We start from the raw sequence: 126,655 nt of genomic DNA, 5'->3' as shown, positions 1-126,655 counted from the left end.
CTGCAAACCAGAATCAACTGGTCTTGGGTTTCCTTTTCTGAACCTTCATCGGTAGAAAAGTTTACTTCTTGGGCTACTTGGGATCTATGAGATCTACTTCCCCTCTGAAGAGTTAGGCTCTGTGCTTCTGCTCATTTATTATCTCAGAAGTATGTAATTGGGATGCTTGTCTATAATCTTGAGGACAGGAGCCCTTTAAGATTCTCTCACTCAGAAATGGATTCAGCTTGGTTTGAGGCCTAATAAGGCACCGCAGGGCTCACTTATGGTGTCATGGGACGTTCGCTGGGTCTGACCACGCCCTGCTCTTGCATCTTAGTCTTCCTCTCCTTCATCCAAAAGAAGAGCAGCCCTAATGGAGAAACAGAAAATGCCCATCCACACCTACGTCATCTCTGCCCGCTTTCCCCTAAGTCTGGGCAACCTGCAACATCATTTTGCATCAGACCTCCTCGAACACAGGTTCTGTCTTTAGGAGGAGTCAGTTCAACTCAGCCAGGTCTCGTTACTCATCTGCTCTGGGCCGGCCACAGTGTGAGCACAGACCTGGCTGGGTGCTGCCTCCTATGGGGTAAGGCTTCTTGTCTGGCAATGCACCAGCAGCCATCTCAGTGCCTTCTGTGTACACGCAAGGCACTTGGCTAGGCTGTGGGGGCAATATGAGGGTAAATAGCTTGTGGGCTTTGCCCTCGGAGAGCTTACAATCTAGTGGGAGATGCAAGATACATGCATGCTAATTAACAACTGAGGATAATACTGTGTTAACTGTTCCGTCAAACAAGCCTGACTCATGGGGTAAAATCAGAAAACAACTTGATTTTTGCCTGTTACGGCACTTTTAAATTTATTTAAATTTTTATTGGGGAACAGTGTGTTTTTCCAGAACCCATCAGATCCAAGTTGTTATTTTCAATCTAGTTGTGCAGGGTGCAGCTCACTGGCCCATGTGGGAATCGAACCGGTGACCTTAGTATTATGAGCATTGCACTCCAACCACTGAGCCAACCGGCTGGCCCTTAAATTTGTTTGGTAGGGCTAGATCTTGCTCTGCCCCTGGATGAAATTTAGACAAGTCACAGGACTGTTCTGATCTCCCTTGGTCTCAGTCTCATCTCAGTAATTACAATGCCGTTCTGATAATAATCCAAACTTCAGTCTCAACATAAAATTGAGGCCTCTTCCCATTTCAGCTAGTGCTGCTGTGGTGGTTGGTGGTCTGGATGGGGAGTGTGGTTTCTACTCTCTCTCAGCTACCAGGGGTCTGCCCCACCTTCAGGGTTGCTGCCTGGGGAGGGACAAGAGGTGAGAGGAGTAGGAAAATTCTCTCTGGACATTGGTGATCTCACCAGGCTCCTCAGTGGATTGTGGGGATCTTTTACACATTCCTGGTCTATCTCCTCTGTTCTTCCCCTCGAAGGCCAATGTTTCCACCCCACTCAAAACACCATCACCCCACACTCCCACCCCTACTTCCTTCCTCTTGGAGAAAGTCTATGTGGTCAGGTGGGAATTTTCTCTGCTTCTGTCCCCACCTGTCACCTCTTCCATTGCTTTTTGTTCCCTGTCTTAGATGAAGCTGCCCTCCTCCCCTGGTCTTGGTTCAACCTTTCACCTCTGCTCTGTACCACGAATCCCCCAAAAACCAGTCTGCACAGCAGGTTCGCCTGGCATGGAAAATGCCAGGATTAGGAGACCCTGAGTCCTTTTTTTGGATAGGGTCATTCTTCGTTGTGGCTCATACAATACAGCCCCTTGTAATTAATCTCTACATTTAACATAACTACAATCAAAGTAAAAAAGGACTCTTTTTATTTATTAAAGTTATTTCATTGTTTTTGTGACAAAATTGGCATAACATAAAATTTATTATTTTAGTCATTTCTGAGTGTACAATTCAATGACATTATGTTCACATTGTCGTTACAACCATCACTGCCATCTATCTCCAAAACTTTTTCATCATCCCTAGCTGAAATTCTGTACTCATTAAAAACTAACTCCCCATTCTTCCTTCCATCCAGCCCCTGGTAACCAGTATTCAAGTTTCTGTCTCTATGAATTTGACTTCTCTCAGTACCTCATATAAGTGGAATCACACAGTATTTGTCTTTTGTGACCAGCGTATTTCACTTAGCATAATGTCCTCAAGGTTCATCCATATTGTAGCAGGTATCAGAAATTCCTTCCTGTTTCAGGCTGAATAACATTCCATTGTATGGCTGTGCCACATTTTGTTTATCTGTTCATTAATCGATGAACATCTGGGTTGTTTCCACCTTTTGGCTATTGTGAGTAAAGATGCTATGAACATTGGTGTACAAATAGCTGTTTGAGTCCTGGCTTTCAATTCTTTTGGATATATATCCAGAAGTGGAGTTTATTTATTTATGAGCAGAAAATACATCCTTATGGTGGACAATATAAAAGGCACAAGAGGCTATACAGTGGACCCTGAGCCCCTGCCTCCCAGTATCCATCTCAGGAATCATCGCTGTTACCAGTTTCATGTGACTTCTTTCCTGGAGAGACTATGCACCCAAAGGTACACCCCGCACACAAATGTTGGCAAACTATAAGCATTCTTCTAAACTTTGTTTTTGCCCATTTAACAATATTTCTAAGAGCTCATTCCATAGCACTGTTTAAAAAGTATCCTCAATCTATTTAAAAGCTTCATGGTTTTGTACTGTACTGACAAAAATTTTTTTTTATCAGTCCCCTATTGATGGACATTTAGGTTGTTTCCAATGGTTTGCTGTTACGAACAATGTTGTAATAATAACAGCCAGCATTTACTGAACACTAACTGTGTGCCAGGCCTTCTTTCACATCTTTTCCATGTATCATATCATTCATTCCCATGATAGCCCTCTGAAATGGTGTGAGGAGGTGAGGAACTGCAGCAAACCATACGTGTGTCTTGGCCTAGGTGGGACTATGTCTGTAAGGTACCTTTCTAGACAAAGAGTTGCTGCTACCCAAAGGTATGTGCATTTTTAAGTTTTATGAATTTGCCAAAGTGGCTACACAGAGTCTGTACTCCCCTGCAGTCTCACCAGCCAGTGTGTGGAAAAGGGCCTATTTCTTCCCACTGTTGCGGTTGGGAGACTTTCTGACATTTGCCAACCTGAAAGGTGAAAAATGGTGTTTCACTCTGAGTCTAATCTGCTTCTTTTTTTCCTAAATGAATGAGGTACATCTTTTCAAATGTTTGAAGGTGACTTGTTTTACCAATGGGGTTGTAAAAACTCAATAAAATGATCCCACAGTTGATTTAGAAAAATCTATGGGAAAGCTAGCCTGGATTCCTTTACATTTTATTTGTAGGTGCATTTGAATTGGTAACACCATCACAAGGTTCAAAATCCAAAAGGAGCAGAAGGATATAAAGTAGCCAGCTCCTCTTCCCAGTCTCTCGCTGGTTGCCCAATTCCTTTCCCCAAATGCAATCAGTGTTCCATTTCTCTCCCCTGCTCCCATGGCCATGTTGTCACCCTGACCTGCTCCGTGTCTGAAATACTAAGTTCAAACACCCCACTCTGGCTTCATCACTGTCCTGTCAACTCCACAGAGCACCTGACTTCTTACCTCACCACGATTCCTTTTCTGATGCACTCCCTGCCCTAACCTTGCCCATGCAGGTGAGGCTCTCGGCTCCTCCGAGGCTTCCCTTGGTTGCCCCACTGGCCTCCAGCCGCACCTGCCTGGAAATCCTTACTTTCTGTTTCATTGCACCCAACTCAGGGATGGCCCACCCATGGGACCACTCTCATTTTTAAATCTTGAGTGAGGTCACCATCTACTTATTGCCCAAACTGGAACCCTTTTGAGAATGAAAGGGGCACTACTAATAATGGAGCCAAGACAACAGGGCAGATGGTGAGTGTCCAGGGCCAGTTGGGATGCAAGTCCAGCCCCAGTCTTAAGGAACAATCACATTTAATTCCAGGGCAGAGACAAATGCACTGAGGCCAACAAATGGTTAAATAGCTACCATTGTCCACTGCCCAAGCTTCCCCTCTAAATGAAAATTTAAAAAATAGCACACTTCCCCAACACTATTTTCTTAGGGGGGAAAAAAATCTATCCTCTGGATATCAGTTTCAGTCCCTAAACTCAAGTGTGTAAGAAACATTTATTTTCTAAAACTCTCCATCTGTATTTTGAGTCCCCATTTAAAAAAGGTGCAAACATTTAAATCCCTCTTGCTTCTGAGTTACATTTTAGTCTTGGAATGGGGTGGAGAGGAGGGCTGTAGACTCTTAGGGTCCTACAAAGGACCCTACACTTGATGCCATCTGTCCGTGTCACATCTAGTCCTTGTTCGTGGGTGCCTGCAGGTCATTGTGGAGCTCAGTCTCTCCATGGCTTCATGCTGCCTTGGATGAGGGGTAGGGAGCAGTCTTGACCGTCTTCTCCCACACTTCATTCGGGGTCCAGGCAGGTCTAAGGGAAGAGGCTCCTTGTATCTCTTCTTCCTGCTCTCATACCCCCTCCCTGAGGCAGAGCGTGGAATGGTCTGGCTACTGGGGTGGGGGGAAGGCAAGCAGGTAAAGAATGTATCAAGCTACGGTTGGCACTGGCTAATCTTTCAGAACATCATTTTGCGAGGCATATATAAGTGTCTTATGTAAGGTGTGCTTCCTCTTTAACTACTATGACTTTATAGTTTCCTGCGTTTTTTAGGAAAGCCTCCCTACCCCGACCCCCAGGCCAGCTCAGCCGTTTACCAGCTATGGGAACTTGGGAGTCACTTTATCCTCTCAGAGCTTCAGTTTCCTCATCTGTAACTGAGGATGACAGTAGTTCATGTCTATTACGTGCTTACACCTGCCAAGGACTATTCTAGTCTAAATGTTCTGTGTATATTAGCTCATTTAATCATGACCATAAACCTATGCGATACATAGTAAAAGCTCAATAAATTCTAAGCTGATATATATTTAATTAAAGTTTATTGGGGTGACAATTGTTAGTAAAGTTACATAGATTTCAGGTGTATAATTCTGTATTACATCATCTATAAATCGCATTGTGTGTTCACCACCCTGAGTCAGTTCTCCTTCCATCATCATATATTTGATCCCCCTTACCCTCATCTCCCACTCCCCTCCCCCCTTACCCTCTGGTAACCACTAAACTATTGTCTGTGTCTGTGAGTTTTTGTTTCTCATTTGTTTGTCTTGTTCTTTTGTTGTTTTTGGTTTATATGCCACATGTCAGTGAAATCATATGGTTCTCTGCTTTATCTGTCTGACTTATTTCACTTAGCATTATACTCTCAAGATCCATCCATGTTGTCACAAATGGCCCTATTTCATCTTTTCTTACTGCTGAATAGTATTCCATTGTGTATATATACCACAACTTCTTTATCCATTCATCTGTCGAAGGGCATTTTGGTTGTTTCCATGTCTTGGCCACCGTAAATAAAGCTGCAATGAACATTGGAGCACACTTGTCTTTATGTATAATGTTTTCAGATTTTTTTGGTAGATACCCAGGAGAGGGATTGCTGGGTCATACAGTAATTCTATTTGTAATTTTTGAGGAACCTCCACACTGCCTTCCATAGCGGTTGCACCAGTCTGCATTCCCACCAACAGTGTATGAGTGTTCCTTTTGCTCCACAGCCTCTCCAACACTTGTTACTATTTGTCTTGTTGATGATAGCCATTCTGACTGGGGTGAGGTGATACCTCATTGTGATTTTTATCTGAATTTCTCTGATGATTAGTGATGTTGAGCATTTTTTCATATGTCTATTTGCCATTTGTATGTCTTCTTTGGAGAAATGTCTCTTCAGGTCTTCTGCCCATTTTTCAATTGGGTTGTTTGTTTTTTTGTAATTGAGTTGTATGAGTTCCTTCCATATTTTGGATATTAACCCCTTATCGGAGGCATTGTTTGCAAAAATCTCCCATTCAGTTGGTTCCCTCTTTATTTTGTGGATGGTTTCTTTTGCTGTGCAGAAGCTTTTAAGTTTCATATAGTCCCATTCATTTATTTTAGCTTTTACTTCCCTTGCCTTTGGAGTCAAATGCATAAAATTCTCTTTGAACCCAAGATCCATAAGTTTACTATCTATCTTTTCTTCTATGAAGTTTATTGTTTCAGGTCTTATGCTTAAGTCTTTGATCCATTTTGAATTAATTTTGGTACATGGTGACAGATAGCAGTCCAGTTTCATTCTTTTGCACGTGGCTTTCCAATTCTTGGGCTTTCCAATAAATGGGCTTGCCAGCACCATTTATTGAAGAGGCTGTCTTTTCTCCATTGTATGTTTTTTGCTTCTTTGTCAAAAATTATCTGTCCATATTTATGCGGTTTTATTTCTGGGTTCTCAGTTCCATTCCATTGGTCTATGTGTCTGTTTTTCTGCCAATACCTTGCTGTTTTGATTATTGTAGCCCTGTAGTACAAGCTAAAGTCAGGGAGTGTGATGCCTCCAGTATTGTTCTTTTTTCTTAAGATTTCTTAAGATTGGCTATTCGGGATCTTTTGTGGTTCCAAACAAATCTGATGATTTTTTGTTCTATGTCTTTAAAAAATGCCATTGGGATTTTGATGGGGATTGCATTAAATCTGTGTATTGCTAAGCTGATATTTTAATCATGATTTTTGGTTATTTGCATCCAAAATGCCATTGAAATTATATTGAAAATGTACATAAATTTCTGGATATTTAACACATTTACTCTATTTGGTTTTCCCATCCAGAAATATGGTACCTTATTTTGTTTCTTAGCAAAATTTTATCATATATCCTTATATAAGACGTGCATTTCTAGATAAGTGTTTTTATAGATGTTTTAGGAGTTTTGTCACTATTGAAAATGAAATCTTTCCCATCATTATGTCTTTTAATCAGACAGTATTGGTGACCTCGGGTTCTCATTAATGAATCACCTCCCGATGCCCCAATGACCCTCTTATTTTACGTTGACAATATGAAATCACCTGCAGTCTGACAGAAAATGAGGCACAGGGTGAGGATGGTTTTCCAGGGTGGCTCAGTTTGGCTGAGGTGACCAGAGAACTGTCCGCTGGCCTAGGAAGCATAGGCTGGGGGACCGGAGGGGTGGGCGTGCCCTGGGCCCCTCCCCAGGCCTGTCTGAGGCATGAGTTCCCAGGTACCTGCAGTTCCTCGGTGGCCTTAATGATTCCCAGTTGCATCTGACAAACAATGGCTCCAGTGGCAGCTTTGTCAAGGGCCAAACTTGCCACCTTGGAAGTCCAATTTGCTTAATAAGTAAAGTGACTGCCATCCAGAGAAGCCTCATTCTTCTCTGGGAAGTATTAATATTAATATACCATGGGCCGAGTTCCTGTCAGCTTTTGGCAGCCTCCACCTCAGGCCTCCAGAGGGCAGCAGAGAGCAGGTGCAGAGGCGGGAAAGGAGCCTGGTGAAGGGCCTGCCCTGGGATCTTGGTTCCCAGAGAAGTAACAACGACAGCTCCACTCCTGCAAACTGCCAGGAATACCACTCCCACCTCCTCACCGTAGACATATCATGAGCTTCCTGGGAGTGTAATAATGATAATAATATTGCTAGTTAATGCTAATTATTTCCTGTGGGCCAGACATTGATCTAAGATTTTGTATACATTGATTCAATCAGTTTTCATAACAACTCTTGAGGTCAATATGATTATTAGTCTCATTTTTCAGTAGAAGAAAAATAAAAAGATAGGTAACTTGCCCAAGATCCCACAGTTAGTGGAGCCAGGATTTGAAACCAACCATTTACGAGCCTCTATTCTAAATATCACAGATACCTCAGTGAATAAGAAAAAGTCCCTGCCATATTGGAGGAACAGACAATAAATGAATAAACAAACACATAATATGGTTTTGAATAGAAACACTATCTAGACAGATAAGGCAGAGTTAAGGACTAGAGAGGGGCATTTTAGAAGAGCTGGTAAGGAAGGGCCTTTTGGGGTAGACGACATTTGATCAGAGTGTGGAATACACGTGCTGAAGGTGGGGGAAACAGTACGTGGGAAGGTCCTGAGGTGAGAATGAGCTTGAGGTGTTGGAGGAACAGCAGGGTGTGCAGTTAGGCTGGTGCAGAGTGAGCCAGGTCTGTGCTGTTGCTCGCCACAGGCCACAGCGTGCTGGGGGTGTACGGAGACGGGGGAGAGGCCCCACTGACTGCGTCTGGGCTTCTCAGATTCCCTTTATGATGTCTCTTATCTCGTTTCACCCTCCAGTACAGTCGTCACACCATCACATTGTGTTCCCTCCTCAACCTTGGATACAGTTAAAGAGCCGCTAAAGTCGACAAGAATCTGGGGCAGCCAGTCTTGTCCTACCGGCCAAAGCTGGGCACAAACAATCCGAGAGCCAAAAATTACACAAACTGGAGTGAGTCTTGCCCAGCTTGGGGGGCCCTTTCTTGTGGGTAAAAGTTCTAGATAAGCCTGATGGGGCCCCCAAACGGATCCTTATTCCCACCAAAACAGTGGCCTGGACCTTGCAGGTCTCTCCAGGGTAGGAAGCTCCTTCCCTCTTCGTGGAACTTTGTCCCCGACCCCATGCCAGGGCCCTGTATTAACCTCGCCTAAACCCTGCCAAGTGTTCAACCCAGGTGGGGTTCAAGTGGCATTTGGCCAGGAGATGGAAGAGGGTTTGTCCCTGTGAGTAGCTACCCCTGTCCACCAGGTCTCTAAACGAAATGGAGGCACAGACAGCAAAAGCTGCAAATTACTAAAACTCTTTGCCCCTCTTTCCTCTTGTAGAGCCCGTGTTTGAGGTGGGACCATGTGGAATGCTCCTTTGGCCTCAGTTAGAGGCAGTCTAGAACATAGAACCCAGAACCAGACGGGGTTGAAAGGTCTAATCAAGGATTTCTTGACCTTGGCACTATTGCCAGTTGGGGTCCAGCTAATTCTTTGTGGTGGAGGGTGTCCTGTGCATCGTAGGACTTTAGCAGCCCCCCTGGCCTCTACCCACTACAGGCCAGTAGCACTCTCCTCACAGTGTGACAATGAAAAGTGTCTCCAGATTTTGCCAAATGTCCCCTGGAAAGGGGGGAAACACCTCTGACTGAGAACCACTGGGTCCAATCTTCTCTCTTTGCCCTGAGCCAATTTGTGGGTCTCAGCTGTACCATACCTGCGGTGAGGAAGGATGAAAGCCTCAAGCATTGGCCCTGGTGCTTGAAGCCAGCTGGGCAAACCAGCATCATGGGCAGTAATGTGGAAATAGGCCAGAGGGAAGGTGGCAGGGAGATCAGGGATGGCCGGATCTTCTCTCAGTTCTCTCACAAAATTAAACCATGGGGAAGGGCAGGGACGGAGTTGGTCATAGGCATCGTGGGATTAGGTATTGCTCCCCCTCCTCATTCCATCTCTCTCTCTCTCTCTCTCTCTCTCTCTCTCTCTCTCTCTCTCACACACACACACACACACACACACACACACACACACCTCTGCCACTCTGTGTATGGCTCTGTTCTCTCCATGTGAGACAGGCTTTCTCCAGAGAGGAAGAGAGATTAGTGCAGGAGGAGAAGAAGGTTAAGGGTGGGCTGACTAAGACCCAGAGGTTGGCAGGGTAGGAACACGAGGTTATGGTATCGATGGCGGGGAGTGAAGGGATTCATGTGGGATTCAGATGAGACGGGGCAGTAAATGAAGCCGTGAGGGACTGTGGCGGAGAGGAAGATGTTTGAGGACTCAAGGTCTTCATGGGCTTGAGAAGCAAGAAGGAAGAGAAGCAGAGATTAGGAAATTGTCCAGTAAGAGTCTCAGCCTTCACCCCAGCTCCATGAATATTTGTTCTGCACCAGAGACACAGACTCAGAATCACAGGATGTTAGAGCTTGGAGACTAGGAGACCATTTAGTCCCACCAACTCCAATCAACTGCAGGCTCTTTCGTTAATTCGTCAGCATTGGAATTTGAGGATGATACTCGTTCACAGCCTTTCCCTCTATTCTTGGAATCAAATGAGAAATAAGAACAGACGTCAAACAGCTAGAAGTCAAAATAGCTTTATAACAGGTAGAGCTGATTGGAGAATTTGGTTTAGGACATACAACAAGCAGGCTTCCTAATTTCCCCCCCAGAATTGAATTTATCCAGCCAGCAATGGAAGACTCCCTACCTGCTAGGCAACAACCTGTCCTGGGAAGTTCACTGTGAAGAGAAGAGGAGAGGATGGCAGTTCAGGCCTTCTCTGGGGCAGGCAGTTCTCAGAAGGATGAATCGTGATGGTACATGAGAATTTTATTCTCCCAAATTCGCCAAGCACATGAGCCACTCATCCCCTGTTAGATAGGAGTGAGTGAGGAGGTAGAGGTGAGTAGAGAGTACTTTTCTCAAGACTTCAGAAAGGACAGAAGTTTCTACTTTGCAGGGAAAGGTAAAGTGTTTAGAGACGCGTTTCCCCTAACAAGCCATCATTTATTAAGTCCGAACTCTACTCCAAGGTCTCACAGCTCTGGGAACAAAATAAGTTTCTATAGATTCCTAATGCCAAAGCATTACCATTTTATACTTGTAGTCACAGCAGGTAAGGTTCATCCAGGGTCGTCAGCAAAACAGTCAGTAACATGAGAAGTTTTCACTCCTTCCTTCATCACTACCACTGTTCTCACCACCTCCATCTGCACCTCACCACCTCCATCCGCACCTCACCACCCCCATCCACACCTTACCACCCCCATCTGCACCTCACCACCTCCATCCGCACCTCACCACCCCCATCTGCACCTCACCACCCCCATCTATACCTCACCACCCCCATCTGCACCTCACCACCCCCATCTATACCTCACCACCCCCATCTGCACCTCACCACCTCCATCTGCACCTCATCACCCCCATCTACACCTCACCACCCCCATCTACACCTCACCTCCCCCATCTACACCTCACCACCTCCATCTACACCTCACCACCCCCATCTACACCTCACCACCTCCATCTGCACCTCACCACCTCCATCTACACCTCACCACCCCCATCTACACCTCACCACCCCCATCTACACCTCACCACCCCCATCTACACCTCACCACCTCCATCTGCACCTCATCACCTCCATCTACACCTCACCACCCCCATCTGCACCTCACCACCCCCATCTACACCTCACCACCCCCATCTACACCTCACCACCCCCATCTACACCTCACCACCCCCATCCACACCTCACCACCCCCATCTACACCTCACCACCCCCATCTACACCTCACCACCTCCATTTATGCCCATCTGCCATATTGCCACATCAGCCATTCCACCTACTACTCCCACCTCTACCATTTCTGCTGTCATTACTACCACTTCCCTTTCTGCTAGCAGGCAGCCAGCACAGATCATTTGGATGGAGAGGCAGAAGTGAACTAGAAGCTTACTCACATGGCTCTGGCCTTGACAAGTCTTCAAGGCCTTTGAGGTCCAAGACTTCTCCAGCTCTTGATGTCCCCTGATCCCTCCAAAAAGGTCATCTTGGAGTGTTTTATGAAGATTGCGATAAAGATACATAAACATAAGTACACAAACTAATCGATGCCAAGTACAAACTGCCATGACTTCTAGACCATGCCCTAATCTGACAGCTGCAGATTTAGTTACCTGCAATGTCAGAAGATCTATTATTGGCTTCTCAACAGTCCTCAAATCTAATGACCTGCAGGTTAAAGATATTCAAGGGAGCTGTAATTTTGGGTATCACCCAGCTGGGGCCACCCCAGTATGTAATACCAGACCCAGGCCTCTGCAGGCTCCTGGATGGGCTGCCACCTGTCTATAAAATGGGTGACCCTGGGGTGGGGCTCTTAGTTCCACAGCTCTACCATCCCTCCAAGACAGAATCTAAAAAGGATCTGGGATAGAAACTATGCAGGGAGATACACCCACATTTCAAATCCAGGCTGAAACATAACACTGCCATAAAAAGATCATCAGATTAAAATCCAAGAAGAAATTTAGAGCAAAGACATCCGCCTGTGATCATGGCCAGCTCTGTTCAGACCCTGCACTACCCTTGTCTGTCAGCCAACCACCCTGTAGGAGTGTCCCTTCCCCCACCCTGTCACGTGGCTGGCCACCACTGAGCCCCACAAGTCAATCTCCAATGCCCCAAATACTGTTCTGCCTAGAAATCACAGAGTGTCCTTGTCACCCATCAGCAACACAGCTGAGATTGCCTGAGATTTGGATCGTGGTTTCTGGTGCTAAGACCGTGAAGGTAAGTTTGCAGCTTGGAACTTCAGGGATAGTAGATGATGCTATGCCAGTAAGGGAAAAAATGTGCTTTATAGTAAGAGCACAGAGTAAATTTTCATTTACCATGAAAGCTGGAAAATCCTCCAAATGACCACGGGCTATTTGCCTTTCCTTAAAAAAAAAAAATTAAACTATGTTTGTCACCCTGGTGCCTCGAGTTCACTGGTTTGGGGCACAAAACGTCATGCCACATGAACAGAAATAACAGGAGACTCATTCTCTCTGAAACCCTCATGAGTTCTTTTTTGTTCTTGTCTGATGGAACTAAAAATCTTTATCTTCTAGACAGGTAAGTTCCTATTGTCTTTGCCAAACTTATAAGCCTGGCTGAAATATTTATGAAGCAAGCAAAAATCCTGAGATGTGCCTCTTCCCCAGAAAACTATGGGAAAATAGATTACATCTGTTAATGTAACGTCTCAGGATAGCAACTGAATACAGGCTAGCCTCTTTTTGTTACACGTTTCTGTTGTTAGGTTTTGGATACGGTACCTGATTTTGTTACCGGCAGTTTAATTAGGGATATTTTGCTTGCTTGTTTTGTCTTGCCTCTCCTGGGACATGCACGGTGTGGGGGTTGGTGTCTACTGGGCCCAGAGGCAAGGGAGAAACCACTGGTTGAGAGGGTGGTCTTTCTCTAGCTTCTAGTGTCCCTTTTTAAAGCCTAGTATGACCCTGTGTCATTCTTGTCAATTCAGTTCATAAAACAATCCCAGACGAGCCCTATTCTGAACTATGGGCTCTCGGAAGGGTTCACTAAATACCTTGTTGGGCCGGTCCCATATTCTTGGATACAGTAAGGTCAAATGGTTTAGAAGATGAGGTGGGAGGTAAAGCTCCCCAAAGGCTGACTGATTAAACGTGGCACAACGTTTTGTCTAGTTTTCTTCCAGAGACATGGATGTCTAATCTTGAGGACTTACTATCTCAATAAGTGCATATTTTACCCTTCCTCCCTAATAATGAAATATTTTGTTCTGTTTTCAGTGTCTACTGCAAATATCTGGAACCAAATAGATTTGTTAGACAGAAATTGATGTGCTCTTGTGGTCAGAGGTTGGGGGGAGTGTTAAATGGCAGGCGATCCACCCACCAGGGTTTTGATGGTCACACTTAAGGTTGGCTGTATCTCCACCTCCTTGCTGCAGGGCTGGCCTTGGGCAGGGGCTCCGAGTGTCTCTTCTCTGGTGTGGCACTCTGGTCCTTAGCCTTTCAGGCTTAGGTCATTGATTTTGTCAGTAGGGTTTGGATTCTCAGGGATCCCATATGTGATTCCAGGCTAATGGCAAGGGTCGTAGTGGAAGGGGCTCCTTAAGTAACTCAGGACAGAGGATAATTTGGCCTGATCCCTCATCAAAAAAGCCATGCTCCCCACCAAAACAATCGATGATCTAAAGATAGATGGAAAAAAAGGTGAGTTAGTTGGGCAGTGGAGGGGATGGTGTAGGAAATACTGCTGTTAGGATTCCTTTCATTTGCTATGTGTGTCTGTGAGGGGGCCTGGTGTGTTGCTAACACAATTCCTTTGGCAACATATTATAGTGGTTAACACTCTTTGGATGGAAGCAATTCTAATCAACTGAAGTTAGCTGAAGAGAAAAGGGGGTTATTTCAAGGCCATTTGGAGGTTTTGTGATGGGAATTCAGCTATTCCTTAGGAAGGACCTGAGACCCAGAAGAGGACGTCTTCCAGACACCCCCACCCCCACCCCCACCCCAATCTCTCCTGTCTTCACTTCTTTCTTCATCTCCCTCCCTCCCTTCCTTGGGTCGGGGAAATCAGAGAGATTCCAGTTTGAATCTTGGCTCCACCAAGCCTGCCTCTGTGACACAGGAAAAATTACTTAATTCTCTAAAAAATGAGGGCAAAAATTATGTGCTTCACTGAATTTTAGTCAGGGTTAAATGAGAGTATGAAATTCTGGAGATAGAAATTTTGTTTGATGGGTGATGTCACGACAGGGAATTTTTATGATGGGTCCCGCAGGTGCTGGTCAGAGCAGTAGTTAGTTAATCGAAACCCTTTCCATATGGCCAACACCTGGCTTCAAACGGATGTTTTCCTTTGAAAATGACCTAGGCAGCCCGGGTTTTCCTGCTACTTCTGTATCCTCCTGGGCGGGAGCGGCTCCCAAGTTGTGAGGAGGTGGGAAGGGAATGTTCTCAACTAGCGCAGGACTGGGAGGCGTGCAGGGACCTGAATACCAGCTGTGTTATAGCTCCAGGTTTCCACAGTTCTGTAGCGTTTTCATCTCTATTTGCACCTGTATTGTCATTTTGTATTCACTTTGGTTTGGTTTCCAATCTGAAAATCTATGGTAGTATTTCAAATATAAAAGGACACATTTTTGAAACATGCTGGAAAACTATTTCATTTGTATCAATCCGTATCTGTTGACTGCAAGTGTCAGAAACCCAACTCAAAAAACAGAGAGAAAAAATAAAGTGAATTTATCAGTGCAACACAATCGTGAAGGCCAGTTCAGAATTAACTGACTCAGGGAGTCACGGTGTTATCAGTTCTCTCTTTCCCTGCGTTCCTTGGATGCTTTCCTCCATGTGGCAGGTGAGATAGTAGCCCCCAAGCTTATCAGCTTCACAACACCAGAGCAGAGTCGAAGCGGTGTTTTGGATGGATCAAGTGGGAATGTCCTGGGGAGAATTCTGACTGGCCCAGCTTTGGACATGGAGTCATCCCAGCCTCAGTGGCTGGGGAATGAGAAGTGTTTGACTGGCCAGGCTGGGTCACATGGCCTTTCCTGTTTGAGGTTGGAGAGAGGTGGAGTCAGCCCTTCCCAAACCACTAGGAGGTAGTTCTGTGTAAGAAAGGGGATCTATTATTCAGCTTGTCTTTACTCCTCGTGCCATGCCAGGAAGGAGGAAGATAACAATTCTCAAAAAGTCACCAATCTACATGAGGCTACCAGTATGTCCTCACTAAGCTTACCAGTTCACAGTGCCCAGTTTGAATGAAAAGATGTGATATTGTGAAGCAAACTCAGTGTCTGGAGATTCAGTTTAATAGAAAATATAAATTGGGAGCTATTGCCTTTAAACAGCCATTCTCAAAGTGTGGTCCCTGTCCTGGATCAGCAGCAGTAGCATCAGCTGGACACTTGCTGGCTGCAAACTTTCAGGCTGCACCCCAGATCCACCGAGTCAGAAACTCGGGGTGGGGCCCAGCCGTCTAGGTTTTAACCAGCCCTCCCGGTGTCTCTGATGTACACTTAAGTTTGGGAACCACTGTCTTAAAGGGTTCTTTGTTTTGTCACTCTCCTGAGTATTTTAAACATGATTCACTTTAAACAAATAGATTTGAGCATAGATTTTCAGGGGATACAATTATTGCCTACAGTGGGTCCACATTCAATGTAAAAGCAAACATTGAATTGTTTGCTTTAAAGTGTTTAAAATAAAAATAATATATAACCATAATGTAAAACTCAATGAACACATGTAAGAACTTATAATAAAAAGCAACAGAACTCCATCCCAGCTTTCCGCACACCCCAGAGTTCCACTTCCCAAAGATAACCAGCTGGAATTCCTTTAGGTTTTTCTGTTGGTTACCTACACCCCACAGACGTATATATATCTATCCCTATCCTTATATCTATATCTATATCATCTAAATCTGTATCATCTCCTGCTGTTTATCAGTTAGAAATCAGTCACTTAACAGGTGAATATTTAACTGTCTTACACCACACCCATCTCCTCTTTTTCACCCTCCCAATGCAGACATATCATCACAGTTTTTAGTTAATTATAATAAAAAACTCAGTGTTTAAACTCTTATGATTAGGTACCATGATCGTAATTTATTTCTTGCAGTTTTAATTTTTCCCTGGTGTTTCTCATTGTCTTTGTTTTTCTTTGCATTTTTTATCTTTGTCACTCCCTTAAGTTGTTTCAAATTCTCAAGAAGGAGTGTATCAAATCTCTTGGGTTTCATCTTATTATTATTATTATTTTTGGTGGTGGTGGCGTAGCTCCTTCTGACACTTCACTTTTAGCTCTTTTGAGGACTGGCTACTCTCCAGCGCTATAGCACAGCCGTCATCTAGGGACCTCCCTTCATTATTCTTCTGGTTGGACCACTCTCTCCTGGGTCCCATTGTCTTCCCCTTCTTGTTTTATTGTGGTAACGTACTTAAGTAACTTCCTAGGAGGTTAGGAGAGAGAAGTAAAATGATTTCTTGCATGTCTGAAAATGTCTCCTACCCTCACGTTTTTGTTGTTTGAGGCAAGGTCTCAGGGAGTCACTAGACTGGGAAGAGTTGTGGTTACCAGTTTCATGTAAATTCTGGTTTGATGCCAGTGCTGAGCCTGAAGCTACTCGACAATAGTCTCAGAGCACACCGAGGCCGGCAGCCACTCACCTGGGGTCTGTTCTACTCTGGTAGTTTCTCCAAGAAAGAGTGCAATGCAGGTGGGGCTGGCTGTTCAAGGAGAAAGTGCCTCTGGCTGTGGGATGGGGTGGGGTCCCAGTGAGTCCGCAGGGTGGAGCTTCGGAGCTCACCAGACCAATCAGATTCAGATTTGGTCGGAAGTGTAGGGGCGGGCTCAACACAGGAAAGATGGCGCCCACCTGCTGGCTGCATGGGCGGAGGACTCCACACAGGGAAATGCTGTCTGTCCTCCAGCCCTCAACCTGAAGCTACACAACTCAGTCTGCCCCCCATATGTCTCTGACACCCCCAAGTTACTGTCCCTTTGCTGGAGCCCAAGGTGAGTGCCTGGGAGTGAGATAATCTGTGTGTGGGTCCTTTAAGAGGATGCCTGGGTTTACTGCCGCCTTCCATCCCACCGAGATGGTCGGAATCCCACTGTTTTTCACAGCCAGATGAGGGGGCTCCTGTTCCTTGTACCAGTACTCTGGGCTTCTTTATATACTTAGTTATAAAACTTCTGTTTAGCCGGACTTCAGATGGTTCTCCAGGTTGATTGTTCTATACTTTAGTTGTAATTTTAATGTGTTCATGGAAGGACACAGGCACAGTGTTTAGCTACTCCTCCATCTTGGATCTCCCCTAGAAGGTTTTAGGATTTTTCTTTTCTTCACATTTAGTATTCTAAAATTTCATAGTAACATATCAAAGTGTGAGGATACTTTCCCTCCAATCGTTCTTTATGTAGAGTACTCAGTTGGCCTATTTTATCTGAAAGTATTATGTCACAGTGGGGAGTTCTCTTATTTCTTAAAAATTAAAAAAAAATTAATAAAATATGTCAAACTTGACAAATGATAGACATTCGTATATCACTGTCCAAAATTAACAGATGTGAACATTTTATCATGTTTGCTTCACATCTATATCTATTCAAAACATCACAGATACAGCTAAAACATTAAACTATACCTCTCCCCCAGAGGTAACCTGAAGTTATTGTGTCTCAATTTCCTGCACAGTTTTATGCTTTTATTACCTATAAATGTAGCAATAAACAATATTGTGTGTTTTAAAGTTTTATATAAATAATGTCATTTTGTTTGTATCTTTTTACGACTTGATGTTTTACTCATCATGTTTTTGAGGTTTATACACATTGATACGTAGAGATCTGATTCATTGATTTGAACTCCCAATAATGTTCCATTGTGTAATATCAGTTAGGAAAGCCTTCAGCTAAAAGTAATATAAAACTTGGCTAACAGTTTAAATATATAAGGTAGAGGGTTTTTTTTGTTGTTGTTTTCTCCACATAACAGGAGCCCAGATACGAGCAGTCTGGCACTTGGTGATATTATCAGGAACCCAGATTTTGTTCTACCCTTGTGCTTTGCCCTTGGCCTGAGCTTTTGGTCTTCATACCTGTCACATCACTGTTGCAACATGGCTGCTTCATTAAGAAGTCTCATGTCCAAGGTCTATTCAGGAAAAGAGGGAGGGTAAAGGGTAAAACATGCATTCCTGTCATTTTTTATTAAGAAAATAAAAGCTTTCCTAGAAGCCCTACCCCATGGATTTCCATTTAAATACCAGGGCTCATGGTACCAGCATGAGACGGGGAGCTGTGTCCTGCATAGCTAGACTGAGAGGCAGTGGCCCAAGAATTCGGGGTGGGGGGTGGCAGATGAAGGGGAAAAAAAGAAATTATTTTTAGTTTCCAAACATATATGTATATATACATATATATTTACTATAGAAATATGATACAAATTCTTTGAAATTTAAAAATGGTGTGTTCTCTATTTGTTGGAGACAGATAGTTGAGCTTCTTCAATTTGTTTATACGTTGTTTTGCCTTCATTTTTTCATCTGCATTCAGGTCTCCCACGATGAGTGTGGATTTGGCCATTTCTCCTTAAAATCCTCCCCTTTTGTGTTGTATACATTTTGAGGTTGTGTTCATCTTTTGCTTTATAGTTATGAAGGTGGAGAAGGAGAAGGCTGGAGTAGGGAAGCTGGACCCTGCTAACTATAGGAGGAGATGTCAGGATCAGGAAGGTAAGATCTCCTTGAGAACTTGATACAAATCCTAGGGTGGTCTGGGAATTCCTTGAATATCCTTATGACAGCCCTTCTAGCTGGGAAATCTAAAGAGCTGATCCTTTTCCCTGATCCACCCCCAGTGTCTCCTCTAGATGAGTGGGACCAGCCTTCACAGTGTCTTAAAGGGACCACATGGTCAGGCTGAAGACAGGAAACTGGCACTTTGCTCCTATAGATTAGGGCACAAAATTAAACTTATCTAATTTTACAAGATCTACAAACCGTACTAAATGCCAGATATCATCATTTTATAGATTCTAAAAATGGCAGCACTGTTAAAACCATTGACAGAAGGTGTTGAATGGAGGTATTTCTGTTGCTCCAGAATTGCTGACTCAGTGGACCTAAGGATCCTACACTCAACAGAGAAGCAGCCTCAGGGCTTATGAATAGGCAACAAGATGGGCTCTTGCCCCATCACTGCCCGAGCCCCCCTTGGAGGGAAACACTACTGTTGCAGCCCAGCTGGATGCTTGCTGAGCTGCAGAATATGTAGAGCCACTCTGGGGCTGTCAGTGGAGAAGAATACAGTGAGGAGTTCCTAGGAGAACCTGGTATTGTCCTGAGCAGACTGCAAGATTTTCACAGTAAGAGGAGAGGTCCTGCAGAGCAAAGAAGAAAGCTTGAGACAGGATTAGCCACTCCCCACAGATCACCAGCTAAATGGCCCCACTCTGATGATTATGATGGGAGCCAGGAAAAAATGAGGTAGATCCAGGACAGAAAGTAAAATATTTCTCTGACAGCCATCTCCCCTGATTTCTTTAATAAGCATACTTTTCATGTATGTAGCCCCTTATAGTTTTCATAATCATATTCCCATATACCATTCCATTCTATCTTCTTAAAAACCTTGTCCGGCCGTTAGAGAAAGGACTTTTTATTCCCATATTACAGATGAGGACACTGAGTCCCAAAGAGGGGGATGTCCATAGGTATAGAGCAAGTGAAGGACAAGCCAGGGAGCACACAGGGCAGCTGACTCTCCAAAGTGCAGCTTGATGTGGTTTCTGTGTGATATCTGCAGTCGATCAATGCCCAGATGTCTAGCATCTGCATTTCAGGACTCTGAGCCAAGAGGCAGCCCTCCCCTTCAGGGAAAAAATTACCAAGTTAATGCACATCTTGAAAAGCTGAAAGCTCTTCCTTTAAGATCAGGGACATGATAAGGCTGCCCACTCTTGCCACTTTTATTAACATAGTGTTGTAAGTCCTAGCCAGAACAACAGGTCAAGAAAATGAAATTAAAGACATCCAAATTGGAAGAAAGAAGTCAAACTTTCTATTTGTAGATGACATGATTTTATATAGAGAAAACTATAAAGAATCCACAAAATAACTGTTAGAATTCATAAACAAATTCAGTAAAGTTGCAGGATATGAAATCAATATACAAGTGAGTTGCATTTCTATACACTAATAATGAACTATCAGAAAGAAAACAATCCATTTATAATTGCAACAAAAAGAAAAAAAGACTTAGTAATAAATAAATTTAACCAAGGAGGTGAAAGGCCTGTACACTGAAAAGGATATTGATGAAAGAAACTGAAGACACACAAATAAATGGAAAGATATCCCATGCTCAAGGTTTGGAAGAATAACTATTGTTAAAGTGTCCATACTAACCAAAGCAATTCAATGCGGTCCTCATCAAAATCCCAACAGCATTTTGTTTCACAGAAATAGAACAAATAATCCTAAAATTTGTATGGAACCACAAAAGACCCTGAATAGCCAAAGCAATCTTGAGAAAGAACAAAGCTGGAGGCATCATGCATCCTGTCAAACTATATCACTAAGTTATAGTCATCAAGATAATATGGTGTTTGTATAAAAACAAACCTATAGATCAATGGAACAGAATAGAGAGTCCAGAAATAAAGCCATGCACATACGTTCAATTAATTTATAACAAAGGAGCCAAGAATATACAATGTGGAAAGGATAGTCTTCTCAATAAATGGTGATAGGAAAATGGGACAACCACAGGCAAAGGAATAAAACTGGACCACTATCTTACACTAAACACAAAAATCAACTCAAAATGGATAAAAGACTCGAACGTAATATCTGAAACCATAAACCCCCTAGAAGAAAACATAGGTGGTAAGCTCCTTGACATTGGTTTTGGCAATGATTTTTTTTTTGGATTTGACACCCAAAGCAAAGGCAACAAAAACAAAAGTAAACAAATGGGACTACATCAAACTTAAAATCTTCTGTACAGCAAAGGAAACCATCAACAAAATGAAAAGGCAACCTATAGAATGAGAGAAAATATTTGCAAATCATGTATCTGATAAGGGATTAATATCCAAAGTATATAGAAACTCATACCACTTATTAATAGCACACAAAAAATCCAATGAAAAATGAACAGAGGAACTAAATAGACATTTTTTCAAGGAAGACCTCCAATGGCTAACAGGTACACGAAAAGGTACTCGGCATCAATAATCATCAGGAAAATGCACATCTAAACCACAATGAAATACCATCTCACATCTATTAGAATATCTATTATCAAAAAGATAAGAGATAACAAATGTTGGCGGGGATGTGGAGAAAAGGGAACCCTTGTACACTGTTGGTTAAAATGTAAATTGGTGCAGCCACTATGGAAAACAACATGGAGTTGCCTCAAAAAATTAAAAATAGAACTACCATATGATCCAGCAATCCCACTTCTGGGCATATATCTGAAGCAAACAAAATTACTATCTCGAAGAAATATCTGTACAGCTATGTTCATTGCAGCATTATTTACAATAGCCACGATATGGAAACAACCTAATCGTTCAATGATAGACGAATGGATAAAGAAAATGTGAGGGAAAAATGTATATATATATAATGAGAAAGAAGAAAATCCTGTTATTTGCAACAATATAGATGGATCCTGAGGCCATTATGCTCAGTAAAATAAGTCAGACAAAGACAAATACCATATGATGTCACTTATATGTGGAATCTAAAAACACCAAACTCATAGAAACAGAAAACAAATGAATGGTTGCCAGTGGTGGGTGGTGGGGAGTGGGCAAAATGGGTAAAGTTTGTCAAGGTACAAACTTCCAGTTATAAGATAAGTAAGTCCTACTGATGCAGTGTATAGCATGGTGACTATAGTTAACTATCTGTATTGTATATTTGAAAGTTGCTAAGACAGTAGATCTTAAAAGTTTTCATGACAAGAAAAAAATTGTAACTATGTGAAGTGATGGATGTTAACTGAACTTATCGTGGTGATCATTTTGCAATATATACATATATCAATCATTACGTTGTACACCTTAAATGAATACAATGTTATATGTCAATTATACCTCAATAAAAAATATAGGGGAAACTTTGTGGAGGTGTGAGTATGTTGGGGCAGGTACGTGGAAGTCTATGTACTAACTGCTCAATTTTTCTGTAAGTCTAAAACTTTGCTAAAAAATCTATTATTTAAAAAAAGATTTTGACCAACTCAAGACAACACTGATGAGAAGCTGGTAGTGGCATGTGCTTCCTGAGAGCTGAGAGAATTCTCTGTAAAGCCCGCATTAGGTCTGTGCACAAACCTAGTGGGGCTTTACGTAGCAGTCAGGCTTCTTAGTGGAATTCTGAATTTAAGGTTCTTAGTAACTCTAGTTCTTGAAAATTCTAGTTTACGAAACCAGCTTTGAGAAGTCCTTTGTAACTCACTTTTCTGATAAGTAGTTCATGTAGCCCTTAGTTATTAGTAAAAATGGTCCTTGATGGAAGTGCACACAGCTTTCCCATAACAACCAAAGAGGGGACTTGGCATTTTACACTAAATCTGTGAGGGCCTCTCCCCTGGAGCACATCATGAGCTGTATATGGTCATCGCCGCGCTACACAAGCAAAAATGGGGAGATGGGAGTTCTGCTCATTCCAACAGTTCTAATTATGGCACCTAGGGTATCTTTTCCAGCAACTGTTGAGTTGTTCAGAAATGGAATTTTGTCAAACCTAAAATTTTGTCACATGGGGCAGTGGCCTTATGACTTCCATGACTTCCCATGACTCCCATTTTGCTTTGAGGCCTTCGCACTTTGTAACTGGAGGATATTAAAGAGAAACGCCAATTTTTAGCAACTCTTGCTTCCCCCCCTCTTTTGTGTTGTGCCCACAGGCTGCCGTTCCATCCACATTGGGCTTTCAGTCCCCAATTACACTCAAAGGAAAAGAGACCAGCAGGGACATCTTTCAGGCCAGCAAAAGGTCTGCTGGGGCCGGTGGCTGGACAAGCCCCAGCGGGAACTGACAGGTGTGGGGAGCAGGGACAGCAGCCAGCACAGCAGCGCGGATCACGTCAGCAGGACCCGTGAGTTCTTGAGGGGTGCGTTGGGGAGCCATCTGCTTGTGGGCCAGACAGGGCACAGCAGGACAAGGGGATTCTCTGGACTCAAGCCCCTCAGGCCCCCTCTGCTCTGCCGCTGCCATTGCAGACCCCAACCTCGCGCCTCAGGGACACCTGCAGTCAGGCTGAGCCTCTTCTCTCTCTCTCTCGTGACTTTGAGTCCTTTGCTCTGATTCATTCCGTGTTGATTTATGGTGTAATTCTCAAGATGATTTCCCTCAGTTCTAAATTCCTAGGGACCATGTGCTGTTGCTCTAAGAATCAATGACAAACATGACTGTTGGGCATGAGGTGTTGTGATCAGTAAACGGAGTTCCTTCTTACGTTCCCTCCACCCTCTCTCCTCACTGGAGCTTGAAGGAATGGTACAGAACCATCGAGGACCCTGCTTCAGGGCTTGCAGACCCTTGGGAAACTTTCTCCCAGGTCAACAACCCCCCAAGGCCTTCCTCTCCTGCTGTAGAAAGCAGTTCTGAGCTGACTAAAAATCAGTCTTTTATTCTTTCCTGTGGAAAGAAAGGTAACACTCTTCAGAGGAGTGGAAAGACTGAAATCCTCAGATCACAACGGTGACATTTTATTCTTTTGAGATTTTACAGTTTCTAAGAACATGATTTCACCCTCAGCATACCCCAAATCAGCCTAATAAATGTTGTTTAATTGGTTTCTATTATATATTCCCACTGTCTTGCGCAAGGCAAAATTAGTTACTTTACCACCTAAACCTTCAAAGGGATGTCAGAGGCAGTAAAGGAACAATCTCAGCATCCCTGTAAGGAGACCTGACATACATGCGCCCCAGGGCCATCAGAGCCACCCCATCCCTGCAGCGTCCCTGAACCACCGTTGGCACCCGGTCTGCCAGGGGCTGTGGCTTTTCCAGAGTAAATGTGTCTCTGTGGGAGATAGGCTAACGGAGAGTGCTGTGGAGGTGTCTAGGGTAAGAGATGGTGCTGATTAAAATATGCCTGTGCACACGTGCACACAAGCACGCACACATATGAGTGTGTACACACGCATGCTGGGGGTGGGAACATCAGAGACCCAGTGGAGAGCAAGGCTGGCGGGAAGAACTCCGGCTCCCCATGTTGGATCTGGATGCCTCATGCTCACTTTTGGGGGCCTTTCCCTGCCACCCACCACTGCCCCCACATTCAGGGGTAAGTCACCTTATGAAAGTTGAGTCTGCTGGGTCCCTCCTGAGCCAGGGAAAAGGAAAGTGGTTTAGAGTTGGTGTTCTCTGCTCAAAGGGCTTGGAAGAGGCCTGATAAGTGGTATTTGTTGATGTGATTGGGTGCATCACAAAAGTGGTCATGAATGGTGGGATTCACTTTGTTTTTGTGGTTTCTGCTTCAGTTAAGGGGACACTGAGTTTTACTGGAAACCGAAGGGGAGGGAATGTAGAATCCTTTGGCACTTTTGTACGTTGGGTTCATTCCTCTCACAGCCTGCTTTCCCATACCGTGTGCATGCTTTACTGGCTTGTCCCTGGTGTGGCTATGGAACAAGGAGGAGAGAATGGGAGAGCCTACGAGGACATGAAAGTTCAGGCCATGTCTTTCAAGCTGGAGTAAAGTAGGGACCCCTTTTAAAGGGAAATAACTACTTTTGGACCCGTGAAAATGCATGTGTACATCTGTAGAGCACCAGGGGGCCATAAAATCCCAGTTTCAGAAACATCTTAATTAACTAAGGTCTTTATGCCATAAAATTGCCTGAATCTCCCGCTTTTCTTTGCTATAGGGCACCTGACCACATATGTTTTCCCTCTCCGAGTGTCCTGCGTATTCTGTGAATCCATCCAGACAGCCCAGGCAGGAGGTCCGGCTGGCCTGGCCACATAGCCCAAGTGGGGACTCCCACTACATGGGGGGGGATTGTGCACACTGTCGGGGGTCTGGGTGGGGCAGGGGTGGCTGGACGCAGCAGGGCCTTAGCGTAAGGCAGGCTCTGCGGATGAAGGATTGACAGGAGACCCCTTCAATCAGTTCCTGCCCCAACAGAATAATAGCCAGGATCCAGAAAGGCAATGTATGTGAAGGATCTTTGTACCTGTGAAATGGTACTTCATTATAATTTTGTTAATTAAATGTATAGTATTAATAAAAGGGAGCTATTACTATCCCCATCTTCAGACTAGAAATCAAGGTTCAAAGAGATACAGTGCAACGTAGCTGTGATCAGTGAAGCTGGATTTGAAAACAGGTCTGTTGACTCCAAAGCCTGCGCATGCCCTTCCTACCACACTGCTGTCCTTTGTAAGATGTCATTAGTCAGTCACCATATTCAACACAGGCTGAAAATTACATCCTTGCAAGCAGCCAAATTGCCTTATGATGAAAGAGATAGGTAGGCAGGGAATAATGTGCCATAGAAGTTGGTTTATTTATTTTCTCTCTTTCCTTACCACCCCTGTCCCCATTGTGAATATAATTTTAGGAAGTCAGTACTTAGCAGCCAATCAATTTCAACTCAGGCAGAACATATATGAAGAATACAATCATCAAGCTATGGTGAGAGTTGGTAAGAACCATGCTTCTAACCCTGGAAAGGATGCACTTTCTGGCTCTGAAAACCTCTCGAGGGGCCATTAGTGGATAGAAGCAGGTTTGGAAATATGGTTGCACTTCTACGTTTCTCGGCTAATAAGAACTGGAGCCAAGATACAAAAGAAACGAGATTGACCAAGCCCAACCTGGGTGTGTAGACCCTGGAGTCTGGTATCTTTGTCTGTAGAGGGAAAGATGGTTGTAGGGTGACCAATTGTTTCAGTTTGCCTGAGACAGAGGGGTTTCCCAAGACAAGGGATGTGGGACTTCCAGTGCTAAAACCAGGTTAGTCCCAAACAAACTGGGATTGTTGGTCACACTAAGCCATTGTGAGTTGCTAAATGTTATATAAACAGATATAAAATAGTGCACATGGTGCACAGTGCATGGCAGGCACTTAACATACGTTAGTTCTATATATATATATATATATATATATATATATATATATATATATATATATATATATATTAACCTAGTTTAAGAGCAAGGAGCCCAAATCTTTTTCCTCTGCAAGTGGTTATTGATTTGGTTTGGCTGACTGGTACCCAGGGCTTATGAGATCCTTCTGGTAGGAGGAGTGTGAAAAGTTATTAAGGCCGTTTTCTATTTGCCAGGTATTCAACAACTCTGGGGTTTCTAAAAGGTCAAAACCACCCCCACGATGAGCAGTACAATAGAGAAAGGCAGTTTTTTAGGCAGACATTTGAGCCTCATATGGTTCCAAGGACTTAGGACCAAGGATATATATCATGTAGTCTTTCTTTTCCCATTTCTGATGAGGAAAGAGCAAAGGTTGGGACAGAAGACATTTATTTTGTTGAATGAACTCATGAAGAGTCTGGAAGCTTTGGCTAGAAATAAATAATAAAGATTTATTCAAGGGTCTTAGAGTTTGCAATCGGGAAACACAGTGAAGCAAAAACCCAGAAGTGTTCCAAAGAAGAAAGGCCAAGTTAAAAGTTCTGATAGTAAAAATATACATTCTTGAGAATAACTAGTCCTGCATTCTCAGCCCTAGGATTGGTCCGGTATGCTTATCAGTCAGATGTCAGGCAGCTAAGAAGATGGACATCAGGAGGTCTGGTCATGTCCAGTGGCCTGAATAAGGGATGTCCGGTGACCTGGATATATGAGTCCTTCAGGGCGTAATCAGAGGGTTGTCTGGAGATCTGGTGTGTGTCCAGACATATGTCCCGGCATTGACACAGGACGGAAAAGTTCAAGAAGTTTAACTTCTCAGGCAAATTAGAACAAGAACACAGTCTTTCCTCATGCTTCAACCTTAATGATGTTAATAATTTTAGCAGCTTTGTTAAAGTGACTCCTTTCCTTTCCTTTCCTTTCCTTTCCTTTCCTTTCCTTTCCTTTCCTTTCCTTTCCTTTCCTTTCCTTTCCTTTCCTTTCCTTTCCTTTCCTTTCCTTTCCTTTCCTTTCCTTTCCTTTCCTTTCCTTTCCTTTCCTTTCCTTTCCTTTCCTTTCCTTTCCTTTCCTTTCCTTTCCTTTCTTTTCTTTTTTCTTTCAGCCTGCTCTGCCTTTGCTCTGCCCTCTCTTTTACAGATTCCTCATTCCTTCTTATTCTTTTTTTTTTTTTTTACTACAGTGATGTACATTCTAAGTCCAGTTTTGAAGAAGGTAGGCAGAAGAAAATCTCCATACCCCAGAATTTCATATAAGGGGACTCATGATTAAGAAGGTAATTTTATCACAAGTATCAGAAACCTACTTGAGCTGGCTTGGGCAAGGATGGAGTGTGTGTGTGTGTGTGTGTGTGTGTGTGTGTGTGTGTGTGTGTGTGAGAGAGAGAGAGAGAGAGAGAGAGAGAGAGAGAGAGAGAGAGAGAGAGAGAGAAAGCGATTATATGATAACAGCAAAGGAGCTTCTCACAGCAGAGCAACCTGCCAGGCTCAGTGGGGGACGCAGCCCCCTCTCAGTCACCTCGGGAACTGCATAGCCTCTCCCCCAGACTTCTCCTATAGATCTGCTTCATTCCCCTCTATCTCTGCAGGCTTTTCTGCTTGTCTGTGCCCTCAGCATCCTGTTTACATGTTCTCCCTTCCAGAAACCATCAGGAAAGACCCAGCTATCTCAGAAACCTAATTCAAAATTTCCAGGTTTCAGCGAGGTGTCCAATTAACGTTCCTGGTCCAATTAACTGTGGCCAAGGGGCACAGGTCATGCATTCTACAAATGGCTGCCAGAGGGTCATCCATTTGGGAGGGGGTTTGGGCTGGGCTGACTCCCCAAAGCTACCTGTGACAGGAGGGGTTCCCATCAACACTACAAGCGGGCAGATTCTCTCCTCCTCAATCAACAAGCACATTTGGAGTTTATGGAGTTTATAGCTTCCTATAAAAAGCACTTTACTGTCTCAAGACTAACTTCACACGATTGCAAGCATGACTTTGGAACCCTTGGGTTCGTCTCCCACTCCCCAATACTCAGTGGCCTCGGGCTACCCAAAATCCCCACCAAGCTCCACCCCCAGCTCCATTTCCTTGTTCTTGGCTCTTCTCTTGCTGAGCCTAATCCCAGCTGATACACTCGTGAGTGTTAATCAGTAAAATTCTTTCACCCAGACAATATTTATTGAGTGCCCATGCTGTGTGAGCCCCTGTGTCAGGGGCCAGCAGCGTAATGTGAGCAAGACAGACCCTGACTCTCCAAGTTGGTTGTCCAGCAGTTCGTGTGCAGCCTAAGAGAAAGGAAGTCCCTGCAGGGACTGGCCCGGAGCCGAGCACGCAGGACCGTGTCCTCATGCTGACTTCCTGAGGGTCCTAAGTGCTTTCTGGGTCTTTATTAAGAGTTGAAGCCTTGCTCGTTCATAGTCTGGTAGGTCGTTTTGTGCTTTGCTAATCCGATGGCTGGACAGTCCCCACCCAGTAAAAGCAAGATTCTGGTTGCTTCTTTTAGTGTGCTTCCTGAAGCTTGTTCCTGCCGAAGCTGTGTTTTTCCCAGCAACTAACTGCTGATTGAGTCCATTCCTGCAGTTAGGCATCACTGTACTACCCGAGGGGCTATTATTTACGTGGATTAACTTCTGACATGCTGCATGTACCGTGTTTCCCCCAAAATAAGACCTAACTGGAAAATAAGCCCTAGCATGAGTTTTCAGGATGACATGCCCTGAACATAAGCCCTAATGCGTCTTTTGGAACAAACCTTAATATGAGACCTGGTCTTATTTTTGGGGAAACGTGGTATGTGGGACCCACTGTGCATTAGAACCACTTGATCCAGTAGCTTAGCTTGTGGTGTGCTTAACTTTCCCTGGGCAGGAGGGAGGAGCAGAGAGAGGAGAGGGGCCTCAGGGTGGGGGTAGGGGAGCAGCACATAGATGGAAGCTAAAAAGGATGGAAGCCTTGGAATGTTTAGAAGGGCCAGGCTGGTGACTGGTAATAAGGGAGGGAAGTGTCATCTGTTGGCAACAACAAAAAGAGTGGTATCATTTTATTGGGTGCCAATCACATCGTATATATTATCTCAATGGCCACCATAATCCAGTGAGGTAGGTGTAAAAATTCCCACTTTATAGATGGGGAAACTCATGCTCAGAGGGCTTAAAGTCTTGTCAAGATCCTACTGCTGGTAATTAGCAGAGTCAGGAGTTGAACCCAGATCTCTGCTCTTGAAAGCACCACATGAATAGAGCCATCTAGCATCCTTGGTGATCTCTCTTTGGGTGTTTCTTGGGGTGCCGAGGTCACCCCCAGCCCCTGACTCGGTGTGGCAGGCAGGCGCTCAGGAGGAGCTGGGCTGACTTGGCCATAGTGCAGTGTGAGCTGTACAGCTCAGGACTCTCGGAGGGTCCCACCCCCTCATTGTCCTGGCTGCTGAGAAGCCCACCAAGGCAGGAAATCCTTGAGGGTGGCGTTTGCTTGGATTCCGCACGTAAACACACACTGCTGACCCTCTGCTGCTGTTTTCTCAGCTTTCAAGTGACCACATTTGATCCCTGAGCCTCAGGTATGAAAATGTGGTAAGTGGAACCCACCAGCAGGGCAGTGTGGGTGGGGGATGTCAGCAGCTTCACTCTCCTCCAGGCTCCCCTAACCTGGGACCTGCGGCAGCCTTCTGTGCTGTAACCTGGGTCTCAGGTTTCTCATCCGTGAAATGAAGGGTTTGGGCTGGATGGTCACTAAGCTCCCTTCCAGCTCTAAGCCTGAGTGAATTCAGGCTTCAGAACTCCTTGGAGCAGCAGCCGCTCAGTGACCTCTAATCAACCTTGGCACATTCTGAGTACTCGGTAAGCACTTGTTGAACTGAACCCAGTAGATTAGGAGTTTCTCGGCAGAGCAAATAATTCCCCGGTGGGGTTCACCACACACCCTGAAGTGACCAGTTCCCACTGTTCACTGGCTCTCAGAAGACACCCACTGGGACTTTGTCTTAGAAGTAGATGAAGAGGGAAGACAATCAGGGGTTGGGGTTTAAAGTTGGGGAAGGAGAGAAGCCAGCCCCATGGAACATGACTGACCAAGTGTGGGTGCTGTGAAATGTGAGACCCCACAGCAACCCTCCCCCAGCAACCCCACCCCCACTCTGGGCTGTGTGGCTGAGAGACCTACCGGCCAGGCCACTCCAGCCAGCTCACTTGTGGGCCAGAGCTCTTAAGAAGTCCCTGGGGAGTCTCAAGGGAAATCCTGCCTCTGTCTTTATAAAGGGGCCTGAGGAGAGGGCCAGCCCCCAGGCACCTTGGACTAATTGGGGTGAGGGGACGGGGTAGTTCTGCCAGTCCCCTCACAGGCCCCTGCTGCTGTGGAGACTCGGCTGCCTGCTGGAGGTTTTGCTGAGCCTTCTCTCTCCAGTGTACCTGAGTCCCTCTCTCTCTCTCTCTCTCTCTCTCTCTCTCTCTCTCTCTCTCTCCCTCCCTTTCTCCTCTGCCCCCCTCTCTCTCTTCTCCTTACCCCACGCGTCTCCTGGGTCTTAACTGGAAACAAAAGTGAGTTTGTTGTGCCCGGCTAGAAGAGGACGTGTGGGGGCAGTGGCCAGGGTGGCAGCAGCAGAAACAGGCTGGGGCCAGAAGCAGTGCCGACAGCTGGAGACCCCAGCTCTCAGCTATTCCAAGGAGCAGGTAATGCCCCAGACAAAGCCGGTTCCTGCTGTCTGCCCTGTCTTACTTCCCCATGACTATTCCATTTATTTGCCTTCTTATCTGGCCTTGAGAGGGGAGGGGATTCCCAACGTAGGGAATGGTAGGCACACAGTCGGAGTGATGTGCCCTCTTCTTCAGAGAACTAATGTGGTCTGATGTGGCTGGGGTGCAGGGCATGTGGGGTCCAGGTGTCTGGGGTCCAGGTGTCTGGGGTCAAGGAATGTTGGGGTCAAGGGTGGCTGGAGTCCAGGGCATCTATTTGAGGGACATGACATGACCTAGAAAGGCAAGTTACGGCCGGACCAGAAGGGAAGTTTTGAACCGTGTCCTAGACCTTGGGGTTTAGGTAATTGAGAACCATGGAAGGTTTTTCACCTAGAGAGTAACATGATCAAATCTGCATTTTTAGAAAAGTAGTTCTTGAACTCTGATCACACAGAAAATTGGTGTGTCCTCTCAAAATCAAATAGTCTTCTCCTGATTTAAAGAAAAAGTGAGATTATTTGTTCAATTATTAGCTTTCCTTCTACACAATTTTCTTAAACCTCTGACATCTGCTAGCAAGTGTCAGCAATTAATAAGCCAATGAAAAAGGATGGAAGTGTAAAGTAATAGAAAAATTGAGGTATAAAATCCATTTACATAAACGAGGCCCACTGAGCTATATACAGATAAATTAATAGTGTTTTCTGCTAGTAAATTTGTTTTTAACTCATATACACAATATTTATGGTGCTGCCCAAAGAGCACTGACTCCCAGGAGTCTGCCACGTGAACATGTTTGAAATGTTATAAAAGCAAGCTCTGCTGGAACCTAGGGAGTAAGGATGGGACAACCAGCAGCCATGGGAGCAGTAGGGGCGGCTGCAGTGACAGGAACAGGAGATAACAAGAAACGGAACCAAGATGGTGGCAATGGGTGGGGAAAAAGGAGAGAGCTAAGCAAACATTTAGGAAGCAAAGGAAAGAAGGACATGGATGGTGAAAGAGAAGGAGGCTTCTGGAGTGAGTCCAACATTTCTTGTCTGGATGGCTGGGTAGCCAGGGGTGCTATTAATCAAAACAGAGGAGGGCAGGGATGGGGGCCTGGAAGAAATGATGCAGAGCTGTTTTGAATATGTTGAGTTTGACTTGAGAAGGCTGCAGAACTCCCCGATGGAGCAGTCCTGTGGGCAACTGGAAATGCTTCATACAGGCAGGACCTGAAATCATGGGTGACCTGGGGAAGATCAAGATTTAAGTGAGATGGCAAGAGGGGCCAGAGAAGGGTATTGAGAAGGAGTCCTCAAAGAGATAGGACAAAATACCCAGAAAGTGCTGTGTTATGAGAGACAAGAGTAGCATTTCTTTTTTTTTTCCCCCATAAATTTTATTGGGGAATATTGGGAACAGTGTGTTTTTCCAGGGCCCATCAGCTCCAAGTTGTTGTCCCTCAATCTAGTTGTGGAGGGTGCAGCTCAGCTCCAAGTCCAGTTGCTGTTTTCAATCTTTAGTTGCAGGGTGCACAGCCCACTATCCCATGTGGGATTTGAACCGGCAACCTTGCTGTTAAGAACTCGTGCTCTAACCACCTGAGCCATCTGGCCGCCCAAGAGTAGCATTTCAATCCAGGGAGCAGTCAGCACCACTGGTGACCCGAAGAGATAAGCCAGACCACAGCTAAACAATACTGTCAGTTTGATTGATTTAATTAACTTAGTGTTTTGAGTATAAGACAGCAAGAAACATCTGAGGGTGGGGTTGTAAGCTCAAGTGCATCATGTACATGAGACTAGCAGGGCAAAGGAGGGAATAGTGGGGACTGGTAAACTAAGATGCATACGCCCAAGTGAAGCAGGCAGCCGTCACTCAGCTCTGATGGATTGTTGCCAAGCAGGAATGTTGGCACGGTCATCAAAGCATCTAAATGTTCGAGAAAAGTCAGAAATTTGGATTTTTATATAAGATCTCACAATTCTTTATGTTAGCAACAATTTCAAAAACGTTTATACTCTACGAGGGCTGAATCAAACACATCTTCAAGATGCTAGTTTGCAATCTCTGCCTTACTCAATGTCCTTAGTTTGGTGGGACTGAGCCAGTTGCAGCAGGTTGGGAAGTACCTGGGTCAGGAGGAAGTGGGGACAGCAAGTGTAGACCACTCCTTCAAGAAGTTGAGAGGAAAGGAAGGGAAAGGAAAGCGGAAGAGCTTGGAAGGCAGGCAGGTTCAGGGGAGAGCATTTTAGGCTAGGAAGAGCTGTTGTTCATAGGCTGGCGAAAGAGGGTGGTTGATGAAATAAGGATCCAGCAGAAGGGAATGAATGGGGCTAGAGATTAAGCTGGAGGTAGGAGTCCTTTGTACAAAGATGGAATGCAACAGTAATAAAGAATAGAGGGATTAGGAGGGAGGAAATTGATGGATTTCATGTCTGGAGGCCTGTATTTTCTTGGCGAAGTGAGGTAGGAGATGGTTCCAGAGGCTTCAAGAGAGGAGCGAAGGTTAGACATGGGAAAGGGTGCTGACAAGGGTGAGTGGAAGGTGGCCACACTTCTGAAACCTACTAGAGTAGAAACCCTCCATTGGCACAGCGGGGTGGTTTTCTGCAGCAGGGCTCGTGATCCTGGGTGCTGGAGTTGGCGGTGAAGGGATTAGCACCTGTTAACTTTCCAGGCCCCGTGTCACGTGTCACGTGTCTTATTCTCCTTATCTGGTTTATTCCTCCCAATAGCCATGTTCACTCAGGCTTCACTCATGAGTTAGTGGCAATTTTGAGATTCATACCAATAGCTAGCTAGATTGAAAACACCCTGCCTCCACTGTTCCAGTGTACCCCACTGTACAGTACCCTGTACCCCCAGGACACACCTGCAGAGATGAAGACTGGGCCAGTGAACTCTTGTTTGGGCACTGGCTGGCTGGTTTTATTGGGAAGTCAAGGAGTACAAGTGGAAGGTGTGATGAAAGAGGAGTTGAAATTGTTGACCGTTGGGAGTCCATGAAGAAATAAGTGAGGGCCAAAGTGGATGACGAACTGAGGGACGGAGGAGATTTGGAGGAAGGGAAGACTTGGTGAAGCCCAGGAGACAGTCAGGGAGACACTGAACCAGGGCAGGACGATGGGGTCGGTGAGGAGGGAATGTATTCTTGGAAACTTTCAGTATGCGGGTGGAGGTGAGAGGAAGAGGGCACATGAGGTGACGCCAGGGTGTCTAGCCTGTGCAGTTGGGTGGACAGTTCTGTCTTCAACCAAGACATTTGATGTCATGTCAAACCTCTTTCTCTTGCTCACCATGCTGTCGACACACTGAGCAGCACACTCCCAGCTCGGGTTCTTGGGAACACTGGAGCAGTCTTATTCCAGATACGCGTATGTACAAGTGGCTCCTTGCCATCTTTCATGTCAATTCAAATACGCCCTCCTCAGAGGGTCCTTTCTTGATCATGTTATCTAATTTTGCCCCTGGTGATTTTATTTTTCAGAACACTTATCACTACCTGAAATAATTGTTTGTGGATTTGTTTACTTGTTTATTGTCTGTCTCTGCCACTAGAACAGATGTTTAAGAGAGCAAGGACATATGGGCCTTCTTCATAGCTTTGTTTTGTAGCACCTGGAACATAGCAGGCACCCATTCAAATTGAGAGAAAGAGAGAGAGAGAAAGGAAGGAAGGAAAGATGGAAGGAAGGAAGGAAGGAAGGAAGGAAAGAAGGAAGGAAGGAAGGAAGGAAGGAAAGAAGGAAGAAGAAAACAGGAGAAGCATGTTGGGAGGGGTACACGTTCAGTATCGGAATGCTAACTTTTGAGGTACCTGAGACACACCTATGAGGCAACGTGCAGTGGGCGGTTGGAAAGCAGACTCGGAGCTCAGGAACAGGCTGTCATCGTGCCTATGAAGAAGGTGGGCCTGCGTGTCACGCTGCTGCGAGTACGTCCTTTCACACAGCTGCCTATCCCGTCAAGGTCAATGTTGGAAATTGGTTTGGGGCCCAATGGGAAAGGAATCCCTCTGGGATTTGCTATGCTGAAGTTGGGTCAGAGTTTTTCTCATTTCTATTCTACTCCCCATCCTTGCTGCTGCCCCGGCGCTGGCCATTTTCCATCCTTCATTGTCAGCTACAAGACCCTGGAGTTTGGATGCGGGCTAAATCCTTTCGTCTCTGTTCTCTCAAAGAATATCTCACCCACCTCCAATGCACAGAGGCTTGAATTCAGCTTCACCCAGAAGCTGGATTTGGTTTTACTGAATTAGGAAATACCTTTTCCTTGCCCTTGGCTCCATTTCAGCTGGCCTTGCAGCCCTCTGCCCCTCACGGGGCACTCAGAGGACCATACTCTCCTCCTTTTGCAGGGTCTCCAGCTGCTGAGCAGCTGCAGGACATCCTGGGGGAGGAAGATGAGGCTCCCAACCCCACCCTCTTCACAGAGATGGACACTCTACAGCACGATGGAGACCAGATGGAGTGGAAGGAGTCGGCCAGGTGAGCAGAGCCCCCGTGGGAAGTAGAGGGGGGCCTCCCACTGCGGTCTGCTCAGGATCCACGCTGGGCTGGGCCTCCTGGTGGGAAGACCACCAACCAATGACACCTTGCATTCTGAGTTCCGCCAGGGACCTTCCTGGGCCCTAAAGAGCTTCCCATCTGCCTTCCTTGGTATCCAGAACTGGGTCAGGCACTAAGGAGCAAACAGAAACTTAGGGCTTTGTCTTTATCCTCAAGGAAATTAAAATCCAAGTGGGAAGGTAGAACAGACACCCATGAGACATTAGAGAATAATACCAGGCCTATATTTTCTCATGTCAAATGGTTTAAACTAAATGCTGTATTAGTAATAGAAAGGGAAGCACCAAACCGGCTGGGCTGGGGCCCAGGGGGCCACTGAAGAAATGGGCCTTGGTGGAGTTTGGGGCAGGACCATCAGAGCGGAGCTATGGAGGCGGGTGTGGGGAGCGGCACTAGAAGGAAGAGGAGAGACAGAAGGCTGGAGGGAGCCGCGGGGTGAAGTCACAGGAGCCGAGAGAGGATCAGGATAAGTAGTGCTGGCGAGACCCCAGGGCCTGGGACAGAGTGACCTTTGAACTGAACCGGACTGGTCAGCAGTGCTAAATGCTGCCAAGGGCGCAGGGAGGAGGAGGAAGGATCTGATAGGAGGGGCTGGTGAGAGGCGGAGGAGGACCCTGGGAAGGAAGTTGAGACTCTGCAAGACAGATCACACCAGTGTTTCTCAGCCTCTTCTGTCTTAGCATCCCCTACCCCGAGAAAATTTTAGTTTAAGCTCACTTTATTAAATTAGAATTTGTTGCTAATGAGAGACATGAAATACTTCTGAGAAATAAGATTTCATCAGGTAAGGCTGAGCTTTGAAGTGCCACAAACCATTGTAATATCCAAAACTTTTTTGCTCCCCCAAGAACCAATTTTTACCCCATTGGGGCTGATATTGCCCGGTTGAGAATGCACGGACCAGCTGTGCCCAGGACTGGCTCTGCCAGGGGGCCACCATGACGCCCACAGCCTGGCAGCTGCCCCCAACCACGGCCTGGGTTCTTCCCTCCCCCACCAACCTCACTTACCTGGGTAGTTGTTCTGCAGAGTGAAGAGGGGCAGGTTTCAACATCCCCAAGCTCCCCTCCCCACCCCACTCCCCATCCCCACTCTGTCCTGGAAGAAAGGCCGTTGGGTGAACTAGCCAATCTGTGCAGGCCTCAGGGAAGGAATGAATTGCTGGCCTCATGGCTGGGCTCAGGCCCCGTCTGGAAGCCACTGAGCCTTCTCATCGGCCCGTTCAGTGAGCCCTTACGATGTGCGAAACAATTCCCAGGCTCATCTCACTCAGGCTGCACAATGACCCTGAGAAGGTGGGAACTATTATATTATCTCCATTTTACAGATGAGGATACTGAGGTTCAGGGGGCAAATAGCTTGCAAGGGTCAGAACATGCCGGTAGCCAACTCTGGGTTCTAGCCCAGGCCTGTCTCACTCCCCAACTTGAGGGCTTCTGCACTTTGTCATGCTTTCCCCATTTTCTTGGCCACCTCTCTCCGCTTCCTCCAACTTCCAGAGACTCTGTATTTTATTTCCACGGGAGGACATAAGTCTGGAGGCAATTCCACTGGGGGAGGAGATAAATGGGAACAGCCGCAGAGCCTAGGACATATATCCAGGGCTGACAAGAGAGGGGAAGACATTTCAAATGACCATGGCCCAGTCTGGGCTGTTGCAGATTAATTCCTCTGAGGGGCTAGTGCGTCTCTGGACAAGTGCATTTTTCTGTCCAAAGGTTCAAATAGAGAGAAAGAAAGTTGAGAAGGGCCTTCTCAGAGGCCCAATAGGGAAAGGGTGCTTTCTCTCCACCATGGGCAAGGTCTGCATCCAGAACCCCTGGTAATAAATGCCAGAACCAGACCCTCCAAGAGGGCCTCTCACGTACACCCACAGAGCCCTTTCTGAGAGCCTCAGGGCCCTCAGAGACCTGATTGGCTGTCCCCATAGATAAAATCCCCACTTTCTAGTCTCCCTGAGTGGATCCATAGAGCTTTTCCCACTACAGACCCTGCCACAAAACTGGTAAGCTATAGATGATGACGTTTCTAGAAGGAGGCTCCTCCTGAAATATGAAGGGGACTGACTGTTACCATCTGCAAGCTGGTGGGTTTTCCCACAAGGCAGCCTTTCTGAGGACAGCATCTGAGGAGGCCCTGGGAGGGCCTCAGTATAACCTGAGTGGAGCTCAAACCAACAGTGAGAGGAAAGTGGTGACTGGAAGAAGTTAACATGGTTGAACCCCAGTCCAAGCAGAGCTGAGAGAGGAGTAGCTTGAGGGACAACCTGGGTGTGGAAGCAGTGAGGAGAGGAGCTGGGGCCTCCCTACCACGTCTCCTTTCTCTACCCCAGGCTCCTTTATTCTCTCCAGCTGACCCCATCTTGTTTCCAGCTAACTGTTGGAGGTATGACCAGTAAACCTCTAGAGAGGTCAGAGGGAGGGTTTCACTGTTGGCCTAGGAAGGTGTGCTGGGGGCTCCTTCAGGCACACTGGAACCGTAGAGGTGCTTGGGGCCAGGCTGGTTTGGGGCCTGTCACCCCCACAAAAGAATGGGAAGCATTTCTCTCAGCTGACAGGCTGTGGGATCTCCTCAGTTTAATCAGCGGTCTCAGAAGTTTCCAGAATTCAAGAATAAGCAAATCCTAGAGGGTTCTGGGCTTCCTTGGAGTAACAGGAGAAAATGGTGGGGAGGGGGGCCAACACCTCACACAGACACTCAAGCCGGGTGGTGGGGGTGGGGCTGGGGGGGTTGCAGGACTATACCCACATCAAAGAGAACGGGGGAGGGGACCCTTTAATAAAAGTATTATATTTGCTGCAGGAATGTTTGCTTTATTGAGCTAGGAGATTAACAGAGTGAAAATCTCAAATCCGTGAGGAATTTTCCCGGCAGTGCTTTGTGGAGAGTTATTAGTTTGGGGGATGTTTTGGGCCCTTGGAGAAGGAGTTACCCCGAGACGGATTTAAAGGGCTTTCTGAGCTGCTCAGAGCCTTGGCCCTCTGTGCACAATGGGACTGTGTGTAGGCGTCATTTCTAATGTGATCAATGCTGGTAGGTCAGGCCGTTAATAAGATAGATTTTTATTAACTGTGTCTTTGGCTTTCCCGGGAGGGAAATGCAGCTGACCTCAGATATTGACCTTGCCTGAAGGGAGGGCTGGGTCAGGTGGGTGGGGGCCAGCGACTCCCTCGCTGCCAGCAAACAATTCACCCAGAATTCCGTCCTCTCTCAAGTCCAAGTTGGCCTGGGGACAAGGACAGGGAGGGAAGGAGAATGACCTGAGCTGGAACCTGCCCAAATGTGGGGGGCCTTTGGGGTTACTCAAAAATATCCAGAGCTTAGAGCCTTCTAAGAGCTCTGAAATTTCAAATCCAAGCTGCCTTTGATCTCAAGTCAAGAAAAGACCAAAAGCATGAACTTGCCAGAAGGTTCTTATGAGACACATACACTCTGAGAACATTCCTGCCGTGACCAGGGATGGAAAGAAAGAGAGGCAGGAGAAGTGGGTCGGCTTAGTTGGGTTAAAACATATCCGGGCATTTTCAAAAGCCCTGAACTGTTCTCAGCACATAGGTGGGGATGCTTTCTCACTCTACATGGGACAGAAGGGAAAGCCTAAACTTTGTCTCCACCCTGAAACTGTTCCCACTTAAGCGCTTATAGATTGCCCTCCTCGCATCGTTTCTGCTTTTAGTCTGGGGCAGAACGCACCTCTAGCCCTCTGTTCTCACCGCTCACCTGGGCTCACCCTTTTGGGGCCAGAGCTGACCACTACTATGTATAAAGCAGAGCAGTAAGCTGAGAGCTCTTAGCACAGAAGTCAATAAACCTCACTCATTCATTCAGCTATCATTTACGAAGGGTTTCCTATCTGTAAGCCCTGGGCCAGGTGCTGGAGATACAAAAATAAACACAACAACTGCCATCCCTGTTCTCAGTCTCATGGGACACAGAAGTGAATAACGGGGCATTTGGTGATGGGGTGTTCTGAAGGGACAGTGTAGTGACACCTAACAGGACCAGAGGGGCCAAGGAAGAAGTCCAGGGAGAAGAGGTGTTCATACTGAGACCTGAGGATGGTCAAAGTTAGTCAGGAGAGGGGACAGAAGGGGGAAGAGGCCCCGGAACAGGGGACACAGACACAAAGGAAGAGGCAGAAATTCCCTGTGGCTGGACTGTAGAGCGAGGGGCGGGAGTGGCAGGTCCTGCGCTGGCCGTGCTGTGGAGTGTGAACTCGATGCTGAGGGCTTCAGCGGGCCAGTGAGGGGCTTGCGGGTAGGAGAAGGACAGGACTGTCTGCTGGAGAGATCACTCTGGCTTCAGTGTAGAGAACGGAGAATGTACAGAAGGAGACAAGACTGGGTCGGTTAGGAGGCTGGTCCAGGTGAGAGATGACAAGACCCTGAACCAAGATGCTGGCAGTGGGACTAGAGAGAGGGGTGGGTTTGAGACCTATTTTTTGAGTATATATATATATATATATATATATATATATATATATATATATACACATACAGAGAGAGAGAGATTAAATGTATATGTGTATATATATTTCTTTTAAACATACTTTATTTTTTAGAGCAGTTTTAGATTCACAGCAAAACTGAGCAGAAGGTATAGAGTTCCCGTGTGCCCCCGCCCCTGCACACACAGCCTCCCCCATTACCAACACCCCCATCAGAGGGTTACGTTTGCTACTATTGATGAACCTACACCGACACATCATAATCACCCAAAGGCCATAGTTTACGTTAGGGTTCACCCTTGGTGTTGTGCCCTGTATGGGTTTGGACAAATATATAACGACATGTATCCACTGTTATAATATCATAGAGAATAGTTTTACTGCCTTAAAAATCCTCTGTGCTCTATCATTCCTCTCTCCTCCCTAATCCCTGGTAACCACTGACTTTTTACTGAATCTGAGATGTGTCTTAACAGGTAGAACTGACAGGCCGTCGTAACAGACGGCATGTAGGGGAGAAGGAACGTCAGGGAGACGCCCAGGTTTCCAGCTTGAGCAAGTGGTAACTCATGGTAACAGTTTAGGAAGCACAAGAGGCGTCGCAAGGTTTGGTTGCTTTGGGAATTTTGTTTTCTTTGGGGGAGGTTGATGATGAGTTCCATTTTGGACACGTTACGCTTGAGGACCCTCCAAGGGGAGGTGTCCAGCAGGCGCCATGCAGACATAGAGACCTGGAGTTCGGCTTCCAGGTGGACATCAAACCCACAGGAAACGACATGGTTGTGCCTGAGATCTGCAGAGTGGGGAGAGTGCCCAGGACACAGCCCCTGGGAACACGCATAAGGAATGGGCAGAGGGAGCGGAACCCTCCATGGAGACAGAGCTGGAACAGCCACAGAGAGAGGGGAGCAAGAGGAAACCAGGGCAGGGAGACATTAAGAGAGAGGGAGGGGCCCCAAGTGGGGGAAGAACTGGACAGTATCACAGGATGGAGACACCCGAGCAGTCTTGGGGGAGGGTGGGGGCAGAGGGTGGAGAAGAGAGTCAGAAGGGTGAATGTGGGTTCAGTCGGACAGTTCTTTCAAGATGCTCATTTGTGGAGGGCAGAAGTTAAAGAAGACTCTCAAGGGGAACATGAGGTCACAGAGGTCTTTGTGTTTTGTTTTTAAGGATGAAAAAGATCTGAGCGTATTGAAGGCTGACGGAAAGGAACCAGATGAAAGAGAATAGTTTAAAAATGCAAGAAGCAGAGAAGGGCTGTTGGATGGAGGGTGCAGAGCCCTGTCACAGGTTGGGGGGCTCCTAGCAGAGTTGAGAAAGTTCTGGGCTGGTGATTTCCAGACTGGTCTCTTGTTGAAGGATAGAGGAGCGTGGGAGAGTTGACTGCAGGAATTGCAGATTGCCAGGAGGTCCTGAGGCAGGTAAGCCTCAGGTTTTAAGGTTGTTTGACTTTGGTTTGATGCTTATCTATTTGTCATTATCAAGCAACTTTCACATCCAATATCTAATCCCGCTCCCTCCAGTAGTCAAACACTGACCTGATGCTTATGCTGGGCAAGTGGGAAAAAGTGATTTTATACGAATCAGAACCTGGATCAAGTCGCAGAGAGAAGTGGGCAAGGTCCCCCAGGCCTCAGAAGCCAGTGCTCTCACCTTTGACCTGTGTGAACACAGAATGGGGTCTGTGCTAGGGGGCGTTCCTTCCCCGGGGACTTAGTGATCACTTATAGTTAGCACAGCTTAGGGAGGGGCTTCATGAGACCTAGCCGACCAAGAGGGACCACCTTCCAAGGGCCTGCAGTCAGGTTGGGGAAGCACCAGTCCACAGCCAAGGGGACCGAGCCATCACACAGTGGACCCGGGGTGGTAAGATGGCATTAGCTGGCCAGTGAGTATGATGGGAAGGCCAGTTAAGTGAGCAGAGAAGGCAGGGCCTCTCCATGACTGGCTGGCAGCTTCTCCATGACAGGCTGACCTGGAGGCTGGTCAGCCGGAGGAACTACACCCACAACAGAGGGCATCCTCGGACAGTTCCCACATTTGCAGTTCTCAGGAGGGGAGAAACCCCACCATCAGACTACCTTGCATGCCGGAAAATTCAGGTCTGTGATGTGACTCTGATGTGATTCAAGATGAAATTACATAGCTTTCCTAGATAATGGGGAAAAACTCACATTCATATTACTTTTAAGAAATGAATCTGTTAGAGTCATCAAATTTATTACCAACAGGCCTTAGGCAGAAAAGGAAACACCATGTCGTGATACTCTGTAACTAATACATGGATGTCAAGTCTCAGGGTGATGGGTGGTGGCGTAGGGATGGGACAGTTACAGAGCAAAGTCAGTGGGGCCACATCGATAGAGCATTCCTGCAGTGTGGGTGTGTACTCACAACTTTTAGGTAAGCTTAACTTCATTTAAGAAACAAATTCACACAAATATAAGTCTTAAAACAAATGTTTAGAGGCAACGTAACCCTGACGTTAAAGGTTGCATTCTATAGCAGATTGTATATTTTTAAAAATCTTTAAAATGAGGGAGATCTTTGCAAATTAACCAGGACACAATGTAACGATAACGATATGCAAAATAAGTACAGAAAAGACCTTCACGCCAATCACAATGTTTATCTGTAGTCTCCAGATTTTGCTTTTCACATAATGGCCCACTCCTTGTTTTGTCTCCTCAAAGACCTATGTCTTTTTTTAAAAAAGCACTGATGTCGGATTCTTAGGCCCCTGAGATTCTGGGGTTCAGCCTGGATGTTGAGATTTGCTGAAAGCTCCCAGATGATCCTAAAGCAGCTTAGGTTGAGAGCCGCTGGTCCATAAGCCATCCAGGGCAGGGCCAGTGGGGCTTATCATTTAAGTCTCCATCTGAGGGTGGAACTAGAATTCAGGTCTCTCAGTTTTCAGTCCTTTCCAGATCCTTCTTTAAACAGCACCTCCCTTTTCTTCTCACATCCCGTGGTTTGAGCATTGGAAAGCCCTGGTTGTACCTGGTAGCTCGCTCCACACACTTTCTACCACTCTTGGTATTAACTGAACAGCAACTTCCTCTAATATCTGTGACCGAGTTACTAGTCACCGAAAAGGCCTCCCCTCTGCACCCCCTATGTGTGACAGAGAACTGCTTTCTGTGACATGTGACTCTTCGAGGTGCTGTTTAGCTCCTTCCCAGCTGGGAGAAGGGTGCCTGTGCTCGCCCCTGGCCCAGACAAAATCCCTGAGAGTCCTTTTCCAGCCCGGAGATTTTCTTCCACTTGACCTGCTTTGCCAATTCTAATTCCCCACTTTTTGAAGCCAACCGTGGCACGAAGGTGACTTTGCAGAGTTGCTTGGGATTGCACATTAACCGGTTTATCAGGCTTCCAAGAGTTGACACCTGGCTTTGGTCAGAGGCTTTTTAAAGAGCCCATTCCTTTACTCATTCTGAAAAGTGGTTAAAAACATTTTATTATGGAAAATTCAAATTTATGCAAAAGTAGTAGGTAGTAGAATGAACCCCCATGAACCCATCACCCAGCGTCAATGGTTTCTGGCTACCTCATGGCCAGACTGTACCTCTCGCCCTGCCCACTGCCCCAGACCCACACACTGGGTCATGCTGACACCAATCCCAGACACCGTATCATTCCATCCATAAATATTTCCACATGTGTCTCTAAAAGATAAGGCCTCTTTCTTTTCCTTTTTTTTTTTATTGTGGTAAAACACACTTACCATAAAATTTACCATCTTAACTATTTTAAATGTATTTTTAGTGGAATTAAATACATTCATCATTTAGTGCAACCATCACCACCATCCATCTCCATAACTTTCTTCATCTTATAAAACTGAATCTCTCTACCCATTAAACAGTAACTCCCCATTCCCCCCTCCCTCCAACCCTGGGAAACCACCATTCTACTTTCTATCTTTATGATTTTAACAACTCTAAATGCCTCATGTAAGTGGAATCATACAGTATTCGTCTTTCATGACTGGCTTATTTCACTTTGCCTAATGTCATCAAGGTTCATCCATGTCATAGGATATATCAGAACTTCCTCTATTTTTGAGGCTCAATAATATTCCACCATATGTACGGACCACATTTTGCTTATCCATCCATTGGTGGACACTTGGTTTGTGTCCACATTTTTAGCTACTGTGAATAATGTTGCTATGACCGTGGATATGCAAATATATCTTGAACACCCTGTTTTCAATTCTCGTGGGTAAAGGCCTCTTTCTTTTTATCACAACCACAAGAGCACTGGCACATTTTTTAAAAAGTGACAGTAACTTCTTATTTTCGTGGAATTATCCAGACAGTGCCCATAGTTCCCAGATCATCTGATAGTTTTAAAATATAATTGGTCCACACATTGCATTTGGGAGATATGTCTCTTAAGTCATTTTTTTTTTTTTTTAATTTATTTATTTAAGTCAAGTTGTTGTCCTTTCAATCCTAGTTGTGGAGGGTGCTGTTCAGCTTCAAGTTGTTGTCCTTTCAGTCTTAGTTGTGGAGGGCACAGCTCAGCCCCAGGTCCAGCTGCCGTTGCTAGTTGCAGGGGGCACAGCCCACCATCCCTTGCAGGAGTCGAACCGGCAACCTTGTGGTTCAGAGGACACGCTCCAACCAACTGAGCCATCCGGGAGCTCAGCGGTAGCTCAGTTCAAGGTGCCGTGTTCAATTTCAGTTGCAGGGGGCGCTGCCCACCATCCCTTGCGGGACTCGAGGAATTGAACTGGCAACCCTGTGGTTGAGAGCCCGTGCTCCAACCAACAACTGAGCCATCCGGGAGGCAGCTCAGCTCAAGGTGCCGTGTTCAATCTTAGTTGCAGGGGGCAGAGCCCACCATCCCTTGCGGGACTCGAGGAACTGAACTGGCAACCTTGTGGTTGAGAGCCTACTGGCCCATGTGGGAATCGAACCGGCAGCCTTCGGAGTTAGGAGCACGGAGCTCTAACCACCTGAGCCACCGGGCCGGCCCCTCTTAAGTCATTTTTAAGCTACAGGTTCCTCCTTTATTTTTCCTTTGTAGTTGTTGTAAAAGAAATTGCGTTATTTGCCCTGTGCCGTTTTCTACATTCTGCATTTTGTTCCTTGTGTCTGTCCTTGTGTGGCATTTAACCTGTTCCTCTGCCCCTGTATTTCCTCTAAAGTGATAGTTGGGTCCAGGCTTATCTGAGTCCAGTGTGACTTTTTCACAAGACTATTTCATTGGTGGGGGCGTCTTCTTCCATCAGGAGACAGCTTGCGCAGTTGCTAGACTATGCTGATCACTGCTGAGATCATTCTCAGTATTTTCAAACACACTCAAACCCCACCACGGTCGAGCTCTCTTTTCCCCAGTCACTTCTGCATAGCCAGACTTCACCCAAAATCATCAGTGAGGCCTTGCTACCCTCACGGAGGACGGAACAAGCATTTCATGAGGGCAGCTCTGGGCAGGGGCCATGTGGGACACCAGATGAGAAACTGTCCCTCTCCTCCAGAAGCTTGACGTCTGTTTGGGGAGGCAGGTACAAATGCTCCTTGATTTACCATGGGGCTAAGTCCCGAGAAACCCCTCGTAAGTTGAAAATATTGTAAGTTGGAAATACATTTACTACACCTAACCTACTGAACAGAGTAGCTTAGCCTAGCTTACCTTAAATGCTCTCAGAACACACATTAGCCTATAGTTGGGCAGTTAGCTTGAATTTTGTCTCAAGAATAACTGCCTTCCTCTTCTTGTCACCAGGAGCAGCAGACACAGATGGGCATTTTGTAGACATGATGGATGCAAAAACACAATATCCCCTAAATGCTGGCATTTTGTAGACGTGATGGATGCAAAAACACAATATCCCCTAAATGCTGGCAACACAGTACATGGTAGAGTATCAGTTGTTTACCCTGGTGATTGATCGCGTGGCTCCCTAGAAGCCACGGCTCGTGGCAGCTGCCCAGCATCGTGACGGTATCGTACCGCATATCGCTAGCCTTGGAAAAGATCAAAGCTCAGAAAGTATGGTTCCTCCTGAGTGCCCATCTCTTTCACACCATCGTAAAGTAAAAACGTTGTTAAGTCTAATCATCATAAGTCAGGGACCATCTGTATATACCGAACAGCCAGGAAACACAATTGACTACAATTGCTTGTTATTTTAGCCTCTGAGTCCCAGAAGTCAGGACTTTTACCTAGAACAGTCTGTAGCAGAGTTGCCTGGGTTCCACCCGGACATTCTGATGTAAGTTGGTCTACGATATGACTTAGACTTACAGATTTTAAAAGCATTTTAGGTGTTTTTATGTGCAACCAACTTTCAGAATCGTCATCCCAGGATAGTTGTTCTCAAAGGGTGGACCCTGGATCAGCAGCGTCACGTCACCTGGGAGCTGGTAGGAATGTCCGAATTCTTGGCACTCCCTCCCCTCCGCCCCAGACCTATGAAATCAGAAACTCTGGGGTGGCGCCCTGTAATCTGTATTTCCACAAGCCTTCCAGGGGGTACGGATGCTTGCTTAACACCTGTCCTAGGTGTTTGTTACGGGAGAAGTCAGCAGGATAACTGAGAGAAGCTTGTAGAGGAAGTGGCACTCTTGCTGGGGAATGGAGAAAGAAAGGGTCAGATCTGGAAAACAGAGAAGAAAGAGGACGTTCTACTGTATAGACCCATGACCCTTTAAGGTGGCCACCAGTATCAGCATGCCTGGGAGCTTGTGGGGACAGAGTCCCAGTGAGCAGCTTCCAGGCTCTCGGCCTCATGTGGAAAGGTGCTGGCTCAGTTATTAGATGGCCATCAGCTATAATCAGATGGCCATCCACTGTGGCTTGGTGGCCATCAGCTGTTACCGGTTAGCCATTAGCCACTAATCTAACATCTAACTGCCTTGGCTACACTAGGGGGTTGGTTGGTTGGTTGGCTGGTGGGTTGGCTGGGGGAGAAGCGGATGGCGGATTGCGGCTAGCAAGTGGGGTTAGCAAGTGTGGATGGAGGATTGTGGATCGTGTGGATCCTACTTCCTGTGTCTCACCCGGCTGCCAGCAAGTGGGGTTAGCAAGTGTGGATGGAGGATTGTGGATCGTGTGGATCCTATTTCCTGTGTCTCACCCGGCTGCCAGCAAGTGGGGTTAGCAAGTGTGGATGGAGGATTGTGGATCGTGTGGATCCTACTTCCTGTGTCTCACCCGGCTGCCAGCAAGACTGGGGTACAGGAAGAACTCTTGTTGGGGTACTGGTGGATATTTGCTTTTGTGTCTCGACCAGCCGCCAGCAAGAATATAGTGGTATGACTCCCCTATCTATGGCTCCATGGGTGTTCCTTTTTGGCCTCACCATATCCTGCATTCTTGTGCGGGGAGCAGGAGCAGAGACCCTGCATGACAGAGCTCGTGAGCAAAGCAGAATCTTGGACCCCATCCCAGACCTGCTGAGTCAGAATCTGCATTTTAACAAGATGCCCAGGTGATTTGTATGCACATTAAATTCTGACACGCACTGGTGTAGAGTATGCACTCCAGTCATAAAATCAGAGAAACGAAAGCATAGCATGGCCTTGCTAAGAAGGAGGCTCTGGAGACCTGGTTTTGCTCTTTCAGCTGGTGTTCTTAGGCCTTCCTAAGGGAAAGAGGCCATGTCTCCTCTTATAGAAGGAGAATGGGACCCATGTGCACAGAGCGACTTGCCTGCATTGGTATCCCAAACAGGTCCAACTATCCCTAGTCACACAGTTCTATATTATTACAGAACAAGGGCTGTCAAACCTCAAGGTCCCGTCACATAACCTGGGAGTTTCCATGGCCAGGCCACTCTCCTGATGGGGCAACCATCCAGGAATCAGTATTTTTAAAATCTCCCCGGGCAATTCTATAATAATAGGGAGCCGAAGCTGAAAACCACTGCTGCAGGGCTTGGGTCCCCCATGTTTCCATGTTCCACTCAAGGTGAAAGTGGGCTAGTTTCTAGCTGTAGCCATTAAAAACACAGAATTAAGTTCCATGGTGCAGGCTTGCTGTTTCAACATCTGGATTCCCGAAATAGTTGCAAAGAAGACTGGAGAGGTGTTCCCTAGTGAAGTTGTCAAGTATCCCAGAATTTTTGGAAATCAAGTTCTCAAGGGATGCTGGTAGCTAGTTCTGGTATTACCATGAACCAAATAGGTAACTTTGCTTTTCTGCAGACTGTGCTCAAGGGGGTTGGTGCCCTCATCGGTTTGCGTACAGAGCTAATGTTTTGTGGATGCTTATCGCAGTGCAAACAGCTGAAGTCCTGGGAGGCGGGGAGGACTCATGGTCCTTGCAATCTGAAGTTAATACAGGATGTTGCAAAGAGGAGGCGTCCTCTCACCCCCTCCTTCCAGGTGGAGGTGCATTTGTATAGGCAGAAAGCTGAAGAATGGGGTGTCGTGGGAGAGAGCTGCCCGAGAATGTCCCCCAGGATGTTTATGAGACAGTGCAGAGAAAAATCAACTCAAGTGGCCCGTTCGCTGGTATACATCACCTTTGCATGAATGGGTTAAGGCTGTGGAGTAGCAAAAGGGTCTTGACTGGCAAGGTAACAGTATAATTTGTGTATTTTTGAGGGGAAAAAAGGCAATGTGGTTGCTTGAATAGAAGAAAGACTCAGGGAGAAGGTGAGCATGCTTCTGACCAAAACATTTGGACTTGTCCTGTGATGCCTTCCTTGTAAACCTTTCCGTTAAACCTCTTAGAAAAACTTTGTATTGGTGTCACACAGACTTGGATCTTTCATCATTTAGATATGTTCCCCCCAATAGATTTCCCCATTAAAAAAAGTCAGAGGCACTGAGTCTCCAAGACAAATGTCTGTGTGGTCTCTGGTCCAGCCCCCATGTTGTACGTCTTCACCCCTCAGGCCTCCTCCTGTCAAACCTCCCCAGCCTGGATCCATTCACACCCCCAAGGCCTTGCCAGGCACCTGCTTAACTGGTCTCAAACAAAAGGTATTGAACCAGGATGTTAAGTATTGATACTACGAAGTGCCACGCAGTTGTGTAAAGAGGGAATCTGGCAAAGGAAAAGATGTTCAACCTCACTAGTGATCAAAATAATGCAAATGTGATAGGATTTGTAAATTACCAAATGAACCAAGGTGAAAAAGAATGACAATACTAGAGTTTGATAGACTTCAGAGAAATGTGAGGTCTCCTGGACAGTGTGGAAGTGTACATTGGCACAAGCTTTCTGAAGAACAGTTTGGCAACGTCACATACTTAGCAATGTGCAGACACAGCAATTCCACTTCTGAGAGTTTGTCCTAAGGAAATTAGTGGGCAGAGGCCAAGGATATTCAAATCAGCCCTTTTTATAGTAAAGAATAATTAGAAATAATCTAAATAAGTGTCGACCAAGTGAAGGTTATTCATGTCAATTATGCCCCATAAAATGGAATTCTAAAGAGCCTTTAAAATGATATGAATTTTATAAACATGAAAGGATGCCTATTAGATATTATGGGGTCACTAATGTAAAAGTGTGTGCGTGCATGTGTGTGCACCCATGTGCACATGTGCATTCATGCACACAGAGCTCCACGATGATAGTCGTTAAAATGTCAGCCATGGTGTTTTCTGGCTTTGAGTACCTTTACCTTCTTATTTTTTTATTGTTTGTAAAATTACAAAAGCAGTGTATACATACATACATACAATGTATACATACAGATACTATATACATACACACAGTATGTACATGCGCTATACATTATATATATTCATACAAGATATATATATATACAATGTATACATACAGACATGTACTGTATACCAGCAATGAGCACTCACCTCCGCCCCCCTCTGTTTTCATCAACATAGGATGTTGTTAGTCTTTTTAATTATTGCCAATATGAGAAGTAAAGAATGTTATTTCATTTGCAGTAATTTAAATGTCCTTGATTACTAGTAAACTTGAGCATCATTTCATATGTTTATTGGCCATTTTTATTTCTTTTCAGAATTGTTCACTTTTCCCTTGGGTAATTTGAGGTGTTTTTTATTGATATGAAGGAGCTTTGTTATATTATAAATATCAGTCCTTTGATGCCCTGTTTGTTGCAAATATTTTCCCAGTATGTTGTATTTCCTCGAACTTCATTTATGTCTTATTTTGTTATACAGATGTTTATTTCTTATAACAAAATCTGACCATTTTTTTCCTTTATGGTTTTATATTTTGTTTAGGAAGTCTGCCTTCACAACCAAGAATGTAAGAATACTCTCCTATATTCTCTTCTAGCGTATTTATATGTATTTTTATAGATTTAAAATTTTTTATTTACGTATTTTAATTGTGATGGAATACACATAACATAAACTTTAATATTTTAACCCTTTTTAAATGTACAGTTCAGTGGCAATACATACCTTCACATTGTTGTGGAACCAGCACCATCATCTGTTAATATCTCCAGAACTCTTTTCTCTTGCAAAACTGAAACTCTGTACCCACTGAGCAGTAACTCCCACTGCCCCCTCACCTCAGCCCCTGGCACCTGCCCTTCTACTTTCTGTCTCTATGAATCTGACACTCTAGGTGCCCCATATAAGTGGAATCGTGCAGTATTTGTCTTTTATGACAGGCTTATTTCACCTAGTGTGTTGTCCTCAAGTTTCATTCATGTTGTAACATATGTCAGAATTTCCTTTCTTTCCTTTCTATTTTTATTTTTCTATTTAGACCTTAATCCTTGTAGAATTTACTATTGTGTTTGGTGAGAAGGAACTTTATTTTCAGGTTGGTCGTCTTTTAAACAACTCCTCCATCAGAACCCAAATTCCTGTGGGGGCCCAGGTCTGTTTCGGGACTTGTCTATATCTGGATTGGAATCACACCGTTGTAATTACTCAAGCTTTTCAGCAAGTTTTTATATCTGCTAGAAGCGTGTCCCATCCCCATTCTTCTTTTTTAGACTTTCCCCAACCATTCTCAGATAGTACCTTTTTCAGAGGAACTTTAGAATTAGATAGTCATGGTCCAAAAATATTCCTTTGGGATTTTGATTGGAATAACTTGAAGCTCCCCACTGATTTGGGGTTGACGTCTTACAAAGCTCTCCTAGGAGCTCTCCCGGCCACCTGGTGCTGCCCTCTTCAGAGGAAGTATAGGCCAGTGCTGCCTCTGCACGCGGCCTTTCCTTCCCTCCACCCAGCCTACGGTTCCAGGGCTTCCAGGAAGGACAGATTCGTACTCATTCTTGGTTTAGTTTCTGTCCTTCCCCCTGATGACAGTTGGATTTTAACCTGAAATTTCAGAACCAAAATCCAGAGTGGATGCTTGGAAACCTCAGGCCCTGCAGTAGAACCCATGGTCAGGAAATTCTTTGCCTGCCCCAGTAACCACACCCCATAAGGCAGACACTGACCACACGTGACCAGCGCCAGGTAACCAGGAGTCAGCTGAAACTTTGTTTTAACAGCTTTGTTGTTATAAAATACCCTGAAGTCCTCTCATTTTAAGTGTATATTTAAATGATTTTTAGTAAATGTACAAAGTTGTGTAACCATAACCAAGTCCAATTTTAGAACATTTCCACCCCCCACACCCCAAGATCCCTCGTACCCATTTATGGTCATTCTTTGGATGCCACTTTGCCTTGAGCATGAGGAGAGGAAGACAGACTGAGAGGGTCCCCAAGAAATCCTCTGCCCAGGAGTCTAGTGCACCCCCATTGTGCATAGCATGACACCCCTCTCCTGAGGAGACCCAGCCAGGAGCTCCCCCTGAGGGCATGGCCATGCTGAGCCCAGTCCTTACCCTTCCAGGTGGATAAAGTTTGAAGAAAAGGTGGAAGAAGGAGGCGAACGCTGGAGTAAGCCCCATGTGGCCACACTGTCCCTGCACAGCCTCTTCGAGCTCCGGACCTGCCTGCAGACAGGAACAGTGCTGCTCGATTTGGACAGCGGCTCCTTACCGCAGATCATAGGTGAGGCAGCGACCGCTGAGGTCCTGCAAACCCGGCAGCCCCTCCCCCTTCCGCCTCATGCCCACCCTCAGTCTATGTGACACCTTTGACACCTGCCTGATTCTGCAGAGACCAGGCTTTTGATGCTCGCAAGGCAGCGTCACAGTGACTCCATGTTTCAGTCCCACATAGAGTTTCAACGGAGAAAACTTATCATCTTCTGAAATGCCATCCAGCAATGGAGCAAAAGGGAAAGGGCCTTCTTAGTGACAGCGGAGACACCTGTTGCCATGGCAACCTATGTCTTGTCAGGGTGAAGGGATCATCATGCATCTTTAGGAAATTAGCTCTCATTTCAGTGGGGTGCTGAAGGGAGGGGGTGGTTTGCCTTATGGTCCCTAAAACTTTTTGTGAATTTTGTTCACAAAATATATTGTTTTGCTGGAAGTGTTTTGCCCAAAATACTTTTCTAAAAAGAATTCACATTAGGACTAAAAACCACTTAACACTCGTGTGTGTGATTTCATTTACTTTTCACAATAGAATTGATAGAGCATTCTACATACACACATGCACCCACATGTGTATGTGCACACACACACACGGACACACACATCCTTTCACCTATAAGGAGGCAGAGGGTTCATGATTTACCCAAGTTTCAATAGTTTGTGGCAGATCTGGGACTATTTCCACATCCCCTGCCTCCTTTAGCTCACTTTTAATCTAACAAACAACAGATAAAAGTGAAGACCTCCACATCCCTGGTCATTCTGTCCCACACCACAAGGCGTGTTTGTTTCCCACTTAGATGATGTCATTGAGAAGCAGATTGAGGACGGCCTCCTGCGGCCAGAGCTCCGGGAAAGGGTCAGCTATGTCCTCCTGAGGAAGCACCGTCACCAGACCAAAAAGCCCATTCACCGCTCCTTGGTTGACATCGGAAAGTCGGTCTCCTCCACCAGCAGTGAGTCGGGCCACACGCTGGTGGGCCGCGGGCGCCCGGGGGCCGCGGGCGCGCGCTTCATGATCTTGGAGACATTCTGAGGTTCTAGGGATTCCTTAGCCTCCTTCAATGGCAGGTCTGCAGGGACCCCAGCCACACCCCAATGTTGTCCCCACCACCAGAGCAGAACCATCTCTAGGGAGAAAGTTGGTTCTCAGCCTGGACCGTACCTTGCAGTCACCTGGGGATGTAAAACTCATCCTAATGCCTAGGCCCCGCCCTGGAGGGCTGCACTGAGTTGGTCCGGGGTCTGGCTTGGGAACAGGGAATTTAGAAAGCAGGGCTGCAAAATGCTGTAGAGATGGTGTGTTTATGGTAAGGGCTTGAAGTTTTTCCCACTGAACCCCCACGAAGAGCCAAGAGTCTCAGCAGAAACCAAAGCACGTCAAGGTGGTAGAAGGGGTCGAGTCATCTCAGGGATGTCAGCGTTGCTCGCCTAGTGTCTCGTGTCCATCTGATCAGCAGAGCCTGGAGCCATTAGGGGGAATGGCGTGGTCCAGGCGTGCAGCTCAAACCTGCAACCTTCCTCCACTCTTGACATCCCAGAGTCGAGATGCCCAGGCACCAGCCGTGCTGGACCTGTCAGATAAATGCAGTAATCAGAACTAACTTGATAAAGTTGTTAAATAAAGAGCCTTGATGAATCTCTTTAGATGAATCATAATAATAGCAGATACACATTTGGCACTTACTGCGTTCCAGGCGCTGAGTGCTCAACAAGTGTTAACTCACTTCATCCTCACATTAACCCGGGGACTAGGTACTGTACTCATCATCCCTGCTTTACAGATGAGGAGCCTGGGACACAGAGAGGTTAAGTAACTTGTCTAAGGTCACGCAGCCAGTCAGTGGTGCAATCAGGGATGAAACCAGGCCATCGACAACACCTGGTGCCTATGTAATCAATTGAGTATCTAGCTCACTTTCAACAGTACAAATATTTTCTCGAATCTTGCTTAGACTATTAACTTGCTTCCCAACCCGCCCCCTCCCAAAACAAGACAAGAACAACAACAAAAAACCCGAAACACCCTTTCTTCCTGGAAGGGGAAGAGACTTGTCTTGCAGTCCACTTTATTTAGGTGAAAGGACGATAAATGTGTACCTCGTTAACGAGAGAGGCTGTGCCGCTCCAGCCAGCTGCCAAGGCAAAGCCCTTCTGTTCCTCCTCGCAGATCGCAGCCCCGCGCGGAGCCCTGCAGCGGTGCCCAGCCTGCACCGCTCCACTGAGGACCTGCGGATGCGGCAGAGCGCCAGTTACGGCCGTCTGTGTGAGTGTGTTCTCCGCAGCTGGCCCACAGCCTCGTGGCCACAGCTTCGTCCTGACTGTGGCAGCTGTGGATTGTCGACTTTTGTAGACTTTCAAAGGGGGAAGAGATAAAGCCCAGGGTCTGTCTAGAATTCTCAGGACAGGCATCAGGAAAACTCTAAACTTTCACCTGAAACGTGGGCTCGTCTCCGAGCCTGATTTACTACCATGATTTTCTGTATAATTACTCCGAAAAATGCGGCTCTAAATCAAGTCCTGGCAGAATCAATACCCAATCCTGTGTGCTAAGCATTTGTGTCTTAGTCGGTACCTTTGTTTTCATCGAACTGATCATTAGCCCTGATTGTGTTGAGGAGCCTTCCTAGAAACTGAGTTAAAAACAGGTGAGGTACTTTCTGTTAGGACAGTCAGAGAAGGTTGCCATCACTAGGTGACAGTGTCATGCCGGCACACCCCTGGCAGAGTCACAGCACCTCCACCCCAGTGCTGGGAATGGGGAGAGGACTTGTGAGGTTCCCGGTGGCAGACAGGGCTTTTTCAGGCAATTCGAATTCGTCAGGGATGAACAGATGGGTGAGCTGTGAGGCAAAGAAAAGAGGGAACTTGGGAAACGAAAAGAAAGAGCAGTGTGAAAATAGCAATCCGATTTTCCTTGAAATACTTTTACTAAAATGCCAAGACATGAACAGACATAGCCCAGGGCCATGGCCTCCCAGGACTGAGGCCTCGGCTGCAGTTTGTTGGGGGCTTTTTTCCCTCTGTTCTTAGTGACCCTGGGGCCTCTTAGCCCCCCCCCCCCACTTGGTTGTTCCACATAGGGATGCCAGGGGGCATAAGTCAGCAGGTAGCGAATGTCTTATGGACACGCCTTCTACTCAGTTATTCATTATGTATGAGGTCGCCCTGTGTCCTGCTACTGTGGTGGGGATGGGACAAAAGGCATGCCGCCCCACCCCGAGGGGGCACCTGGGAAAGCTCAGAGAGGAGGAGTCACTCGCCTGAGTCTCAGAGAATAGGAAGGAGTTTTCCAGGAGCCTGGGGTAGGAGGGTGTTCTAAACAAAGGAGACAACAGCGGGTGACGGGCAGGAAGGCGCTGTGAAGGGCGCGTGTGTGCAGGGTAACAGCCGTTCCGTTCCCAAGGAGTGTAGGGGGCCCAGCAAAAGGACACAGCCTTTATTCTGAGGACAGCGGGCACACCTGAGAAGTTTTAAGCAGGAGCAGACCGTGCTCAGATTTTTATCTGAGAAAGAATAAACCAGAAGGGGAGACGATGAGAAGCGAGACACTGGGCCTGCCTTGGGGCTGTGAGAGCAAGAATGCAGAGGGCAGATGGAGGTGGGGGAGTTGATGACTGGGGAGAAGTAGGAAGTGAGGAAGAAGGGGGAGTCCAAGCTGGCACCTAGATCTCTGCTCTGATTGCCAGTGGATGGGAGGGAGGGGGCACTGGGTGGAGTAGGGTCTGTGGGGGAGGTCATTTGGTGGAAGACAATGAGGTCCGTTTCCCAGTGTGTTGAGTGAGGTGCCAGAGGAGTCCAGAGCTCAGGAGAGAGATCTGGAGTGGAGACCCCCGCTCTCCACCCCCATCCTCCACCCATGTGATGCGGAAACAATTCGAGTGGTGTGAATGACCAGGATGGAGGGGGTGAAGCCTCCGGAGGGGAGGAGGGCAAAACAAGACCCTGGGGAGAGCCCAGCAAGAGAGGGTCCCAGATAGAAATAAGAGGAGGGGAGCCAAGGGAGCATGTTCTGGAAGTGAGGGGACGCACCAGGCCACAGAAAGCCAAGAAGTAACAGGTCTGAGAGTGCCCCCTGGATCTGGCTGACCTTCTCCTGCCTTAATATCAGGCAGTTCAAATAAATCACCACCACTGATCTCCCCTATGGGGAGCCACCTTCCTTTCTTCTGTCACCCCAAATCCCCATCTTTAAAGACTCGCATGGGTCATGGAGGACGGAGGTGAAATGTCTTCACTCTCCAACAAAATCCAAGCTTAGTGACACCGGGCACCTCACCTGGTAATGTGTCTGTGTCCCTCCCCACCCCCAGGGCCTGGCACAAAGCAGACATCTTGGTCTCTGCCCAAGAAGGTGGGGTGGAAGGTAGAGCTGAGAAGGCAGCAGATTGAGAGATTGAGGAGTGAGGAAGGAGAAGCAGAATCTGGGGTCCGGCAACTCTTTTAAGAAAGCTACCGTTGAAGGGAAGAAAAGAGAGCAGAGGCTCGCTCAAGGGGGCTGCAGGATTAGGGGAAAAGGTTCTTGGTTTGGTTATGAAGATGGGAGAAGCATGTGTAGGGATCAAGGGAAAAGGCCCTAAGAGAGCCTGGCTTCCCCTGATGGACCTTTTTTCCCTTGTCTCCTAGGTCACGCCCAGAGCAGAAGCATGAATGATATTTCTCGCACTCCAAGCACTGACCAGGTAGTAGAACCCCTGTACCAGGCCACAGTGGAGGGCCAGGGGGGGCATAAGCCTTTGGTTTTGGGGGCAGGGAACCCCTATGGGCGGGGCTCCAATGCCATGAAGAAGCAAGCCTCCCCAGGAAGGACCTGGGTATAGTCTCTGGCTGCCTTGATGACACTGCCCCGTCCATACTGACTGACTCCCAAGTACTGGCTCTGTGCCAGGCCCTGGGAGGAGTAGGGGGCAGAGAAGCACGATCGGCTGTTTCTGAGCTTGGGATTTGTTGGAGAGAGACCAACATGCAGAGTTCCACCTCCTGCATGACACACAGTACCTTTAACGATGGATGGGGACGTGGACTGGTTGAGACAAGCAATGGCGCCTCAGTGGTGGTGAATCCATTGGAATGGCCAGTAGAGGGTCTTCTTGACTGGAGCAGGATAAAGTTGGTTGCTGCCTCCCACTGGCTTGGCTAAAATCCTCTTGATGAGATCGGAATCCTACAAGCAGATAGAGTCCATGTTCTAAGGCCCACAGCTGGGGACCCTGTGACTGTGCCCCCTGAGGAAGCCCAGAGGAGCCCCCTCAGTTCTAAGCCCTACACACCTCAAGGGCAGACGGTCTCATGATCCCCTCTCTTATGCCCCCAGGAGTAGGAAGAAAGGTGATAAAAGAACCCTGAAATTTGGTGAGGACTTGTCAGGAGCTTGGGTGACCTTTACAGCACCCCAAGTTTAGTTGCAGGCAAAACAAAAGTCGTCCCTCATGTCAGTGTCCCAAGGGCCCTTTGGTGGCCAAAATAATAAAATAATAACAATAATAGCATCCACCACCATGGAAGGACCACACTCTGCGTGCACCACACCGTGTGAGGATTTTCTGTGCATCAGGGAGGTACTATTATCCTCTCCACTCAGGAAAACATTGACACTTAAAGTAGCAGTTAAATAATGTATCCAAGTTCATGCATCTGAAAGGTGGCGGAACCATGACTTGATCTATGCAGTCCACCTCTAGGGCCCTTAATTCGGAAGTGACTTAGGAACAAGTATTCTGGGACATTACTGAGAGAGGAACCCACTTTACTACAGTCAGGCACACAAACGGGGGAACCACAATAAGGAAGCATTGCCTAGTCAAAGTCTTTCATAACCTATTTTAATGAATGTCTAGCTGTCACTTTCCCCAGGCAATGCGGCCTGGATTTAGGGATTAGGGCCCAGCCCTGGGGGCCCAGCATGCAGCTCTCCTAACTGATCAGGTGATGATGCTGCTTCTCAGTATTTGCAACAGCAGCGGCTTGTTGTGGGAACAGCCGTTTGTCCACCAGTGGGCACTCTTTCCAGGCGAGCCCAGAGGTGTTTGCTCTGCAGGTTCTCTCTTCACCACTGCATGCCGGCCCTGGGCAGGCTGCTGGGTTCTCAGTAAGCAGAAGGTGGATTCAGACAGCATGGCTGTGTGTGATGACTCAGTAGCCCTGGAAGAGTCCCCATGGTTTCGGGGAGTGGGGTCAGCAAGAGCCAGGTCCAGACTGTGGCTAAGCCAGGAGGCCAGAACACGAGCATGGCCCACTTCTGGGATGTCACCACCCTGGCCTCCTTACCAAACATGTTACCACCTGCAAGGGAGGACCACGGCCTTGTTTCAGTTCCTCTCCTTTCCTGGATTACGAGTGTGCTGGTTGGGCTGTCCCAAAGCGTTGTTTTCAAACCCTCGTTCTCCAGGCATTCCTGCCACCCTCTCTCTCCTCCTGTCCCCTGGACCTGCTCCTTGCCTGAGGCCCGAGGGCACAGAGAGGGCAGGGGACAGCGGCTGCCCTGGCACACCAAGTCCTCCACCCTGAAGAACGCCGCTTATGAGTCAGCTGACTGCAGCTGGGACAAAGGAACTTTTTTTTTTTTTTAATGAAATATTTTCTTTTGACTCACCAGTGTTAACTAATATTGACTCTTATGGTCAGATATATTGAAGGCTGGGTTTTTTTTTTGGTTTTTTTTGAGGCTTGTCCTTTTTGTTTTTTCTTTTTATTATTTTATTGGGGAAGGGGAACAGGACTTTATTGGGGAACAGTGTGTACTTCCAGGCCTTTTTTCCAAGTCAAGTTGTTGTCCTTTCAGTCTTAGTTGTGGAGGGCGCAGCTCAGCTCCAGGTCCAGTTGCCATTGCTAGTTGCAGGGGGTGCAGCCCACCATCACTTGCGGGAGTCAAACTGGCAACCTTGTGGTTGAGAGGACACGCTCCAACCAACTGAGCCATCCGGGGGCTCAGCGGCAGCTCAGCTCAAGGTTCCGTGTTCAATCTTAGTTGCAGGGGGCGGAGCCCACCATCCCTTGTGGGACTCGAGGAATTGAACTGGCAACCTTGTGGCTGAGAGCCCACTGGCCCATGTGGGAATCGAACAGGCAGCCTTCGGAGTTAGGAGCATGGAGCTCCAACTGCCTAAGCCACCCGGCCGGCCCAAAGGGACTTTTTGAGTTGTGGGGACTCTGGCCTTCCCGTTAACTCCTACCCGTGCTTGTTCTCACTGCATTAAGGTCCTTGGGCTGTTGCTCTAGTGGTTGTAGAGAGTTTTATTTTTTTGACTGAACTTAAAAGATGATAAGGGCGCAGCCCTTTCTCACACGCCCTTTCTCATGCTGGTAGGCTACCTGGCTCAGCGTGTATCACGCCCACCACGAGTGAATCAGGAAACAGCTATGGGCCCACCTGGGCAGGACCTGCTGGCTGTACCCATGCCCACAATTGATCCCTCCTCAGTACAGGAAGGGAAGCAAAGAAACTGTGTCTTTGCTGATCATAGGAGAAGCAGACATTTCTGTGTCCACAGAGACTCCAACCAAGGAGGAGTGGGTGGCACATTTGTGGCATTCACAGGATCTCTAGGTGGTGCTCATATCTACCTTCTGGGCCCTTTCTTCCTTTGGTGGCCACAGTGGACTTCCACCAGCCCCGCCCTCCAAGATGTTCTCTCTCCACCGTCTCTCTACAAAATTATCTCTGTCCCTTGCTGCCCAGCGGGAAAGCAATCTGAAAAATGAGTGCCTCCTAAGATGTGAGTTTGTATGTGACCTTCCCTCGGGCATTTTCATCATAAAAGAGGACTCAGGAGGAGTCAGTGTCTTACCCTAAGAATGACATCATAAACGCAGGAAATGGGAGTAAGTTTGGGAGGAGGGCTTGCCTCCAGCTCCTCTCCCATCAGACCCCACTCACTTCGCCTCTCTGACCTTCCTGCCCTGAACAGACATAGCCAGGACTGGAGAGGGGGCACCTGGACCGTCTCAGTTGGAAAGTCTCAGAAGCAATGAGTTTCCTGGGAGTTCCCCTGGGGGTGACTTGGGGCGAGGAAGTCTCCTGCAGACTTGGAGGCATGGCCCAGGGGTTCCTGTCAGCCAGGAGGAGGACAGGAGATGGCAAAGGGGAAATAAAGCACGTCTGCTCTGGCCATCATAAGGGGACTTAACCCTCCTGCAGCCACCCAAGGTGAAGGCAGAGAGGGAGGGGTGGAAAGCTGAAGTGTAAGAGCCAAGATTCCCATCTGCTTGAGCCTCAAAGGCTGGGCCATGAGGCCTAATGTCCAGCAAGCCCAGGGCTCCCTTCTCTGACCCATCAGCTCACACTTCAGTTGAACAAAGTTTTTACCCATCAAGGAGCATCTTAAAGAGCAAGTCATTGCCTGTTCCTTCCCATCTACAAAGGCTTAGTTGGTCCCTCAGCTTAACCAAGGTTGAGTCTCCTCATCTGCAGAATGGAGGAGAACGTTTGGTTATTTCTTTCAGTGTCTTGAGAAACGTTAGGAGAGCTCTTTAAAGGTAGGCCTCCACAGAGATCTAAAGAGGGATGAGGGAGTGAGAACTGAAACCATTGTGAGTAACCCTGGGAGTCTCCTGTCCCCTCCTTAACCAGCGGAAAAACAAATTCATGAAGAAGATCCCCAAGGACTCAGAAGCCTCCAACGTGCTGGTGGGCGAGGTGGACTTCCTGGACCAGCCCTTCATCGCCTTTGTGCGTCTGATCCAGTCGGCCATGCTGGGAGGAGTGACCGAGGTGCCCGTCCCCACCAGGTGAGGACCATTGAAATCTGCCCACTACGCCTGCCCCCAGGCAGCCAGCTGTCCGTGCAGGCAGCAGGTGGTGCTGGTGGAGACACCCCTAAAACATAGAAGGAAAGTTAGGGAATTGGCTGGGGAGGAAAATCTTCTAACTAGGGAAGAGTTTTAGAGAGTTGATATAAAATAATCATTAAAAAGCAGGAGCCAACGGCTAGGAGAGAAGCTGTTGGGGGGGCTCTGGGACCCCAGAGCACAGTGAGGATGCTCAAGGGGGACCTAGTGGGAGTGAAGAAGAAATGTCTCTCCAAAGCCAATGTGGGAGTCAAAAGGGGGAAGGGACAAGTACAGCCAGTTAAAAAGATAAGAGTGGACACTGTTTAGAGAATCCTTCTCTTCACCTGCTTCTCTTTTGCCTTTTCACTTTCCTCCTCCTTTTCCTCTTCCTCCTCCTCCTCCTCCTCTTCCTCCTCCTCCTTCCCAGATTTCTGTTCATACTGCTGGGACCTTCAGGGAGAGCAAAGTCCTACACTGAAATTGGCCGTGCCATTGCAACCCTCATGGTAGACGATGTAAGTGGTAACAAAAAATGCGTTCTCCCAAATGTCACGGCTCCTGCATCATGCACTATGCCTTCATTCATTCACCTACCCAGTAAGTGCATTTGAGCGCCTGTTGTGTACCAGGCTCTGTGCAGGGGGCTGAGGACTCTGAAAAAGAGGGAATAGTCACTGCCCGTTAGGAGTGCTAACCGAGTGGGGGAGACAGACCTCTAATACAGGCAGTCAGGGAGCCCTCACACGAGAAGGGCTTTAAAGCTGCAGATGAGCGAGCAGGAGGTAGGCAGACCCAGCACAAGCCTAAGAGGCAGGCATTTCAGACAAAGGGAGCACGGGCCAAGGCTCAGAGACAGAGAAGCTGGATGGAAATGGTTTGATGTAAGCTCGGTGTCAGAGCTTTGAGAGCAGGAGGTGACACAGAGAGGCAATTCAGAGACCACACAGAGCCTGTGGGCAGAGCAGAGACTTCACACTCTGTCCTTGGAGGAACGGGGAGTTTAGAGGATATTAAACAGGCATGAGCCGATCAGATCTGCAGCTCAGACAGAACACTCTGGAGACAGTGTGGAATGAGGCAACCTGGCCCTCCAGGAATGAAGGGCTAGGAAGTTATAATATAAACAGATATGAAATAGCTGAGCTGCTCGAACTGCGTTCTGCACAGGTTTTCTAATGAACTTGCTCTGTGCAAAACTGAAAGCAGAAAGGTGAAGTCACTCAAGCAAAGTCTGACAGCTGGAACATGGAGACCTGGCCTTCTGATTCAAGGGGGGCCATGTGCCCCCAAGGCTGCTGTTTCCCAGGTGGGCCATATTTCGCCTGCCGGGATATGTTCTCATCTAAAAAACTGAGAGCAAATTAGCAGCAGGAGCAGTGGTTCCATGCGATTTTCTTTGAAACTGTGTGTGGTGTGGTCCCAGGAGGTGGGTAACAAGGGGACCTCGGCCAGAGACCTGACTTTATCTTCCTCTTCGCTGCCAGCTCTTCAGCTACGTGGCCTATAAAGCCCGCAATCGGGACGATCTGATCGCCGGGATTGACGAGTTCCTGGATGAGGTAATCGTCCTTCCCCCTGGAGAATGGGACCCAAATATCCGAATCGAGCCCCCCAAGAAGGTGCCCTCTGCGGACAAGAGGTGAGTGTGCGAATGGAGGGATGGAGAGGGGACAGTTGTACAAAGGGAGCTTCAAGTCTGTCTGTTTCTTTCTTTGGATTCGAGAGAAAGATGTCAGCACATTTGGGTTTATACTTTTTTCCCCCAGTTTCATTTCAATTCTCTAAAAACAAAAAATCAGAAGCAAATATGCTGACTTTGAACATCTGTAAAATCTGGGTGACCTGTGTGTGGGTATTGTTTGTCATTTTCTGCATTTTCCTCTGTATTTTAAGATCTTTTATGATATTTGTTGGAGAGGTAGAGTGTTCTGAGGACAGTCCTGGAGGGGCTGAGCCCTTCTCAGGATTGGAAGCCACACTGCCCCATGTCCCCTTTCTCCTTCCAGGAAATCTGTGTTCTCCCTGACTGAGTTAGGCCAGATGAACGGCTCTGTGGTGGGAGGTGGTGGAGCGGCTGCAGGAGGTGGCACTGGAGGTGGCGGTGGCGGTGGCAGTGGCGGGGTCAGCGGCGGAGGGAACAGCGGGAATGACAAAGAGATGCCGGCCATGCATGAAGTCGGAGAAGAGCTTATCTGGACAGGAAGGTGCCCACCAGACCTGACAGTGACACCAGTGTCCTTTACACTTGTCTCCTTCCTGCCCACCCTGTATGAACCTCCCCCACCTCTCCCTGCAGCGCCCACTCTGCTCCATGGGGGTCTGGCCCCGGGGGTCTGGCCACTGCACTCTTTTCTCCCCACGCCCTTCAAACCCCTGCTGCATCCAGAAAAAAAAAAAAAAAAAGTGTTTCTGCAGGAGAGAGGAAGAGGGATCCAGTGCAGGAGTGGAGGAACCCAGAGTTTTCTCTAGACACCCTTTGTTACTTCTAGTAGTTTCCTAGGGCTGCTATAACCAAGGATCACACACTAGGTGGCTTAAACAATAGAAATTTATTCTCTCAGAGACCTGGGCTAGAAGCTCCAAATCAAGGTGTCGGCAGGGCTGTGCTCCCTCTGAGACTCTGGGTAGAATCCTGCCTGTGCCTTCCTAGCTTGTGGTACTGCCGGCGGTCCTTGGTGTTCCTTGACTTGCAGCTGCACCGCTCCAATCTCTGCCTCTGTCGTCACATGCTGGTCTCCCCGTGTTTCCGTTTTCACACGGCATTTCCCTCTTCTTATGAGGACACCAATCATACGAGATTCGGGTCCATCCTAATGACCTCATCTTATCTTGATTACCTCTGCAAAGACCCTCTTTCCAACTAAGCTCACATTCACAGGTACCAGGGGTTCAGATTTCGATGCATCTTTTGGGCAGGCACAGTGAATCTGGGATGTCTCTACCTCCTAAATTTGGACCCACCTGTGTTTACCAAGCACAGGTGTCCTGTAGATGATCAGGGACGTGAGCAGGATGGCCATCTGTGGACCCCAGGATCTGCTCCCCCCGTGGAATGTTAGGTCTACTCCAGGATATAGTTTCATCAGGCCTTCCTGCCCTTCTCCCGGCTGTCTGTGACTACCCTTCCCCGGGGGATGGCACTAACCACAGACTTTAGTCCTGAGAGAATTCTTCCCTGGTCTTAAACGTTCTGGTGGAAAGATCCCTGCCCCCATCCACTCCTAGTCAAGTTCCCTTCCTTGCCCCAGACCCTCCAGGCTCCTGCCCCTGCACTGGTATTTATGGTGAAAAAGCAGCGCTTGGGCCTGTCTTGAGCAGGTTCTTCGGTGGCCTGTGTCTGGATGTCAAGAGGAAGCTGCCCTGGTTCCCAAGTGATTTCTATGATGGCTTCCACATTCAGTCCATCTCTGCCATCCTATTCATCTACCTCGGCTGCATCACCAACGCAATCACCTTTGGTGGGCTTCTGGGGGACGCCACTGACAATTACCAGGTGTGTGTGTGAGCGGAGGTGTGCAAACCTCAGGAAAATCTGCTTCCACCAGGTGGCAGTAAGGAGCTTCACCCCATAATCCCACAACAAAAAATTATCTAGCCTGAGGTATCAATAGTGCTGAGGTGGAGAAACTCCGCTGTATGGAAATTGCCTGGTTACTTGTCTGTACCTCCCACAAAAGCAAAGATGAATTATCTTGTTCATGATGGGTCCCCAATATCTAGCACAATGCCTGGCACATAGTAGGTACTTAATGGATTTTGAATGAATGAATGGTTTACCTCCAAAAGCACCTAACCGATGTTTGAATGAATAAATGATTGGAAGGATGGATGGGCTGTCCTCTGGGAGCAGAATGGGCACGGGGACAAGCGGGAGCATTGGCAGCCCTGTTTTCAAGGCCCTAGAGTGCCAGAAGGAAGTCACAGCTGGACGTTTATCCAAATGCAATTGGAGAGAGTGATGCTGGTGGTTATGGGGGTTGTGGAGGAAGAGATGGGGAGCAGAATTTGGGGAGGAGGGAGCCTGGAATAAAGGCTGAGCACAGTGGCCTGGGCCCCTGGCAGATAGCTGGGCGCGTTCTCCCATGTCTGCGGCCCCTCACACTCCTCGTGTCCCCAGGGAGTGATGGAGAGCTTCCTGGGCACTGCCATGGCTGGATCCTTGTTCTGCCTCTTCTCGGGACAGCCTCTCATCATTCTCAGCAGCACAGGGCCCATCCTCATCTTTGAGAAGCTCCTCTTCGACTTTAGCAAGTAGGTGCCCTTGGTGGCCCCCGGGGCCGCTCTCACTCTTGGGGCAGTCTGCGAGGTTGGGCAGGGGAACGGCCCCAGAGGAGAGGCAGGGGTGAGGAGATACCAAAGCTTTTTCTACATGTGCAAGGACTGCTGGGCGGTCCCTCCTAACTCCCTCCAGCTCCCTGCCTGAAAGCCATTATAGCGCAAATTAGCATAGCTCATCGGGAGCTATCCTGGCAAGATGAGAGGAGAGAATTCACACCGCTCTGCTTGTAAGCAATTATGACCTGGGAGTCAGTTAGTGTGTGAAAAGTCTTGACCTGGAGGTCAGAAGGCTACAGTGTGACCTGAGCGGCTCCTGTTACCACTCCCGGCTCAGTTGCCTCATCTCCAACATGAGGCCGTTTCTGAGGCCTGCCTCAGCTCTGGCAGTCTGAAATTCTTTGTTTTTTCATTCACTCTCGGTGTTTGTTCCAAATTGTGAGAACTGAGCTGTCCTAGCACCTACCTGCCACCCGCATGAGATCCTTTCCCAGAATTCTCAAAGATCAGACAACCCCACCCAGGAATAGCCCCAGTCCCCAGTCCTTTCACAGTCCTAGGAGAGCATTTGTGCCACAGGAGGGGCAGATGAGCCCCTCAGAGTGGGTCTGGGGCGCCGAGCACAGCCCAGAGCCCTGGGCTGGAGGCCCCCCACTTTCCTCTGCCTTCCAGAGGCAATGGCCTGGACTACATGGAGTTCCGCCTCTGGATTGGCCTGCACTCAGCCATCCAGTGCCTCATCCTGGTGGCCACAGATGCCAGCTTTATCATCAAGTACATTACCCGCTTCACCGAGGAGGGCTTCTCCACCCTTATCAGCTTCATCTTCATCTACGACGCCATCAAGAAGATGATTGGTGCCTTCAAGTACTATCCCATCAACACGGACTTTAAGCCCAACTCCATCACCACCTACAAATGCGAGTGTGTCGCTCCGGACACAGGTGATCAGTAACCTCCGTGGTGCCCTCGGTCCCCGCCCCCCCCCACCCACTCCCCCGCGTCACGTCTCTCTACTCAAATGCAAGAGAGTGTGCCTGCTTGGGAAGATACCTACTGTCCCAAGGGAGCAAATGCAGGGTCTTGAAACCAGTGATTGGAAGAAAACCAAACGGACAGTAGCTCTGATAAGGGTCATGATACCAGAGCCCAGGGTTGTGATCAGGAGTGATTGGGAACACCCCCGAGAAGGTAAGAAGGCCTGCTTTGCCTCTGTGTGGGGGTGACGGGGAGGCCACACCTGTCAGGAATGCTGCCCAGTTCCTGCTCCAGGCCAGAGGTAAACCTGATGGAGCCTAAAACCCCTCCCAGATCCGTGAGAGCATGAGATCCCCCTGACATCGCTCCCAGTGTGTAAGGTGAGACTGCACCAGAGGGATGAACATCCCTACAGATGGGGACACATCCAGCGTGGAGGGCCGGTCAGGGTGAGGGAAGGCCTGACAGCCGTGTCATCTGAAGGACAGTTGGAGAACCTGTGTGATTCAGCATCGTGGAGAGGTGTGAGGGAGAAGGACTGTCATGTCTGTCACGGGGCCAGATCCATCCTGTGTAACCACAGGAGGCAGAACAAGGAACGAGGAGCAGAAGCTCCAGGGAGCTGGGTGCTGGCTGAATTCAGGGAAGAACTTAGAGTGCTGGGAGCCACCACCCTGAGACTATTGGCCCCCCGGGGGGGGTCGCAAGTTACTTGGACACTTCCTCGCTGTCCATCTGCCAAGGGTGTTATAAGAAGGACCCCTGCACTGGACAGGAGGCTGAATCAACCACCTGGTCAGTGCCATAACACTCAGTGCCACGCCTATGCTTCCTTTCTGACCAAAAAACTGTAAAGTTAGGACTTCCCATAGGCTAACCCCTGGCCTCCTTCACAGTCATAATTATGCCCCAAAGAGCCTTCCGTGGGATGTGCCCAGACTGCTACAGAGCAGGGGCCAGAGATCCACCCATACGTCTCAGCAGCACCGGGCTAGAACCACAGAGAGCAAACTGAGGTCCAGAGACCACCCAGGGTCACACTGAACCTTGGTTTTCACAGCTGTAAAGGAGGGGCATCCACACTGGCCCTGCCCGTCTCGTGGAACTCTCGTGAGGTTTTCAAATCGGGTTGGAGGAAAGAAGTGGATATTGTGTTATTCAGCCCCTTAATAATACTATTGATGAAAGAGATTGGTCATAAGTCAATAAAAATATTTTCTGCACAGTTACTGTGCACCCTATTTTAGACGAGGCCTTGTGGAGATAAAGATGTCCTGACCTCAGGGAGTACAGTTCCCTGCATCACTGCACTGATTTTGTAAAGAAAGCTAGACTTAATTTTTTTTCTTTCATTGTTCTCTATCATTAATTTTGAGTTATTCCATTAAAATCCCATGGGTGACACGGTCCTTTGTCCTGAACTGGGACGTGTTGCTTGCCCAGAGGATCACGGAGATCCTACCTACAGGCCCTTTCTGTTCTGCCCTACGGCGACTCCTGTCTCTGTGGGCTGGGCCCCACCAGGGCACTCCTGTTTGCTGCTTGTGCCCTCTGGACTGTGGATTCATTGCACTGAACACAGATATTCCCACACACAAAGCTTTTGAAAGTACACATGCTTGCTCTCTTCTAGAAACAGTCCAAATTCTGGGGCCATATGTAGAGCTTTGGTCAGTCTGAACCTCATGTGTCCACAGGAGAAGCCAAATCTAAGCGTGCCCTAGAAACAGCATATAGGAGCCTGAAGACAGGATTTGAGGAGCAAAAAGATACCCACGTGTCTCCAACTAGCATCCGCTCTGGCCTTGCCCAGGTGCCTGATGTCACCTCATCATTTTGGGTCAGGTTATCGCCCTGGTTCTCCAGACCAGCAGCACCAGGGCCATCTAGGAACTTGTTAGACATGCACATTCTTGGGTCCCATCCCAGACCTGCTGGATCAGAAAGTCTGGGGTGGGCCCAGCTGTGCATTAGCAGTCCCAGGTGATTCTGATGCAGTCTTAAGTTTGAGAACCACTGCTCTGTTGCGCTATTAATTAGTAACACTGAGCCAGTATTAACCACTAACCCTAGTAAGATTGGATTTTCACTTTCTTCACAGAGAATAAGGGAACTGGAACGAGGACACGTTAGTTTTGATTAGAATATGAAAAGGAAAGTTCTGGACATTTGGGAGACTGGGGAGGGGGAAGTGACTGAGGAGGGTTTCTTTCCCAGCCTGTGGGCCACTTGCTTATGAATTGTTCCATATTCCTAGTTTTCCTGCAAAACCCAGTCTGACTATGGCACGCTATCACTCACTGTGTCTTCACCATGAGAGCTTGTTTGGGGGCATTCCTTTTTACATTTAGTCTTGTTTCCATTATAACTGATTTGTATTTTATTTATGGTGCTGCACACACTGACTTGGCTGCTTGCAATCCCAAGTGAGTACCACTTATAAACACTAGAATTTCAAAATATTTGATACTTGGACACTCTGGAATTTTCCATGTTGAATTTCTTCCTTCTTCATCTTAAAGTCACTGTCAGATAAATCCTACAAAGTTCTCGATATAAACGAATGGCTAAGCCTAAGGAAAAGATATAAAAGGGGTGTTTGGTGTGACAACCTTGGCAATGGAAAGGCACCTGAGCTCGCCAGGCTCAGGCAGCAGCTGGAAGTCTTCGAGCGTTTGTGTGGGTAGCCCAGAGTCAGCTCTCTTGCCTGCCTTCTCTGCTCCATTATTAATAGTGCATCACGTTCTCTTGGTCAGTGGTGTGAGGAAAGGCAGCAAATGTCCCTAATTTCTAGGAAGTGAAGTTTTCTTTGGAATAATCCTAACAAACTGCTGGTTGGAGAGCTTCCAGGAGTATTCTGATCTAGGTCAAGGCTGAATTCCTTGGCCACTCCCAGTTCAACTGTCCCAGAAGTGGACAACACAGAGGGGCGCTGTGATCAGATCCACCAAGATAGATGGCAGCTTGTTGGAGGCTGAAGGAAGCTTCAAGAATAGCCTCTTCGTCCCTCTAGGTTCCTAACCACAGCCAACAGGAGCCATATGGGGCTTGCAGTGCATTTCAGATTTATTGCCAGCACACTGGCTGCCAGGCCTCCTCCCTCCCTCCCCAAACCTCTGCAGAGGAGCTGCCCAGTCGGCCTTCACTTGGAGGAGGAAGGCAAGGAGGACCCGGCCCTGCTCTACCCATGCAATGCAGGAACAAGAGAGAGGAAAACAGTGGCCCTCCAGCGCCTGCCTTTATAAGGAATGGCTGTATCCCTCAGGGAGGGGCTCACAGGTCCTCTCAACTCTCCTCATGGCCCCTGATGGGAACCCTCATATGCTCCATAAGAGTCAGGGATGCTGAGGCCAAGACCCAAATTTAGTTTTCTTCAGATTGTACTCAAGGGGCAGATTAGAGGAGATAATATCAAAGCCAGTGAGTTCTTAAAGGCCCAGCTGACCTAAAAAGAAAGAAAGAAAGAAATCACACATATGAACAGGGCAGGAGAGAAGGGAAATGTGTGTGGAGGGGAACAGGGCAGGGAAAGGCACTCGCTGTGTGGAGCTGGGAGGTGTCTAGGCCCTAGGCCAGCCTACCTGGGGCGGATCATGGCTCCTCCAAGCATGTGCTGTGTGACCTTGGGCAATGGGCAGGTTACTTAACCTCTCTGGGCCTCAGTTACCTCAGCTTTAAAAATGGGGCGATGTCTTGTGGATTTAAGAACTTAGCAAGCTGTTGTGTGTAAAGGTTTGGCATAGTGCATGGCATAGAGTAAGTTCTTTGAAACCGGTTAAGAGCACAGACATGTGTCCAGTGGCTGGTAGGGATTCACAAGGCACATTATTCACTAACTCGTGTCAGCACTTTGTCTTGGCAGCAGATCCCTTATTTCAGGTTTTAAAGCCAGCCCTTCAGCATCAGGCAGGAGCTGTCTTAGCCTGGCCTAGATGGTCTGTCAGAGCTGTGGCCCGGGCGCCCCTTACCACCCGCCACCTTCCCTGGACAAAGTCAGGAGAGGGAAGAGGGGTTTGATGAGCAGTCTCACAGTAGGAAGCCATTCCTTGGCTCTAAGGAACTGGAGGGAGAAGGGAAAGGGTGGGGGCCCAGGAGGGGGTGTTCACAGGCTCCCTGCCCAGCAGCTGCTGACCCTTCCCCGTGTCCTGTGTTCATCCACAGCGAATACAACTGGGTTCGATGCTTCAGCCCTGCTGCCACCAAACACCAACACTTCTCTGGTAAGTCCTTTCCTCTTACGTCAGACATTTCAGAGCTTTCGTTTGTGGGCAGAGTGAGAAAAGTTGGGAAACTGAGACCATCTTATGGCAACCCAGGCTGGCAGAGTCAGCGCCAGCTGCCCGTCAGGTCACCTGTGGAGTTTTGTCAACGCACGTTTTTATTTTACGTATGTACTGTCCAAATCCCATTTTACAACATGCGTCACTCCATTAGATCTATGTGCATCGCACACACACACACGCACACACACACACACGCACACACGAAGAGGAGATAGATGTGAGGAATGGTAAGTAGGGCTGCACAAACAATGCTGTCAGCAAAATTTCCCATCCATCTTTCTACCTTCTTCCTTGTTTTTCTACCTAGGACCCCCAATTCTCACCCAACAATGCCCCTCCCCAGCCCCAGAAAGTTTATTCATGCTCCCCACTCATTGAATCTGGTCTGTTCTTTGTGCTCCTGAGTCCCCTGTCCCCCAGCTCTGCTCTGCCTTTCCAATAATAATGAGTGGTGGCCCTCAGGAGCCGGCACCCAGCCTAAGTGGCTCCAACGGTGGCAAGTCCAAAACCAGGTGAAGGTGAAGGGTAGCGCCTGGTAGGCCCTGGGGGGAGATTCTGGGACCTCACATGTCCCCAGGGTTGCTCCTGCTGACTGCTCGGCTGGCAATTTAACATAAGATTTTTTCAAATATCTGATTTTGAGGAAGAATGGATTCAGTCAGTGCCTATGTCTGAATACTTGAGGGCTAAAAAGACATCTAAGAAACAGATGTGGCCCTGTCCTCAAACTTGCTTGTAATAAGCCTGTGGAGACAAACCTGATAAGTAATGAACAGCACAAGCAGAGCGTATCATGTGTCAAATATGGCCAAATGTGTGCCCTGGATTGTAGGCTTCTGGGACACCAAAAGGGGAATAACTGACCCAACAAGGGTCTAACAAAGATGAGGTGTGAACCCAAATATGTGTAGGGGTGTACACAGGGGAAGGAAAGGGGAGAGTAAATTTGAGACTCTCCAGGAGGGAGGTGCTGACAGGACCCATGGTTGATTCACTGCGCTGTGAGCCCGGCCCACTGAGGGAGAGGGCATCCGTCCCTCTGCACTTTTCCTCTCTGCTAACACAGCAGTGCATCCTAGACTTCCACTAAGAGACACCTGTCAGCTCCTGATTTCCCCAGGGAACCTCCTGTTGTTCATTCCTTACCCTGTCCCCAGGAGCATCATTCTGTTGCTGGGTACCATGGGGCAGGCGGGCTGGGGCCCCTTGGGGAGCAGGAAGGGCTGCCTGAGGACTGTAGGAGAGGACACGCTGACCCACCAGGAAGGCCCTTACCCTTTCTCTTCTGTGCTTTGTCTCCAAGTACAACCCCCTTAACCTCACAGAGCTGGACTGGTCCCTGCTGAGCAAGAAGGAGTGTCTGAACTATGGTGGGCGCCTACTGGGGAATTCCTGCCAGTTCATCCCAGATCTGGCACTCATGTCCTTCATCCTTTTCTTCGGGACGTACTCCATGACCTTGACCCTGAAAAAGTTCAAATTCAGCCGCTATTTCCCTACCAAGGTAAGTTTACCCTGCAGTTAAGAGGGTACCTATAATAAGACCATTCACAAGACCTCCCTGAGAGGATTCTGACACACTCCCAGGATGGATGCCACTCACTTACTAAGGTTTCAAATTAAGAGCACAGACTTGGAATCAAAGAGAACTGGGTTCCCTTGCTGTCAAGTACCCTTGACGACACTTGGTATTGTCATACTTTTATCTTTAGTCGTCTTGTGTTTTCGTAATTTTCATTTCCTTGATGACTAATGAAGTTCAAATTTTTATCATATGTTTATTGGCCATATGGCCATTTGACTTTTTTCTTGGAAGTGCCTGTTTAAATCTCTCATACATTTTCTATTGGGTTATCTGACTTTTTCTTTCTGATTTGCAAGAGTTCTTTACGTATTTTGGATAGAAACCTTTTTATGATCATATGTGTTGCCAGTATCTTCTCCCAGTCTGTGGGATTGGCCTTTTTTTTTTTTTTTTCCTTAATGGTATCTTTTGATTAACAGAAATTCTTAGTTTTACTGTAAAAAATATACCAAAATTTTCCTCAAGGAAAATATTGGAGGAGTTATTCTTCTATGTTATCTTCTACAAGTTTCATTGTTTTTCTTTTATGTTAGAACTACAATCTATCAGGACTGCTTTTGACATTATAGTATGAGATAATATTTGTTTTTTGATATAGAGAGCCAGTTGTTTCAAAACTTTTTAAAAAAGATTATTCTTTCCCCCACTGCTCTGCAATGCTTCCTTTGCCACATATTAAATGTTCGCACACAGTGGGGTCTATTTCTAGGTTCTTTATTCTGTTTCACTAGTTTATTTGTATGTCAATATCACAGCCATCATTTCTGTGGCTTATAATCAGTCTATGTATCATACAGACCAACCTCTCCCTCTTTGGCCTTCTTTTTCAATAATGCCTTGGCTTTTTGTATTTCCACATAGGTTTTAGAATTATCTTAAATTTCACCAAAATAAAAAGCTTGCTAGAATTTTGATAAGATTCTGTTGACTCTACATGTGGGGGGAACTGACACCCCTTAAATTTTGAGTCTCCTGATCCATGGTCTGCCTCACTATTTACTTAGGTCTTCTTTCTCTCCATAACGTATTATTTATAGGTTTTGGTCTTAAGGTCTTGCACATTTTTCATTAGAGTTATTCCTAGGTATTTGGTTTCTTAATGCTATTATAAATTCTAACAATGTTTTAATTTTATTTTCTGTTCTGTGGCCAGAATAAGACATTAATTAATCAAAATAGCCCTTGAAAATGTGAGCAATAGTTGTACCATGGGGATGAGCACTCAGAAGAATTTTTTTTTTTTAAGATTTTATGGGGGAAGGGGAACAGGGCTTTATGGGGCAACAGTGTGTACTTCCAGGACTTTTTTCCAAGTCAAGTTGTTGTCCTTTCAATCTTAGTTTGGAGGGTGCCGTTCAGCTTCAAGTTGTTGTCCTTTCAGTCTTAGTTGTGGAGGGCGCAGCTCAGCTCCAGGTCTAGTTGCCATTGCTAGTTGCAGGGGGCACAGCCCACCATCCCTTGTGGGAGTCGAGGAATCGAACTGGCAACCTTGTAGTTGAGAGGACGCGCTCCAACCAACTGAGCCATCCAGGAGGCAGCTCAGCTCGAGGTGGGGTGTTCAGTCTTAGTTGCAGGGGGCGGAGCCCACCATCCCTTGAGGGACTCGAGGAGTTGAACCGGCAACCTTGTGATTGAGAGCCCACTGGCCGATATGGGAATCGAACCGGCAGCCTTTGGAGTTAGGAGCATGGAGTTCTAACCGTCTGAGTCACTGGGCCGGCCCCAGAAGAATTTTTTAGCAACTTTCTGCCACCATAAACCCCATGAGCACTCTCCTCAAGCCACCTCCAATAAATATTACTGCTAACATTAATACTACTAATAATGATAAAAATCTTTGATATGAATAATTGGATTTCCCCCCAATATTTTATAAAAATTAAATACAAGCTCTTTAGGAAGCTTTGCAATCTATAAACTGAGTGAAAAATAGTGTGCTTGCATCTTCAAGACAGATTCTCTCCCTTCATCCCTACTTCCAACCAGATCATTTCCCTAAGTCACCTCTTACATAAAAAGTATAGAGCGGTGACTGCATCTGAGAATGTCTGTTTCTTGAAGTGCAAAATATTAATATAATTCATGTAGCATGAAATTCTTTACCATCTCCTTCCCCCAAAAATTACTTACAAATTGCTCTGTTACCTCCTGGAATTTAGTATTGCAGAGAAGAATGAGACCACACTATTTTATACCCATCAGATTGGTAAAAACAGAAAGGGCTTGGGATACCAAGTGTTGAAGATGAAAAGCAGTTAGTGGGAGTATAAACAGGTACATCCAGTTTAGAGAGCAGTTGCCTCTCTCTGATAGAGCTTAAGGTGGATACAATCTTCAGCCTGGCACTTCCACTCCCAGGTATACTTGTACACCCCAGAAAAACTCTCACACAGGTACAAGGATGTTCATAGAAACATTGATTCTAAGAGGAAAACAATGAAAATAATCTAAATGCATCGATCAACAGGAGAATAAAGAAATACATGGAAAACAATCTAGCACATACAAACTAGGCTGCAATGCAGACACAGACTAGAGCTATCTCTCTCCCCAAGGAAAACTATCACAAACATTATGTTGAACAAATAAAGTAAATTGCTGCTTATAAAGAAGATTACAAATAATTTGACACCATTTATCTAATGTCTTCAAAGATGTAAAACAATATCATATTTCATTTAGGGTTATGTATATATTTAGTAAAAGTGTAAAGATGGGAATAATAAACTCCAAGTTCAGACCAGTGGGTCTCTAGAGAGCAGGGACAGTGATGTCACTGGATAATAGAAGAGTCATCAACTGAACGGGCACATTGCTATTTCTTTAGGTGGAAGGAACTTCATGGCTGTTTATTATATCCCTCTTTGTGCTAGGTTGGACCATGTGAAATTGTCTACAATAAGTCCTCACTTAACATCACAGATAAGTTCTTGGAAACTGCGACTTTAAGCAAAACGACTTTTGACATCAACTTCACCACCATCTAATTGGTAGAAACAAAAGTTAAGTTCCTACTGCAAGCATATTTCTGGTCGCAAAAACATCACCAAAATTCTAAATAAAGAAACAAAGCACTTATAATGCTACACATTGAAATAAATGTGCACTATATATACATTTAAGACAGATTAATAAAAAACAAGTAAGGTCATTCTTTTCCAAGGGGCTTATTCCAGTTCAGGGTGGCAGGTGGCAGGTGGCAGGAGCTGATGCTTGCAGCTCAGGGTGCCAGGCGGGACCACCCTGGACAGGACGCCCTTCCATCTCAGGCACATCACACACACCCACACTCCCTCAGGCTGGGACAATGCAGACACGCCAATTCGCCTCACGTGCACATCTCTGGGGTGTGGGAGGAAACCAGAGTCCCTGGAGAAAACCCAGACAGACGTGGGGAGAACATGCCAACTCCACACAGACAGTGGCCTTGGCCAGGAATTGATTTTGTTTGTCATCAACATTATAACGAAACAACCTTGAACGAAATGACATTATTTGAGGACGTGTTGTGTATTGGACGGTTTTGACCTACAAAAAATGACAAATTCATGTGGGTTAACTTAATAATGTTTTGGTCTGGATGCTGGGAATATTGTAGGGGAGCCAATTATAAACCTGGCACACTGCTTGGTTCTGCAGTGACCGATGTTTTATATGACCATAATAAGATAAAGCTGTTATTGATTTTCAACTTTTAGAATGCACTTATAGATAAAACACAAAAGACACGTTTACAGAAGAGAATGTAAAAATCAAAGTGGAGCAACCACAGAATGGAAGGGGTTGGGGGAGGAGAAAGGTGATGGGAAGGAAGCAGCAGCGAGCCTGGCCTCCCATGATGGACACTGACAGATACTGGCAAAAGCTAGTGGAAAGAGAAGTTTGATTATATGACTTGAAAGTGCAAAGGAAACCCATAGAAGGAGTATGAAAATAACCCTCAGAGATTGGGAATGAGGAAAGGAGGGATAGTGCAAGTAAGCTAAATTCTTACCAATAGATAATGCCTTAAATTAGTAAATCAAGGGGCCGGCCCGGTGGCTCAGGCGGTTAGAGCTCCATGCTCCTTCGGCTGCCGGTTCGATTCCCACATGGGCCAGTGGGCTCTCAACCACAAGGTTGCCGGTTCGACTCCCGCAAGGGATGGTGGGCTGTGCCCCCTGCAACTAGCAACGGCAACTGGACCTGGAGCTGAGCTGTGCCCTCCACAACTAAGACTGGAAGGACAACAACTTGAAGCTGAACAGAACCCTCCACAACTAAGATTGAAATGACAACAACTTGACTTGGAAAAAAGTCCTGGAAGCACACACTGTTCCCCAATAAAGTCCTGTTCCCCTTCCCCAATAAAAAATTAAAAAAAAATTAGTAAATCAAAACATAAAAGTATAGTTTATTCATTAATGACATGGAGGAAACCACTAGAACAACTGAAATCAAAGACATATGGAACTATCCGGAAAGGGGGCTGGACTGAGAAAAGGTGAGGTGGGGGAACTTTGCTTTCTATACTATGTGTGTTTTTAATTGATTCCCTATGTTATTCTAATACCAGTTTGAAAGGGAAGTAAGAGGTACAGGGAGCGAATTCATTGTGCCTTAACCTGCCCCTGCCCTTCCTGATTTATTTCCCTGTGGTTCTCTGGAAACTGCTGTCTCTAAAGAGACAGAGAAAAGGTGGCAGGGTAGCCAGTGGTGTGGAAGGGCTGTTGGACGACAGAGAGGAAGGTGAACTCCAGAGCCTGGCCTAGGATGGGCCTCCTGAAACAGGGGAGCAAGAGGCGAAGGACACTTGGTGAACAGGAGGTCTGAGAGTAGCCAGGGTCCCCAGGAGAGTTGGGGGCTTCCCCCCACCCAGCTTGGCTGGCAGTGCAACAATCTGTCACACATTTCTAGGAGCTGAGATTTCCTTCAGAGTTCAGCCCTTGCCCTCACCACCCCTGAAGGGTGACCTAATTCAGTTGGTCATACCAGAAAATATCATCAGTGATGGCGCCATGACACATGGACTGTAACAATTCCCACTTTGACTAATGGAATCCCTTGGAATGCATCATAGCTCAGTTATGCCTAAGAGGTACATGCTATCATTATCTCCATTTTACAGATGAGAAAACTGAGGCTCCAAGACATGACATGCTTCCCCAAGATCACATAGCCAGCAAGGGCAGAGTGGGAATGTGAGCCGAGGTCTGCTGACCTCAGACCTCAAGCTCTTACCCGTTCTCCTCTTTGCTGCCTGAGGACTGGGTCCACCTGCGGTTGGGCAGGTGCTTTGCTCACTTGCTCATTTTTCTGCAGGTCCGGGCCCTGATAGCTGACTTTTCCATTGTCTTCTCCATCCTGCTGTTCTGTGGAATCGATGCCTGTTTCGGGCTGGAAACCCCCAAACTGCACGTGCCCAGTGTCATCAAGGTTTGCTCTGGACACTAGCTTGCCTGCCTACCAGCTGCAGATCCTTTCCCCTCTGAAATGATCACTTTCACATACCCTCAGCCAAGCGACCATGTGGGTGGGTTCTCTGTGCCTGCTCCACCCTTCCTGTATAAAACAGCCTCCCAAGGGGCCGTCCTTTGAGGTGGTGGGTTGGGGACATATTCACAGTGAAATCCCACTGTGTAGCCACAGGGTGGGGATGGTGCTGGAATTTAGCAGAAGCCCCTTGATTTCCACTTGAGGGTCTACAATTCCCTGGTTCCTGGCAGTCTACAAGCTGAGCCACCTGGGATTTGTTGAAAATGATCCCTTAGAACAGTGATTCTCAAAGTGTGGTCCCCAGACCAGTATCACACCATCACCTGGGAACCTGTTAGAAATGCCGATTCCCAGCTCCAGCCCAGACCTGTGGAACCAGAAGCACCACGTGGGTGTGGGGGCCAGCACTCTGCTTAACAAGGGGGTCTGGGGCCTGCTTACGTTTGAGAACCACTGCTTCACAAATTCCCCATTAGTCCAGACTTGGTGCCATTTGCTTGTAGCTAGGCTCCAGCTCTGCTCCCTCACAAGGAGCTCCCCCATTTCCACTGGGCTGGGTGGTACAGGTTCTAGAACTGGTCCTCCCTGCCTGTTGAGAGCTTGACCTTCCCAATATTACTTCAGGGTTCTCCTAAGGAGCTTAAACACATCTCGTAAAGCTGGTGTTGGCCTTGAGAATTAAAGCAACTCATTCTCTTAAAAAACAAAAACAAAAGCTGAACTTCAGCCCAGCTCCTGCACAGATGGTCCCTTATTTTTAATATGCAAGTCTGAATTGATGTTCGGTGCTTTACAAACAATTCTATAATGCTCCCCAGACAGGTGACAGGGGAGAGACAGCAGCATCAGGCACTGGGCCCATCAAATTCTTTATTCTTGCCTGTTGGGCCTCATTTCTCCTTCTTGTTAGTTTGCAATTATGGAGTGACTGCAAGCTTTCCTCCAAATGCCCTCGCACTGCACCGCCCTGTTTCCCAGGCAATCCCAGGCGGCTGCCACAAATGATCTCAGTTCTGCAGACACTGCACCCTGGCCAAGTCTGTCTGCCTTGGGTCTCTTTGTTCTAACGTTGCAGGCGCCAATGTCTTTAAGGGAAAGGATTGCATTTGAAAAGTACCCCAGTTGCGGGAAAGGCCAGAAGGTGGGGGGAATGGGGTCCTGGGCAGCACGTGCATTGGGACAAGGGAGAGAGGACAGGGCCCTCTCTGTTTGCTTCATGCAGCCCACGCGGCCAGACCGAGGCTGGTTCGTCGCCCCCTTCGGGAAGAACCCATGGTGGGTGTACCTGGCAAGCATCCTGCCCGCCCTGCTGGTGACCATCCTGATCTTCATGGACCAGCAGATCACAGCTGTTATCGTCAACCGGAAGGAGAACAAGCTGAAGGTAAGGCTGGTGCTTGGAGCGGAAGCACAACCTCTTTCCTCCCACAATTCAGAAGGAACAAAGAAGGGAGATGGTACGTCTATCAAAATTTGGGGCCATTTATGAAGCAAAATATGAGTCCAGAGGACTGGATTTCTGGTGTGGGTGGGGAAATGTGACTTCCAGTGGCAGTAAGGCCACCAGGGCCAGGGTGACTTGATCCACGGACCAGGACAAGCCTAGGGTGAGCCACTGGGCATCTTGTTTCTCCTAAAGAGACCCCCCCAGTTCTGTATCTCCTGACAGTGTCCTTGGGAGTCTGAGCAGGTCCAGAACCACGAGGCAGAGGCATCCTTAGCCCTCCTGGTCTCTGCACCTCCCCACCCTGCCTCTGAGTCTGGGCAGATTCGGGCTACCCTCTCCCCCATCCCATTCTGGACCACTCGAGGCTTGGTCTAGGGCCTGCCCCAGCCAAGCCCTTCGTTCAGGAACTGCAGATATATTGTGGCCACTGGTAGCATCCTTCTTCCCAAGGACCCAAGCCCAGGGCCTCTCCAAGCCTGAACACCCCTCTCCCTCACCTGTGTTCCTACCCTGGCTCACCAAGCCCTGGGGTTGGTGAGGCCTGAGCACCTCAGGGTGACAGCCCCCTCAGAGTACTCTCTACAAGGCCAGGGGGCGCCCTTGAACCATGTTCCACAAAATGGCTGCTTTGGGGAAGATTTCTGCGTAACCTACCCCACCCCAACATATGGTCAGCAACAGGCTTCTAGACAGCTTCTCCTCCCCTTCTGCCCCTGCAGAAGGCTGCTGGCTACCACCTGGACCTGTTCTGGGTGGGCATCCTTCTGGCCCTGTGCTCCTGCATGGGGCTCCCCTGGTATGTGGCCGCCACGGTCATCTCCATCGCCCACATCGACAGCCTCAAGATGGAAACGGAGACCAGCGCCCCTGGGGAGCAGCCCCAGTTCCTGGGGGTCAGGTAGGTGGGGGTCCAGGCCTGGGGACAACCTGAGCAGGAGTGGTCAGGTTGAGGGAGGGGAAGCAGGTTTTCTTACCTTCAGGGTGTTTGGGTGAAAGCGCCTCTGCTCTGACAGCCCAGGCACCACATGAGTAGGAAGACTATTCCGGAAGTGAGGGAAGAGGGAGGTGAAAATGCAGTTCTAAGTGGTGCTTTTTTCCTAAAAGGTTCCTAGCAGGACACCACCTTTGCCCATACGCACACTCGCCTCTCACCTATACAGGCCACTCAGGAGCCCCACATGCCACTTCTGACCTGCCCCTTTGTGTCCTCTTCAAGAAGCTCTGCGGCGACTGTCCCCCAAAGCCCTCCTGTGGCTTTCGGTTCTGCTCAATCTCCATTTCTCCAGAAAGCCTTCCAGGATCATTCTCACCCCCGGAGTGTGGCCCATGGCCTGTCACCTCTGTTCCCTTACTTGCTCCTCCTCTCACACCCACGTCAGGTGTGGCAGGCAGACCTGTTTCAGACAGAGAAGCACATCTTCCACCTCTTAGGGTGTCCGAGATGAGCCCACACCAGCACTGGCATTCTCAGAAGTGGTTGTCCTAAGAGCTTCTCCCCACTGCCTCAGGAGACCTGGGCTGCCCAGCTGCCCCAAGCGAGACTTGTCTGGTCAGGGCAGGGTCCCCTCCCAGACCCCTGAGCCCCAGATGGCTTTGTCCTTGAGCAGTCTGTCCCACAGCCCCCAGCTCTTCCCACCTGCATGCATTGTGTCTGGGCCTGGGCAGGCAGGAAAACACACCTGCCCTCCCACCCCTCATACCTGCTCTGCCAGTATCCAGGCCCCCTTCCAAATCCTCATTAGTCGTGTCCTACAAACATGGGAACTTATTATAATCAAAGGGCAGGGATAATAAGCACTTTACATCCCATTTCACGCTCACAACAGCCCACTCTCCAAGTAGGTGCCATTATCTCTCTTCTTCTGGGGAGAAGACATTTAGGGCCTTGCCTGGTGCCACACAACTAGTAAGTGGCAGAGCCACCCCCAAGTTGGTCTGGCTCAAGCACCCCTGCTATTAGCCCCTGCACTGGACAACCTCCCAAATACCCCTACAAAACTCCTTCACCTCTGTCGGGGCTCCCTCTCTCCCCACGTGCCAGTCAGCTGAGCCTCTGGCAACTGGCTTACTCTCTGGAGTGGGGGAGCAAGGCAGAGGCTAGGGCCTTGGACACGCCTTCAGGTGCCCACAGAGGGCCAGAGGCTGGAGTGGTCCTGGAGCATCTCACAATCCCCTCGACTGTTCCCCTGACTGTCCCCCCCGATGTTCCCCATGACTGTCCCCGCCGACTGTCCCCCCAACTTTTCCCCTCCAACTGTCTCCCCAACTTTACCCCCCGACTATCCCCCTTGACTGGTCCCCCGACTGACCCCCTGACTGTACCCCCCCAACTGTCCCCCTGACTGTGCTCCTCTCTGCCAGGGAACAGAGAGTGACGGGCACCATCGTCTTCGTCCTGACAGGGATCTCCGTCTTCCTGGCTCCTGTCCTGAAGGTGAGACTTGGTACCGGCCCCCAGGTCCCCAGGTCCCCACCTACCTGAGAAAGCCCTGGCCCGATACCTCAGAGGTGGGGACAGGCTCCCCACATGGCCCCTAAAAAGGCGGAATCCTATTAGGCTAAAGAGATGTTTCATTATCATCATTGTTTTTTGGAATATTGCATCGTTTATTGTCAACAGCAGTCAGTCCTTACTGCTCTTTCCACCCCTCCCAGGGTCCACCCTCACCTTTCTGGGAAACACCTCAGAAAGTTCTGCCAAGCTCCATCTTTGCTTAGATCAGGAGCTCCCTGAACTGGTGATTTCACATTGGTATGTTTATAGTTCACGAGAGGCCTCCTGGCTCACCCGTTTTCTGAAGTTTAACACTTGAAGCGGGGAGGTCGCTGTACGCGTTCTGGGGGTCTGTTTTCTGCTTGTCTGTGTGGCATGTCTTAGGCACATAAGTGACTTTTCTCCACTGTCTGAAGCTCCTCTTGCTCGTGTCCCTACAAAAGCTGAAAGAGACGAAATCAAATGGGAGTACCTTAAGAGCATGTGTCCCCAGAAAGGTCTCTCTCTGCTCAGGTTTCTGCTTCTCTCCATTCCAGTCACCCACGTGTTGTATTTGTTTGCTGCCATAACAAAATACATACCACAGACTGTGTGGCTTCAACAACAGACACATTCACAGTGCTGGAGGCTAGAAATCCAAGACCAGAGTGTTGGCAGGTTTGCTTTCTTCTGAGGCCTCTGTCTTTGGCTTGTGTATGGCTCCCTTCTGCGTGTCCTCATGGGCTTTGCTCTGTGTGGGCACATGTGTGTCCTAACCCTTCTTCTTCTAAGGACACCAGTCATACTGGATTAGGGCCCTCCCGCGTGACCTCATTTGACCTTAATTCCCTCTTTTATAGACCCTGTCTCCAAAGTCAATCACATTCTGAGGTACAGAGGGTTAGGACTTCAACATATGAATTTGGGGAGCCACAATTCAGCCCATAACACCCATCAATGGCCCCTTTTTCATAACCAATGCCTACAAAGGCTTTCTTCCTTTTTTTTTGAATTAATCTTAGTGGGAGTTGCCCCAGTCTTGTGCAGATATTTTCTCCCTTTGAATATCTCAAAACAACTCATTCAGGGATGACCGTGTGAAAAACGAAGACTGAAGAACCAGGATGTTAATTGATTCATTCACAATGGAAAATGTTTCTAGCTGGAGAACTGGTGCTGGGCACACCCACACAGTAGGTTTGAGGCTAGATATTTTTTAAGGGGTATTTCAATTGTGCTGGAAACAGATCACACACAGGTGGGCAGACATTTTGTTTATTTAAAAGTGTATTTTAAACGGCCAGAGAATATTTAATTTTGTGGAGAGGGTTACAAAGAATCATTGTGCAGGTCAATCCTGACAGTATTTCACAGAAAGCGTTTGCATAAAAAAGCTGAACTCTAAGAACATCCTACTTTAGGGGCCCAAAGTTCCGGGAAACACTCGGTGATGGCAGTGTCCTCGTCCTGTGAGAGAGAGCTCAGGCAATCCCAGGCATGCTGCCCTGGCTATTGGGTATGTTCGGGGATTTAGTTTTTTAACATTAGCTCTTATTAGTAGCTGAATAGAACACAAAGCTGTTAGAAAATTCCGCTGCAGTTTTCCTCCTTCAGTTCCATTGACAATGTGTTCAATTATCTTATGGGCGCATTTATTATATTATGAGTATACATTTTCTAGGCTTTTGTACTCATATGCTTGACATGTCTGATTTTAGTAAATTTTTGTTTGGGCACTTATATTGTCTATTTTCTGAATTTAAATAGCATGCCCACGGAGTATACTTAAATAAAATAATCAAAATGAAAATAGTTCTGTGCCTCAGATTTGACATTGCCAAAGGCTTTGAGGGTCATCCTTTAAATGATATGTGGTCACATTGCTCATTTTCGGATGATATGTAATAGCTTTCTATTTTAAGCAGTAATGGAAACTTTTTTCTGCTGTACTTCTTGGCTCAAATGTTTGTAACTTTCCCAAGTTGTGGATTGTATTTCTGCATTAATTTATGTACCTTATAAAAATAAATGGACTCTCTTAATAGGGTAAGATGCCACATATGGGGAGATGTTAATTATTACTCTTACCATCTTGGGAAACTTTCCACGGGTCCACATAGCTCCAAATGCTCTGATATTATTTTTGCATTTAATCACAAAAGGACTTGAAAAATCCTGCCCCTGTTCTTTTACAATAAGAGTGGAAAAAATATAATATTTTAGTTAATTGGTGAGTTAATCTATTCCACAAACTTAAAAATAATCTGGAGCCTTTTACTAGAAATAAATGATAGAGATTTATTCAAGGATTTGGAGTCTGTAATATGGGAACACAGCGAGGCAAAAACCCAGAAGTGTTCCAAAGAAGAAAGTAAGGTTAAAAGTTCTTATAGTAAAAAGTACATTCTTGAGAATAATCAGTCCCACATTCTTAACCTTAGGATTCTTCCAGGATGGTTATCAGTCAGATGTCAGGCCGTCAGGATGATGGATGCCAGGTGGTCCAGAGATGGGTGTCAGGAGGTCTGGTCACATCCAGCGGTCTGGGTAATGGATGTCAGGTGGATGTATACATGAGTTTTTCAGGGGGTAATTATAGGGCTACCTGGAGGTCCAGATGTATATCCAGGCATTGACGCAGGACCTGAAAGTTCAAAAAAAGTTTAAATTCCATGCTAGTTAGAACAAGAATGAAGTCTTTCCTCATACCTCAACTTTCATGTTAATTATTTTAGCAGCTTGGTTAAAATGACTCCATTTCCCCCCCGTCTTCACTCTTCCCTCAATCTATTTGGTAAATTTTATAGCAGAGAAGACCCATATAGATTTTTCTTGATCATAAGATTTAGGATTCTGATTTAATTATACCAAGATGCATACGTTTTTATAAGGATAGGCTTTCAGAGGATGTGACCAACTTTACATACACCTCTTCAGAGACTCATTCCACCTAAGACTGCTCCTGGGAATGAGAGCTCAAGAGTATCTTTGAGGCATATGTTCCCCATCCCAACCAACAACTATCCTGTTCAAATCACTTCCATTTTAACCGATCAAAATAAAATCATTTCTAATAACAACAACAACAAAAAGACAGGCTTCAAAATTGTTAGTTTAGTGATTGACGCATTATCACTAGCTAATACCAGTACTAAATACTAGATTGATTTTAGGTCAAGGAGAGATATTTGGTATAGCCACTTCAAGAAAAATATAACTTAATACAAATCTGACTTCTTATATTTAATCGCAGCATTTATTTCCAATCAAGAACATTTCCTATAAAGCTTGTTTAACTTTTTGTAACTGTAAATTTGCTCAAATTAGGCATAGCTGAGTACTAGACTCAGAGAACTTGTACTGGAGAGCTGTCTACCTAAGACCATGCTTTAGCTGAAATCTTTAATTCTTGTTTATGTAGCCAACAGAGGAGCGGTCCCCCTGATGCTACAAATTTTAGAGCAAATTGGATCCTAACGACTAGTGTTTCTATTAATGTTTCTATATCAGCTACTAACTATACCTGTCTTTGTACCAGTTCCCCCAATGGAGTTCTATTCTAAGGCTTCTTAAATGTTAATGTATATAAAATCACCTGAATCTTGTTAAAGATACTGATTCAGTAGGTTTGGTGGGACCCCAAATTCTGCATTTTCAATAAACTCACAGGGCCAAAGATGACACTTTGAGCAGCAAGGAATGAAATATCTCTCTCTCTCTCTCTCTCTCTCTCTCGATGGTTGTACTAATTTAGACACAGTGACATTTATTGTTAGAGCATCAGTGGTAATATTCAGTCCTTCCATGGCCCATTTGCAAACCTTTGGTTATCTTGCCAGATGATGGAACTGGGGGTGAAGTGGCCACGCAACTGATGGGCAGCATTAATGCCTTTCACAGTCAGCTCTACAGATTCCCAGTCCGTCCCAAACCCTGAAGTTTTGTTTTGTTGGTTTGTTGGTTTTTGCTTGCATCTGGCCACAGCTCTTCAGGACTGTGGATTTCTGCATTCTGCCCCAGAGGAACGCCTGACCATGTCAGAAGCCCCTCCTCTGAAGACCATGTGGTTCTCATGGTCTCAGCCTCAAATTTTATGGGAAGGCTGTGACATTCTTCTGTTTGTGGGACTGTGATCATTGTTGAGTGCTTTAACAGGGGACACCACCTTTTTGCCACTTTTGCCTGTCATTAGGGCCTTTCCCTGAGGATCCCATTTGTACCGATTAATCTAGAATTCTAGATCACAGCCCCATCACTGGCTGGAATGTGATGTCATGTGCCTTTGGGATTTGCTGGGAAAGCTGCTTGAACCTGCAAATAACAGGACTGGAGATGATTTCCTAGGCTTTATAGTCAGTTCCCGGTAACTACAAATTATCTAAGACTTAGCTCAGTTTTCCTGTTTGATGTGGTTTTCACACTGCTTAGGGCAAAGGGGAAGTTTTAAGCCATCTTGAATTTACGTTATTATAGATTATAGCTAAGTCTTTTATTTAAGGCTTCATTTCTCTCTCAATGGTTCCCACACTTGGAGGATGACTAAGACAACGTTGTTTATTAAAATTTTTACCTTGTTTCATAGTTAGGCCAAAATCTCATAAGCTGTGTACAATGATGCCGTGTCCCTTAAGTTCAAATGTCTTGGATTGTGGTTTACGGCATATGGGTTCAAATCATGCTTTGTATTTTAAAAAATGAACGCAGTCTAATTTCTCTTAAGAGAGAAGATATTTATTTGGTTAGATTTACTGACATTCTGAAATGATGTCTAACAGTTGGGCATAGTACTTTGGTTCGCCCATGTGTCCCAACACGACAACCCCAGGAGCCAGGCAGAGCAACCTGTGTGCCGTGGCGAGCCACGGGTGCAGATAAACGGAAAGAAAAGAAGCAGAAACACAGTTTGGAGAGACAGTGGAGAAACACCTCAAAAGGCTTCTAAAGAGTCCTAATGATGACTGCAGAATTGTATCAATGATATGAACCCACTTTTGAAAAAGCCAACAAGCTACCTGTGAGCATGATCAGAAGGGAAGATAGCCACAAAACCATTAGTGCTTAGTCGGTGATTAGTGGTCGCTGGTTTATAAATTCTGTGTTTTTATATAAGACGCATGAGTTTCGTTAATCAGCCGGTGCTCCCTGCCGGTGTGGGTCAGCTCACTAGTGGTCCCCAGCCCCCTGCAACCTGAGCAACACAGCTTTGGGGGCCCCTCAGCTAGGGCTGCAGGTAAGAAGGGACAGACAGGAATAAGCAGGGGGCTTTCTAAGCAGCTTCCCCACATGCCAGAGGTGTCTTCAGACCACATGGCTTCTGCAGGGCCCCAAGTGGGGGACCAGGCTGGGAGAGCAGCTGCGCCTGGCACTAACTACCCCAGCTTATGAAGACGGCAGGAGAGCTCCAGGGACCCTCTCCCTCTCCACGGACACTTTGGCTGCAGATCTGCTCTGAGACCCTCAATTCCTCCAAACATCCAGGTCCTTTGCCGCGTGGGTACAGCAGAGGCAGGCCAGGCTGACACTGTCATACAGAACAAGGTGGCCAAGAGTTTTGCTTCCCTCTCTCATTTCAGTACATCCCCATGCCCGTGCTCTACGGAGTCTTCCTCTACATGGGCGTGGCCTCCCTGAATGGCATCCAGGTAAGGCTTGTCCTTCCTCAAGCTGATGAGATGGAGTCAGCCCTCCAAGTCTGCTTCCGTGTCACCAAGACCCCACGTGCTCCCTCTCCCAGTTTGATGGAGGAATAATAGTAATAATGACACTACCATTTAGTATGTGCCAAGTAAAGTAACTCTACCAGGCACTTTATGGGTGTTATATAATTAAATCCGTATAAGTAGGTCCTCTGATACCTATTGAATAGATGAGGAAACTGAGGCTCAGAATTCAAAGCCCAGATCGGGCTGACTCCAGCGAGCATTTAACTACATCTCTCTCTTCTCTAAGGCAAGTCTGGCAGAAGAAAATATTTTGTTTTGTTCTTTATTTACCATAATACACTGGCATGTCTTGGATTGTTTGTGCTCCAATTAAGTTGCATTTTCCCTGACTGCGGATAGTGTTCACTTGCGGCCAGTTTTAGGGCCGTACCCCTCAGCCAGGGCTCAAGCCCTCTCCCCTAAGATGTCACTATATGTCCTCCTATCCCTCCAGTCTCCTTCCTGTACATCCTTACAGTCTGACCAGGGGCTCCCCTCTATGAGACCCCATCGCAGCACCCCTTCCCCACCATCCCAAGCCCCCAGCAGGGCCACCTGGGTCCCCATGGCCTGGCTGAGCCTTGAGCTGTCCTTGACAGTTCTGGGAACGCTGCAAGCTCTTCCTGATGCCAGCCAAGCACCAGCCGGACCATGTCTTCCTGCGGCACGTGCCCCTGCGCCGGATTCACCTCTTCACCCTCGTGCAGATACTCTGCCTGGTGGTGCTGTGGATCCTTAAGTCCACCATGGCTGCCATCATCTTCCCTGTCATGGTAAGGGGGCCGCTTCCCCCTCCTGCTCCATGGACTCGTCCTGGGCAGATGTCCACGGGGAGGTCCGTCCTCGGCTTCACCTCCTGGTGGCCTGACTCTCTCAGGGTCACAGAGGCAGGGACAGAACAAGACTGGGGTTGTGAGTCCAGACTAGATGGGGCAGGGAAAATGGAGAAGAGGGAAGGGGAAGAAGGTCTGGGTGTTGGGCAGAACTTGCAGAGACAGCTCAGCACTCCCAGCTCTACCCAGCTGAGGTGGGGCAGCTCAGGGAGAATACAGAAGCCACTCACCCCCCTTCCCACGCACGCACTCTGGGGTGGGATGGAGAAGCTGGGCAAATGCAACAAGGAGACTGAGGTCCCCACTGCTAAAATTCAAGCCAAGTGCAGAAATAGATCTGTGTTCAATATAAATCCTTTCACCACTCAAACTAACTGAATTTGAAAAAGATAAATGAGGAGGGGGAGGACTAAAATCAGAGATCAAGAACTTCAAAGTCCAATGTCGTTAATATAATGTTTGGTGAAGCTGAGGGAAGTACCTGGGAGTTCTTTGACTATTCTTGCAAATTTTATGTGAATGGAAAAGTATTCCAAAATAAAAAGTGAAAAGAAGATAAAAACCAACAATAGGTTGCATCTGGCCCCTAGATAACCCCACCGGAGGGAAGTGGCCCCAGGCCCCTGCTGGGGCGTAGTGGAGCCTGAGAGCTAATGCTCAGGGAAAGCCCTGGGGGGGCCCCAAAGCTGGAGATGGAGCCAAAGTGAGGACACGGAGGTAGAATTTGAAATGGGGCCTCCTGAGAGGGCGCTATGTCAGTCATTTTTTTTCTTTTCTTTTTCCATTTATTTACTTATTTTTATTAAATTGATTGGGGTGATAATGGTTAGTAAAATTACATAGGTTTCAAGTAATTTTATAATAATTTCTATAATACTTCATCTATGTACTGCATTGTGTGTTCACCACCCAGAGTCAGTTCTCCTTCCATCACCATATATTTGACCCCCTCTACCCTCTTCTCCCTCTGGTAACCACTAAACTGTTGTCTGTGAGTTTTTGTTTCTTTGTTTGTCTTGTTCCTTTGCTGCTTCACAACACCAGTTTTATATCCCACATATGAGTGAAGTTACATGGTTCTCGACTTTTTCTGTCTGACTTATTTTGCTTAACATAATAATCTCAAAATCCGTCCTTGTTGTCACAAATGGTAATATTTCATCTTTTCTTATGGCAGAATAGTATTCCACTGTGTAGATGTACCATATCTTCTTTATCCAATCATCTGTTGAAGGACACTTTGGTTGTTTCCATGTCTTGCCCACCGTAAACAATGCTGCAATGAACATCAGAGTACATATATCTTTATGGATAAATTTTTCAGATTCTTGGGGTAGATACCCAGGGGAGGGCTTGTTGGGTCATATGATAATTCTATTCTTAATTTTTTGAGGAATCACCATACTTTTTTCCATAGCAGCGGCACCAGTCTGCATTCCCACCAAGAGTGTATGAGGGTTCCTTTTTCTCCACAGCCTCTCCAACACTTGTTATTGTTTGTCTTGTTGATGATAGCCATTCTGACTGGGGTGAGGTGATAGCTCATTGTGCTTGATTTGCATTTCCCTAATAGCTAGTGAAGTTGAGCATTTTTCATATATCTATTGGCCATTTGTATGTCTCCTTGGAAGAAATGTCTCTTCATGTCCTCGGCCCATTTTTTAATTGGATTCTTTGGTTTTTTGTTGTTGAGTTGTTCAATGTCCGTGAACAACTCATTAGAGTCACTCAGCACCCAGCGGTGCGTGTATTAACAGCCTACCAGGTGATTTGATGCAAACTCAAGTTTGAGGAGCACTGATTTAAAGGATAACTGTAGTTCTCCAGCCCATGGTCTCCACCTGGATCCCCACCTCAGTTATCACAGGCTTGTCCCTCTGGGTCACTGATAGGCATTGTCACTCGACTGAGGGAAGCCAGAGAGGAACCAAGGTGAGCAGGAGGTGAATAATGGTTTGTGGGAGCTTTGATATGGCTCCAAAGACACTGACCAGAAAAAGTCCCTGAACATGCCTGACTGAGGGAGAAAAACTGTGCCCAAGCTTGGGGCCTTGAGCTGCCATTTTCTCTGAACTCTTACCACAGATCCTGGGCCTCCTCATTGTCCGAAAGCTGCTGGACCTTATCTTCTCCCAGCACGATCTGGCCTGGATTGACAACATCCTCCCAGAGAAGGAGAAAAAGGAGACGGATAAGAAGAAAAAGAGAAGAAAAGGGGCCCATGAGGACAGTGAAGAGGAGGTAGGGAGGATATGAGGCCCGGGCCTAGTGGGGAGATCAAGAGACCCTCCCTCTCCTTCTACCAAGGTCAGGAATGGGGTGGCTCCTCAGGTGGCCAGCAGCAACCTAGTCCAGGATGAGCTGAGGCTTCTGCTTTTCTTGGTCTGGGTGCTGAGAGCTTATCTGTTTATGTGAATATCTTCAGAATGGGCCAAAGTGAAAGAGCCCCTCCATGCAGGGAAAACTCGACCAAGTCCACTCTTTCCCATTCCTGTGGGCTCTTGAGGCCATAATCAAGAGCAGTGCAGTCCCCTGAGGGAACAGGGCGGAGACTGACTCCATCATGGAGGTGGTTACGAAGACTGACCTCCAAAGAATGGAGCAGGCTGGGGGAGGAACCTGATGGGGGCTCAGCAGTAGACTGGACTTCTGGATGGACTGGAAGCCTGGGGACAAGGTTTGCTTGGTCCTGCCCCTAGGGTACCGGGAGGTGGGGTAAGAGGCACGTGTCCTCACGGAAAGGAGGGTGGCCACATTCCCCAGATGCCTGCAGTTGCCCTGACTGCCCCTCCCTTCTCCCATGTCTCCTCCCCATTCCACCCCCAGAACACTCGGAGTCAACAGACAAGAAACTAGTTTAGAACTTACAGTAAATCACAAAATGTTAGGCAAAAAATTGTCTTGTTCAAGTGCTCATTACAGATGTTGAATCAGTTCGCCAAAAAGGAAGTGATTCACTCACGATGGACCTATAGTTAAATGTCTTAGAGGGAATTAGGAAAACCATTTCTGACTTTGAATCAGATCATTTCCAATAAACTAAGCTGTCCATGACATCTCCTAATCCCATGCCTGGTTCTCATTCTCCCAATTTGACCCAAAACCACAAGTTGTTCTCCTAATGACCTTGCCTTTTGCAGACCAAAGCTGTTCTTAGGCCAATCCTTGCTGACTGATTGGTGGCGATTAAACCATCTTCTGATGGTAGTGAGAGACCAAAACTTCCTTGGTCCTTAATTACTGTCCTCTTCCAGGAAAGGAAGAGGCCCACCATTCATTCACATGTTTTTCATTGATGGTTTAGATTTGCCCAGATAGGTTCTGAGAACAAAGAAACCAAGAATCGAAGTGCCTTTTAAAGACAAATACTTATTCTTTCATTGATTCATTCAATCAATATTTGAGTGGCTACCATGTACCAGGGACTATTCCAGGGTCAGGAAAAGTTATCTCTGGATTACACGATATTTGATGGAAAAACAGGATTCAATTTACACAAATTTATTTTGCACACGTCTTTAAATGGCCGATGTGTGAGGTTCACTCCCAAATGACTGGTTACTGTGACAGTTGAAACTGTTCTGATGAGTAATGTTCCCAGAAGAGGACAGCGGGCTGTGTGATGCCCCTTCATTGGGCCCCAGGGTGTTTGCGGCACGCCTTTTTAGTCTGGAATGTAAAGGGGTGGTAGTTTGCACACTGTGGATATATGTGTTTCCCATCTTGGCAAAAAGCCAAAGCTGTTGTATTGGTGGTGTTTATCAGCTTTTCCCACTGTTTCTCTCCAGCCCCAGTTCCCTCCTCCCTCAGTTATAAAGATTCCCATGGAAAGTGTCCAATCAGATCCCCAAAACGATATCCACTGCATTGCCAGTAAGTAAAACACACGGTGTCTCTCCCTTCCTTACTACTAATCCTTTATCTCTTCCTTGAGGAGTATCTGTCTTTAATTCAGAGGATCTAATGGTCTTTGATGTGAAGGACTCCTGTACTAGGCAGAGTTCAAAGAGAATTGGTCCAACTCCAACCAAATGGAAACCCCAAACCAACCCTGCAGACTCCAGTGATCAATCTTCACTTTAGTTTAGGCAAAACCCCTCATTCCTTCCTTTCCCCTGGTGCCCTCAGATGCCTGTGGCACCACCTGGCATTGTTTCAGACCACGTCGATCCAAACATGACCAGCTGAGCCTCCCATGTTTTCTAGTGGTTGTTGAAATGATTGAGAGTTCAAATCTAAGTTGAGTTGTCCTTTAGAGAAACAGGTAGCATTGCATTTGGATTATAAATTAGTCAGAAAGTTCCACTAGTTGGCCTGTGATTCTGTATGAATCACAAGCACCTTCCACCTGCTGAGAAGGAGGCTGTCTGCTGGGGGGATCAGGCATTGCTTATGAAGATGCTGGGGGATTCTGTAGCTGCCTTTACCCACTCCCAGCCTCAGCTCCATATTGGTGGACAGTGCTGTCATGGAGACAACACAGCTTGAGATCCCAACCTGAGTCCAGACCCCATTGTTCCTAATGTAGATCTTGCCACTTTCCTCAAAGACCCAGATTAGGGATCCTGCCAGCCCCCAACGGCCCTTGAAGGGCTTCCCATCACATTCTCCATCAGAGGTACCTCTTTGAGTTTCTCACGCTTCTTCCCCTTCCCATTTGTATAATTCCATACTCCTTTCTCACTCTTTCCTGGCCCTCCCTATACTCCCCCATGCCTAACCTGGCTAAGAGCCCTCTGAGTGAAGGAATAACTGAATCAGAAGCCCCCCATCCCTGTGAGGGCCCTGTGTTCCTCTGTGTAGTGTTGGCCATGGGGATAGAGAATAGGAAACAATGGGTGAGGGAAAGAGGATCTTCTCCAGTATAGTCCTCAAACCTGCTCCACATCTGACATCTTGATTTTCTTGCCAGGAAAGAGATCTTCCAGTTGGAGTTACTCATTCTGATTCTTCCTTCAGTGACTCAGACCTTGACCAAAGGTAACAGCCGTGAGGTGAATTCCTTGGATGTTGGATAAGAGACTAAGAAAAGGCCAGGAAGGTTGAGGGACTAGGCGCTCCGAGACTACTCGGTGTCTCAGTACAAGGCCTTTGTGATCCACGGCAGAGAGAAAGGCTGGCAGGCCTGATTACTGCATGTCCAGTAGCAAATTTGTCCTCTTACTAGCATAATAACATGATCACAACACACAATGGTATTCCACTTTAGAAAAGGGAATTATAAAATATTAGGCAATGTGAAAATTGAAAGTAAATACTGAAAAAAGAAAACAACACAGAGGAAAATTAGACATGACTTAAGTATATATAGTATCGAAAGCTGGGATACATGAATTCTAAGGATCAAAACACCAGGTAATCTAATACTCTGTGGAGTAAAATAACAGCAGGGTTAATTAGCAAAGGTCAGAAAGGCTAGCAAAGAAAGCTAACTAAATAACAAAGATTAAGTGGAGATAAGAACAGTCCAGAAAGGAGTTCAGACCTAGTTTCCAGGAGCCCCCAGGCTGACAGTGTGATTCCCACCTGTTCTAAATGAGAAGCCATCCATGATGAAAGTGGGACTACTTGGTGGTTGAAAATAAGGGGACTCAAAAATCGAAAAGAGCAATTCAGGGGCAAGAACACCGGCCTCAGTTACTACCAGGGAAGATGGTAGGGGCAGCCCTACTCCTACGCTGCACCCTAAACTGAGCAGGAATCACTGTACTGGGTAGGACAAAAAAAGCACAACCTATCCAAAGTCCAGACGTAGATGGTGCTCTCACAAGAGATTTTAGGAAACATGTACGGGATCTTCTGAGTTATAAGTCAGAACTCTAATCCCATGCTAGGGTGAGAAGAAACTTAGCACCAGTACAAGGCTCCCTGAGCGGTGGGCCCAAGACCGCTCTAGCCCAGGAGTGTCACATGTCCACATTACGTCTCTGACTGCCTTCTTATCACCCCTCCCCAACCAAGGCTCGTATGCCCATAAAGTCGCTGATCTTTATATGCAAATGTATTAGGAGAAAGCAGTCTGTCTATCCTGATTTATTTTCATTTTAAAATGGCCTATACTAAATTGAATCTCTAATTGCCTTAATTTCAGTCAGTGGAGAGAGAATTTGGACCATGACAGGGCACGTCCAGAACCCTGTTTGATTATACAAAGCATGGGACAAGATCAGCAATGTAGAAAATTCGGTAACTGGCAACTGCACCTCCGAACTCCACGGGTGTTTTACCAAATCTATGAAAGCAGATGGAAGCAGAGACCACTACATAGCAGGATTCGGTTTCAGTGAAGAAAAAGGCTCAGCCATATGCTATAGTTTAACACAGGTTAAGCATCCGGGATCTACCAGGCCGCATGCTTAATCCCTGGGGATACAGAAAGACAGGCCTGTGAACAGACACACAGCGTCTGGTGCCAAGAACAATAGAGCACAGGAAAGAGGAAAGACAGTAGCCCAAGGGAGGGATTTGCCTTATCTGGAACATGAACAGGAGCTTGCCAGATAAAGTGAGGAAGAGAAAAGGGCATTTCAGGCTGTGAGAAAAGGCTGGAAACACCATTTGAAAACACACACGCGTGCGCACACGAAGACAGGGATGGATGGAGCAAACTACAGGTAAACAGGAGTGTGAGCATCAGGAGGCCCTGTCTTGCCGTGCTAAGCAGCTTGGATTCTATGAGGTGTGGTCACAAAATACAGTGAACGTTTACATTTTTAAAAAAGTATTACAGTAAAAGACACATTGCCATTAATCCCCCTCAAAATACTCCCCTTCGCTTCAAACACACTTGTCCCATCTTTCTTGCCACTTTCTGAAGCAGTTCTGGAGGTCCTCTTCGTGAGTGTCTAGTTGCGCTGTGGTGGCTGCCTCCATGTCCTGAATTACTTTGGGGGAAGAGCCAGAAGTCACACGGTGCCAGATCCGGTGAATAAGGTGGATGAGGACACACAGTAATGTTTTCATTTGACAGAAATTGCTGTACCAGTGCGATGTGTGACACGGAGTGTTGTCATGATGGAGGATGAAGGAAACACACTCACGAAAGACTTCCAGAACTGCTTCAGAAAGTGGCAAGAACGATGGGATAAACGTGTTCAAAGTGAGGGAGAGTATTTTGAGAGTGATTGATGGCAATGTCTTTTACTGTAATAAATTTGTTTTTATTTAAACATTCACCATATTCTGTGATCATACCATCTATGTTTTGAACACTGGGAAACCATGGAAAAATTTAAGCAGGGGAATCAGAGATTTGTGATCCAGAGATTTCACTTTGGAAGCAATGTGAGGAATAAGTTAAAACAGGGTGAGACTAGTGATGGCGACAGCTGAAGACCAAGCAGATAGGATACTGCTAGTTCCTATGATATTTTAAGAGTTCATCAGCAAAGAGAACTACTTGCATTAGAGCCCTGCTCTGAGGAATAGCATGAAAAACACCAACCACTCAATAAAGCATGCTTCTCTTTTTCTCATTCAGCATCACCTTGCACTTCAAAATTTCCTGTCCAGCGTCACCTGCTTTCAACTACTCACAGAGCCCCGTGTTCCTGGTGCCACAGATGAAGATAGAAATGGAGTCAGACTGTGACTTCCCAGACATGGACATATATGGAAGAGAAGGGGCCGGCGAGACCACCCTCTAGGACACAGCATTCCCCAAATGGGGCAGAGGTAGGGCATGGTTTAGTCTTCACTGTGAGGGTCTGGGCCACAGCCCTGCACTTCTCTGAGCTTGTTTCCTTATTTACCAGACAGACCGAGTCATTATCCCACTTGATAGAAAAGGAGATGTTGATGAAAAGTACGACTACTAAGGGGCAAAACTCTCACGTTCCCTTTGTAGTTATGAAAACAACTAAAGCTAAATGTTATACCTTATTTTCAAATACAGTCCAGCATTGCAATTATAACATTTCTTTTGAAATGAAAAAATGCTTGACTCCCAAAGCTGTAGTTAAGATAAAGGGGCAATAGTCAATTTTTATTTAAGTGATCAGTTGAGAATTTTTTTAAAGGTTAGATTTTAAAGTGTCTAGATGATCTTGAAAGAACTCTTAAAATACTCATACTTCAATAGAGCAAGGTTGGAAAATGTTTTGCAATTTTGTATATTATGCAATGCTTAAAAGTCCTATCTTTTCTCTCCCTCTCATTCTGTTTGCTAAGGGTTGTATGAAAAGTTTAAACCACCTGCATTTGGGTCTTGCTCTACCAGAAGTTTGACTGGGACTTTCCCAGATTGAAAAGCCTGTTCCCAAAGTCTGTTAATGAAAGAACCAACACATTTGAGTGGATATGCTTTTAAAATAAATTAGTTCTCGTTAGAGTAAAATCGCAAACCACGTTAAAACAAAATGGTCCTTTAATTACTGGTTTTTCATGCCCAGAATCAAATTTCCTGATGCATTTGGCTAGGTCCTTCTTGCAAGTTTTCAATGGCCTCATTCCCAAAGTCAAACTCCCGTTCACATGAGCAGTGCACGTTAGGCAGAGATGTCAAATTCTGGAAGATTAACTTTGCAATATTAGGCTATAGTACTTTAAAGGAATGCTTCGACGCAAGTGGGGTAGATTAAAACCCATTACTCATGAAGCAAACATTTTCCTCATGTAAACTTACGATCAGTCTTTATCTTTGATCCACGATTAACAAACGCAAGCCATGTTTATTTAGCACCTAGTATGTGCCTAATAGCCACAATGCATCTGACATTTACCTTCTCCAAAACTATGGATTTGAATCTTGAGTAAATCATTTAGTAAGAGATACTACATTTACTCAAGATGACAAATGCAGGTGCTTTTTCTTTATTCCTATTTTTTAGAGTAGCACAACAGTTAAATGTCTCTCCAATCCTGAGCCTAGAAGTCACTGGTCCATAGAAAGCTCTCAATCAACTGTTTATTAAATTAAATCTCAGAGCTCCCTTCCAAGGGTTACTGCCAAGAGGTAAAGCTCTAAACCTCTATCACTTCTGATAGCAGAATTACTTAGCTGCTCACTAATCCAGAACCATCACCTGAGTTTAAGTATAAATTCTCTGTCTTCATCTGAATCAATACTGGGAAAGCTAACAGTCTACCCTTAGCATTTCAGTTGTAAAACTTGACCAATTTTCAATAGCACTTCGTTCAAATTAAATTGTAGAAATGTTATGGATTCAGGAGTAAATATGCTTGATTAATCAAACAAGCTGGAAAACTACAAAGTTAATTTTTGTTGTTGTAAATTGATCACTGTAATTTTCTCCTTATATGTCATTTATATTTTGTATATACATAAACATTTTAGTTTTGATAGCTTTGACATATTACTTCTCCATGCAGTAGGTTGGTACTTTTTTCCACTTGTAACTACAGTTCAATAAAACTTAATCCTGTCTGCTCATCTTGCTCCATGTTTAATAATTTAGGTCAGTCAGCAGGCATGGCTTATGGACACGAGCTACACCTCACTTACAAAGACATCTCTAGCAAACTATTATCTTCTTTCATCACTAGAAAACTATGAAAAGAATAAAGGCAGCTGGCAAAGGAACAGGAGGGAGTAGGTCAACTCCCCATTGTTCTCTTTTCTCTGTCTGCCTCAAGCTGCCTGGAGCAGGAGCTGCTTCTCCCTGTGTGAAAGCCAAAGTACCCAGTTCTGGTGGGGAACACACAGGGACCTATCCTAGGCTCAAAACGTGCACCACAGATACCTTCTAATGTCAAATCAAACACACCAATTTAAAAAAGTGTGTGTGTTTATGTATGTATGTATGTATGTATGTATATATATACATACACATTCATTCCGTACGATTCAGAATATATATATATATATATATATATATATAGAGAGAGAGAGAGAGAGAGAGAGAGAGAGAGAGAGAATACACACACACACACACACACAGGGAAAGAGAGAGAGGATGAAATTGGCAAGCACATCAAGTCCTGTGCAAATTAAATAATGTGTAAATTAAATACATGGTTTAGAAAACAGCCAGAACAAGACTAACTACTTAAATGAGTTTTACAGATTAAGGTCCTGCCTTGGCATAACCTGTTGGAACGTAAGATTAAAAGGACTGGTCCGGTTTCTCCACAGCTCTTGAAACCAATTTAAGGCATAGGGTTGGGAGTTACCAAATATAGGAATACGTCAATTACATCCAATGAGGAAAATTAACTATGGTTAGTTCATAACTAAGACAATACATTAGGAGGAAGATAAGGTATTTCAGAAATTCATTCCGTACGATTCAGAATTGTTTTATTAAACAAACAAATGAACAAACAAACAAACAAAATTCATTACTCAAGCTCTTAAAAACCTATCAGGGGAAACCAACAGGCGCTTCAGAGAAAAGCAGGCAGCTACTGACAAGTCTTTGGTGGAAAAGTAAGTTGCATACTCATACAAGCTGCCCTAATGATGATCAAGCCCAAGTTTTATTTTTCAAAAATAGGTTTCAAGATTTACCAAAGAAACCACACAGACACCCCCAACAGTACAAAAATTTAACAATGAAGTTTAAAGATATAGGAAAAACCAAGTATAATAATACACTCAAGTTATTTATAAAATAAGCCTTTCAAGCCTAGAAAACTAAAAAGGGGAGACCTCATGAATGGTAACACACAAAACGGGCTAATCGCATATGGAACAACCCTAGACGTCTTTCCAGTGACTAAGCTATAAAATGACAGCTCAGGATACTATTAACATGTAACTTTTCTTCTGGTTATCAGTCAGTACATACAAAATTAGAGTAAATATTTTTACTCAATTACCATCATTTCTTCCTTTTTACCTTTTCCCTAATTTTCTCTAGCAACAGTTTTCCTTTGGTTTGACCAGTTGAACTCGAAAGGTTTAGAACCTAACATGAGTATCAACTCTTATTGGAATAGCACTTGGGAAATGCGATCCTAGAAAAGGCAAAATGTAACTGAAGTGATCTGACAAAGTTAAGCAGCCATTCTCAGTGTGACAACGACCTCCATGCTAATTAGCTTGACGGCTTCTCTTCAGACTGGGTCACAGGACCCAGCACGATTATGGCATGCTCCCTGGGAGGTGCTGCAGCTACGTGCCCGAACACCCACCCATTTAAGCTTTCAATAAATACAAAGCATCATTTAAAATCATTTCAGTAGAATAAATAAAAAATACTGCATTGCTATTGGCCTGTTTTGCCTCTTGCACTGGCGTAGAGTACTGTTCATGACGGGGGAGACACAACAGTTAATTAGTTGCCACTCCGAGCTCCTTAGGCTTCAGTACATCCCTTTCTTCAAGTCTCAGCACCTTTTTTGCAGCGATAATGGTATTCTTCATTAGCATTGCCACTGTCATGGGACCAACACCCCCAGGGACTGGAGTGATGTAACCAGCTTTCTTTCTGACTCCTATAAAGAAACAAGACAGGCAGATTGCTTTATTTATGACAAAGGAAACGTATGTATTTTAACACATGGAAGAAGCATTCAAAGAAAAAGCAATACTATACATAAGCACCTTTATAAGCCTCGAACTCATACAGAAATCACATCTTATTACTTCAGAGTAAAGGCTTTTGAACATACTAATAAAGTAACATGTATATAATAACCAAAGTTGTTCAATGAATATTTATACATCTAAATAACCTGTAATTTACTAGCCACTTCCCTCCATAGTAAATCAACTTAAAAAGAAACATCTCAGTAGGTTGTGTGCGAGGTATACCTATAATAACAATAAGCATTGCCTCAATTAATATCTGCCAGAAGATTTTTCTTAATTTTACTCTATATGCAATGTTTATTCATATTGTTTACCCAAAACACTAAGCAAAGTAATTTTCTGGAGAGTAAGAAGTAAGTTTTTTTTTAACTCAATCTTAAAGGAAAAATACTTAGCTGCCTAGGCTCAGGTCTGACTATTTAATATAAACAGAAAGCTAGAAATAGAATTATCACCATAAAATTCAAATAAATGTGATACTTTAAGAACTGACAGGAGAAATCTATCAAATTCCAAAATTTCAAGTATATGGCTTTTACCTGGACTATTTTAACATTCTGGGTCTGGGATCTCTCCTCTCAGTGTGAAAATGAGAAATCTGTAACACTTTTTAGGAGACTCAATGGTTTAGGAAAATCACTTCATTAAATTTTCAGACTTGTTAAAAGTCTTATAGTTGTTTTAATTATAAAATAACCCTAAAAAAAACTTCCCTGAAAAATTTATACCTGGTCTCCATAATTTTATGATACAAACAAAATAATTCTAGAATGTCCATAATTTTAAAAAAGATTTACCTCAATTCTTGTGGAAAGCATTTTAAATGGTGTTATTTAAATGGTATAAGTTTGACAGTTAAAGTAAATGATTGGTCCTAAATGTCCATTAAAGGTAGTATTTATTTATTTTATATTTAAAAGAAATTAGACCATTTACCTTCAAAATCCACATCTCCAACCAACTTGGGTTTAGCCGTGATGGGATCTTGAATTCTATTTATTCCCACATCAATAACGGCTGCGCCTTCCTTGATCATATCCGCTGTGATCAGATTTGGAATTCCTGGAAACGGAAACAGAAATGATCAATTTAGTACTGAAAGGAAGATCCCACCTGTCAGATTCTTATCTAATTTTACTTTCAAGAAACCTAAAAGATCTAATTAGCTTGTTTTATAAAAACCTATAGAAACTATTAACCAAAGTTTTTAACATTTAAACTTCATATAGTAAATAGAACTCTTTTAAGGCTGTAGAAATAACATTCATTCATCAAGTCTATAATGGAATGCCAGAAACCACTATTCCAACAACAAACAACTCTTCTCCTCTTTGTAAGTAGCTCACAGTGTCCATTCCAGAGCAGTGAGGAATGCAATGGCAGTGAGGCGGGCAAATTCTAAGATAAGAGGTTCATCCTTTCAGGTGACATCCTCCCGTCCCTGGTGTTCTTACCTGCAGCAGAGACCACAATATCTGCAAGAATTGTATGTTTCTTCAGCTGCTCTTTGGGGGTGTATCGGTGAGATATTGTAACAGTGGCATCACCTATGAGTTAAAAAGTAGATGTCTTGATTTCTGAATCAAAGCTGGGGCTGGGCTATGTTTCAACTAGGCAAACCATTGTAGAAATTCAACATCTCTGAAAAAATAATTGACTAAATTCATGTGCCATATTTTTGGGACAGCCAATTATCATTTTTGAAAAAAATGAATACTTGATTTCTTGTAACTTTTACCTGTTGGTCCTAGCTGGGTACCCTTTGGAGTCATATATAATTAGATTTAGTCTTTATCCTAATTAACAGTTTTTCAAGAATTTGACCTTTTCTAAACAAAATGTCGCTAGAATTATCCAGTCTTTTTAAAGAAGTATGCTGGAAGATACCTGGAAATATTTTATTTTGCCATTGTTTCTGATATAATCATGTAGGGTCATATTATGATAATCATATACGATAACTCTGATTCAAGGCTTTTTCTGAAATTAACAGAATTTGACAAACTGACACTACAGTCACATCATTTCAATCCTTCGCAGTGGTCTTAAGATTTTTTTTCTACCAAATGACATAGAACAGGATACTAACTTTAAATAAGAATTGCTTCTTAGCTCCAACTATCAAAGCCATAACTGAAAATTTCTAAGTGCCTAACCATGCTTATACTCAAAGTTAACACGTTCAGAAATCCACAGGACAGCCTCTGAAAGCTCTCACATAAGAAAGAGGACACTCCTCCAAAAGCAATTTCCTTACCTCCAGGACGTTCGTGTGCCCCATCTGTGTGTAGCAGCATTGCAATAGGCATTCCAACATTTTTTGACCGTCCAGCTACAACCACATTCTTCCCTAGGGTTGGAATGCCTAGGAAAAAATACACAGGAAAAGCAGTGCCAGACTGTCTTAGGACGGGAAGCAAAGGAACAGGAAGGCAGATGGCCTAGGACACAAATCTAATTGTGATAATGAAAGAAGTCGCTAAGCGTATGGCCTCCTCAGTCAGTTGGCCCTATGACATAGTGAAGGCTCAAAGAAAACATTTTGTAAGCTACAAAATGTTACATGAAAATGTTACATGAATGTGCACCATCATCGCTATTCAAGCTTAAGTTTCCTTCACTGAGGCTTCTGGATTAAATAACAAAAATAATCATAAGCAACTACTCTGGGAGTAGGACTAGAGGCCATGGGGTGGGAGTTTCCACTCTTTGCTGCTATGAATTTTCACCATGTGCAAGTACTACTTTTAAAATACTAACACAGACATACAATTACGGGATATACCTACCAGTTCGCTTAATTATCTCCCACACACCCCACGGAGTAGCCGGTAACATGGAATACTGGTCCAAACACATTCGCCCTACGTTAATCACATGAAAGCCATCAACATCCTTGTCTGGAGAAACAGCATTGCAGATCTTTCTCTCATCGATGTGCTCTGAAAAAGAAATCAGAGCAGGGGCCTTAAGTCACTGTTGTGTAGCTGGCACTTCTCGACTCCGGCTCATCTGATTTATTACACGGACCCGTTCTCCTACAGTTTGCCTCTACTTGCCTCCACAATTTACTTCTTCCATCTGCACAGAAGGAACACATATCAACCAAAGCCAAATGCTAATATGAAAGCCAACGTTCTCTTCCCTGCAATAACTGCTGCCGTGCACTGTCCTTTCCTGTCAAGATCTCAATAGCAAATCAAGGAGTAAGTTGTATTCTGATGTGGGGGAGGAAAAATGATTTTTCCTCCTACCTTTCTCAACTCTTCTGACTGGGCTAATAATCAAATTAACATGAAACAGCTTAACAGGAGAGAACAACCAAAATTATTACATATGTATATGGGGGTGGGGGGGTCCATAAAAATGAGACCCAGGACAGACCAGGCAGTTAAGACTTCTATGCCATCTTGATCTAAGGAGAAGGGGTTTTTGTTTGGGGACTTCAAAGGGCAGCAAGTCAATTCACATGGAGATAGAAAAACAAGTGTCTGGTAAATAAATGTTTGCTGGGCCATTTTTAACAATGGGACACAGGGAGAACTTTGACCAAAGGGCCTTGCTAGGTTCCTCCCTGTCTGTCATACCCAGTTCATATTAAACCATAGTTATCTACAATGATAGCTCCCTTCCTGGAGCAGGTCCTCTATCTAAATTCTTTTAGGCCATTAGGGGGAAGGTCAAAGGTTTTCCCTGAGGCTTTTGTTTCTTAATAACCAGCTTAAAGTAATCAATATCCAAAAAGGCATATTTTTAGGGTGGCCAACTGCTTCCTCTCCCTCAGTAGGTCTGTCCCATATCTAATGAAATATTCAGTCTCTTGAGTTTCCCTCCCCTTTAAGTCAAATTCATACGAGGGGCCAGCTGTATAAAGTAACCAAGTCTGTCCACTCCTCAGAAATTTTAAATGGTGGCGCCCAGAACTCACCTGGAAGAGGCAGCTGAACAAGGAGGCCGTCTACATTATCATCATTATTCAGTTTATGGATTAAGTTCAACACTTCTTCCTCTGAAACTGAAGCTGGTTTCACAATTGTCTCACTGTTGATTCCTATTAAGAAAATTTCAAGGTTAAAAAACATTGAAGCATTTCACGAGCAATGCTACAATATGTTGCCTGCCACAGTCTTCTACCTTTGAAGTTTTCTATTATCACACCCACCCTGGTAGCTGAAAAGCTTGAATTGGCTCAAAAAACAGCCTAAAACAGTAACTTCACAAATACAGACACTAGAGAACGCTGGCTTGCCATGTTCTTTTTTAAAGATTTTTATTAAAAATATACTTAACATATAATATTGTATTAGTTTCAGGGGTACACCATGGTTATTCAACATTTATATAACTGAAGTGATAACCATGCAACATTTTCTGTACATATTCTATGTAATCCTCATTAACCTCCTTTATGGGCAGGAGACTGAGGCACAGCAAAATGGGAACAAAAGCCAGCTAGTGACGAAGCCTATCTTTCCAGTTCCAAAGTCCCTGTTCTTTCCACTGCACCATGGTACCTCCCAATGTCTTAGAAAGCCATGGTTTGCTATAGAGGTTCTAAAGGTTCTCAATGAAAAGGGCAGGAGGTGTCAATCCCCAGTAATACAGAATAGAGTGCACCAAGGACTCAGAATCCAGTAACAATGCCCAGCCATGCCAGTGCTGTCCCAGCCCTTCAGCAGGGCAGGGCACCTGGCGCTCGGACTACTGACCCACAGAAAGCCCACCCACCTCTGGTCTACACAGAGTCCATGGCAGACCGACACCTAGAACACAAACCTCCCCTCGCCCAGGTCCACGCTTTCTGCATTCAAAACTCCAACCACTTCTAACCTGCAGAATGTCATTGGCCTTCGAACCAATTGGTGAGGAAATCGCAGCTACTTCCCAGAAGTCATTCATTTCCTTCAAATCTGACTGTGTCCTAGGCTACATCACTGAGGGCTCCTCCATCGTCCCCCCCAACACTCTGTTGCCTTAAACCTCACGTACCCACACACCTCAGTCACAGACGCTCAGCATCATGCTTAAAGCAGATGTCGGCTGTGCCCAAGGCCTCCTGTCCCACGTCAAGACTAAGAATGGCAGGCAAAGATCAGATAAACTAAGAATTTAGCTTACTTTTCAGAAGACACCAAGAATACCAATCCTTTTCCTTCTGTCCTAGTCCATAAGCCTCCCAACTGATACAGCCTGATTTCATTATGACAAAGTTTTGGCTACAGTTCAATCACATTAGCCTCCTCTGCTTGGGTTTCTAATCAGAAAAACAGGAAGAATAAATTATAGTGGAGTTGGCCTGGGATCTGAGAGTGACACATACCCACATCTGCAGCGGCCCTGGTTTTGTTGAGGACATAGGAGTGACTTGCAGGATTCTCACCAACCAGAACCACGCTCAGATGCGGCCGTTTGTTGCCGGATCCCACCCACTCATCCACTTCCTGCCGCACTTCCTGCTTGATCTGCTGGGCAAGTTTTTTTCCAGAAATAACAACAGCTTCATTTCTGCAGCAGACAGGAGTCACAAAACCAAATACTAACTTGAATTATTGTAAAAAGTGAAAAATCAGACTACAAAAAAAGTGTTATTAAATACCCAAAAGTTGGGGTTTTGGGGAGGGGAATTGGAGGAAGGTGGTCAAAAAGTACGAACGTCCAGTTAGAAGATAAATAAGTACCAGGAATGTAATGTACAACGTGATGACTCTAGCCAACACTGCTGTATGATACACAGAAAGTCATTAAGAGAGTGGGTCCTAAGAGTTCTCATCACAAGAAATTTTCTCTTATTTTTATTGGATCTTTATGAGATGAAAGATGTTAATTAAACCTATTGTGGTAATCATTTCACAATATATGTAAATCAAACCATTGTACTGTACACTTTGTGTCCTCAGTGTCATGAGGAATGCTCCAACTTCAAAACCAATGAAACATACAATTGTTTGAAACATTGAAACAATCTATTCCGCCTTGCGGCACATATTTGGTTCACAAAGATAATATGTATCATGGTACTGGATGTCTTGTATGGTCAGATATGATTACTTCTCAAGGCCTGTTAATTTAAATGGAATTTAAACGTTTTAACAGTCTTTAAGCCTTCAATGCCTGCTTTTTACTTGCATTACAATGAAATACCTACTTTAAACCAAATTTCAATGTCTTAGATATAATGCTGTAATTTTATATCTAACCCTTATATTAATCTGTATTTGCATCTTGTGAGGTATTAAGAAGATAGCATAATTTTATAGCAAACCAAATACTTTTACCCAGATTTTATGTAATGATACTAGCACAGCACAAAATAATAAGAGCATTTTATGTACACCCATGGCACATTAAGGAATTGCAAACATGTTAATATTTACAAATTCATTTCAGAATTAGAGTTGAATGGGGACTTCATCACAAGGGCTTTGTTGATACAAATACCCATGGCAACATTCCTTATCTATATAGTACCAGGAACAACCGCCCCAGGCCAGAAATACATGTCCAACCCTAGGAAACTATAGAGTGAAAGACTACTTACAGAAGGCTTAGGACACTCACTTATGTTGAATGAAATAACATATATAAAGCTCCAAACAGCTATATATTCAATAAAAATCAATTTCTTACTCTCTTTTGTTGGTTAGATTTATATCTACATATATATACACATGTATCCTTAATACATATATTTTACACATACATACATATGTATGCTTAACATGCAGGAGATATATTTTATACATTCATAAGGAAAAAACTGTATTAAAATTGTAATACTCAATATATAACAACAAAAAATGAATACAAGTCACGTTTGACTTCTGCAATTACAAGAGGTGCTCAAAGTGGTTACCATCAGCATCCAGATACTTCTGATTACAGCGAACTACTGCTTGAGCAACATTGACCAAAGTGACCACTTGTATACATTTTTTTGGCATTCCTGATATATATATATATATATATAGTGTGTGAGAGTGTGCGTGAATATATATAATATATATATTCAGTGAGGAGGATTTAGCTTGCAATTCATTAAAAAGTTCCTTTTGAATGCAATAAACTTGGAGAAAATGGTAGCAGCACATTTGGGCTCAGAATGACACTAAAATTAAGGACACAGAGTTCTGGGAAAATTCAGTGTTCCAAGTCGCAAAGGCAGGTTCTGGATGTTATGCCAATTTTCTTTAAAAAGGAAAAAAATCTCAAAAGTAACAAGTATCAAAAAAAAAAAAAAGCGCCACAATGCACTGTGCCTGAATAGCTCTCATAATGTAATTATTTTAGACTTCCTCTGCATACCACACAACTCTGTAAAATGTGTATGAAACACAGTCCTGTGAATGAGTTATTACCTAATTTCCCATCATCCCTTTTGCCAAAAGGCAGAAAAAGTAACTACTACCCCAAAACAAACAGAAACACAGACTTAGCTCAGTCCCACAGGAATCCAAAATGTATTAGCTAATAGTTATTTTTAATTAAATGCTCTCAGTGATGTGTTTAGAAAATTTTCCATTAAGATTATGAACTAGAAAGAAGTCAAGAGGATTGTTCAAATAAAATTCAAAACTAAAATCCAAGTCAGTAACAACTTCACTTTTCTCCCTTTTTTTTAAAGATTTTATTGGGGAAGGGGAACAGGACTTTATTGGGGAACAGTGTGTACTTCCAGGACTTTTTTCCAAGTGAAATTGTTGTCCTTTCAATCTTAGTTGTGGAGGGTGCCGTTCAGCTTCGAGGAATCGAACTGGCAACCTTGTGGTTGAGAGGACGTGCTCTAACCAACTGAGCCATCTGAGAGCTCAGCTCACTTTTCTCCTGATGCAATAGCTTACAGTACTGTAATTTTCCATGAAAAATTAACATCGGGTGCATTTTACAATTCATGTTATTTTAAAAAGAGTTCTGTTATCCACTAATTAATGGAAGCAGATACCAGTAAAGGAAGACACACAGGGGAATGGTACTAATATCTGTTAAGTACTAGTAGGTGGTTTTCATGCTCTCAGTTACCTTGGGGCTATCATAATAACCCTGTTACTCAGAAGGGGAAACTGAGGACAGTGGAAATAAGATACAAATACAAATCTCTGCTTCCAAATTCCATTTTTCCCTGTACCCCACTGTCTCCTAGGCTACAGTACTCTAAGGGCGGGTTGATGTTCCTGAAACCCTCACACCACCACCCTCCAAAAAAGGAATACATGTAAACTCATATTTAAAAATAAAAATTTTTGTTTTACCAGCCAACAGTAATCAAAGCAATACAACAGAACGGTGAATACCAAACATAGTACTGCCCTCCGAGGTGTGGAAGTCTACTTATTCATTCAGAAAAGCAAGTGAAAGGAGGGCAGTTGTTACTGCAGAGTAAGCCAACTGGTCCAGTACTTGAAGTAATGAATTAGAGGATCTTTATAAATCTCTTTTCAGTCATGAAAGCCACAGGCACACGGGGCCAGTACTCAGGAAGGCGGGAAGTGGGAGAACCGTTTAGTAATGAGAGATGGGGCTGGAAAGGCAGGTCAGGCTCAGACCAAGAAAAGCCTTGAGTGCCCCCTCCCAGGTCTTCTTTCAAGAGCGCATATATCCGCATTCTGTGCTTCAAAGGCACCTTGGCAATGTATCTAAAAACATTTTTAGAATGAGTGGAAATTACACATGTGTTCTGCCCCCTGAATGCTAGGTGAGTTCCATTAAAGAACAGTTTTTATCATCCCTGAATTTGCACAGCCTAGCCCAGTGCCTGGACGAAAGAAGGGGCTGCTGTTACAAGGCTTAGGTCTCTGGCGATGCAAAGGCTCTAAAGATTTAAGGGAGAGTGCACAGACTTAGGGAGAGAAACCACAGCGCCCCCTCCGCTCCCTCCCCCAACCCAAAGACTTCAACCTAGATTTAAAAATGAGAGTTTGAGGTCCAGAAAGATGAGGAAAAACCTATTACCTACCCAGGTAAACTCAACTTCCCTTCTCCTCTCGGGTATTTATCACCTGAATTTACTCAGCCTGGCACTGACCAGCTGAGTGGGCTGCAGTCAAAGCCCTAGTGACCAGAGCAAATTTATTCTCGTGGGAGGGAAATGGGCAGCGTTAAGAGCAGCGCGAGTCACACTTACCTGGAGGAGGGAAGCGCGGGTACCACGGCAGCAAGCGGCCTCAGGGATTTCATCAGACTGCACCAACCCCCTCCGCCGCTAGGGTCCCGGGAAGGGACCGCTCGCTGAAGGCTGCTCATTCAGAACCCTGTCCGCGCTCACCAAAGCTTCTCAGCTTTCTTCAAGACCACTCAGCATCACCGCCAAGGGCGGCTGGCGGGTTCTGGCCGGTGACCTCCGTTTGTTCCCGTAAATCGGGGCACCTCAGAGCCCGCCAGTGCCTTTGCTGGGTACCCGTCCCGCCCGCGGACTGGTCACGGCAAAGGGACACGCCGCGAGCTTGAAGGAGACCGGCTCCCTCCGAAAGGAGGGCTCCAGGTAACAGCCCACCCCGTCGAGCGAGCGCCCCGGTCCCCGGCTGCGGCCGCGCTGGGCTGCCACGTCGCCCCGCCACACCCTCCCCGGTGGCCACCACCGCCCGGGACGGAGATGCTCAGGGAAGAAGTCCCTCGGCTCCCTCCGGAGCCCAGGCGGCCCCCCGCGCTCGGTTGCCCTTGGTTTCGGCGCTGACCCAGCTCCCGACCCTCTTACCGAACTGCCGAGAGGTGGAAGGGACGATGGCGGAGGCGGCAGTTCTGGGCGGGCCGAAGCAGCCGGGTGGCCAGCGTGGACACGAGAGAGGCAGCAGCCATTGCCCACGCGGGTGTCGGTGCCTGGAGAGAAACGCGGGCGCGGGCCGCGCGATTATACGGCTGGCGCGTGTCAGGCCCCGCCTCCCGCCGGCACCCATTAGTCCCTGTCCGGTAAAGCCCGGCTTGTGATTGGAGCAAGGAGAGCCCGGAGCGGGGCCCTGGAAGGCTCGCAAGTCTCGGTAGCACGCGGTGATTGGCTGCGGAAGGCAAGCCCCTGCCAGACGCAGTTGGTGGTGCCCAAGCCAACACTAGCGTTTGTTCATTCATTGCTTGAACAAATATCTGAGCGCCTTCTGTGTGCAAGGCGCTGTAAAGAGTGTATGAAAAGATAGATAAAATACCAGCTAATACATGTAGACGAATGATGGAGTTAGAAAACAACTATTTGGCAAACCATAGTAAAAATTGATTCAGAATCATCAATGGATGTCAAAATAACTGGGTGAAGTTGGATTTGGAACAAGATATTCTCATAGAGGATTCCCAGATCCTGAAAGTAAAAATACAAGACGCCCAATTAAATTTGAATTTTAGATAATTTGGGAGGAGAGTCGTACTTACACTAAAAAAAGTTTTCGTTGGTTATGTGAAATTCAAATTAAATTGGGCTTCCTGTATTTTATCTGGCTGCCCTATTTGCGTAGTCTCAAAGTATCTCTTCCACAAAATTCGTACTAATAGAAACGGTAAATTTACAGCCGAAAAACCTGACAGCTATCACCTTAAACACGTGATCAAAGTTAACACCACCAGTAATGGGACACACACATTGTGTGTCCCGAGATATGACGCATTGGACACACCACTTCAGAACCCTTAACAAGTCTGAAAATCGAATGAAGTGGTTATCCTACACGATTGAGTCCCCTAAAAAAATGTTACTGATTTTCCATTTACACATTGAGAGAAGAGATGACAGACCTGAAATGTTAAAACAATCCAGGAAAAGGCCATATTCCTGTAATTTTGAAATATTCTAATGGATCATAATTTAGTCTTGAGGAAATATCAGACTGTCGCTAGAGGCTCACGGGGATGTCCAAGAGAGGACTCAACCCGGAGCAGGGGTGACCAGCTTCTTGTCTTCAGCAGGAGAAAGAACTCAAGAGGGAGACAGATGCGGGAAAGCACAGGAACTTTATTGAAAGTACACAGTTGGGAGGGAAGTGCTGGCGAACTCAGAGATTAAGATCCGCGGAGGAAATCCTGACCAGGGTTATTTATACCTCTCTGGAAGCAGGTTTTGGTGAAGTCCCATTGACAGGCTCATCAGTTCCCTCCCAGTAGGTGGGATCCTTAGTTCCCCGCTCTTTTTTCCTTATTTGGCTCCTCTGGAACTGTCACAGCGTCAGATGCATGCCGGGTGTCGTAGTAACTGCAACGTAAATAAGATTATAACAACATAATTAGCTAAAGGTCACGTCTGGGTGGGGGATTAGCCTTGCTGGGTGAAACTGGTTCTTGTTCTTCTCCAGCTGCAGGTACAGGCACTGACTGCTTGTATAACCAGTGAGGTTCCTCACGTGGTATCCTGGAGGGGGTTGTCAATTTTCCAGGACATCTATCCTGCCTCAAGAGAAGCCCAAATTGAGAGCTGTTCTACAAGAAAAGTAGCCTGTACTCTTTGAAAATGTCAGTCATGAGAGACAAAGAATGAGGAAATGTTTTACATTGAAGGAGTCTAGACATGACAATTAAATGCAATGTATGATTTCTGAATCAAAAATTGTGGGTTTTTTTTCTCTTTTGCTGTTTTTCTCTCTGTCTTTTGCTATAAAGGACATTATAGGACAATTGGCAAAATATTGATAAGGTCTGTAGAACAGCTAATAGCATGGTATTGTCAACAAAAAACATCCAGCCTAAGAGAAAGCCTATGAGTTTATTTGAGCCAAACTGACGACAATTGCCGGGAAGCAGTCTCAAGGGATTTAGAAAATGCTCTGGAAAACGTCGGTTTTGCAACTTATTTTATACATTAGAATCAAAGGAGGAGGGTTACATGAAAACCATTGGTTGTAGATTAAAGAGGTGGGAGAAAGCAAAATGGGGAAATCTCTTGAGATTGGATAAAACGTAAAATGGAGAGGCACACACCTCTTTTACATTGGTTGGTGCAAGATAGTTAATAGCATTTTATAGTAATACATAGAGATAGTATGGGGGGGAGATAACAATGAGGGATTGTGTCGTTTCCAGCTCTGATATGGTGAGTTGTGCCCTCTGTGGGGTCCGGAAAAAGGGATTACTCTGACATTCCAAGGGTATGTTATCTTAGATGCAAAAACACAACAGGTAGGCTCACTTAAGGTAAAGATTGACCTTTGTCAAGGAAGCTACAGGCCAAGGATGTGACTACTGGCCAGACTCACTTTTAGTTAGGAATTTTTATGTCCAGACCATCTTATGTGGTTATTTTCAGTCTCCTGAGCTTGTCAGGTTTGGCCTGTGGTCCCTTTTCCGTCCACAGTATCAGTGTTAATTTCCTGATTTAACCAGTCAATTGTGGTTACGTAAGAAAATGTACTAGCTTTTAGAGACAAAAGGGCATCATGTCTGCAACTTACTTTCAAATGGTTCGAAAAACTATGTGTATATATAATATAAAATAATTTAGCATAAAAAAATATAAATATTAGTTTGTCAGGGCTGCCATAACAAATACCACAGACTGGTTGCCTCAAACAACAGAAATTTATTTTCTCCCAGTTTTAGAGGCTGGAAGTCCAAGGTCAAGGTATTAGCAGGTTTGTTTTCTCTTGAGGCTTCTCTCCTTGACTTATATGTCTGCCCTCTCACTGTCCTCACGGCCTTTTCTCTGGCAGCATATCTCTGGTGTCTCTCTGTACGTCTTAATCTCCTCTTCTTATAAGGACACCAGTCAGATTAGGACCTACCCTTAAGATCTCATTTTAACATTATTACCTTTTTAAGGCTATTTCTAAATACAATTGTCTTCTAAGGTACTGGGAGCTAGGGCTTCAAAATATGAATTGGGGCGGGGGACACAATCCCATCCATAACAATGTATATACATAAAGAGAAACTGATAAGGTATATGACAAGTGTAACAACTTAAAACCTGGGAAATTGGGTGAAAAATACACAAGCATTCTTTGAACTTTTCCCACAATTTTTCTGTGCCTGAAATTACTTCAAAATTAAAAAACAAACAAACAAAAAAAACCTTCAGCCCTCATGGTGTTTGGGGATAAGGCAGACATACAGTGAACAACAAAAGAAACTAAGAAAAAGAACCCCCAAGATAGCAGATGTGAAAGGTTGTATAGAGCCAGAGCTTTGTCCTGCAGAGGGAAAGGAACCAGAGGTGTCCAGATTTTAAGATACCTAACCCTCTCACCACTCTGCAAAATTTTAAAAATTCTATTTTCACAAAATGTGAACTCTCAAGAGTGAAACCATAAGAACATTGTTATGTGTATATATTTTTTAAATTTTTATTTATTTATTTTTTTAGGAGGGTGCAGCTCCCAGTGGCCCATGCGGGGATCAGGAATCAAACCGGTAACTTTGGTGATATTGGCACCATGCTCTAACCAACTTTTTTTTTTTTTCTAAATATGATTTTTTTAATTCTTTGACTTTTACTTTAGTCTTTTTAAAAAATTTTATTAGTTTCAGGTGCACAAGACAAAGCAATACTTAGATGTTTACCATTTATATCCCTCACACTGTGTGAACCCCCCTCCCCCATCCACTATCCCTCTGACATCGCACAGAGCCATTACATTTCCACTGTCTCTATTCCTAATACTGTACTCCGCTTCTTGTAACCATATACATACATATATACATACATACATATATATATATATATATATATATATATATATATATATATATATATATAATTATAGTTGGCATTCATTATTGTTCAGCTTCAGGTGTACAGTGCAGAGATCAGGCATCTACATCATCCCTGAGGGGGTCTCCCAAATGGGACACGTGTCCATCGGATACCCTACAAAATCTGTACATTATTGATTACGTTCCCCAAATTAAATTTCAAAACCCCGTGGCCATCTTGTGGTTACCGACTATTTTCTAAACCCCTCACCTTCCCCCTTATCCCCACCCCCCCGCCCATCTAGCAATCCTCAGTTTTTCCTCTATGTCTCCAAAACTGTTTCTGATTAGTTCATTCACTTATTCTTTTCTTTAGATTCCGCATATAAGTGAGATCATATGGTATTTGTCTTTCTCTGTCTGACTTATTTCACTTAACATAATGTTCTCTAGGTCCATCCATGTTGTTGCAAATGGTAAGATTTCTTTCTTCTTTATGGCGTAATACTCCATTGTATAAATGTACCACAGTTTCTTAATCCAGTCATCTACCGATGGGCATTTCGGTTGTTTCCATGTCTTGGCTATTGTGTATAGTGCTGCAATAAACATAGGAGTGCATAAAGATTTTTGAATTGGAGTTTTGGATTTCTCCGGATAGATACCTAGGAGTGGGATTGCTGGATCATAAGGTAGTTCCATTTTCAGATTTTTGAGATACCTCCATACTGTTTTCCATAGTGGCTGCACCAATCTGCATTCCCACCAACAGTGCACAAGCGTTCCCTTTTCTCCACATCCACGCCAGCACTTGTTGTTTGTTGATTTATTGATGATAGCCATTTTGACTGGGGTGAGGTGGTATCTCATTGTGGTTTTTATTTGCATTTCTCTGATGGTTAGTGAGGTTGAGCATTTCTTCATATGTCTGTTTGCCATCTGTATGTCCTTTTTAGAAAAATGTCTCTTCATGTCCTCTGCCCATTTTTTAATTGGGTTGTTTGTTTTTTTGGAGTTGAGTTGAGTGAGTTTTTTATAAATTTGTGATATTAACCCCTTATCAGATATATCATTGGCAAATATCTTTTCCCATTTAGTAGGATCCCTTTTTGTTTTATTGATGGTTTCCTTTGCTGCGAAAAAACTTTTTAGTTTGATGTAATCCCACATGTTTATTTTTTCTCTTACTTCCCTCTCACGAGGGGATATATCAGTAAAAATCTTACTCAGGGTAATGTCTGTGAAGTTTCTTCCTATATTTTCTTCTAGGAATTTTATGGTTTCAGATCTTACATTTAAGTCTTTAAGCCATTTTGAATTTATTTTTGTATATGGTGTAAGGAGGTGGTCCAGCTTCATTTTTTTGCATGTGTCTGTCCAGGTTTCCCAGCACCATTTATTGAACAGACTGTCTTTACCCCACTGTACATTCTTGCTTCCATTGTCGTAGATTAAATGGCCATATAGGCATGGATTTATTTCTGGACTCTCTATTCTGTTCCATTGATCTATGTGTCTGTTTTTATGCCAGTACCATGCTGTTTTGATTACTGTAGCCTTGTAGTATAATTTGATGTCAGGTATTGTTATACCTCCCACTTTGTTCTTATTTCTCAAGATTGCTGAGGCTATCCGGGGTCTTTTATGGTCCCATATAAATTTTAGGATTATATGTTCTATTTCTGTGAAAAATGTCGTTGGTAGTTTGATAGGAATTGCGTTGAATATGTATATTGCCTTAGGCAGTATGGACATTTTAACTATATTAATTCTTCCTATCCATGAACATGGTATGTGTTTCCATCTATTTGTATCTTCTTTCATTTCTTTCTTCAGTGTCTTATAATTTTCTGAGTACAGATCTTTTACTTCTTTGGTTAAATTTATTCCCAGGTATTTTATAGTCTTTGGAGCAATTGTAAATGGGATTGCTTTTTAAATTTCTCCTTCTGATGTTTTATTATTGGTATATACAAATGCAACTGATTTCTGAATATTAATTTTGTATCCTGCTACTTTACTAAATTCATCTATCAGCTCTAATAGTTTCTTGGTGGAGTCTTTAGGGTTCTCTACATATAGTATCATATCATCTGCATATAATGACAATTTTACTTCCTCCTTACCGATTTGGATGCCTTTTATTTCTTTTTCTTGTCTGATTGCTGTGGCTAGAACTTCCAGCACTATGTTGAATAGAAGTGGAGAAAGTGGGCAACCTTGCCTTGTTCCTGATCTTAAGGGGAATGGTTTTAGCTTTTCCCCATTGAGTATGATGTTAGCTGTGGGTTTATCATATATGGCCTTTATTATGTTGAGATATGATCCCTCTATTCCCACTTTCTTAAGGGTTTTTATCACAAATGGCTGCTGGATTTTATCAAATGCTTTTTCTGCGTCTATTGATATGATCGTGTGATTTTTATTTTTCATTTTATTAATGTGGTGTATCACATTAATTGATTTGCGGACGTTGAACCACCCTTGCATACCAGGGATGAATCCCACTTGATCATGGTGTATGATCTTTTTAATGTATTGCTGAATTCTGTTCGCTAATATTTTGTTGAGGATTTTTGCATCTATGTTCATTAGCGATATTGGCCTGTAGTTTTCTTTTTTTGTGGTGTCTTTGTCTGATTTTTGGATCAGGGTGATAGTGGCTTCATAAAAAGTGTTTGGGAGTCTTCCCTTCTTCGGGATTTTTTGGAAGAGCTTGAGGAGAATAGGTGATAATTCTTTTTTGAACGTTTTGTAAAATTCACCTGTAAAGCCATCTGGTCCAGGGCTTTTGTTTGTTGGGAGATTGTTGATTACTGATTCAATTTCCCTGGTGGTAATCAGTCTACTCAAGTTTTCCGTTTCTTCTTGAGTTAGCCTTGGAAGGTTGTACGCCTCTAGAAAATTGTCCATTTCTTCCAGATTGTCAAATTTGTTGGCATATAGTTGCTCATAGTAATTTCTTAAAATTTTTTGTATTTCTGCGGTGTCTGTTGTCACTTCTCCTCTTTCATTTCTGATTTTATTAATTTGGGTCCTCTCTCTTTTTTTTAATGAGTCTGGCTAAAGGTTTGTCAATTTTGTTTATCTTCTCTAAGAACCAACTCTTGGATTCATTGATCTTTTGTATTGTTTTTCTGGTTTCTATTTCATTTATTTCTGCTCTGATCTTTATTATCTCCTTCCTTGTACTCCCTTTGGGCTTATTTTGTTGTTCTTTTTCCAGATCCCTTAAGTGTGAAGATAAACTGTTGATTAGTGATGTTTCTTGTTTCTTTAGGTAGGCCTGCAATGCTATGAATTTCCCTCTTAGGACTGCTTTCGCGGCATCCCATAGATTTTGGGTCGTCGTGTTTTCATTTTCGTTTGTCTCGAGATATCTTTTGATTTCTTCCTTGATCTCCTGCTTGACCCATTCATTATTTAGTAACATGTTATTCAGCCTCCATGAATTTGTGTGTCTTCCAGTTTTTTTCCTGTAGTTCATTTCTAATTTCATAGCACTGTGGTCAGAGAAGACAATTGGTATGATTTCAATTTTCTTAAATTTATCAAGACTTGTTTTGTGGCCTAACATATGGTCTATCTTGGAAAATGTTCCATGTGCGCTTGAGAAGAACATGTATTCTGCAGCATTGGGGTGAAATGCTCTGAAAATATCGATTAAATCCAAGTGGTCCAATGTATCATTTAAGGCTGTTGTTTCCATATTGATTTTCTGTCTGGAAGACCTGTCCCTTGTTGTCAGAGGTGTGTTGAAGTCCCCTACTATGATAGTGTTACTGTTGATCTCTGTCTTTATGTCAGTCAATATCTGTTTTATATATTTAGGTGCTCCTATGTTGGGTGCATAGATGTTTACGAGGGTATGTCCTCTTGTCGGATCGATCCCTTTATTATTATACAGTGCCCATCTATATCTTTTAATATGTTCTTCATTTTAAAGTCTATTTTGTCAGAAATAAGTATTGCAACTCCAGCTTTTTTCTCATTTCCATTTGCATGAAATATCTTACTCCAACCCTTCACTTTCAGCCTGTGTGTGTCTTTTGATCTGAGGTGAGTCTCTTGTATACAGCATATACAAGGGTCTTGCTTTCTTATCCACTCAGCCACCCTATGTCTCTTGATTGGAGCATTTAATCCATTTACATTTAAAGTGATTATTGATAGGTACATAGTTATTGCCATTTTTAAATTTGTAGTTAGATTGTTTTCATCTTTCTTCTATTTACAGAAGTCCTTTTAGTATTTCTTGCAATGCTGGCTTGGTGGTAATAAATTCCTTTAGCTTATTCTTTTCTGGGAAGCTCTTTATCTCTCCATCAACTTTAAATGATAGCCTTGCTGGATAAAGCAATCTAGGTTGTAGGCCTTTGTTTTCCATCACTTTGAGTATCTCCTGCCACTCCCTCCTGGCCTTCAATGTTTCTGCAGAAAAGTCATTTGATAGTCTTATGGGAGTTCCCTTGTATGTAACCCTCTGTCTTTCTCTTGCTGCTTTTAGGATTCTCTCTTTGTCTTTAACCTTTGCCATTTTAACTATAATGTGTCTTGGTGTGGACCTGTTTGGGTTTATCCTGGTTGGAACTCTCTGCACTTCCTGGGCTTGTATGTTGGTTTCCTTCATCAGGTTAGGGAAGTTTTGGACATTATTACTTCAAATATGTTCTCAATCCCTTGCTTCCTCTCTTCACCTTCTGGTATTCCTATGATGCATGCTGTTGCGCTTGATGTTATCCCATAGGTCTCTTAAACCATCTTCATTGTTTTTTATTCTTTTTTCTTTCTGTTGTTCTGTTTGGGTGATCTCTGCTAACTTGTCTTCTAAGTCGCTGATTCGATCCTCTGCTTCATCTAACCTGCTGTTAACTCCTTCAAGTGAGTTATTTATTTCAGTAATTGTGTTCTTTAGTTCTAACTGGTTGTTCATTATGATTTCTACATCCTTCTTGATGTCGTCTCTAAGCTCCTTAAACATTCTTATCATCAGTGTTCTGAACTCTGTCTCTGATAGGTTGGTTACCTCTGTTTCATTTGGTTCCATTTCTGGAGGTTTCTTCTGTTCTTTTATTTGGGACATGTTTCTTTGTTTCCCCATTCTGGCTGACTCTCTGTGTTTGCTTCGATGTATTAGGTAGATCCCCTAGGTTTCTTATTTCTTGCTGGGTTATCTTATGTAGTATGTGTCCTTTATATTTGACTTGAACTACTTCGTTCTTCTCCTCTGCGTGTGCTCCAAAGGTGACTCTTGTGTTGCGTATATTGTCCTGTTAAAGAAGATCTTTAATTGCTTTTCACTTGTGAGTAGGTGGGGTTAACTCCTAGGCTGACTAGTTGTGAGACTTGGCTCTGCCCACCACAGGGTGTTCTGCTGCGTGAGGGTTGACCACTTAAATGTGGTTTGGCCTCTATGGGCTCTTGTGCCTGTAAAGAAACCCCTCTGGGTGTGTCACTTGTAGGTCAAACCCGGTAGTACTCTGGTTTGGTCTGGAGTTGGCCTCTGGGTATGTTGAATCTTGTGCCTCTTAAGCTGGGCCCTGGTAGGGCAATTTCAGAACAAAGCAAATCACCAAGCACAACAATAACAAAGAAAAAATCAAATACATTCACATGTAAAAACAACCGACAACCCCCCTCAACACAGGCAAAGATATCAAAGATATAAAGACAAAACAAAACAAAAAGCAGCGCCAGTCTTGGCTTAAGCCCACCAAGTAATCTCCAGGTTGTCCTCTGCTGTACCAAAGAGTCCCCTGTGTATTGTGTAGGCAGAGCTGGTCACCTGGTGCCCAGAGTGACGTTGGGACTGCAGATTTAGATGCGTGGCGCTGAGGAGTCTGGACGGTAGTTTTTACAAAGCCAGTGCAGTTTCTGCCCTTGCCTGCACATATGCACACTGAGAGTAGCACCACCAGCCCTGTGTCCAGTTCTCCTGAGTCTTAGGGCACTTCTTCCGTGTGTGTGTGTGTGTGTGTGTGTGTGTGTGTGTGTGTGTGGCGGGCGGGCGATTTCTGAGCTGCTGAAAGCCCAGAGCTGTGTCTGCCACCTACTGCTGATCCCTGGGAGTGCCTCCACAGTTATAATTGCCCCGCCCTAGGCAGGCCAGAAAGGGTGGGGGCTGGGGATGGAGGGGTCTTCTCTTTCCCAGCCCAGCTGTGTCACACTATTCCCACAGGCCAGAAAAGGTGATGGCTGGGGGCGGAGGAGTCCCCTCTCTCCTAGCCCAGCAAAAACCACACTCCTCCCAGCCTCCTCCCTAGGCCAGAGCTGCCAGCCAGTCTTCCCAGAGCCCGAGCGCCTCTGTAATCTGACACCACTCCTCAGTTCAGGGGCCAGTTCAAGGCTCTGGAAGGGCAGGGGTAGGATTGGAAGAGTGGGGGGAGGGGCCCAGGTATGGCGTTTGTGTCCTTTGTCCAGCTAGGGCTTAACTGGAGGTATCAGCTGAGGTTATTGCCTCAAATGCTAGATATGCTGCCCCCTCAGCGGGAGAGATCAGCTGTGGGATGCAGGGAAAGAGCCCACCTCCTGGGTTTTGTGTTCTCTGTTCCGTCCTGGGATCCCCTGCGTCTCTGCAGCTGCGGATGTCGGCCGGGTTTCCACCGCCGCAGATGCGGGCCGCATTTCCACAGCCGCATTTCCACAGCCACAGATGTGGGCCGCACCTCCACAGCCGAAGGTGCGGGCCGCCTCCCCACAGCCACAGGTGTGGACCGCCTTTCTACAGCCGCAGATGTGGACCACGTTTCCACCGCCGCTGATGCGGACCGCGGACCGCGCGACCCCACAGCCGCAGATGCGGGCCGCGTCTCCACTCCGCTCCCTTCCCTCTTCCCCTGCTCACCCAATTTTCCCCACCTGCAAGTAATCCTTGCACGAGTCTCTTAGCTGTTCTGTGTGATGAGCAGAGAGTCCTTTGATGGGTTATAAATGTCCCGTTTCTGATAAGATCCGGAGGAGAACTCAAAAAGTGCGCCCGCTGCCGCCATTCCTATGACGTCACTCTCTAACCAACTTTTATTAAGCAGACTAAAATGAAGCATGCGCTAACCTTTTATTAAGCATACTGAAAATATACAACTGGCCACCCCTGTAATATATTTTTAGTATGCTTAATAAAAGGATTTGCTTCTATGCTCCCACAGTATTATATTGAAATATCATTTGTTTAACAAAAATACTTCATGGTGCGATTTTTAGTCCAAATTCTATAGGGTGAAGATGGTCACGCCCTTCTTCACTGGGGCCCCAACTAGCCTGCCTCCCTAACTCTTTCTTTGCTCTGCCCCTCACTGAGCACATCCTGTACTTCTGTCCGGGGTTTGGTTGCCCTTCTCGCTCTGCTCCCCAGACCACTGCTGCTCATCCTTAAGGCTGCACCTGCAGGCTTCCTGACTTATAATAAAAGCTTTGCCTGTAGGCCTCCACTTTCAGTAGCTCCAATGTTTCTTCCTTTCTGTCCTTCCTTCTTAAACCTCCCACCCTCTATGCCTCCCATCCTTCCTTCTTCCCGCCTTTCCCTTCTCCCTCTCTTCCTTCTCTCCTTCCTTTCTCTCCTCTTCGTTCTCTTCCTCCTCCTTCTTTTTCTTTCTTCTTGGCCTGCTAAAAGGAACTTAGTAAATTTTAGCCATTTACAAAATTTTGTATGATTTTTTAAAGAATAGAGAAGACATTTTACTGACAGCAGCACCAAAAATTGTTAAGGAAAATATTGTTTGTCTTCTGAACTTCCGTACTTAGATGCCAGTCCATCATGTTTTTTGCTTATTATCTCTTTATTAGTAATTACATATCAACATATTTACATGTAATTAGTAAATTACAACTTGTGTTTTATCACGAAAAAGATTCTATTTGTCCTAATTTTATTACATACATGATTAAAAGTGGTAGTAACATTGAGGGAAATGATTTGCTGCAGAGGACAACATAACTGCCAGACACTGTTCTAAATTTTTATGGATTATAACTCATTTAATCCTCACAATAACCCTATAAAATAGTATACTAGTATCCCCACTTTATAGATAAGGGAACTGAGGTACAGAGAGGTTAGTAACTTCCTCAAAATCATGCAGCTAGTAAATGGCAGGTCTAACTTTTAAATCCATTTCTTTTCCTTTATTTTTTTAAGACACACACACACACACACACACACACACACACCACAAGGAGTTTTTGAACTTTAAGAGAAAAGGAAAAAAGTCAATAACACAAACTTTAGTTTCTGAGACTAATAATAATAGCCAACATATACTAGACACTGTTCTGAGTATTTTATATGTATTATCCAACCCTCTTATCTGTTTTAGTAGTAGCCCTATTTCACAGATGCACAGCTAGGTGCACAGCTAGTAAATTAGCAGTTAAGATAGCAAAGGAAAATGGCAAAACATATAAGAGAAAAGGCATTAAAAATTGTAGGGTTATTGGGGTCTCTCCATGGCTAAAAGAGGTATGACCTAAATTTTTGTCACCATTTCTCACTCAAGAGCACGCTTTCAGAGAAGGCCTCTTTAGTGAGTGCTGCAGGACATGCCTGGGCGACAAAGGTTTTCATCAGTACATCTGGTTTCTGCCTGAATCCCTGTCCCCACAGCTGTGACATTTACATGGCTTCCATCCTGACTCACGGCAGTAGAGCATGAAGATGAGAACGCTGTCCGAAGACTTCCCCACTTTTACAAACTTTCCCATTAGTCCTCATCTTACTGGAAATTTCAAGATCATTCCAGAGTCAACCCCTCTCTTATTCTTCAACGCTTGCTTTTGCTTTTCTAACATCCCCTCCTAGTTTCCCTCCGACTTCTCTAACTGTTGCTTTTCAACCTCCTTTGCCAGTTTCTTCTCCTTTATGTGGCCTTTAAATATCAGGGCTCATCAAGTTTCTCTCCTGGCACTTCTGTCTCTCTACCCTCCCCTCAGCTATTTTATACACTGCCATGGCTGAAAATATCTATATGCTGATAGCTCCCAAGTATATCTCCACCCTGTTCTCTTCTCTGAGCCCCAGATTTGTACATATCAACATTATCGACATTTCAGAGTTAACACATTCAAAACAGAATTCCTGATCTACCCCTAAAGCTGCTTTTCCCCTCAGTCTTTTCCATCTCAGTAATTGAGAACAACCAGCTACCAGTTAGTTGTTTGTGCCAGAAGCAGAGGAGTTAGCCTTGACTCACATCCAGCTCATTGAAACCTGTATATACTTTCTCCAGAATAGATGTCAATTCCGTCTACTTCTCTCTATTGATCTAGTGCAGATCAATTCCATCTCCTGCCCAGGCAACTACAATAGCTTCTTAACTGATTCAGTGTTTTAAAGTGTAGGTGGCGTCGTCTTTCTCCTGAAAACCTTTCAATGGCTGGCCACCTTGCTTCAAATAAGAGCCAAGATTCTTGGTGGCTGGTTTCGGCTCCTTTCACTTTCCCCCCTGCCTGCCACATTCTCATCACACTGGCTTCTTTCAGTTCCTTGATCATAGATCCTGCTTCAAAATCTTTGCACATGATGTGTTGACTCTGAGTAGAGCCTCTTCCCTCTTTCTTCAGTTAACTCACCTCCTGGGGTCTTGGCTTAAATAACATCTCCTAAGGTTCCCCAATCTCTTAGGTCTCCCCTGTTACACTCTCTTAATGTTCTTAATGCATTCAGTGCTTTTCCTCCTAGTGGTTACTATGTAATTATTTTACTAGTATCTATCTTTCCCAAGTGAATGTAAACTCTGGGATAGCCATGTATTTTATTCACCAATATATATAACTGATAGAGGTCTGACCTTCCACTTCCATTTTCAAAGTGCAAACTTTCATAAGGCTTCTTTGCTGAGTGTGCTTTTAGCGTCTGATACCTTGGGATTTCTCTTTCACAATCTGTGGCCTGAGTCCTGAGATAACCGGCAGGGACAGTTTAGGAACCATACTTTTTTCACCCACTTGTGACAGGGTCTAAAACACTAGCTGCCCCAAAGAGCACCCACTAGCTGAGAGGGACAGGAACTTGACTGTGACCAAAGTGGGAAGAGGCCCTGCATGGGTGAGGTTGTCAGGGTAAAGCTGGAGTTTCGCAAATGATGAGACAGGACATTTACACAGAATGAAAATGCAAGGTTGCAAATCTTGCTGGAGGGAGCTGGGAAGGAGAACTGTGTGATGAGTGGTGTGTGGAAATGGGGGGTGAGAGAGGTTCAGAAAAGACAGTCCTGGTGGCTTTGTAGTTTGCTGCTTCGCTTCTGCTTTCAAGCATCTGCTGTGACCAGATGGTGTGCAGTGATCTCTCTGGCCAGCTGAGCCAGGGAAGGAGCAAAACCTGCCCAGTCTTTGTAAGGTATAGGTTTTGTCTCTGGGGGAAAAAAATGCCCTGCAGCAATTAGCGATCTTTCTATCTCTAGCTCTATTTCTCTTGGTCTCCCTAGGTCTCTCTCTGTTTCTCTCTCTCTCTCATATCTTTATTGATATCCTGATCAAATATTGACTGATCGCAAATGCCTGCGGCTCCCTGCCTCCTCCCCAAATTTAGCTATCCTGAAAGATTTTCCTAATGCATAGCTGGTTTTTCATATCCTCAGTGACTCTCCAACTTGAAAAACAATACCATTAAAAGGAGGGGAGGAAACTTTCATGAATTCCTTTCTCCCTATGCAGTCTGAAAATATTTTGTATGATAATTATATTATTTAAATAATATAAATGATTATAAAAGTATAATCAATAAATGTCCTTATGTTTGTAGCTTTCATACAACTATCAAATCACACAGTTATAAATGAAACCCCAATAAAACTACAAAAGTTCAAATCAAAATAATAACATTACTTAACGTGACAGATGATTTTTCAGATGAAATAAAATCACCTGCAACATGAATATGGGAATATGGTAGCGACAGGTACAGGGTAACTTCTTTTGTGCTGGGCATCCTGCGTCACCATTTGCTGAGCTGTGATTTGATTCTCTCCCAGTTTTCCTTTTCTTGCTTTCGTCATTCCACCAAGGTGTCATGTGGCTGTCATTTGGTGCTACTACATCATTTTCGTATTGTATGATTCTGATAATGTTTCATCGGATCATAACAATTTGGTGCTTTGGTACCAACAAGAGCAAGCACAAACGGACCCGTGGTACTGAAATTGTGTTTAGAATGAGAAAGTACTCTCTGGGCAAACAGATGAAACTTCTTCTCAAGCTACACAAAACTTCTGAAATTCAGGGATTGCATCAGTTAACAAATCGGTCTAAAATAATATTTAGGCAAAAATCCAATCGCATTCATTTAGCAAATGTTTGCTGAGTATCTACTCTGATATAAGGCCCACAAGAGGCACATGTAAAATACAAGTAAATAGGGGTTTACTTTCCGAAAGTTGGTCATCCAGTAGAGGTGATAAGACATGTCAAAATTTCTTCCTATTAAATAGCAAATGTTGATTTAGTGTATATATGTTCCAAGAACTAAGTGAATTCTATACCTTAAATCATTTAATCCTCACAACCCTATGAGATTGCCCCCTATTTTACAGATGAGAAAACTGAGGCAAAAAGTTATAAAAATAATCGAGGTCATATGATTAAGTAGCAGTGGCAGGGTTCAAACCCAGACCATCACCTCCAAAATATAAGCTTTTTAGTCACTATTCTATCTTGATTCTCTTAAAATAAAATAAAAGGTAAAAAATAATATAAGTATTTGTATACTAGAGAAAAAATGGAATTTTCAGAAAAGCAAGAGAACATAAATCCTCAAATTCCGACTCCCTAACACAACAGCTATTTAATATGAAAATACTACTTTCTAAAAACTTGAATTGTGATTATACTGGGGGTGCCAAAAAAATGTACCCAAGTGGACACTTTGGTCAATGTTGCTCAAGCAGTAGTTCGCCATAATCAGAAGTGTCTGGACGCTGATGGTAACCACTTTGAGCACCTCTTGTAATTGCAGAAGTCAAACGTGGCTTGTATTCATCTTTTGTTATCAGTATATATTGAGTATTACAATTTTAATAGTTCTTTTCCTTTCTTAAAATGTGTATACAGAAAATGTAAGGTAGTTCTGATAGAAATATGGAAGGAAAGAGGATTTCTGGCTGGATCTTAAAGGACAGGGCATGATGAGGATGTTGAGTCATTCCAGCCAGAAAGAATTTCAAGAACAGGAGCAAAGATTCAAGGAGGTCCAGGGTTTATTACGGAAAGAGGAAGGAGTTGTTTGGTTGGAGCACAGCCTTGAGCAATGAAGCTAGAAAACCAGAAAACTAAAGGCCAAGTCAGAAAGAGCACTGAGTCACTTCGCCTTTCATATTATCAGCACTGGTAATACTGCACTGATTACTCTCTCTCTCTCTCTCTCGATTTTATTGGGGACTTTGTTGGGCAACAGCATGTTTTTCCCAGGACCCATCAGCTCCAAGTCAAGTTGTCCTTCAATCTAGTTGTGGAGGGCACAGCTCAGCTCCAAGTCCAGTCGCCATCCTCAATCTAGTTGAGCAAGGTGTGTGTGTGTGTGGGGGGGACCAGCCCACCATCCCATGCTGAAGTCAAACCAGTAATCCTGTTGCTCAGAGCTCGTACTCTAACCAACTGAGCCATCCGGCCACCCCTGATTACCACTTATTTCTGTATCAATCTCCTCTATTAGATTGGGATTTCCAGTCTACATGTCCATTCATTCAATGAGTAGTTTCTGTGTACCAGGCACTGTGCTGAGCATTAGATTAAATGAACAATCTATATCTCTGCCACTAAAGGAATTCACAATCTAGTGGGAAGAAAATGTAAGATAGTTCTGATGGAAATATGAACAGTGTGGGTTTTTGTCACTTGCTACCAAAAACACCTAGCTAAAGTAGACTATTACCAATAAATCTGGCCATGGTCTCCCCTTCTCTATGCCACCACTCCCACCATATAGAACACAGATCATAGGGAGAAAACAAAAGAAGTTCTTAAAAAAATAAAATCACTGTTATCAAATGAGGACTCTGTTAGGATTGACCAGATAAAACTAAGTGGCGGAGGCCGGGGCCGGCCTGGTGGCTCAGGTGGTTAGAGCTCCATGCTCCTAACTCCGAAGGCTGCTGGTTCGATTCCCACATGGGCCAGTGGGCTCTCAACCACAAGGTTGCCAGTTCAATTCCTCAACTCCTGCAAGGGATGGTGGGCAGCGCCTCCTGCAATTAAGATTGAACACGGCACCTTGAGCTGAGCTGCCACTGAGCTCCTGGATGGCTCAGTTGGTTGGAGCGCGTCCTCTCAACCACAGGGTTGCCAGTTCGATTCCTCGAGTCCCACAAGTGATGGTGGGCTGCGCCCCCTGCAACTAGTAATGGTAACTGGACCTGGAGCTGAGCTGTGCCCTCCACAACTAAGACTGAAAGGACAACAACTTGAAGCTGAATGGCACCCTCCACAACTAAGATTGAAAGGACAACAACTTGACTTGGAAAAAAAATCCTGGAAGTACACACTGTTCCCCAATAATAAAATCTTCCTCAATAAAATCTTTAAAAAACAAAAAACAAAAAACTAAGTGGCAAGTAAGACAATGACTGAAAAATGCCCATTGGATTTAGAAACTAAGACGGTGGAGATCTTGATGAAAAAAGATTTTGTGGGAGGGTGGGCAGGGTGCAGGATCTGGACTGATAGGTGTTGAAGAATAAAGGGATGGTGATGTCATGGAGACACTGAATAAAGACTGTTATTGTACCAGAACCCCTTTCTGAGTTGTTGGATGGTCTTCTTTGGGGGGGGGGGCCTGAGGTAACTTTAAAGTGAGATAAAAATAAATTTGTTTCAAATGGCCAATAAGCACATGAAAAGATTCTCAAAATCAACCAACAGGGAAATGCAAATCGAAATTACAATGAGATACCACTTCACACTCACTAGGATGGCTGTAATAAAAAAGATAGACAATAGCAAATGTTATTGAGGTTGTGGAAACATTAGAACCCTCAGATATTTGCCAGTGGGAATATAAAATGGTGCAGCTGATTTGGAAAATAGTCTGACAGTTCCTCAAAAAGTTACACATATAGTTACCCTATGACTGTGGGGGAAGAAAAAACAATTTTCCTCCTACCTTTCT

The 126,655-nt window shown here is 45.3% G+C and overlaps 2 protein-coding genes across 8 annotated transcripts; one reads left to right on the top strand and one right to left on the bottom strand.

The window, feature by feature from the left end:
* The first annotated feature begins 12,119 nt into the window (after positions 1-12,119).
* Positions 12,120-96,864, top strand: SLC4A5 (solute carrier family 4 member 5). Of its 6 annotated transcripts, XM_074332193.1 has the most exons (27): positions 12,120-12,204; positions 18,614-18,694; positions 22,884-23,075; positions 35,086-35,215; positions 51,503-51,663; positions 52,454-52,609; positions 53,824-53,919; positions 56,280-56,335; positions 60,223-60,380; positions 60,850-60,937; positions 61,907-62,061; positions 62,429-62,626; positions 63,741-63,915; positions 64,540-64,673; positions 65,370-65,641; positions 69,837-69,895; positions 71,262-71,462; positions 76,845-76,958; positions 78,241-78,402; positions 79,185-79,363; positions 80,827-80,899; positions 86,512-86,580; positions 87,240-87,413; positions 89,559-89,714; positions 91,262-91,346; positions 92,386-92,453; positions 94,954-96,864. In XM_074332193.1, the coding sequence occupies exons 2-26, from the start codon at positions 18,616-18,618 to the stop codon at positions 92,418-92,420; spliced, it is 3,357 nt and encodes a 1,118-aa protein (XP_074188294.1). In that variant the 5' UTR covers positions 12,120-12,204; positions 18,614-18,615; the 3' UTR covers positions 92,421-92,453; positions 94,954-96,864. The 6 variants fall into 6 exon arrangements, with proteins under 6 accessions (XP_074188294.1, XP_074188293.1, XP_074188295.1 ...); XM_074332192.1 differs by lacking the exon at positions 91,262-91,346; XM_074332194.1 differs by lacking the exons at positions 87,240-87,413; positions 91,262-91,346.
* An 850-nt stretch (positions 96,865-97,714) lies between these two features.
* On the bottom strand, positions 97,715-108,812 carry MTHFD2 (methylenetetrahydrofolate dehydrogenase (NADP+ dependent) 2, methenyltetrahydrofolate cyclohydrolase). 2 transcript variants are annotated; one of them, XM_019750340.2, is made up of 8 exons: positions 108,656-108,812; positions 104,288-104,472; positions 102,896-103,018; positions 101,757-101,909; positions 101,225-101,332; positions 100,422-100,514; positions 99,904-100,029; positions 97,715-98,870 (listed from the first exon to the last, which is right to left on the bottom strand). In XM_019750340.2, exons 1-8 carry the CDS (start codon positions 108,754-108,756, stop codon positions 98,707-98,709), a joined length of 1,053 nt encoding a protein of 350 aa, XP_019605899.1. In that variant the 5' UTR covers positions 108,757-108,812; the 3' UTR covers positions 97,715-98,706. The 2 variants fall into 2 exon arrangements, with proteins under 2 accessions (XP_019605899.1, XP_074188292.1); XM_074332191.1 differs by lacking the exons at positions 104,288-104,472; positions 108,656-108,812 and adding an exon at positions 104,086-104,216 and having other exon boundaries at positions 98,570-98,870.
* Between the last annotated feature and the right edge of the window lie 17,843 nt (positions 108,813-126,655).

The sequence above is a fragment of the Rhinolophus sinicus genome, linkage group LG05, assembly GCF_036562045.2.
Source record: "Rhinolophus sinicus isolate RSC01 linkage group LG05, ASM3656204v1, whole genome shotgun sequence".
NCBI classification, from domain to species: domain Eukaryota; kingdom Metazoa; phylum Chordata; class Mammalia; order Chiroptera; family Rhinolophidae; genus Rhinolophus; species Rhinolophus sinicus.
This window is presented reverse-complemented; position numbering and strand designations above follow the sequence as displayed.

Coding starts and splice junctions, on each gene's coding strand:
- SLC4A5 (XM_074332192.1), top strand. CDS start 18,616: ATGAAGGTGGAGAAGGAGAAGGCTGGAGTAGGGAAGCTGGACCCTGCT. Junction 60,938..61,906: donor CAACCCTCATGGTAGACGAT/GTAAGTGGTAAC, acceptor CTTCGCTGCCAG/CTCTTCAGCTACGTGGCCTA. Junction 63,916..64,539: donor ACGCCACTGACAATTACCAG/GTGTGTGTGTGA, acceptor TCGTGTCCCCAG/GGAGTGATGGAGAGCTTCCT.
- MTHFD2 (XM_019750340.2), bottom strand. CDS start 108,756: ATGGCTGCTGCCTCTCTCGTGTCCACGCTGGCCACCCGGCTGCTTCGG. Junction 100,515..101,224: donor GGCACACGAACGTCCTGGAG/GTAAGGAAATTG, acceptor TTTAACTCATAG/GTGATGCCACTGTTACAATA. Junction 98,871..99,903: donor TGGAGATGTGGATTTTGAAG/GTAAATGGTCTA, acceptor GTTTCTTTATAG/GAGTCAGAAAGAAAGCTGGT.